This window comes from Oculina patagonica, chromosome 5 (genome assembly GCF_052425735.1).
Source record: "Oculina patagonica isolate OP01 chromosome 5, crgOcupat, whole genome shotgun sequence".
Lineage (NCBI taxonomy): Eukaryota > Metazoa > Cnidaria > Anthozoa > Scleractinia > Oculinidae > Oculina > Oculina patagonica.
Genome location: NC_135762.1, coordinates 28473961 through 28618139, shown reverse-complemented (window position 1 = coordinate 28618139; position 144179 = coordinate 28473961). Strand labels below are relative to the sequence as shown.

At 37.9% G+C, this 144179-nt stretch overlaps 7 protein-coding genes and 1 long non-coding RNA gene across 13 annotated transcripts in view; 2 read left to right on the top strand and 6 right to left on the bottom strand.

Annotated features, from left to right (window-relative positions):
* LOC144654476 (uncharacterized) overlaps positions 1–18488 on the bottom strand; it is an 18655-nt gene extending 167 nt beyond the window's left edge. Inside the window, exons 1-4 of one of the 2 annotated variants that reach the window (XM_078514633.1) lie at positions 18263–18488; positions 17580–17639; positions 17421–17488; positions 15969–16240 (exon numbers count right to left, since the gene is read on the bottom strand). In XM_078514633.1, coding sequence (XP_078370759.1) covers positions 16178–16240; positions 17421–17488; positions 17580–17639; positions 18263–18383 — 312 coding nt within the window. In that variant the 5' untranslated portion in view covers positions 18384–18488 and the 3' untranslated portion in view covers positions 15969–16177. Of the gene's footprint in view, positions 1–679; positions 748–15968; positions 16241–17420; positions 17489–17579; positions 17640–18262 lie in introns of those variants that run through there. The other variant, XM_078514634.1, reaches the window with a different exon arrangement.
* A 7726-nt stretch (positions 18489–26214) lies between these two features.
* LOC144654346 (glycine receptor subunit alpha-2-like) lies at positions 26215–41875 on the bottom strand. 5 transcript variants are annotated; one of them, XM_078514474.1, is made up of 10 exons: positions 41635–41875; positions 33628–33785; positions 33023–33138; positions 32136–32203; positions 30752–30978; positions 29818–29900; positions 29080–29223; positions 28468–28605; positions 27594–27829; positions 26215–26905 (listed from the first exon to the last, which is right to left on the bottom strand). In XM_078514474.1, the coding sequence occupies exons 2-10, from the start codon at positions 33759–33761 to the stop codon at positions 26645–26647; spliced, it is 1407 nt and encodes a 468-aa protein (XP_078370600.1). In that variant the 5' UTR covers positions 33762–33785; positions 41635–41875; the 3' UTR covers positions 26215–26644. The 5 variants fall into 5 exon arrangements, with proteins under 5 accessions (XP_078370600.1, XP_078370599.1, XP_078370597.1 ...); XM_078514473.1 differs by lacking the exon at positions 41635–41875 and adding an exon at positions 36719–37062; XM_078514471.1 differs by lacking the exon at positions 41635–41875 and adding an exon at positions 34026–36691.
* Positions 41876–44873: 2998 nt separating this feature from the next.
* LOC144654272 (uncharacterized) lies at positions 44874–65579 on the top strand. The gene is given in 18 exon segments (XM_078514357.1): positions 44874–45218; positions 45747–45863; positions 47393–47462; positions 49075–49123; positions 50239–50295; positions 51451–51553; positions 52113–52179; positions 52410–52538; positions 52722–52814; positions 53161–53283; positions 53446–53501; positions 53957–54026; positions 55036–55437; positions 55752–55829; positions 56186–56284; positions 59619–59781; positions 60762–62906; positions 62909–65579. Coding segments are annotated over 18 exon segments (6525 nt in total). The 5' UTR covers positions 44874–45102; the 3' UTR covers positions 65497–65579.
* A 2552-nt stretch (positions 65580–68131) lies between these two features.
* On the bottom strand, positions 68132–75821 carry LOC144654382 (carbonic anhydrase 1-like). The gene is made up of 8 exons (XM_078514523.1): positions 75589–75821; positions 74440–74631; positions 72292–72410; positions 71958–72053; positions 71022–71087; positions 70528–70582; positions 70223–70329; positions 68132–69558 (listed from the first exon to the last, which is right to left on the bottom strand). Exons 1-8 carry the CDS (start codon positions 75629–75631, stop codon positions 69253–69255), a joined length of 984 nt encoding a protein of 327 aa, XP_078370649.1. The 5' UTR covers positions 75632–75821; the 3' UTR covers positions 68132–69252.
* A 1872-nt stretch (positions 75822–77693) lies between these two features.
* On the bottom strand, positions 77694–90857 carry LOC144654307 (uncharacterized). The gene is made up of 15 exons (XM_078514406.1): positions 90744–90857; positions 89567–89619; positions 89303–89344; positions 88619–88912; positions 87832–88023; positions 87202–87393; positions 86786–86902; positions 85786–85827; positions 84714–85199; positions 83654–83854; positions 82790–82939; positions 82079–82462; positions 80985–81170; positions 78644–78778; positions 77694–78070 (listed from the first exon to the last, which is right to left on the bottom strand). The coding sequence occupies exons 2-15, from the start codon at positions 89616–89618 to the stop codon at positions 77712–77714; spliced, it is 2832 nt and encodes a 943-aa protein (XP_078370532.1). The 5' UTR covers position 89619; positions 90744–90857; the 3' UTR covers positions 77694–77711.
* A 1752-nt stretch (positions 90858–92609) lies between these two features.
* LOC144655102 (uncharacterized) lies at positions 92610–126275 on the bottom strand. The gene is made up of 12 exons (XM_078515319.1): positions 126101–126275; positions 104875–105075; positions 99295–99347; positions 98885–98926; positions 97959–98444; positions 97506–97706; positions 96352–96492; positions 95617–96003; positions 94983–95172; positions 94240–94244; positions 93795–93929; positions 92610–93147 (listed from the first exon to the last, which is right to left on the bottom strand). The coding sequence occupies exons 3-12, from the start codon at positions 99344–99346 to the stop codon at positions 92786–92788; spliced, it is 2001 nt and encodes a 666-aa protein (XP_078371445.1). The 5' UTR covers position 99347; positions 104875–105075; positions 126101–126275; the 3' UTR covers positions 92610–92785.
* LOC144655101 (FERM and PDZ domain-containing protein 4-like) lies at positions 105433–114078 on the bottom strand. Its single transcript, XM_078515318.1, is given in 12 exon segments — positions 105433–105992; positions 107718–107880; positions 108127–108225; positions 108590–108667; positions 108980–109380; positions 110626–110735; positions 110851–110903; positions 111056–111178; positions 111444–111536; positions 112321–112449; positions 113372–113438; positions 114033–114078. Coding segments are annotated over 10 exon segments (1788 nt in total). The 5' UTR covers positions 112429–112449; positions 113372–113438; positions 114033–114078.
* Positions 126276–138731: 12456 nt separating the features above from the next.
* Positions 138732–142160, top strand: LOC144654491 (uncharacterized). The gene is made up of 2 exons (XR_013570913.1): positions 138732–138920; positions 142053–142160. It is a non-coding gene; the product is annotated as an uncharacterized LOC144654491 (long non-coding RNA).
* Positions 142161–144179: the final 2019 nt, after the last annotated feature.

The window sequence follows — 144179 nt, the reverse complement described above, 5'->3', positions numbered from 1 at the left end:
TTGCATCTTGCAATGGAACAAAATGTTGCGCGTTCGTTACTTGCAGGAGATTTTAATACGATAATTTCTAACGGGTGGGTTGCAAATCTGACTCCTGTTTGCGAACAAAAAATTGCAAACGTGTGACATTCCCTCTGTACCTTGCAGTCGACATCGTTGCGTTACAAGTTGCAAGGAAAGTTGTCTCGTGTAACATGCCCTTGATGTTTGGCACAGGCAATAATCTACGTACACTTTTAAAAACAAAGGGCCCTCAGGACAGGGTTTGGGACGTTAAAACAATTTCATATCTCTTAGTTAAATCCACGTTTTCTCGTTTGTTTTTTTTTCTGGAATCGCGAAACTGGGACCTTGTTACACGAGGCAACTTGTTGCCATAAACGATGCATTGTCATTTGCCAAAATAAAAAATCACGTGTAAAATTTCATTTTTGCAACTAGGCATTGCAACAAAATGTTGCTTTGCGAATTTTATCATTCTATCCATTGACAGCAAGATGCTGCGTGAAACTTGTCAATCACAACATCCGCTTTTTTTAAATGGGGCAATCAGAGGGAGGACTACAACTAGAGGGAGGTTTCAATTAAGAATTTCCAGCGGGCATCCCAGTAATTATAAGTGTGCGAAGAAAAATTGAGCGTGTGTGGCACCTCCCACCCTTTAAAACTAATATTGTACCTCATAATTGATGCAGAAGTCGTCCTTATAAGTAAATTCTTGTTCAGTAAACTGTACTGGAACCCGTACTGAAACAAAAATAAGCACAAGTAAGTTTCGTGAAAGAGAGTTATTCAATTTCCCAGGCAAATAAACGTAAGTGAAGAATTATTCCTTACCTGAAAATCTAAATCCGCCTGTACATATCAAGTCTGTGCAATAGTCTGGAAACCTAGAACCTGGAGGATAAATTAACACCTATATAGTCAGATATAGCTCAATATATTCACGAACATGCAGCGAAAAAATTCAAGCTAAAAGCTGAAATATACGAACTCTTTGGTCATGTGAGTTGAATTGTGTCAAAATGCAGACGCGAAAGATGTATGCTGATGATATTGAGTAATAACTACATGTATATTACAATGTCCAGTGTTGAGCCATAAGTACGAATTCCCTACATATTTGAAATACAAAACAGAGCGAGACTATTGTGAAGTATCTTTAAACATTTTTTTTTCCTCCACCTCCTTCTAGTCCAGTATATAAATTCTTCTTCCGAGCCCGGTATAGGGGTTGAACCCATCCGCAAGAAGGGAGAGTTTCTTCTCGCGCCTGGTCTCAACTCCTATAAAGGACGCGGAAGAAAGAGCTCAGGGACTGGACAAGTGACTCCTTCGTGCGAGGTGATTTCTGCGCATGTGTGGGTGCACGTCCAGCCCGCTAACAGGCACTACTAGGTCAGCACTGTTAGGTCGATGGATCAATATAAAATTCAAAGATTTTGATACTATAATTGAGTTTTTGTCGCAATTTTGGAATTCACATTACGAAAATTCAACGTTCGCGTGATTGGTTGAATAAACATTTCTTGTTACCTGAAAATCTGAATTCATCGTCATAAGTAATGTCTGTGCACTGCACTGGAAACCTCACAGACTCTGAGGAGAAAATTACCGATAAATAGTTGGTTACTTGTTTTTCCACACACCGATATAATACGCAAGTACATACCGCTTATTGCTCGTGACATAGAATGTTGAAACAAAGGATACCTACAGATCTAAAAAACCAGAAAAAAATATTTAATTTTTTAATGTCTTTGGAAGAAATAGGCACCGATTTGTAACTTAGAAAAAAACCCTGCATCAATTAACATACTTAAAAAAAAAATCGAGTAATTTTGAAGTTGGTGTAACTACAAACTGCCTTACAATCTGCATTTCAAATCCTAAATCGGCTTTTAAGTTTAATAATTTAATTAAGATAAAATAAGGTGCTCCTTGCTGTCAAAATGTGGCAATCAATTATATGCAATAAGTATAACTCACCAAAACTGAATATGATAGTTTGAAATAATAAACATCTCAGGCAGATTTTGCCACCACATAGTGTGTTAGGCCCACCCGAGGGACATACGAGAAGAAAAGGCCATACAATATTCGGCTATGATCATACCTTCATCGCTGTGTTCTACAGGTGTACGATTATTTGTCTTATTCCGTCCAAGAACGACCATAATGTGTTGGTATACAAGAAAAATACACAAATAAAGCCACTCTACCATGATATGTCAAATCTTGAAAAATTTATAGTTAAACTTTTTTCATTTGAAGCCGAAATTTTCTTTTGTAGGTGCAAGATGTGTTTATATTTGTGTGCGTTCTCTTGCCGCGTGGGTGAGCAAATCCGTTTATACTTGTTAAAACCACACAATTTATTTTTAATCAAGATATACGAGACCATACTCAAGAAAGAAAAATTCTCTCATGTCTCTGAGGCAAACATGACAATTTTCTATATTTGGTATGTGCGGCTTTCTTTATATCAAAATACTTAAGGCATTCAGGAGAGTAAACATGAAAACACAACAATTTTGCCCAGTGGATCAATCATTTAATGTTACCTTTAAACTACACGTAATTTGCTAAAAGAAAATGCCAAATTTTGTAGCCATCGAATAAGCCTGAAGGTTTTCTCTGTTCTGTTGGGTGAATGCGATTTTAGCATGGGAAAACTTGTTTGGAAACTGTTTGTTACGCCCACTGGCAACCGAAAGTTTAACGAATGTTTTCGTTAGGAGTTGACAATTTTTCGAATGCCGACGATGCTAAAGTCGTGGGATCGATACTTAATTTATATCGCGGATATAGCTTTTACTTTCCATTTTAATTTATAGATCATCCATGCACGCAAGCAGCAATGTTTGTTTGGTACACGATCACAAAATTGCAAAAAATAACTCTTATTATGCCCTGTAGCCAATTGCCACGCGAAAAATGGTAGCTTTTTGGTAGTTACGGATTGTGATTAAATTCTAATGTCTCTCATTCGTCCTTCTGAAGGATACTATATATAGAGAAACCTTTTCAGTTTGGGGGTTTTCATGATAAGCTTTCGATGGATGGGTGGTGTGCATTCTCGATTGCGGAACATCTTCACTGAAACCAGAAATATACCCCTTTTCACACTTATAGGCTAAAATCGGTACTCTATCTTAGACTAGAAGTAGTATTATGTCGCAAATTTTAATTTCAAGGTACTGTCTCAAAGTTTAAATTGGGTAGGATCATACCCCATTTCTGAGGCAAAGACTGTAAACCATGGACTGTAAAACCATGCCATTTGAATTGAAACATACCAGCCCAACTAAAATAGAACATGACATTACCAAGTAAGTATGACGCAACCTGGACTCACATTAATTTATTCTTGATCGGCAAGACAGCGTGTCTGCTGTTCGTTTGGCCCGGGAAAACTGTTTGTAGTAAAAAACAGGAAAAAGCGCCCAACTGCAACGAAAACAACAGTCGCATACTAAACTGATGACCAGAATTTTTTAAATGCCGACGCCAATATAGCAACCGTTTAATTAGTCTGATATTTCGTTAATATTGCAACCTTAAATTGTGAACACGCGAGGGGAAACCTTGTTACTTAATTAATTTTTTTTTCCAGAACCATTCATTTTTGACGCTTGATATTTTAAAATTTGCTCGTACGACAGATCGTGTTTTGACGAATGCTGTTATAGCTATGAAAGTTGTAATTCTTTTGACAAGTGACAGAACCTGTGACCTGTGACAGACCAATCGAACGCACGTTTCGTATAGGTTGCGTTAATACAGATGCTAATTAAATACCTTGGCTAGTTTTTACATTTTTAACTCAGAAAAGAGTTATAGTGAGCTTAGTGAATTTCACTCCTTCCCTCCTTCCCTAGATGCGTGTTAAACATAGGTACGCAATACGTGCAAGTGTTCTTAGGTCTCTAGAGAATTAGACCTATTCTCTGATGACCTACATTTCTAGTTACATTACCAGCCGAAATATTGTATTAATGTCAGTTTTACTTGAAATAGACCAAAACTTAATTTTTCCAATGATATTATTATTTTGCCTAACCTTCACAAAAAAAAAAGAAAACAAAAAGAAAGAAATCAATTTGCGACGGATGGGAACTCTATCTCTTTACCTTTATGCAAACACGTGTGATATATACACCCCTAATATATTAGAACTCCTGTTTAAAGACTATCAGATAAAAATGTTGTGAATCTGTATTTTTGTTAGACTAACGGTTATCTCTTCATGCGAGTGGATGTTAAATAAGAGTGAACTTAAATTCGATCATGATTAAAAAAAATCGAGAAGAGCTTACGGTTAACATTCCCAATGTTTTTGCCTTCGAAAGATCTGCTGCCAATTCCTAATTTTGTGGTATTTGGCATTCCAGGGATTAGTTCATTCAAGAAAAGCTAAATTGTTCTAGCTCTGCCTCCAGCATCTCTACTGTATATTTCTCTTATTTACTCCTGGATAAATCTTGTCATGAAAAGCTAACAATTTATGATAATACGACCGTCCAAACTATTGAAAGTTTGACAGAATCAGACTAGTGACGTCTCAAGGTAGTAGTTTAACACGCGGAGGTTCGTCTCTAAACTTTTCATCTTTTCAACTTTTCAAGGTTTACAACTAGTAAGTAAAGCTAACCAAATGCGAATAAATATAGTTATCATATATTTTAAAATTCGTTTCATAAATACTTCAAAGAAATGAAGAAAATTTGTTTTGAAAATGTCGTTTTGGTTCCAAAAACCAAAACAACATTTCGAGCGCCTAGAAGAACCCCATTCTGCAAAGAATGTGCAAAGCTGTGGAAGTTGGCGAAGTGTTTTTTCGTTAGTCACGGAATCCAGAAACAGTAAAAGCGCCATAAATGAATACACAACAAATAAACAAGACTATAAACTGGCCTTGTTCGATATATCGAAATTCTCTGGCTGACTCCGGGTATAAATTGGAGTAAACTTCTATATTTGGTCTGGTTTTGTTTGTGCCGAAGGCGGTACACCATGGAACTAGTACTGAATTCATTTTGTTTTAATAACTAGACTCGGACGTGACCAATTCAAATTGTCTACCCATAACAGAAATGATAGGAATGAGGTTGCGTATGTTAGCATAGACAATGCTTATATTGTTTTGGTTAATATTTAGTTTTAGTACCGTGAGATATTGTTCATTAAACTATGCCCCAGTTCGTGCGGGAAATAAACAGGTCATGTGGTGATTGGAGGTGACTTCACTTGGCCTTAAAATCAAAACGATGCGGACTGTATCCTTGTTTTGCAAAAATCTCTCGTAACTAACGTTAGTGTTACGCTATGTAATTCAAAATGCGTAACAATATGTGATGTATGTACACAAACATTTGGAGGAACAAAAACCAACCAAATATTGCTAAATAAAAGCTTAATTTGTTGTATAGCGAGCACCTCGTTAATGCGGCTTTCTCATTATAACGAAGAATTTCTTTTGGCCTGAACAGTAGTTTTGTCTTCCTGTCTTCTTTTTAACAAGCCCAGATTTTGGTGACCTATATGCGCATGCACTGGTGACCGGTTAAACAGGAATCCATTGAAGACGTTTAAAGGACCAGGAAGATCCCAGGTTCTGTACTTAGGACCTTACTATTCTAAGATTCCCACGTCCTAGCAGGAGAGTATTCACAAGTGAGCATAGCATTTGTGTTTTTAGGCTCCCTTATCATTTCGTTATTAACATCATGCATAATAAAATCAGGTTTATACTTTTATTTCTTTTAGACAGAAGTAATTTTAGTTTTGGGGTGATAAATGGTATATTGGACATTTTTCAACGAAAACGAAGAGGACGAGAAAAAAACTGCCTACAAAAAATAAAGAAACAGAAACAAGCGTCATGATACAAGATACCTGGATTGAATACAAGGTTATGGATGAAAGTTAGGAGACCGTGACTGGTTAAAAACATGATGCAATATATAATCCGTATAACGGGTGGGTGGTACGAGCACTGGATATAAAATTCTACAGATTACTAAACCTAAAAAAGACAACAACAACAACACACTAAGATGAACTATTGGTATTCAACTTAAAAATCTTAAAATAAAAAGGGCAACATATTTATTCGAAAGTGAACAAAAAACGAATAAGTATTAACAAAGTTTTTTTAAGGAAATGAAGAAGCGTTGAATACTCGGAAAAAAGATTTTCCGAGTTCCCCCAACGGGAGTCGAACCCATGACCTTCCAGAATACCGGTTGGATGCTCTAACCACTGAGCTGTGGGAGACTCATGTTGAGCGAGGTACTAGGTTCTTATGCGTAACACATGTCCTGCTAACTGCAAGCTCAAATATGCCCAAATGATGAATGTGGATAAATGTAAAGTGAAATGGCAACTTGGATAAAGTGAAAGTAAATGAAGAAGCGTTCTTAAGTTGAATACTCGTGGTGAGCGCTCACCACGAGTCTCCCATAGCTCAGTGGTTAGAGCATCCAACCGGTATTCTGGAAGGTCATGGGTTCGACTCCCGTTGGGGGAACTCGGAAAATCTTTTTTCCGAGTGTTCAACTTGAGAACGCTTCTTCATTTACTTTCACTTTATCCAAGTTGCCATTTCACTTAAAAGTTTTTTTATTATACAGCAAGAAAAATAGCAAGATAATATTTAGCGCCAATATTAATCGATCAATTTTAAAACTAATTTCTGGTGCGCTGCTCCATAGAAACGAAATATCAATTCTACTCAAAAATTCCAGCATAATCCTCAGGCGTATATGTTTTTTTGGGACAATTTTAATTTTATACTTCCTAACTTAATAAAAAACATACGAGTTTGCAGCACGAATAGGGCGTAATAAATGCTCAAAATAGAAATCCGGCTCAGACATACAAATATAAAGTAATTATAATGGTTGTCATCATACATGTTTGCTTAATTCAAAAGGTCGATTAGAACTTAGATAAGCTGTCGTTCTTGAGGGTGAGGGTGAACGAGCTACCATTGTACCTTTCCCATCACAAGATTACCTTTAAAAGGCAGAAAGCCGAAAAGGTCTCAATGATCGAAGCGCACACTGGCACCTTGCTGTACCTTAAGAAATGTGCAACAACAAGTGACTTAATTCATCACCTTTTGAGCTCGAAACTGACTCAGCAAGTGATGTGGTAGATCGAGTAGTTAGTTCCAGGTCAAGTAGCTTTAGTGTCTAATCGTCAGCGGGGACTGATTTACCAGAACCCTTGTCCGGGAGACATAATCGCAGTCAAATATGGACGAAAGCGGGCAAAGATTGTGAGAGGCGATTATTTTAGCTGGGAGAATATAGTTTTTTTTTAATACAATTTTTGAATCCTGTAAATATTCTGGAAGTTATCTTGTCTGGTAGCTTTGCTAGCACCTACAAGTTTTAGTTTTCCAAAGAGTTCGAATGTTTGTTAACACTGGCAAATAAAAGAGTCGACGTTAAAAGAACCGACACAGGAATTTTTCTTCGCCAAATAAAGTGTTACCCTCCCCGCCTGTGAACAAAACAGGTTTGGACCTCGCAATTCGTAAAGAATTTACTGACGACCCTCCCCTCTGAAGCCCCGGCCTTACCTCCCCCCCCCCTCACCAATAAAAAAACGTTGCTTTCCTAAAATATCATTTTAAGACTTGCAGGAATGAAACATTGCCTAGCTTTCAATCCTAAGTTAGCGTTCAGCAAATAAACTGAGCCCAGATAAAAGTTTGCTTCCTGAAACGTACACCAAAAGCTCGCTTAAACAATCTTATTAAACAAACTCCGATGTAACAAACACCGATGTAACAAACAAGTGTTATTGAACCAGCAGTTTACTTTTATTTTTATTTTTTATTTTTTAGAAATGACTGTACACGTATCTATTTAAGTCCGGGGGAGCACTTCTTTTATTTTAGATGGGTGTGAGCCTCAAATGTTATTAATCGTATTTAAGGATAGAAATCTGATATGATTTTTTGAAACAAAAAGTACCTAACATTTTCAAAATATTCGCTTCCTCCTAATACTTCAACGGGTACTTTCTTAGTTCCACATTTAATAGACCGTACCTTTCTTGTTTTGCTAACGGTTGTGCACTACCTTTTTAACTAATAGAATTTAAAGGAATCCTATCTAATTAAGATCTGCACTGGGACCAAAAAGCAAAGGATACCCTATAATTTTAGGACTGAGAACCTGGAATTAATCTTTACCCTATCGCACGGCACATACCTATAACTTAATATATAGCTCACACATATGGATTGTTGTACCTTTCCCCCAATATGCAGACGAATTAACTACTACATGTAGTTAACACATTGTCCTAGTAAAACTAGACTAGCTTAGTATAATCGTTTCTTTTCTATGACAGAAAATGCACGACGATCTGAACACTGTTTCCATAGTCTTTCAATAATTCAGCAGATCAATGCGTGTGATAGTGAAACGGAATCTTCTAGGCTTTGAAATCCGTGAAGTTCATCAAGACTTTAGTCATGCTCTGTACATTGGACAGGAAATCTCCGCTCTGGAAGAAAATTTTTCACAAATCAGATATTAATGTAAAATGTGTAATGTAGTCTAATATGTTTAGTAGATAATGCACTGTGAGGATATGATAAGGGCTTACTTTAAAATTCTCATTTAGCTATAGACGGCATTTATGAGCAGCCTGCAATGCTACATGGAAGACGCAAAACTAATAATCTCTGAATAGAGCTGTTGTCAATTGAGTGTCGTAAAACCAAAACCAATATCTTTACTCTGTCCAACCACAGACTGAAGACACATACAACTGGCAGTGAACCAATCAAAAGTCGAAGCAAAGACATGAAGCCAGCGCGAAGCGCGGGGAAAAAACTGCGTTAGGAATTCACGGTTGGCTTTGATTTTCTTTTGATTGGTTGAGAAAGTGGCGCTAGTTTTTTAAACCAAACACTAATAGAAAACCTTTTGAAATAAATTCTAAAATGAATTTTGAAGGAGCTTGTTTATTATATTGGTCCCCCATGGAAGCTTGAACTATGCCTTTGTTTTGTTGAAAGATGATGCAATTATTTTCATGACAAGTATGTGGGTTAGCGCGCGGGCAATATACATCTAGTAATTAATTATAAAATCAGATCACTTGAAATAAATTCCTTGCCTAGCCCCTGAACAGAATTTACTTTCAATCAAGAAAAGCGAGATTCTTGGCTCCTTCCTTAAAAGCTGATCTGGTAAAGATATGCTAATTTGCGTGACAAAATGTAACAAAACGCGGACAGTCTTTTGTGGTTGTGGTTTTCCTCGATTTGATGGGCTGTCAAAGAAACTGCGCTAATTTCCATTGGACGAATCATCGCACAAAATTCTTTGTCTTCTGGAAGGAAGAACACGTTCGAGAATACGATGGACAGATTTGGGATCTTTCTGTCCACCAACCATGAGTTCGATTTCGTCGTTTGGTTTTATTGGCGGAGGAAAGGCGGCACAAGTACTTGCTAAAGGATTTTTGTCCGGCGGATAATCAAAACAGCCCTCTTTAATAAAGAGACTTGAGTGAGTTCAACAAACTGTGGTGCAATACAACGAATGATAATTAAGCCATCATGAAGGAAAGTGACTTTGTTTTCTTCGCTATAAAAGCCGAATTTTTTCTTAAAGTTTAAAGGAATGTTTTCCTGTGAATACAAGAAATAATATTAATAAATCCCGGCTTGTAACTGAGTATACAAAAAATGCTACTGGGTTGGACGGCCGGAGCGCTTCCTTACGAGCGGTGACATCTTGTACAATTTACCTTCTGGATCCTCGTGTTGTACGAGGATCCAGGATCGTCTTGGCGAATTATGAAGATAGTTGGTCTGGACCGAATCTTTTTGAAAAAAAAAAAAAAAAAAAAAAAAAAAAAAAAAAAAAAAAAAAAAAAAAAAAAAAAAAAAAAAAAAAAAAAAAAAAAAAAAAAAAAAAAAAAAAAAAAAAAAAAAAAAAAAAAAAAAAAAAAAAAAAAAAAAAAAAAAAAAAAAAAAAAAAAAAAAATTATAAAAAAAAAAAAAACCCAAATATATTTATAATCTCTACCAAGACAATTATGTGTTGGTCTGGACGGATGATCCGTCTGTTTGCCCGTATTTATACACAGACGAATTATCAGACGAACTGAAAAATGCTCGCCTAATTAAAATGCAAGTTCGTCCAGACGGATCATCCGTCTCTAGTATAAATCGGGCCATAACGCAATTGAAGGCCTAAAGTACCGCAAGTGCGCCAATAAGGTAGACTTGTAGTGATTCTCGCGCTAAAGAAAAGGCACCGGCAAAGTCATTAGCGGAAACTGTCGAAAAAGTCCTGCAATTACATTCCACTTCGAATCACGCTTCGTTTCCTACAATGCAATTAAGCTAATTAAGCTACAACTCTTTAGTAGTATTCCTAGGTAACAAACACAACATTTTCTGGCATACCACTGCATCTGTAGTCAAAATACCGTAACACGTAAAACTCAATGTCTCGTAGTAAAGTAATAATAACAAAAATTCGTTGAACAACTCTTTTTTTTAAAAAAAAAAAAATCAATTGTTTCGTGAGGATCATTAAATACTTTTCGGTGTTTTTTTTTTAACTCGTAAGGAAAGGAAATATAGCATGCATAGATGAATATTAAACTAAATGTCCTTTGGAGTGCTAAGTTAACTTAAGACAGATGTCTTTATTAGTACATGCATGCAGTGTCGATAAATATTTACCTGCTAACAATCCGTGCATGTATACATTATTACCAGGCTCTGTACACTGCACTGGGTAGCTTTCTGAAATAAAAAAAAATGCACAAATTTATAAATCCCGGCTTGTTATTGAGTAATAAGGTGGGTATCAAGTGAAAAGATATTTGTGCTAACAGAACATAACACACTGTCGCTTTTGTTTCTTTACTAAAAATGCCTATTTGAATTTTATGTTTGCTAAAAGCCTTCTTAGTCGAAGAAGAAGTTATAAAAATATGCAAAAAAAGCTACTGAGTTGGACGGCCGGAGCGCTTCCTTACGAGTGGTGACATCTTGTACAATTTACCTTCTTGATCCTCGCGTTGTACTGGCTCGTGTCCCTCAGCTCTCAAAATTTCGAGGTTTGAAATATACAAAATAGACTGAACAAGCCATTTAACGGTAAACGCCAAAACTTGAAAAATCAGTTTGAAGCAGAAGCGAAAAAATGGCATTTTCTTGAGCAGGCTCCGTGAGTTAAAAGCGCAAATGTATGTTTCTCAAGATTGTTGAGTTCACAGTTCCTCGCCGGGCGAGTAGTAAATTAAACTGAACGATACTTTAAGTCTAGTAAGACCCGCGGTAATTAAACACAGCATCCTTCAAGAGCCACTTGAAGGTCATGATGAATCATGAACAACTTGAAAGTCATCAGCCGAAACTGCATGACGAAAATATTCAACAAAATAAAACAAAATATTCAATGACGCGGAAACAACGAACGGCGCTTTGTTTGCTACAGTGTAATAACCTAAAGCTACAAAACAGTCAGAAAACGTTTTCCAGTCGATCCACGTCTGTTTCTCAGTCGACGTCATTGGTTAAGTTCTTAACAAACACAACATAATTATTCTAGCACACCATGACATCTGTAGACAAAACACCGTAATACGTAAAACTTAATGTCTCGAAGTGTTATCATGTTGACGGGACAATGAGCTAAAAATATATTGCTTTTAATATTAAAACTCTCGCGCAGAATTAACAATCAGCAGTTAACCGCAATAGCAAAGGTCAACACGAAGAGCAAAACACTCGTGTCCGAAAACTTTCGCAAGCTATGCCGCAATTTAAGGTGGCCCGCGGGTATTTATGAGGCTGAAAGTTCCCATTTTTAAGCGCGTTTTAAAACAGGAAAACGTGAAGCGATTGCTTAGATTTTTGAGAATCTGAAAGAAAAATCCTTAAATAATATAAAATGATAAAATTTATAGCGATCAAACGCGATTTGTTTAAGTTATGAGCGATTTTCGGAAGCCTTCGTTTTTAATAAAATGCGATTATTTTTAAAATGTCACGGTGAATTTTTTTGTAATTACCCCAAAACGCTGCTAAACAGTTGATGTTTACTCACAACAACTTACAGGAAAATCCACTCCGTAGATTTCCTGAACGAGCGACATCTTTATTTTGCCTTTAAAAACTGTTGTGTTATACGTCTGACTTGACCGTCGCTAAATGTGATACTTATACTAACCCAGTACCAGCCAGTTTTGAGGCTGCTGTCACCTTAATCTTGTGTGTAAAAGTTAAAAAGATCGCGTGTACACATCAAATGTTAGCAGTCAATAAAGATGGATGGTTTTCAGCCGAATTTTTGAAAATATCAAACAAATGACGTTATTTCAAATTGCGAAAAATTTGTCGATTTGTTTCGCATTTTTTTAAAGCTGCAGCTAGAACAGGATATTGCAAAGGTTTTTTGCCGAGTTTCAGCGTGTTCCTTTCATACGGTTTGAAGAATTTCGGTCGGAAAGTCAGGTACATTTGCTTTCCAAGTTCTAGTCGCTTTGTAAACCCCGCATTTCGAATAAAATTATACTGTTGTTTTCGAAGAGAGGTGTTACTTTAAAATTCCGCATGATCTTCTGCCACTTGGAAATAACACAACCTGAAATAGTTACTGCTAATATGACAATTGCCGTTCCTGCACATGTATTCCCTGATGGTAGAAGATCGTGCGGAATTTGGAACGCTACTTTGCTTTTCTTAAGTGATCATCAAAGGTCATGATATGGTAATCAAGTTCCTTCTTTGCTTTGTGTCATTGTGCGAAGGAAATAAAGTATGTTGACACTGAAAGATAAACAAATTACACGAAATGAAAATAAGTTATGTATATTTCCCATTAACTCACACTTATAACTGCAACGAAACGGTAGTAGAGACCTTAAGTAACGAGAAAGGAGAAGAAAAACACTATTTTTTTGTCCGTGGCTTTACTGCACACACGACATATTTTTTTAAAAAACAGCAGTTTGAATGGCATACCTAAAAAAAAACTTAAGTTCAGTATGGGTTCTCACGCGCATAATTGATGAAGCGGTTGAAACGGAAGTGTCCTGAAATTGTGCGCTCCTTAAAAACTGTAGCTTGTGGCATGCCTGAGAACTAACTTGGTGTAGCTACGCGCATTGACCACTATAAACAACATTAACATTTCTCCAGAAACGAGACATAAATTTTGGTGTATTTTTAATGAGCTCACACGTAAGATATAAATTGAACCATCATGACAGTCACAATATTTTCTTATTTTTCTGATGTACAAAATTACTTTCAAATTGAAAGACAGGGCCGTAACTTAACTAACAAGAGGCAAGACGAGTTTCAGAGCTTCTACATTTTAAAATGTTCTAGAGAGCATGTCCCATAAACCCCGTGCAAGCTCTTGCCTCGTCTATGGCAAAGGTCTGGTTACGGCGCAGAAAGAAGCCTAAAAATGTCAAAGAAGTAATGATGAACCTAAAATACACAAGGATAGTTAAGACTAAGCAAGATTTCCGACGGATTACGAACAATCAACTTGAAAACAAATCGATTTTGAAGTCAGGTTCGAAGATTAATACAATTTACCTCCTTGGTCCTCGTGTTCTACTGGCTCTTGACAGTCAGCCTTCCGTGAGAGACACTCGTGTTTGTAAATGTACCGAAAACACCCACCAAGCCACGCAGCCATCGACACCAAAACTTCAAAAAGCAGTTTGAAGCAAAAGCGAATGACAGTGAACGGCATTTTCATGAGCATGTTATGGACGGGATGAAATGTGCAGTTTTACGTCTTCAGACTTAGGTAGACGTTTACAGTCCTTTGAATGGAATGAAAAAAATTGCCGTAACAAGGTACTATTGCAATTATATAGCCTCCTACGCAGATACGCTTACATTAGGAGCGGTTATAATTTTACCAGACACGTCAATGCACTTATGATGTTGGAACGTAATGATTAAACGGCTAGAGTCGCCAATGTAGCATGAACGTAACACCTGGGACCAGGCTATTTTTTAATTTTTTCCGCGTTCTTTTTCACTATTTACCATTCGCTATCCGTGCAGTAACTACAGCAGAACAACAAGAACAATCCTGCTAATTGCTTTGAGTAAAAAAGAAATATAGGGTCAATATAATCGCGTCAGCAAAACCAAAACTGAAAAACGAAAAGAAAAAGAAAACAAAGTGTTCTAAAGACCTTGCAAAAATGAGCCCAGAGTGGTCGAGTCAGGTAAGACTCGGTTATTTCAAGTCAGCCGTCAAGCGTTGGCATTGCACGAACACGAAGTAAAGTTAACAGGGCCGATGTCACTCAGTTTTAGTCGCGTGCGAGCAAGGAAGGTCGGATATTAAGCTAATAAAAACAAATAGGTCCAAGAGGGGCGAAAACAAGCAACTCAGGCAATAGAACAATGAAAATAGAGAATATTTCCCCTGGTGCAAATCAAATACGTGTTGTGGGCATTGTTTGGCCAGGCGGCAAGATCGAGACGTAATACGATATAATAGGTACTTGAGTGCATGAGAACCGTTTGTCATTCGACTGTTTTTAAGAAAACAATTAAAAGGTACGTAAATTTCTGTTACTTTTAATTACAGGTTTTCTAAATATACCCAAAGAGCAGAGGCAGAGCGGTGATTACAGTGCGGTCGATGATTAGTAATGAGGGTTAAAAGCGTACAAGTAGTGTTTCACAACCCTGATTAATTTTGCTTTGATTGATTTGATCATACTTTGAAGAGGGGAATTGCTATAAAAACCAGGCAAACTTCAAAGAGCAAACAAAGATGCTAAGATACATGTTTGAAGGTCCACGACCTTGCACAACCTGCTGTGTCATGTTTACGCTGAAACACGTAATAGTAATCTAGGCCAGAAAACGAACAAAACCGTATACCCGGGCATATAACAGAGCATTTTGCCGGGCTTCATGATTTTATACACATCTGTGCAAAAAATTGTAATTGCGCGCTGGTTAAAATTAGTGAAAAATACCGTAAAATGCCGGTTGTAAGTTTATTCAACTTTGTAAGCAGCTTATAAGCGGGGTTTTGCTTGTGAATTTGTTCCTTTCTCCATTAACGTTGTCATTTATGAAAGGGGTCTGGAAAGGGGTGTAAATACCACCAAATGTCACAACCAGATATTCCGTTTATCTGTGGTTTATTTTCATGCTGTAGTACTGTACATAGTTTGTCACTCAAAACGGTGAACCTTTTTTTCAGCTAAAACAGATGCAGTTGTCAAATTAATTTCTTTACCAGTGGGCCACTGGTTTGTCGCCAGGTAACCATCGTTAGTTGAGAGCAATTTGTCAATTATGAGCAATCTGTCGGTTCTCCACTAAACTACTGGCCGTTTGGCAGTTTTCAGTCGGATGGAGTGAAATGAAAATGAGTTCTCAATTAAAATTTGGATGTATTTGCTAGCTGGCTTCGATGCTGAAACCTTTAGTCATTTGTCTGATGTCTCTTTCGAGAAAATGCCTGCCCTTTATCAGTCGATGGCTACCGGTTGAAACGTTTTTAAGACCCTTGTCTGTTGTAGAGATTTCAACTGAAATTGCGATGTTAAGGGACAATCTATTTGTTAGAAGCTAACAATGAGGTAGAGACGCAATTTTTTGGTAAATAAAATAAATTTTGAGGCCTTCCGATAAATAGAAGTTGTTGTTTTTTTCCAGTTGGCAGTCTCGTTGTAGTAAAGCAGACACAGCTTGTATTCTAGCTTAAATTTTAGTCTAGTTGTCCTTTTGCTGTTAAAGGACAAACCGTCAAAGTTAAAATGCCACTGACATTTAAAGTTGAATGGTGAGGTAAGAAGCTATTTCGTTAGCTCAACCAGTATTCATTTCAAATGCAGGTCTTTTGTCGGTAATCACTTAAAGGACCCTAGTCAGCCACGCCTTTGCTTTGGTTTACATACATAGTTTCCGTATTACTTGTACGCGAAATAGATCACTGTGAAACTGCTAAAGGTAATTAAACAGATTTCAAGTAACACAACTTACAGCAATACAATAAAATTTCGCTTCATCGTACAATTATAATTTCTATGGCATGGAAAATGAGGAGGCTGACTAGGGTCCTTTAACCTCGTCCAGGCCCTCTTACAGCTGCGATTCCTTCAGTTTGATCGATGAATTTACTTATAAAAGACGTTATCTGGTCTTGGGACAATTGATGTGATAATTCAAGCCTTGAGTGTGCTGTACTGGCAACTTCTGTGGAGAGAAAATTGAAAAAATCAGCAATAAATTCTAACCTTTTTAAACCTTTCATGTGGAACGTCCCGTTTTTGCAACTTGCAATGGAACAAAATGTTGCGCGTCCGTTACTCGCAGGAGATTTTAATACGATAATTTCTAACGGGTGGGTTGCAAATCTGGCTCCTGTTTACGAACAAAAAATTGCAAACGTATGATATGACATCGTTGCGTTACAAGTTGCAAGGAAAATTGTCTGGCGTAACATGCCCTAACCTGAGTATCAGGCCTTCCTTAGAAAAGCCTGATACTCAGGCTAAACATGCCCTTAATGTTTGGCACAGGCAATAATTTACGTACACTTTATTAAAGAAAAAAAAAACAAAGGTCCCTCAGATCAGGGTTTGGTACGTTAAAACAATTTCAAAATATCTAAGTTAAATCCACTTTTCCTCGATTAATTTCTAGAATCTCGAAAATTAGGGCCTTGTTACAAGAACCAAATTGTCATTTGCCAAAAAATTCAAGTGTAACAAAATGTTGCTTTTCAAATTGTAAGAAAAGTACATTATTCTATCCATTCTTGACTATGGGTAGGTTTCAATTGAGAATTTCCAGCGGACAAGTTAGCAACTGTGCAAAGAAAAAGTGTGGGCTTGTTTCACCCCCCCCCCCCCCCCCTGTAAATTCTTGCAGTGTTTTTCAGTCGATTATCGTTGCGTTGCCACTTGCAAGAAAAATTGCGTTGTGCAACTTAGCCTTTTAAACTCTCAAAATACAGCTCCCAATTTTTGCGAAGTCAAGTACGCGCGTAAATTGGTAAGAATACAGCTAGAAGCAATACAGAAGAAGTACTAAAGAGGCAGCATTACTAACCAGACAGTGAGGAAAAGTTATGAAAAGGAATGGCATACATTTATTTCTACAAAATACTGTAGTGGGGCAGCTCTCGTAAGCCGCTTGCAATTCTATTGGTCCTCTACTGGAGCATTTGCTATTGTTTTTTTGGGCTCACAGCATTGTTTCTAATGTTTGGTCAATTGTACATTTTAGGAACGAGTAGCGAACTAATTAACTATGGCGCTACCCAATTGCAAAACCACAACAAAAAGACGTTTTTGTTATGTGATGATCTGACCTGCGGCACGTGGTATTGGTTAAATAAAAGCATTTCTGAGTTTTAAAACTAATGTTTTACCTCATAATTGATGCAGAAGTCGTCCCCATTAGCAAAATCTTGTTCAGTAAACTGTATTGGGAGCCGTACTGAAATAAAAATTAGAACGAGTAAATTTCGTGGAAGACAGGTTTTTTAATTTCTCAGGCAAATAAACGCAAGAAAAGAATTATTCCTTACCTGAAAATCTAAATACGTCCGTACATATCAAGTCTGTGCAATGGACTGAAAACATAGGACCTGAAGGAAAAATTAGCACATATATGGTCAGATATAGGTCGATATATTTCTCGAAATGCAGCAAAAAAAAATCAAGCTGAAAGCTGAAATATACGTTTGATAGGAACTCTTTGGTCGTGTGAGTTGAATTGTGTCAAACTGCGGTCGCGAAAGATGCATGTTGATGATATTGAGTAATAACTATATCACAATGTCTAGTGTCGAGCCATAAGTACGAATTCCCTACATATTTGAAATACAAACCAGAGCGAGACTATTGTAAAGTATCTTTGAACGTTTTTTTTATTCTCTCCTCCGCCTCCTTCTAGTCCAGTCCCTGAACTCTACCTTCCGCTTCCAGTATAGAAGCTGAACCCATCTGCGAGAAGAGAGAGTTTCTTCTCTCTCCTGGGCTCAACCACTATAACGGACGTGAAAGAGAGAATTCAGGGACTGGACTAGCCTCGTTTGTGATCATGAGAGGAGATTTTTGGGCATGCTTGGGTGCACGTCCACCTCACTAACAAACAGGCACTACTAGGTCGGCACTGCTAGGTCGATGGAACAATATAAAAATTAATTCGAAGATTTTGATACTAAAATTGGGTTTTTGTTGCAATCTTGGAATCTACATTTCTTGTTACCTGAAAATCTGAATCCATCGTTATAAGTGATGTCTGTGCACTGCACTGGAATCCTCACAGACTCTGGAGAGAAAATTGCCGATAAAAAGTTATTTTTTTTTTCACACACCGATAAATACATGCCGCTAATTTTGCTTGCGCCAAAGAACGGTGAAGCAAAGGATATCAACAAATGTCTTTGGAAGAAATAGACACCGATTTTCTTAACTGAGAAAAACACTCTATCCCCTTAATTCATCTACTTAATAAGTGCAATAGAGTAATTGTGAAACTTCAGGTATTACTTCAAATATGCAGCTACAATCTGTCTTCTAAAGTGACTAAATAGGCTTTTAAGTTCAATCAATTTAGCTAAAATAAAATGAGACGCTCCTCGCTGCCAGAATGTGGCAATTAATTATATGCAATAAGTATAATTATAACTCACCAAAACTGAATATGAAAGTTTGAAATAATAGTAAACACCTTAGGCAGATTGTTGTCAACACACACTGTGTTAACATACGACCAAAAAACAAGGCCATACAATATTACTATGATCATACCTTCATCACTGTGTTCTACAGGTGTACGATTATTTCGTCCAAAAACCTCCATTATGTGTTGGTAGACACGAAAAATACACAAATAAAGCCACTCTACCATGATATGTCCAATCTTGATAATTTAAAATATTCTTATTTGAAGCCGAAATTTTCTTTTGTAGGCTCAGAAAAGTGCAAGTTGTGTTTATATGTGTGTGCGTTCTCTTGCCGCGTGGGTGCGCAAATTTGTTTATACTTGTTAAAACCACATAATTTATTTTTAATCTAGATATACGAGACCATACTCAAGAAAGAAAAATTCTCTCATGTCTCTGAGGCAAACATGACAATTTTCTATATTTGGTATGTGCGGTTTTCTTTGTATAAAATACTTTAATATTTCAAGTTATTCAGGAGAGACAAAAAAGACAACAATTTTACCCTGTGGATCAAATGTCATCTTCAACTGGACGTAATTTGCTAAAAGACAATGCCCAATTTTGTAGCCATCGAATAGGCATGAAGTTTTTCTCTGTTCTGTTGGGTGACTGCGTTTAAGTTTGGGGAAAATTGTTTGGAAACTGTTTGTTACGCCCACTAGCAACCGAAAGTTTAACGAATATTTTCGTGAAGAGTCGACAATTTTCCGAATGCCGACGATGCCGAAGTCGTGGGATCGATACTTAATTTATATCGCGGATATAGCGTTTACTTTTGATCTTAATTTATCGATCATCCGTGCACGCAAACAACAATGTTTTTTAGTACACGATCAGAAAATTGCAAAAATTGACTCTCAATACACCCTGTAGCCAACCACCACGGTACCCCAATTGACTTTTTGGTAGTCTACGAAATTTGATTGAATTTTTCTGTCCCTCATTCGTCTTTATCAGGGATGCTATACAGTAAGTCAACTTTTCAACCTGGGGGTTATCATGTTGGGCTTTCGATGGGTGAGCGTTGTGTAATTCTCGAACCTCTCCACTGAGACTAAAATTATGCCGGTTTTCAAATATCGGTATTCTATCTTAGATAAGCAGTAGTATTAAATCACAATTTTTTGAATTTTTAGGAACTGTCTTATAGTTAAAATAGGGTAGGATCATACTCCATTTCTGAGGCAAAGACTGCAAACCATAGAAGGTAAAACCATGCAATTTAAAATGAAACATACCAGCCCAACTAAAATAAAACATGACATTACCGATTAACTATGGTGCAACCTGGACTCATTAATTTACTCTTGATCGGCGAGACAGAGTGTCTGCTGTTCGTTTGGCAGGGAAAACTGTTTGTAGTAAATAACAGGAAAAAGCGCCCAACTGCAACGAAAACAACAGTCGCATACTAAACTGATGAGCGGAATTTTTAAAATGCCGACACCAATATAGCGACCGGTTTTTAGTCTGATATTTCGTTTATATTTAAGGCTTTAATTGTGAACACGCGAGGGGAAACCTTTTTCTTACTTAATTTATTATTTTTTTCAGAAGTGACCATTCATTTTTGACGCTTGATATTTTATAAAATTTGCTCGCACGACAGATCGTGTTTTGACAAATGAATAAAGTTGTAATTCTTTTTGACAATTGACAAAACCTGTGATTTTTGACAGACCAATCACTACACACACGTTCCGTAGGTTGCATTAAGACATATTCCAATTAATTTGTTGACTTTCGGCTGATGTAAATAGTTTTGATTGTGGGCGGCAAGCGTTGAAAGAAAAAGCAACTCGATACGGAAGCTAGCACGAATAGTGCCGGTATATTGTGCTGGTTACAAAGTTAGCCATGACATGTTTAACGTGAAACGAGTCTTCGTAGAGTCACTACAATTCTGTTAAGTGACCATAGTATCTGGTTTGCCTTACATTAATAAATACTGAATAAACACTAGTAAAGACGGAAATGTATGAAACAGAGAGCTCCAAATTAAACTTCGTAATCATTGGCATTACATCAAATTTTTATGCCATTAAATTCTAGCTTCACCACTAAAGTTCCCGAGTTTTCAAAGCAATTTTAACGGACACAAAAAGAGTAAGCTGTTATGTATTACCATTGAGACTTATGTTTTACTGTTACTGCGCGTAATAAAGGTTGCCTTTCAATCTATTGAAGACAAAATGTTTAACAGGTACCTAAAATCTTCCGAGGTTCAGAGTTAGTGTAGTCAATTTTCTAAGGTGACAGAAATCAACTTTGTGACGTCACTGGTGATATTGCCTAATGTTGAAAATTGATTCTCAAAATGGGCGAAGAAGCCTACGGATACAGTTTATAAACATCACTTGCAAGGAAATTTAGAGGAATTCAGTAGTAGGTGGAGGCCGAAAACCATACCGAGACTCACTCAACAGAAGGAAGCCTGGCGGCTAATTTTGCTCCAATATACACAAGCAGTCGAGTGTAATAACACCAGCAGGGAAATTGCCAACAGATCCAGATACGGAGTAAAATGATGTCAAAATTGGCCGATGAATGGGCAGATAATATCTAAAAAAAGAAAAGAGGACTGGTAGATTACTACCAAAATCGTTATCATTTAGAAAGCATTTTATTCCCGAAAGCAAATCGTGCGTTCTCCGACATCTGCACGTTAGGTCGAGTTGAGTTGTTCTTGCAAAGGTTACACGAGGGAGCTTGACCTTCCGCTTCCTTCACTGATTTTAAGTAACCAATTAATAAATTCCAATTTTAAAATCAGTTTTAGATGCTTAGATAAATTGATAGACAAGCAGAAACTTGACCATGGGTGATCGCATTTTCACGTTTTGAAATTAACATTCAACAAATTAGCTCATATACGATGCGTGTTTTGGATATTACGAGTGTATCCGCTAGCAATAAAACCTCCACCAGCTCACACTCAAGATAGATTTACTTCGGACAAACTTCTTATGCAAAAAGGTTCATTATGTTATTTTGTCCATTGTTGTGTATGTTATCCAGTATTGTTATGCCTTGTTATTTCCAAAATATAACTGAAGGCTTTGAGGTCGTAATAAGACTAACTTGTATGCATACACGTGTGATATACGCCCCTAATATATTAGAACTCCTGTTTGAAGATCAACAGATAAAAATGTTGCGAATCTGTAGTTTTGTTAGACTAACGGTAATCTCTTGATCAGGACGTTAAATAACAATGAACTTTAATTCGATCGTGTCTACAAAAGAAAAGTTGGAGAAAAGCTCACGGTTACGATTCCCAAGGTCTTTTTTGCTCCGAAAAATCTGGCGCCTAGCCGCAGTCATTCACATGTCCAACGTGGAATTTTTTTTCACAATAAGAAAAAATTAATCCTGTTACAAATGCAGTTAGCCTTCGGTGTTAATTGCTAAATTCGTGCTATTTAGCATTCCAGGGTTAAGCTCGTCCTTATGAATAAATACTCCTTTAGCTCTGCCTCCAACACCTCTACTGTATACGTCTGGATAAATCGAATGGCATAAAAGCTAACAATCTATGATAAAACGACCGTCCAAATAAAATTATTGAAAGTATGACAGAATCTGTACGAATGCATCTAGTGACGTCATAAGATAGTCGTTAAACACGCGGAGTTTCGTCTCTAAATTTTCCAAATTAAACGTTTACAACTAGTTTGAAAGTATAGCTTACCAAATGCGAATAAATAATTATCATAGATTGTTTAATTCGTTTCATAAACACTTCAAACAAATGCTAAAAATTTTTTGTTTTGAAAAAAAACCCCCACAAAAAATTCAAATTGTGGGAGTTGGCGAAGTGTTTTTTTCGTTAGTCACAGAATCCAGAAACAGTAAAAGCGTCATAAATGAATACACAACAAATAAACAAGATTATAAATAGGCCTTGTTCAATATATCGAAATTCTTACCTGACTTCGGGTATAAATTGGCCAACTTCTATATTTGGTTTGGTTTTGTTGTGCCCAAGGCGGTACGCCATGGAACTGAGTTAATTCTGTTTTAATAACCAGACTCGGACGTGACCAATTTAAATTGTCTACCCATAACAGAAATGACAGGAATGTTATTGCGGATGTAACATAGACGATGCTTATATCGTTTTGGTTAGTATTTAGTTAACGTACCATATGATATTGCTCATTAAGCTTTGCCCCAATTTGCGCGGGAAACAAACAAGTCATATGATGATTAGAGAGGACTTCACCTGGACTTCAAATCAAAAGGATGCGGGTTGTATCCTTATTTCGTAAAAATGTCGAGTGGCTAACATTATTGTTAAGCTCTGTAATTCAAGATGTGTAACATAACGTAATATTTGAGGAACAAATTGTTTTTAGGTTCAAAAATGATCCAAAAAAGTAGAGGCTCAATCTATCGTTTTGTTGAAATACAATGGAACTTCGCCTTGCGAGCACCTTGAAAATACGGCTCCCTCATAACCGCCAAGTTCTTTCGGCTCCAACAGTAGTTTAGTCTTTTTATCTTCTCATTATCGAGCCCGGGTTTTGATGACCCACTTGCGCATGTATTACTGACCGGTTAAACATGGTTCCTCTATCGAAGGAATTTAAATAATTCCACCAGAAAGATCCGAGGTTCTGCAATTCGGACCCTTTTATTTACTCGAGCTCCTAGATATATTCCCGGTTCCCCCTAGAAGAGATATCACAAATAACCATTCCATTAATTTTACGATTTTAGACTTCCTTGTCTATCATTTCTGCTACAAAATCATGCATTAATTAAAAATCAGGTTTATTTTTTATTTCTTTTAGAAGTAGTTTTTGTTTTTAGGTAATAAATGGTACTGGATACTGGACTTACTTTTCAGCTAATGACAAAGAAAACGACGAGGACGAGAAAAAATTGCTTACAAAAAATAAAGAAACAGAAACAAGCGGTATAATAGAAGATACAGTAAAAACCCGCGTATAAGAACACCTATTTTGGCGGTTCAGGCTGATTAGGTTCTTATATAAAGGGTTATAATCTGCAAAATCAGCCTGTAAGTGTTCTTAAGTGTTCTTAAAAAAAGTTTCTTAAAATAAGGAACATACTAGGCTACCAATAGATGAAATCAATATATATGCACACAATTGTATTTTAATGTTAATAAAATTGATAAATCAAAGCAATACTGTACTGTAATTGTGGTGGAACTATTATGTGTGCAATGAAAAGTAGTGTTGATCTTTGATATTTTTCCATATAAGAACAACTTTCATTTTTCAGGCTGAATGTGTTCTTATATAAATGGTACTTTATTTCCTAAAATCAGGCCTGGGTGTTCTTAATCCACTTGTTCTTATACGCGGGTTTTTACTATATTTCAATTGAGTATAAGATTATGGTTCAAAGTCAGGAACCCATGACTAGTTAAGATTATAATTTTGAATGCAATATAATCCTTAGCAAGGGTGGGTGGCGGGTAGGAGCACAGCATAAAATTCTAGAGATTTCTAAACCTTAAATAAAAAGGACAGCAACACTTAGACAAACACAGATAAAGTGTGGGTAGTCAATTCGAAATTCTGAAAATAAAAACGGGCAATATTTGATCGAAAGTGAAAGAAACGAACGGTGTGAACAAATTTTCTCATAACGAAATGACATTTACCGCAAAGATTAAACGATCAATGACTAAGTTCTGAAGCGCTGCTATAGAAAAACGAAATCTCAATACAACTCACTAAGCAATTCCAACAACACAATTCTCAGGTGTAGTGAAAATTTTTTTTTTTTTTTTAATAAAAAACCCCCTAAAAAAAAAAAAAAAAAAAACACCCCCTTCCCCCCCCCCAATTTCATTTTTGTTACTAAACTTATTGCAAAATTATTTGTTTTGGTTTTACAACTCAATTGAAAACTGCTCTATATGGTTTTCCGGAAAAATAAAGATAATTATGTTCAGGGAGCAGTTGCTCAAAGGGTGGATAGCGCTATCCAGTGGATAATCATAGCATAGCATAGTTTGTTTTGCTAACACTTATCCGCTGGATACTGATTTATTCGGTGGATAGCGCTATTTACCCTTTGAACAACCGGGGCCAGAACTGCACTCTAAAATGATATCGGAAAGCTTAAGTTCCTAAACTCGTAATAAATGCCAAAAATAGAAAATCCGGCTCGGACAGGCAAATATAAAGTAGTTATATTGATTATAAATGATGATAATAATTAAACAAAAATCACATCATACATGTTTGCGTAATTTAGAAGGTCGGTTAAAGTTTAAAGAGACAGATTCTATCTCGATTTATGGTGAAAAAATAGAGAAGTCACTAAAAGGTAAAAAAACGTATTTAAAAATATTTAGAAGACGCGCCATCATGCCATTTTCTATCCGATTGCTATGCCCTTTGTCTCCTAACGGCTATTGAAGCCACTGTAGCTTGTCGGGGCGGGACGAGGGTGGGGGTTTGGGGTTAAGGTGGGGACAGAATGTTGACATGCGGTCGCGGTTGTTCATTAATAACAAAACTTTTCCATGCCATGGTAGTTCCCTATATTTTACTTTATCGTTTTATTGCTTATTATTTGAAATGTCTCTATGCTGTCTGACAACAGTGGACGAGAAACAAGGATCTAGGCAGAGGCTTAGTAATCTTACAGGTTCCCCGAAAGTTGCAATAAATGATTTTCAAGTTAGCCAGGTCAAGTCTGCAAAATCACTTGGAGTGATCATCGACGACAGACTTGATTGGAGTAGTCATATCGAGAAATTAACAAAGAAAATTGCTTCTGGGATTGGGGCCTTAAAACGAGTAAGGCACCTGATCCCTCAAGCAACTTTACACCTAATGTACAGATCTTTAATACAACCGCATTTCGACTACTGCAGTACTGTTTGGGGAAACTGTGGGATTACTTTGCAAAACAAGCTACAAAAGCTACAGAATAGAGCAGCCCGTGTTTTGACCTTCTCAAACTATGACGCGCACGCTGGTGATTTATTTGAAATTCTAGGATGGAAAAATCTAGCTCGCCAGCAGCAAATTCAAAGAGCCACGATGGTTTACAGGTCTCTGCACGGGTTGGCTCTAGAATACCTATCGTCTAAATTTGAAAAACGAGAAACCGCGTACAACCTAAGGGACTCTGAAAACAAACTCAATGTTCCATTACCGCGCACTAACTATTACAAAAACAGCTTTACGTACAGTGGCGCCATCTTGTGGAACAGTCTTCCTATTAACGTAAGACAATCAGAGTCCCTTGGGCAATTTAAAAAACTAATTGAACAAATACTCTAGGGCACGGCATTCGTGGAAAGCAGCTTTTTATATTTGTACATATATTTTTATATTTCCCCTCTTTCCTGTATATATATTATAATTAGATTGTTGTAAGCTGATGAATTTGACCGTGTTTAAATAAAGATTATCCATCCATCCATCCATCCATCCTCCATCCAGACACTCCCCAGCAATACGTTCTGCAACATTAGTAATTCAGTATCGAACCGATTCCTTTTGCAGTTGTTTTATTAGGTTAAGCGTTCTTAAGTATTACACTTTGTTAAGCTACATTCGATCGATACATCGTAAAGATTCCACGTCTTACATGCAATAATTTGTACTGATATATACTTTTCAATATGATATAATTTAACAATGCGCAGACGCGCTATTTCCGCGTTATTTATACTTGTTTTTCAATGCGCAGCTCACTTAGCATTTTAAATTGCGTCAATTAGCGTTCATCAACAGTCTCCTTAGAGTTATTATTCAAGGACATTAACCTAAGCTGTAAATCACCTCGAAATCAAATAGTTCGTATTTACTATTGGTACATTCATCGATTGGTGTTTGCGTTCATCGAAAGTCGCTAGCTCGATGTTATTGCAGCCAGCACCCTCAAGGGTACAGTACTCGACAATTGATCATCTGCACATATGATTAAGAGAACTGTACGGTCAGCACCCAGTATATGATGTTAAACACCACAAACGACAGTGGAAACCCTATGCGAGACCACCTATCAACTTGAGAGTCCATTGCTTCGATCTCTTTTTCTGTGTAGGAACGGTACTGCACAAGCTTCCTTTCGGCTGGTCTTCTGCTATAAAAGCTAAACTTGTTTCGTCTTCTCGTCTTTGCGTGCCCGTTAGCCTCCACGTTTCCATCCATGACTTGCATCAGGTCTTTCTTTTCCGGATCCTATAGAGAGCAAGATCAATAAGGAGAGCGTTTTAACGAGCTACGGCTCCTAAGCTCTTCGTGGTGAAATAAATTATGTTTAAAGACTTTTAACGCTTCGTCTGTTAAAATAGAATTTATGGCCCTCCGCAATGATAACCATCTTTTCTCTCGACATCATTTTAAAGAAACTAGGTGACAGTTTGTGAAATGGAAAGTTTTATATCCAATATATTACCATATAATTAATTTTAATTTTGTCTATCGCTTGTTTATAAGAACTGTTTTTAAAAAAGTCGATCTTTTCTGTAGATTGTTAATTGGCAAATATACCTTTCTTAGATGAAACCCATTGGACAAAATCTTGAATATGCGTACAAAGTAACGTTATGACAGCGAAATATGAATTTTTTTAGCTTGCGATTGTTCAAAAGCGCTTAAGGAATTGGTAAAAGTTTCTTTATTTTATTTGGTAAGCAGTGATAAAAGCCGATACTAACGAAAGTGCTTTTAAGAGAAGGCCACCCGTATGCAATAGGGAGAAGGGCCTGGTGGCAGACTTATGGCTTTGTGCTCACTGCACAACTGATTTATTTTCGAACATCCTTTTTAAAATGCACCTTTAATAAGACGAAACGAACTTCGTGACAGTTTGAAGAAAACAACTTTCGTACTTAATTAATTAGATAAACAATGAGAAATGCAACACCTTTCCATCGTCTGACTCTGTTTGCTCTACAGGAATCTCAATGCCTCTTTTGACTTTCCTGTTGATCTCAAATGACACACAAGCGTATTCCACCAGAGACGCAAACACGTACAGGAAAGACAGAATCAAAAACCACTCAATGGACTTCACGTACGACACCTTGGGTAGTGACGCCCGGGCGCTGTTTGTCAGCGTTGTCATGGTGAGAACCGTTGTGATCCCCAGAGCTATGCGCGCTGAAAGAAGATACCAAACAAAATATAGATGGAATTGAATCTTCATCTCTTACTAACCTGAATTCAGCAACAAAAACTAATCCGCGGATGGTTTCCTCAAGATAATGATACTATACATGTAGGATTAAGGAGTCACGTACGGCGCCTATTCTATCGTAGGATTGTCCACAACCATTTGCTGTTGGATTGTCCAAAACCAAAGTGCAAGTCCACAAATTGCAGTCACTCGATAGAAAATTCTAGCATTGGCCTTTGTGATCAAAGGAGCATAACGGGAAATAATTATATTCCTGAGTGTAGCAGTCACAAACCGTTGTTTTGTCATTCTTAGGTTTCTTCATAATGGTTTAACAGACATCTGGGTTGCTGTCAAAAACCTGCTCCAAATACCATGCTCCCGCATATAATGGGCCCTTTGCAGCTTACGGTCAAATGGTACAAAATCTACCACGCTGAAGGGCAATCTCCGTTGTGGGACATTCAAAACAAAGGAAGGTCAGGCGTGACTGGTTGAAGTCGCTTTGTGTCGAATGTCCCAGCGCGTAGCTTGCGCACCAGCAAGGTGATATTTTGTACCATGTACTCGTTAGCTGCAAAGTGGCCACTAGCTTCCTCCCAAAATTCATGGTGCTACTGACCTGGTGTGGAGTGATGACTGATCCAGAATGCGATCCAGCTGAGCATGACAATCAGGTAGGCTGGAATGTAGGTCTGGATCAAGAAGAAACCGATACTCCGCTCAAACTGGAACCAGACTACCAACCGAGAGTAGGCACCTAAAGCAAAAAGGAAGAAAAAGAGATAAACTGAACTTCTAAAAGAAGTAATAACAATAAGTGCTCTATTTCTGAAAGGATAGTGGAAAAGATTTGGAGATCTTTCGGGTTCTGTTCAATATTTGATTTGGAAAAAGTAGTATTTAATGTCAATTCCCAAGAAATGAAGCACTAAAGCTGTCAAGAGATTTGTTTACCTTCTGCAGGAGGCATGGAATTATGTTGTTAAGCAAAACTAGGGAAAAAATGGGGGGCCCGTCTCAAAAAAAAAGCGAGGCAAATTTATCAGCACAGGCTCCTTTCATTTGATGTGGCGCACTATGAGAGAAGGACACTGTAAGAGTTACTTAGTGTCTTGATTAAGATCGACGACACACTCAAAACCCTTTGGATACGCTGAACTCTCTGGCCTCTTAATAACAAGGATAAGTAACCGATGCACGTTTTTTGAAACAGATCACAACCCTATCGTACCTGACGTAAAATTGGAGAAATTTGCTTCCGTCCAGTAGTCTGTGAGCATAAACTGAGGAATCTCCAGATCATCTGAAACAAGCACTTCCTTGTTTCCTTTTTCCTTTTTCCATTCAAAAAGCAGCTCGGTGCTTTCGTAACTGACTACAAATAATATAGAATAGATCTTTATGGCAAGATACCTATGACGATTTTTTGACATACTAAATGAATATTACATGGTTCGTTGTAAACTGATGTCAGCAACTGAAGATAAAAATTCTGTATTTACACTTTAAATAAACTCCCACATTGATCGCTGTGGGAACTTTTAAACGAATTAGTAGTAGAAGTAGTAGTAGAAGAAGAAGTAGAAGAAGAAGAAGAAGAAGAAGAAGAAGAAGAAGAAGAAGAAGAAGAAGAAGAAGAAGAAGAAGAAGAAGAAGAAGAAGAAGAAGAAGAAGAAGAAGAAGAAGAAGCCACAAACAGCTTCTAGTTATATCTGCAAGTCAATTTTTTCTCGTCTGTTCTTGAAAATATGCAACATATATACTGAATTTAGCGTTATTTAAGATCAAATAATACTTGATTTACAAAACAGCTAAGTTTCGCAATGTTTTATTAATGCACAATCTAACTGAACAATAATTAGATGAGATGCTTCATGGTTGTTTCAACCGGTCTCATTTTTTTGGATTCAATGTCAACCATCTATTCAGTTTTCGCAAAAAGACCTTCATAAATTATATCGCAACTTACAGCTTTCAAACGCCAGTCTACAAGCTTGTTTATCCAGTGGATAGTTATGCAGGCGCATAGGACAGGCTGCTGTCATGGACAATCTGAAATGGAAATAAGAAACGAGGGCCGGCTCTCGTAACTGGAATGACATTGATTTTAAGAATAATTTGTAAGATATGGTCAAGAAAAGGATAGCTATAGAAGTGGTCGTACACGGCAAAAGAATACTGTCCCCAGTTTCACTTCAAAAACTCAAGAGCCTTAAGAAAATTGGACACGAATAGTGGTGCAATTTTGTTACAAATCGTTATGCAAGTGTACTGAATCCATAAACAAACGATTTTATTGCGATGCCATGAGAAATTTTAGATCTCAACTTAAAAACGTCAGGCCGATTTTTTCAAGTTTTATCATTATGGACCGAAAGAAACTCTAAAACTTATTATGGCTCCTTTCTTCCTTCAACAACAATTTACTTTATATATCTTCATCTCGATGTTCTAAGTGCATTTCATATACGAGAAAACCAATTCGCCAATGTTAGTTCCTTTTTACCGAAAAGCAGTAAAATTCCCGTAACAGCGTCCCATTAAACAAACTTTTAACTCTAAAAGGTACGAGGATCATCCCCGTCACGTTAGTAAGAATTATATCAGCCTTACTCACCGGACTGATGAGTTAGGGCCTTAGGGGGTATCAAATGGTCTTTGCGAGCATTTGCAAACATGCGAACACAGCGTTTTTCTTTGCGAGCACGAGCATTGACAAAAATTAGCCTTGCGAGCAACGAGCACTTTTCAAAAACCTACCTCTACTAAAAACCGAGCATGCGAGCACTTGTAAAAATGTGCGAGCACGAGCAAACGAGTACCCACTAAAATGTTGCGAGCATTGCGAGCACTGCGACATTTTGAGGGACCATTCTTGACTCCTGGCCTCACATGTAACGTACCTCATGCTGTGGAACACTCTTCCGTCTGGCCACAGTCGCACCACCTCATTTTCTTTGGTGAGATCATGTTTTATCCCAGATTTCTCATTCACAAAATAGATGTCGGGTATCCACATATGTTGAACCATCTTAGCATTTAGAGCTAGTCTCTTTTTATATCCTGTGTTCATGTAAGCCAGACGTTCATCTTGCCAGTACATACGTAGAAAGAAGCTGGCGCGAAATTCCTTTTACAGTATATAAGAAAAAGGAGAATAAAGAGGATAAACACACTACATGGAGCTTATAAGGGGTAGGAAGAAGGAAATAGTGTGACAAATGAAATAGTCACTTACGAAACATGTCAAACATTGCTCGTATAAACGACTCGTCACATAAAATGTCGAAAATATATATATTTATTTCTCAATCAGTTAAATTGCTTTCGAAAGCATTGCGTATTGCGTTTGTGTTACTGCTTATCTCCGCTGTCCAAAGTTATACCTGACACACGAAACTTTGACAAATAGGTGTTGTCCCATCTGCACGATCAAATATATTTGTCGCATAATACTTGCTCGTGTAAACCCAGCTTTAGCAGTTTTTATACAGGTTGTCGCCATCTTGACACAGATGGTTGCTTAGCAACACTCGGGTCGAAAATCTCTGTATATTTTCTTACGATTGTTAGAAGTAGTAGTAGTAGTAGTACTTCATTTAAACACATGTCACCAATGAGCCTGTGGCTCGTTTAAAAGTGAACGTGCATTCTAAAAATTACAATGTAAAAAATTTAAATATGATTATCTATTCAATAAAAATACAAAAATTAGACTTTAAAATTTAAAATTTAAAAACTAGACTATAAAAATTTAAAAACTACGTAGACAATAAAATTTAAAAATGTAAACTAATCGATACAAAGATTACAGCAGCAGTTGGCCTCGGTGGTCAGGTTAACATTGTTCAGTAAATTTTTAAAAATTCTAAGAGAGGACGCTCCTCTTATATTGTCAGGTAGGTTGTTTCATAAACGGGAAGTTATGTAGCGATAAGATTTATGTAAAAACTTTGATTTAAAAGCAGGCTGATTTAGCTTACAATAGCCTCTTAAATCATAATTGCTAGAACGCAATGAGAACAATTCCTTGATGTAGCTTGGCCCCATAATAAATAAAGATTTATAAAGGAGGATTAGGGCTTGCATGTATCTGCGATGCTCCAGGGACTTAATGTTTATCATCTTAAGTAGATCGCCATAAGTAGAAAGCACAGAAGGTTAACATTTGTTCTGTCACAGTAATTACAACACTAGTCTCTATAGAATCCTTTCGGACATTTTACTCCGGATTCTCAATTCAAACTCAGATAAAGAAAATATATATTCAGCTTCTATTTAGCTTACCATATTAGCTTCGCTGATGTAGCCAATGTCTAAAATGAACATGTCCGTCTTAACAGTTATAGGTTCTCCTACAATATGTAATAAAGTCGATCAAATATGTAATAAAGTCGATCAAACCCCACCCAAGATAATGACTCTCTTCTGGTACAGAAAGTGCCGCGTTGGAATCAAACGTAACTACACTACGCGTTTCCATGGCGACAACGTTGTAGGGGGTTGTGAAAAATTTGGTGATTTTCTTTCTACCCCCGGACGTTCATATAATTTCAAAATCATACCCGTACGATCGTATTAAGGGAGGGGGATTTGATGTAACTCCTTTGTATTTTCGTTGCTATATGTCATCTCGAAACCACAAAGCCCTAAGTTAATAGTTTTGGGCTCCCTTTACAAATGAAGATGGTCATTTGTTTGATATGACGTCATTCGGCATCACTAAATCCGCCATCTTGGATCTACCACTATGAGATACTTTACTATTCTCTTACGACACCAAAAATAGAACAAGTTGATAGAAAAATCATTCCAAAACAACAATGGCTGCTAAAATCCAATATAACAGCAATGTTGCCGAAGAGAACATGAGTAAAACATTTAGGTCAAAACACGGCCGTCTTGGTAACGTTAATGCCGTAGAAAAACGGTTGTCTCATGAAAACGTTCGAGTTGGATGGATGAACGGCCAGTTTCTTAGCATGGCAGAGTGAAACTTCTTCCCTCCTTTCGCCCTTCCTGAAGGTCTGAGGGTCACTTTCAGAATCTTTACAGTTTAGCTTTGTAAAGTGTCAAATCACTTTATATATATCCTGCCACTTCATGCAACGTGTTTGCTAAGAAGTGGCTCGCGTGTTTTTCAGTGTAATGTTTTGTATTAATGATATACTTACGTCCTATTTTGGGTCTCAGTCTGCTATCTGACTTGTTCTGGATCTGGTTTAATATCTTCGCCAGTAGAATTCCTCCGTCATTATTGTCTACTGTATTGTTCACAGGACCTGATGGACTGTAAAGGAAAGAATATTAATTAATGTTGCTTTCTCCATTGGTGAAAACATTTATCACGAAAACATTCCTTCCTAATTTCTTTCTTCTCGTCGCTTGTGTGTTTAATCATACATCAATAACTCGCAACGATATATTAAAGCTACACCACTCTTCGAAATTGGTGCAAAAGCCCTTTGTGCACGTTTACGTCGAACTAGCTAATTTTACCCCCAAGCCTAACTTTTGAAGTGTAAATGTGAAATATTTAATATTTGAATTCCCAAGATAGCAAGATAAAAATAAATCCACGTGAAAACGTTCACATAAAGGTGCTAGAGGTTTAAAAGAACTTTTGGCAACTAAAGTAATCAGCATAAATAAGGGCTATATTACAACCATTACAATTTTACATTCCCCCTTCTACGTTACTATTAATCGAAATCCCTCTCCCAGTTCCAGTATTCAAATACGAGCAAAAAAAGTATGAGCTGTAAAACTGTATAGTTACGTTGGGGCGTGTCTATCAGGTGCGGTGTAGTTCGCAAACGTCGTATTTCGACCTTCATTCTCAGTCGCCCCGGAGTTGCCAGTGTATGAACAAACAGTGAAGATGAACACCAGTAGCTGAAGATTCCCGCACATTTGCTTTTAAAAACTCAGGCAATCCTAGAAGGATAAAACATTCCATAAATTAGTGTCATTAATTCTGGTTCTTTCAATACCATAAACGACCAACCTGGCCGTCAAGTTTTCTCCCGGTTTACACGTAAGATATAACGATGCAAGTATAAGCATAAGCACAAATATATGAGAAGGTATTCACGCGTTAACCGAGGCAACGAACGAACAAGGGTGAGCATAAACGCAAACATACGAAAAGGACATCGCTCCTTTTATTGTGCCTACCCTGTGACAACCTTAGCTGGACTGAATGTGTTTGCTATTTTTGTGTTCGAGTTCTTGCTGATGTTGCTGCCGTTCCCACCAGCTTGTGTTTGTGACTGTACTTGATGCAACCGAAGTCAAGGGCCAGATTCTTGATTTTTGTTTAGACACCGTTCCGTCTGAACACTGCATTAGAGTAGAGAAGTTAAGAATTCAAACATATTCAAGGTGCAGAGCATTGAGGGCTTTTAGCAGCGGTGAGATCAGTCGTACGTGGAGTTCGAACATAGTAAAAGCTAGAAACCGATAATTCTAGACGTATAAAATTTTAAAGGGGCTACACTTTTTCGAACATTGTTTAATAATGTTCAAAGCTCATATATTTAGCTTTCCTTTGATGTTTAACAGTTAATTAAAAATTTATAGTTTCTACTTCAAAACATGCTTTCTTTTCCTGAGTAGTTTTTGATAGGGCTTGGACAACTGATAAATAAAAACCTAGTCCCTTAAAAATTTTCTGCTTGTCTCAAGGGTTTTACCTCGCCAAATCGTGTTAAATAAAATTAAAAGAAACTTAAACGCCAAAATCTGATGTATCACGTATTTGCCTACGCTTCACCGATAATATTCCCGATGATATGAGACTTTCAGGTCAACTTGTCAGCTACAAGTATAGTGGAAATAAAAAAAAATATATGAACTACCAAGCGAGCTGAACATAACTTTCATTCATGATTTTTTTACAAGTTTATGTGGTACTTCATGCATATATCGCAAGCTGCGACGGTTTGTAAAATAGATAAGATATGTTTGCCTAACCCACTTAATTCCAAACCTATAACTCATTCTAACCACAGGCAAAAGGAATTGCCAAAACAGGTTTACGAAACCTGATTGCAACACTAGCCGCCATATGCAAAGAACTGTGAAAATCTATGCTTTTTTTTTCTCGGTTGTCTACATGAACTTGAAAAACGCGCGGGTATTGCAGTATTAAAGCGATATATTTCAGGTTAGCGTGAAATCGCATCTAGCAATTACGAAACAATACCCCTTATTCAAATTATTCATAAAATCCATATAATGGATTGTACAAAGACAAAAAATTATGAGTTCTGTTGGAAGTATTTATTTCTTCTCCGAAAGAAAACGTTTTCTTGTACGACTGTTAAAATGGGCTACAGATTAATAAACCCGAAGATTGTAAAGCTTTCAAACGTGAAAGTGCTTGTTTATAAATAACGTCAAGAATAGAATTTTTAGTGATGGACATTGAAAGAAAGGGTCCTTGTTGATACTTACCGTGCCGACCGTGAACAATGCCCCTCAGAAGACTACAACAAGACTGCCACAGCAAGTTTTCTCATGTGCATCTCATGGCCGGCAAGCGCCCTTCGTAAATAACTCCATGAAATGAGTCTTGAAAAAATACCGCGGTACCAGGGCGGAATGAGATTGCTGGACTGATTACAAACCGAAAAATTGATTTATTTTGTCTCGTTTCGCCACTTAGCCATGTTTGACCCAGATAGACCCTATGCTGAGAGATCCCTCTGCGCCAGCTAAGTTCTCTTTGTATCAGCCCGCTTGCGACAAGTATGCGGCTGAGATGAATGAACCTTTACAAGATATCCGCTGTGTATTTTCTATGTTTGTATTAAGACGGCTTTGAACCTACGAAGATGGCGGTTTGGATAAACACATCTATGGCCTTTAAGGATTAAAATTGTTTATATGTGTACAGGTGAATTGTGCTAAACAATTTATCACTTTACAGGAGGAAGCATGAATACTTTTAAGACATGCATATTAAAGTACGTTTTTGTGCACAACATTTTAGATCTTATTCTATGGCGAACATTTAAAATGATTAATTTTTTATTTTGCTTTTCAAAGCTAGAAACATAGTGACACGCTCCGCCCGACCTCGTAAATTTGTCTCCGGCACTTAAAAACATCAAGACAATTTAAGATCATTACTTATTTATGAAAAACAAGGACGTGAAAGCTTAGCTTCGGGGATTTTGAAAGATAAGATCGAATGCGCTTGTAAATACGAATCCCACATACTCATACAATAAATAAAATATTTTGTGAGCTCATAAACACCCGAACTGTGCCATGCAGAGTTCTTGAATATATCAGACAAATTTGTAAGTTGCCGTTTTTTAGACCATTTAATTAGGACGCAATTTCAATTATCTTTTGGCAAAGTGTTTCATCCATTTTAAAGATAGTGAGAAGCTTGGTTTTACCAAAACGTCCCAGACCGTCTGCCATTTAAACCTCAACGAAAAAAAATTCTGCCAAATTCAAATCAAGTATTTTAACATTGAATTACAATTATTGAGAAACGTTTGCGTCAATTTCACTTATTGATAGCAAATTAACAACAACCACTGGCCATCCGTTCGAAATAAATATAGATTTAGAAAGGAACTGCATCTTTACCCCCAACAAAATTCACTGAAATCAATTTTCTTTTATGAACGCCCTGTAACTTTAATCGTTTTCCTGGGAACGTCTGACGTATTTCGCAAAGAATAAATTATGCAGATAGCTGGCTGAGCGTTTCTGTATACTCGGTTTTCGTTGAGACAAAATACTGTACAAAATATTATGGCGGCGTAGAAAGCTGTGGTGATGAAACACTGCAATTAGGAAAACAATCCTATGTGAACAAAATAAAGTAAAAAAATGAACATAATGCTTACCTTTGAAATTATGTTCGAACGATTTGGAATTATTTTGATTTAGTGAGCGTTTGTGCTACACTTGGCTATTGAAAGCCAACGCGGGGAATGCCAATGTAAACTTCAAACACACGTCATGTTCAAAATCGAAGTTTCTTGTATCTACAGTTCAATGTAATGATACTCTCTCTCCTCTTTAGTTTTAGCGATCTAGCTAACAACTCAGCGATTCAGAGTTACTTTCGGTACCTCTTATGTGATTGATAACTGACGTGAAAATCTAATTTTTATACCCTATGCCGAAGGCAGCGAATCATTTCACAGAGTTTAGTTGGGCTCCCACAAAGCCTATTAACTGATTTTAAAATACACGGGTGACCAACCAGTGATACACAGAAAATTAAGTCTTGCCGGTTCTGTTTCAAGCACAGAAAGTTGATCTTCCACATCAACGCTATAAATTTCTTTTGACGTTTGATCTGAGAATTTTGTTATACGGCAAGAAAATATTATTCTGGATGATAAAGATTTTTATTCTCATAACTCATCTGCTTGACATTGCTTTGAAATCGTATGGAGAAAATGGATTTTGAACACTCTCTAAAATGGAAAATTCATGGTATTTCCTTTTAAGTGATTTTTGATATTCCACTCTGTCTTAATGATTTATGACAAGGAAAACGATAAACGATGACTTTCTTTTAAGATGAAAGACGCCGAAAAAAGGGCAGATGACGGGCACATTTTTTAAACTACCGACCAAAAAATATTTATGTATATATTTAAAATATTTTTTTTTATTTTTATGATCTTCTCTAAATCTTTAAAGAAGCATATTGCTTAAATCTGTTGTGTTTTCGAAATTTCCAGAAAAAATAAAAACAAACGGGGAATAGGTCTTGTGCGTGGAACAAATAATCATATGATCTGATATATCAAGTACTTTTTTAATAAATTATTTTCTCCACATGGCGTAAACAGATCACAGATATTTATACTTTAAAGGTGTCTCTTGAAGCAAGCAGTAGACTTTTTTGATGAAGTGTCAAGACTTTATAATTTCGAAGAAGAAAAAAGGAAATAATTTATTAATTCAAAGTATTGGTCATCGCCATTCTTGATTGTTAAATTTCTTTACTCGAAGACAAGACCAAACTAAAAGTCTGACTAATTACGTAGCACTTTCCACAATGAACATAATATGAGTGTCGGGGGTATTTTTAATAAACAAGTATATCGATAAACGGTTATTCTATTTTTAAACATCTGATATATCAACACGGTTTTCAGCATCTTTTATAACAGTACGGGCAACGATACTAGAGCAAAGCGCTTACTATAAAAAAAATAGTTTTAGACTGCAAAAAGACGTGTGATGACTGGGGTGCCTCATCGAAAACAAAACAAAAAACAAAAACAAAAAAACACAAAAAAAAAAATGAAAAACAATGAAAGGGAACAAATTGATGGTTTGGCAAAGTGGGTACCTCTTTAAAAAATAATCAATAAAGTAAGAATTGAAAACAAGGCTGGGCATGCATGGAGTATGCCAAATGTTCAGGGGGTAATCTACGCACTTAATAGATAAATTGAGAAAACGTACGTACGCAAACGTATGTCATTTGGAACAAAATTAGAAAGCATCAATACCACTATTATATCAACACAGAGCAAATTACTAGCCTCCAAACGATGGACCGATGATTGATGTTTGCCTTTTTACCACGATAAAAAATAAATAAGTCAAGTAAGAATTACAAACGTATGGCTGGCAACTGTCACCTGTGGACAGCGTTTTTGGACCTATTTGAGTCTTCTCGGCATGGTATGCCAAATGTTCAGTGGGGTAATCTACATGCACTTAATTGATAAACGGAGAAAAATACACAGGCGCATGTCTTAACACAGTGTTAAATAGTCGCCTTCAAACGATGGACTCGTGTGGTCAGTTGATGTCAGCCTTTTTTACGACGATGAAAATGAATAAATAAAGTAATGATAAAAAATAAAACTGGCACCTGTGGACAGCTGTTTGGACTATTTGGGTCTCCTCGGCATGGTGTGCCAAATGTTCAGGGGGTAACCAACACGCACTTAATAGATAAACTGAGAAAAATACACAGGCGCATGTCTTATGGAACGAGATTAGAAAGCACCAATGTCAAAAATATGTACAACACAGTGTAAAATAGTAGTCTCCAAATGATGGACTGCACGTGCGGTGATTGGTGTTAGCCTTTTTAACGACGATAAAAAATGAATAAATAAAGTAAGAATTTAAAAAAATAATAATGGCTTGAAACTGGCATCTGTGAACAGCATTTTGGAACTATTTGGTCTTCTCGGCATGATATACCAAATGTTCAGGGGGTAATCTACATTCACTTAATATATAAACTGAGAAAAAGTAATACACAAGCGCATGTCTTATGGGACGAGATTAAAAAACATCAATGCCAGTACAATATGCAACACAGTGTTTAACGGTAGCCTTCAAACGATGGACTCGTGTGGTCAGTTGATGTTAGCCTTTTTTTACAACGGTAAAGATGAATAAATAAAGTAATGGCTAAAAAATCTAAATCTGGCACCTGTGGGCAGCTTTTTGGACCTATTTGGGTCTCGTCAGCATGACGTTCACTGCAAATGTGTTGAGGAAGGAATTCCACAAAAATAGATAAACAGGAATTAAATACGCAAGCATATAGCATGTGGAATGAGATTGAAAACATCATGCAAAGTAGTATGCGCAACAAAACGGTGCCTCTAAACGATGGTTAGAACTATGTTGCGTAATTAGATGAACAAATAATAACGATAATAAATGGTCTTGGTGCCTAGAAGCTGTGGACAGCTTTAATTCTTACATTTCTGGGTTTCCTCAGCATGGTGCCTAATGTTCAGAGGCGAATTCCACAAAAATAGATAAACTGAGAGAAAATCCTAGCGTGAGCCATGTGGTACGAGATTGCAAGACATGAATTGAAGGAGTGCACTAAACTGTGGACGGCTTTTCGCTCTCACTTGGCCTCTGTATATATCTCAGTAGCGCTCAGGGGAGACTCACATAAAATAGATTAGCTGACGAAGGCCTAACTCTGGGACCCAAAATCGCCTAAAGTCGTCCAAAGTCGCTCTAAGTCGCTTTAAATAGTATAGATATTTTCTGTAACAATGCTTTATGGTGTACCATGATGATTCCCATGTACATGTATATCACAACTGTACTTAGGTCGGTCACCTAAAATTGCCTAAAAGGTCACCTAAAATTGCCTAAAGTCGCTCAAAATCGGCCAAAGTCGCCTAAAGTCGCCTAAAATCGCCTTAAATCGCCCAAAATCGCTCGTAATTATGGCCAAAATAAGCGAAAATCGCCTAAAGTCGCCTTAAGTCGCCCAAAGTTACGGCGACTTTGGGTCACAGAGTAGGCCTTGACGATATAGCCCAGTATGAGCCATGGAGTCGGTGAAGAACATCCCCTATCGAACTTACTCTATTTTCTTGGTTTATCTTGTTTTGTGGGTAACCTCCTTGACTAGTCAGTATGGGATCCAAGAAGCCGGAGCCGTGTGCAGTTCGGAACTGCTCGTTGTTAAATCTGACCAAACGCGAATGTTGAAGGCCTGCACATTTTGACTCGAGGAAATTCGAAATCATGTTTGCGTAAAGGAATGAAATTTGGTCACCTTAGATCCTTTTACCCTAACTAGCATTTTGGTTCGAATGGGTCTTCACCAATCTCGTCTGCTATGTCGCCAAGGGTACAAAAATGCAGTGCTGTCACCACCTCAAATTGCCACTTCTAAAACGATGGGAAACTGAAAAAAAAATGTCTGAAAAATCAAAATGATTTCGAACGAGGCAGCTCACTTTATCCTGAACAGTTCATTTGGCAGAGGTCATACCGGGCTTTCGAAGGTTTGGTCAAAACAAGCCGGCATAACAAATCCGCACTTTTTTGATATTGACGAGATTTACAAACTTTAATATTGGAATGGCGTTATGTGGTCATGAAGTCAAAGCATACTCGATATCGACTAGGTATGATGTCAAACCACTTGCTGAGATATATTTGCCATATTGAGATGGCGAGGGGCCGGTGACGAGGGCTACGAACTTTTACAATTGTAATGGTGTTATGTGGTCATGAAGTCATACTCGATTTGATTAAGTATGATGTCAAACCACTTGCTGAGATATATTTGCCATATTAAGATCGCGAGGGGGGTGGTATATTTAGCTATTTTTAATTAGAAAGGATTTGTAGAACTCTGAGAAAATTTACACCAGACAATGCTCTTTAAAGCAAAAATAATTGTGTAAATTTTCAGTACATGCAAAAGCATATTACTTTTCGCGAATGTTGCTACTCTAAACACTCCTCGTAATTTTCAGATATTTTGACCTCACATTGGGATTGATATGAAGTGTTATTGACCGTTATTGGTCAACCGAAATAATGTGTCACGAATATAATTTGTTTATGCTGATCATGATTTTAATGTTAAATATTACTTTTTACTTGCGCTTTCGGTCTTACGTTTTGAGATTTAGATGCATGTAGTTACTGGAAAAAGAATTGCTCCAGGAATGGGTTCCTGTTTTTCAAACCAGGACAGATAATATAGATATCATAAGAATACATTTTTTCAGAAAAAGGCAGGTTATATTTTCTATAAACGTTGTAAAAACTTATATTTAAAGTAATTTGAATTGCAGCTGACGTTCTTTAGCTAGTTTTTCTCATTTCCTACATATCTTTTTCTATTCGCTTAAGAAAGTTTTCAGGTTTACTGGCTCGGGAGCGAAATACTATTCTGGACTCTCCACTTTAGGTGCAATGAAGTGACTCGCGTGTTATTTTAATATCGAGATGCCGCAGAAAAAGCAAGATCAAAACAAATTCGCGAGGGCTTAAAAGAGTACACAAAACTTACCTTCAATGAAGATGATATTACAAAACGTTGTTTTTCTCTATACTTCCAGAAGACACATCGTTTTCCACTTGGCTTCGTCGTTTTCGTTCGATAATCTTGAGGCGAAGTGCGAACCGATGTGATTTAGCAATCCAAGCTACGGCAGGTGCGAAACGAACAAGCGGCCACGCAGCAAGAGGTTGCAAAAATCAATGGAAATACAACTCATTTCACCAATGGTTACACATTATGTTTTCGCAAATTGCGTAAATTATTCGTTGTAGCATATAGTGCAGTAAAAATAGTCAATTATCCCCACACAAGTGATCCAGTTTGCGAAATAAATGCGGTTGGCATATAATCATGCTTGTCATTCATGCTCCTCATGAAAACTGACAGCTGTTATTTCCTCTACGGCTTAATCTACGTAGCTTTTTGGCTACTGACGCAAAAACATGTTGTCGTGTTTGATTTTTTTTATTATGAAATTCGTGTTTTTGTAAGGTTCTGGGTGTTTATTGGAGGAAATGTACATAACGATATTCTTATTAACACTGTTGAGATATCAGTTCGAGTTGAAGTGATCTGACGATCAGAATTATGATTCGCTGGGCGTTCATGATCAATTTGTTATAACATTCGGCTGAGTACAGTAATCGTAACAATGCGAACTCCATTTAGCTCCTAAACCCAAATAATCATAAATATTTAATTTTATTATCCTTATGATGTGAATAAGAATACAATGAAGCGTACAGATAACGAGGCAAAAAAAAAAACGTAAGTGATCACGCAATATGATGAAGTGCTTTGTAATTCAAACGAATTTTATCATCTAGTACTGTAAGACACGCAAGGAAACCACTTTTTTGTATGTTGATGTAGCGAGCGGAAGTGTTTTTAGCGTTTTTCAAGCAAGGGAAGAAGTGATACACGCAGTATTTTTGGTCACTCACGAAGGCACATGTTTCAGGGACATAATGCATACAGCGACATGTCCCATCACAGAACAATGGGAGGTTGCCCCTGCTAAATTTTCTGAGGGGTATGAATAATGGGGGTACGAAAATCCGCCGATCCGTGATCATCAGTGCTATTTTTTTGGACTTTTTTTTCACTGCAACAGACAGTAGATGTTTTTATGCCATTTTTTAAGAAGTTTCGTTTCATTGCTTGGTTTGCGACAATTCTGCTAACATACCGACGAATAATATTAAGAATAATAAGGGTATGAAAATCTGCCGATCCGTAGTCATCAGTGCGAATTTTTGGCCTATTTTTTTTTCACTGCAACGCACAGTAGATGTGTTTTATTCCATTTCTTAAGAAGTTTCGTTTTACTGCCTGGTTTGTGACAATTCTGCCAACATATAACCGACGAAACCCGACCAAAGTGATCCGAACTTCGTTTAGTATCCACGATCCGAACTTCCTGACATGAAGAGAACGGAATCCAGGCCAAAATTCTTAGCTAATACGCAATCCGCTGTATTTTTGAAATCCGCCGCGAATCTGCTCAATGTATCGCAAAAATCCACAATCCGTGCAGTGTTTAAGGCCAAATCCGTCGATCCGCAAACCTACTCACTCCCCTCTTTTCTTGTGTATACATGACGCTATTTTTCCCGGCTACATGTTGCTGCGATCCCTTCGTGGATCTTTGAATTACATGCAGAGAAAAGTCCGCGTACGAACCTAGTGTGGCCCATGCGGCAGATAATAATAATCTTTAATAATCTTTTATTAGGAAGCCTTCATTCACTATACTGTGGTTTTTAGAAAGGTCCTAACTAAGATTAAAAATACTTAATAAGTTTATATACAATAAAACAAAAAATACCTAAGAATTAAAAACTATTATTAAAAACTAACTTGAAAGAATTAACTAAAAAACCTACTTAGAACGCTACGCTTAAAATTTACAAAATCAAGTGTAGTTCTGGTGTCTCTGTCTAGGTTATTCCAGTCTTTCAGAGAGTGATAACACACTCTCTGCTTTCCCCAGAGAGCCTGCGGCTGGCGCTTAAAGTAGATATCTCTAGCATAAGACAACTAGAAGTATTTATACTTCCCCTCTCCCCTGATGGGATGCTAGTCCATCACAGAGTTTATAACACCCAGGGTTTAATACTCCGGTACCGATTTTGGGTGGAGAGGGTCACTATGTGAGTTTGGTGTCTTGCTCAAGAACACAATACAGTACTATATTGATCCCGCCCAGGGCTCGAACCGAAACTGCTTGATCCGGAGTCAAGCGCACTAACGGTTAGGCTATCACGCCACAGAACTTATCGCAAAAGAAGTAATTATAGTTCATTTTCATCTCCAATCGTTGTTTGCCACCACTTGACGTCTTTTATATTAAGGTTGTTGCGTCTATGCGCGGCCCACTCAAGCATGTCATTATTTTCATTGTTAGTCAAAATTTTCTTTCCTTCTTCTGCTCTTGTTTTAGCTCAATGGAAGTTTTCTGTTTGTTTCTTTTAATTCCATCTTATTACCATTTTAATTTTGCGGTTTTCCTTTCCGCTCGGCGAATCGCGCTAGTCAACAGAAATAGTCATTATTTTATAATTGTTACTTTTTACCAAGGTCAAGGTGTGTTAAGTAAAGTCCAGCGTGGGCGAATGATACCAGGCAACAATCGTATAATGAATTTAACACTTTTAGCCTTTTGTTCAGAAAGGACCTCGTACTAACTCTTGCGCTCGAAATAGTTTTATTCAGTACGTTCTCTCTCTATATATATATATAAAAAAAAATACATGGTATAACTGTATTTAGATTATGTTTGCGAGCGCGAGGTGAAAGGCGCTTTTAGTGTTAAATCTGAAAATACTGTGCTAATTTTCACAGCGCGTCTTACTGCCCCTCAGTGTGGGTAATTGATTAGAAAATTCAAGTTAAAAAAAAACTTTCCTTTTCTTGGGTTATATTGGTCGATCAGAGATTTTTCGCAGGCCAGGACATTATTGGCGAGTTCGGATTCTGGCGGATTATAAAATTGAAGTTAAAAAACCAGATTAACAAAATCTAGAAAATCTTGATAAAACTCATTCGGTACATGTTTTCCTTGCTCTGTGGGTTCTATGAAATTCATGATGGTTCCGTTTCACGCCCCGAGCTTCCCGCGTATAGCGAGCTACGGCGTTGAGGAAATTAAATTTATTTTCGCCAAAAGGATTTTTCCCAGTACAGGTGCTAACACATGGAATGAGCCAATCAGAAGCCGAGTTTACGTGGTCAGCGGCACCTAACTGCTGAACCGTACGAGTTGTAAACAGTTGTGCTTTTTCGCCCGTGAAAATGGTGGATGTTTCGAGAAAACTGCTGCCGTAACTCGGCGAAATGACGCTTCAGAATCCAATCAAGGATTTAAGCTTTCTTTTAGCTTTGATGCCTGTCTAACTTGTGAGTTTTTGGCGGTCATGATAGCAGCTCGTTGCATCTGTGGGGGTCTGTTTGCTGTTTGGTTGTACAGCTCCTCCAATGGCCAACAATTATGATGAATCCAAGATTGTGCCATCGCTGTTTTCATGCGGCAAGCAATTGTCTGCCGAATGGAAAGCGATTGCGACAAAGGATCAAAGGATCTATTTTGTCAAGTAAGTTATCGCATTACAAACGAATTTAATTCAATATTTTGGTTTCATTTTGAAGCGGAGAATTCTACATGGACTTGTAGTGACGAGTCGAAGACCTATTTATAAGCGTGCATCATCATTAATCCCGGTAATTCTCATTTCGGTTTCTAATGAAATATTCTATCATCAAAACTTCACTCGTAAAATCAATCGTTATACGTCGGAGGCCAAGTTGAAAATTTACATTGGCGGCTAAAAAAAATCCCAATCGATCAGGGTTTATTAATACACTTTCAGAGGTTTCCCCGGGAAATAGATCTTATTTAGTTTAGCGATCGATTGTTGTGCCCGAGGTTCGATTCTTATTTTCGCTCGTCAAAAATAGATCAGCGTAGTTGACAGTTTTTATTTAAGCACCTGGGTTCAATAATACAAACTCTTCATTGCACCAATCCTGAAATCTCCTAGGTTGATTGTCGGTCAATGTAAACCATTTGAAAATTTACATTATGAAGTGGTTCTATTTTAATTTCTGTTCGATTTTGACAGTCGGCGAACTCGATCGAGTCACTGGTTTCCTCCTCCTGAATTCTGGGCGAGCAAACATGGTCTTCCGTACGGATGGGAAGCGGCTTTAGACGAGCAAAGCAAGAAATATTACATAAAGTACGTATGTATAGATCTAAAAGGTGTTGTAATATGTCAGCTGTAATTTGAACCACCGCTCCAAGTTTATGATTAAAGGACAGGTGCATGCGATGTTTGTGTAAACATTGTCGCGATCTGCGGAGGAAAACGTCGTTTTGAACCGTGAATTATATTGCTTTTGCCGCACGATCGAATATAGATGCTTTTTAATTAAGCTTATATTTAGCGTAGAATCAGTGTTAGGCTTCAGCGTGGCGCCTACGGTAAGCTGAAGTTCACAAGCTTGTGTGCTATTTTGAGCGGTTGAAAACTTTTAAACTTGAAGAAAAATTCACTCTAGCGAACTGTATTTGTTTTGTTTTCGAACCAGTTTCCAAAACATCGAATCATTGCAACTTCAAAACCATGCGTGCGATTTAATTATATGTATGTAAAATTGTTAAATTGGCGAATCAATTCCATTATATAATTGACATATTTAACTGAGTGGAGCAAAGCTCAGCGATGCATGACTCTGTTAATCATGCGCAACTGATTATGAAAGAAAATTTTATGCTATTAAGCACAACTACTTGGTCTTCAGTTTTGTAGCAATTTAGAGGGCAAACAAAACTCACTGTCATCCGTGGATTTTTTAATAGTTTTTTTTTAATTAAATTAGTTTTATGTGCTTAATGTGTACAACAAGATATGGCAAATTTGTCCTTAATTCCTGGTTCAACACAGGCCTAACAGGTGTAATGGGATGTGCCCCTTAAAGACAGGGTACCCTGTTTTACCCTGGTAAGAAGGCTGTTAATAGCTGTATTAAAAAAGATTTCAGATGTAAGAACCTGAGCCTCCTTTCTCGTTACACTGCGGCTTTCATGCAAAACTCATGATCAGGTCTATCAGTGTTTTTTTTTTTTTTTTTTTTGCTGCTGTTCCAATCATTAACAGATCTCTCAGGAAACAGAATTTCACTTTAACAGCTAGATTCCAAAGGTTAATTTTCTTTTTCTAAGGTTAAATGTTAATTGTCGTCATAATTATAATTAGTGGTAATCAACATAATCATAAGTTAGGTTTTGAACTTTTGAGTTTGCGTGTTCTTGAAAGGCTGAGTACCTGCAAGCCAGTACACAGCGATGCAAACTAACTCAGATCTGGTGTAATGTATCAGTTTGGAACTGTGCAACTCATTCACGATATGATTCAAATTCCACAACCATGTGATCAACTGGGATATTTTTGTTGGCGACGCCTGTGACCTTTTCGGGACATGGCTGTCAGCCAGAAAAAAACTATTATTATTGTATTGTCTAAATTATTAAGAAAAAAATTTACCTCCACCCAGATGTATAAATGGGTACTGGCGAATTTACTGCTGGGAGGTAACCCTGCGATGGACTAGCATCCCATCCAGTGGGGAGTAGCAATACTCCTAGTCGCTTAATGCTACGGAAACCGGGATAAGCTCCACCTGTATGGGCCATTTAGGCTCCGACACAGACTTAAAATAAATAAATAAAAATAAACCATTCAAATGACATTTTTTTGTTCAAAAGTCATGTGACAAGGACAACAACAAGAGAGGACCCAAGATCAGAAGCCGATCAAGCAACTCATCAACACATGGTAAGTGCTGACTCAGGTCATGTGTTTTTGTTAATTTTTCTCACAAAATGTACGTCCCATTAAGAACGCCAATGTGTTGTTTCAGAAAATATCCATACCCCTCCAAGGGAAGGAGTTTTGGTTTGAATTCCCCCCCCCCCAAAAAAAAAAAATCAGGCTTGTTTGAAAACAAAAGAATATGACAACCATTGCTATGGTAACCTCTGTTGCTTAGAAACTGGTGAAAAATTAAACTATGGCCATATGTAATCATAATGGTGTAGTTTGGCAAAAATCGATGATTGGCTTCCAAGCAAATAATAGTTTTCAAAAGTACCACCTTTAGAAAGGCTATAAATTATATACTGAATCAAGCCTCCTTACTTGAACACAAACACTTTGAAGGACTATTTGTCAAATTCTTTGACATCTGTACATAAAGTATGCTGCAGAACTCTGGTCACGGTGCTTTAAAGTGTCTTTAATTATGCCGACATTTAGCAAAGGCTGTCAGGGTTCAAAATAGCAACTGGCTGCCGGGGGTAGCCAGCACTTTGACAACACTTGTCGGCTACTTTTCACTGAAAAACTAGAAAATATCACGCCTTGATCGACAACTGAAATAAAAGTTGTAATGTTAAAGTAAACATTTCATATCGGACAATAAAGCAGCTATACAGGGCTAGAAAGTGTGACTCACTGGTCGCTAACGACACTGACCAAAATTTCATTTTTGGCGACTAAAACTTCTGGTTTTATGTTTAGTCGCCAATGTGGCACCAAATAAGAACTGGGGCACCCCACCTTCTCAGGTATTGTGTCCCTCCAGAAAATATTTTTAAATTTATTCATTTGTAAGATCTTCAATTTGCTTCTAAAACTTTCAAAGTAATAAAAGAAGTCACATTGCTCCAGTCCAATCTTTTGCTTTGCCGTTAAATATTCCATCATTTCGGAAAACTTACAAATGGCTGAATGTGTTTGAAATCACCCATTGCAAACTTTTGATTATTGGGCACGTCATGTATGCATGTAAATTGTGTCCCTTGAAATGCATGGCTCTTTATAACAGCCAGGAAAAATGAGCCTTGACAAAAAAGCCGACAAATTCAGGCTAAAAACTGGAATTTTATTTTGAACCCTGGCTGTGCTCTAAGAAATATTACAGGGAGCCCATTTAAGGCTCCTAACCAAGAATTCTGGGTTGCCCAGCACATGTAAAAATTATGTAGGTTTTTATTGTAGTCAACTGAAGGCAAAAATTAGTCATCCTTGGCACCAGGCCCTGCTAGAGCATAGCCCTGTTAGCAATAAATCACTTGTTGATCAATGTCAAAACTTACTGTTAATTCCAGGAATACTCTCACTGGTCCTTTCCTTTGTGGATTTTGGCATTATTTGAATACTTTTTCCACTAACACTTTTATAAGTCAGCAAACCAAGTGGTATCTTTATGATTTACATGTTGTCATTAGGGGTTTGGGGGGGGGGGGGGGGGAGTTGGGGTCCTACATGTATATATTTTTTAAAGACAAGTTGTGTTTTAAACTGCCTTGTGACAATTAATTAAGTTGTTAGCCTAGCTTAATTATTATTAAAAGTAATTTTAAATTTTTTGTTTCTTTTAAACCAGACCCCACCACAGGCCAGGAGGATTGAACTTGTTAGAGATGCCAAAATAGGTATGTAAACTATATGCAGCCCCCAAGGGTATTGAAGTCAGTATTTGGAAGAAAAAGCCAAAATGAATATGAAACAATTGTTAAGAAAAAATTGGATGCATCAAATCTTTAATAATGGGTGGAAACTCTCTGACACTCTTTACCCCTGTGCATACTGGTACCCACCCTGATTTTGATGGATGTATTGTACATGCAGCTCCCCACTTGGAAGTAGGCCAGGAAAAACGAGCCAGTGAACAGTAATTAAGGGTTTCCTCCAGGCTTTCACTGTTGTTGTTGTTGTTTTGTTGGCTTACCCCACGTAACATTGTTTAGCCCTTTATTACGCATTGCCCACCTATAATGTTGGGTTCTCTAATTATTCCTAAAAACGCGTTTTTTTTTTAACCGTTAATCGATTTTCTTGGCTCGACGGTCCAAAAGTGATGAAATTTCCATGTAAAAATGTACAATATTTTACTTTGGCGCATGCGCATAAGCCAAAATTTGTACTTTGGACTTTTTTTTTGGCTGAATCGTTCGGATTTCTTTTCCTTGCTCCTTTCCTTTTCGTTTTTCTCTGCTTTCTTTTTCTCTCTATCTTTTACTCTGTGCACCCCTTCTACTGGCTTGAAAAGTTTTGATCTGAATCAATGGAAAACCCTGGAAAGGAGATCATGATCAAGTACGGGTATTTTTTCCTGTTTTAGCACCAATTTTAGACCAAAAACTGATCGCATTTTTTTCGATTAGCTCTGTCGGAATGCAGTCAATATTAAAGATGGACAGTCCTGTGGAAAGATCTATCCAAGCTCTATAAGATGCAAATCACAAAAATCTGCTGACGTGTAAATTGGTGACGTCATCAGTGGCAGAATGGCCATTCCTCCAAATCCCGGAATAATCAGCGCTTAGCATGTTAGGGGTTAACTAGTTCTTTGCACGAATTGCAGACCAATAATGCATAATAATGTAGCTACATAATTACGGTTACATAATTACATAATTACCAAAATAAAGGTTATGCTTATAACCATCCTGGTTCCATGTGTAGAGAAAAATTAAATATTTTAAGACACACGCTTTTGGCCTGAGGGGAGGGGAATTTATTGATGGTAACTTATTTTGTTTTTTAGGGTTTGGATTTGTTGCTGGCAGTGAAAAACCAGTTGTGATACGTTCTGTCATACTAAGTAAGCAAATTATTAAAGTTGTATGATACTATAACTGAGTGCCAACTTTAATATTGTTCATCCAGTTATAAAACGATTAACTGAAGGTGGCAGAACTTCCGTGACTGCTTGTAAAGAATGGAACAGCCTACCCCTATCTATGCGAAAATTATCAACGATTAAAGCTTTTAGGAACTCTCTTTGGAAGAGAATTTTTAAAGAACAGCAGCTTTTAAATCATTTTATTCTGTAATTTAGTTACACTTTTACTCTTTTTACCTTTTTAATATTTTATCTCGTATTTCTTGTATTTTTATTCGTAATATTTCATAGTTTATCCATAGTTTTAATATTCGTATTGTTCTGTGTATATTTATATTTTATTGTAAATAATTATTGAGGGCCACTGGTTTGTTAGTGTTTTTATGCTATTTTAGTGCTATCCTCGTTAAATAAAGACTTTACTTACTTACTTACTTACTTACTAAGCTTTAGTCAAAAACCGAGAGAATTTTACCTTCAAATGGTCAATTCTTACCTCGCCAGAGACTCGACGTGTGATACCGTAAAATTCCGGTTATAAGCCCCCCGCTTATAAGCCCCCCCGGTTATAGGCCCATCAACCTGGAAACAAAAAAATACATCCAGTTATAAGCCCCCCCGGATATAAGCCCCCCTCTACCGGATGACAGTACTGAACAGCGCTAAATGTTGCTTTTTTGTGCGTTTTAACTTAAAAACGTATTTCGATCAACACTCCTGAGGCTTTTTTCGAAACGTTTTTTCCTTCCGCTTATAAGCCCTCCCGAATATAAGCCCCTCCGCTTATAAGCCCACCCAAAAACCCTTACGAAGTTGTATAAGCCCAGGGCTTATAACCGGAATTCTACGGTATTCAACCCAAGAATTCCATACTTGATAGTGTGTTTAGGTAGTTTCTGCTATTAGATTAGCCCATAATACTACATGTACCAGTATGAGTACACTGATCTCTGTAGAGCGACACTCATGTACGTCACTAGCATGGAATTTTTGTGCAGATTATGTCGAACGTATTTCGAGTGGGAGAAGATTCTTGCTCGCAAAAGAAAAAAAACGAATCTTCTTCGCAGGCAAAATCTACGGTAATTGGACGACCATCTTGCCAATGCTAAATTCTTTTGTTGACTCTTGTAGATGGACCATCTTATGACAAACTCTTTGCCAATGACCAGATTCTGAAAGTCAATGGAAAAGACGTCACAGATGCAGCCCAAGCTGACGTCATCAGTCTCATAAAGTATGTTTAACTTAATTTATTTACCTTGAATAGCACGTGTCGTTGTTAGTGTTGCTGAGGTTTCATCTCGTGCACTGACGAAATAATAGTAGCAAATCTGCAAAACTAGCGCGAACGCTTTCCTGTTTTTCTTCACACGCTTTTGCGGCTTCATTCAGGCATGTAAATTGTCCATTACAGTGTATCTTATCCTAAACCCTTGTTACGGTTTAACAGAAACAGTTTCAAAGCGCAAGATTGATAACACACAAGATTTTTATTTCATTGTTTTGTGGTAATAATACATGAACCACGTATGCGCTTGGTGGGCCTCTGATCACTCGACTAAAAGTGACTGCGTAGCCAAACACGCTGTGAGGATGCTAAAAGACGGCAGCCACTGGGTTATGCTAAAGAGATAAAAACTAAAACGTGTCATACAGCCAGGCTGTTTTCCAATTGATTATTCAACGCCTCCTCTGGTTGGGTACATCATTTCGGTTTCCGCGCTATTGGAGGAATAAGTAAGTTAGCAGTGCAACAAAACCACCTCTTACGCTGTTTGTATATGTTTATTTAGGAGTGCTGTTGGCCGTATTGAGCTGGAAGTAGTGGCAAGCGAAGATGTACAAGATACGAACAATCAGGTAAGTATATCTTGATTTTTTAAAGCCGTGCATTTTAACAGTAGGGAATTTACGTTTCTCCGTCTTAGAACTTTCGCTTCCCAATCTTCTTTTTTTTACGCCGCGCGTTAGTCCCGTACCCCTCTCAATCCAGTTTCACCTTATTATATGCACACAGTGACGTGTAATAATTAAAGTTATGAACTACATTTTTTGTGTAAGTTATTTATCTCTTTCTTTTTCTATCCCAGCACAATCGCAAATCATCACTCATGAGTCGAGCAACTCGTGAACGTCGTCGATCAACCCCAGTCTCCGTGCGGTTCGCGGATGAGCCCGCGTTGGTGCAAGTCCTTAGTCCAATGGAACCTGTTAGAAGGGTGCGTTGATTCAAATTAATTTTACTACTTTAAGTTTTGTGTCAATTAACTGTTATGCACATTTGGTCATCTTATGGCCATGGACACCTGTATAGGGCGCAGGTAAATTTCAGTTACTATTGTGAAATTGTAATAATAATTGTGCTTATTTGTGGTTGACTTTCTCTTGTTTTTTTTTAATAGTCTTCAGTGCCGCTTATCCCGAATGTTTTGAAAGTGTTTTTGGAAAATGGTCAGACGCGTTCCTTCCGCTATGATTCCAACACGACTGCAGAGGTAATATTTCACTTACACGTAAAATAGCGCTTATAATAGTCACTAAACTCTGGTTTCTAGTCTGGCCAGGAAAACAGTAACGGACGCAATGCGGTCCGACAGCTGGCGGATTTGCGTCGGCTGCCGACTTCTATTGACAACCCTGAAAAATTATTTTCTTTAAAAAAATCTTCGACTTTTACTTAGCTGTTCTCAAAGGTTGGAATCCCCACCTTCAAATCAAGTCTTTAAAATTAATAAAAGAAGATACTGTTTATAGGATACTCTGTTGAATTGTAGTAAAGCCTTTATTGTAAAGGGAGCTCCTTGAGTGTTACAGTTAGAAATTTGTGTTTCTTTTCCACAGGAAATATTTAGTTCATTCAGTTCAAAGCTCGATGTGAAGTTGATGGAGCACTTCAGTCTGGTTCTCAGTGGTCCCAAGAAAGGGCAGATTTCATACATACAAAACAACGAGAAAATCTCTGAGGTAACTGGCCTGTCTTTTAACTGTTATAATTGCTGTTTTTCAATCGAGTACTACAATGTTCTTCTTTGAGACACCTTGCCGCGTGATTAGGGTAGTTGGTTGAATAATTATACTGTGTAAGTTGGAGCCGGTACTAAGATGTTTCTGGTTTTATCCCAACAGATTTACGCCAATCGCAACTGCAGCAGTGTCAACTGTTTGTGCAAGCTGAACATCGCGTAAGTACAGGAATGAGGATTTATAGGATGAATTATTTATGGTTTGCATTTCACTCTTTGTGGGCGTTAGAAGGTCAGGTTCAATTCAAGGAAGTTATTTGAAGAACGAAAACCGTGAACTTTTGGAGTTTTAATATTAAACTAAAGAGGTTTTAACCAAGATCAAAGGCTCAAAAGATAGTTCTTTTATGGTCATCCTCTGGCACTTATAATTAACGACGACCCCTCGCAACTTGGCAAAGTTACGAATACAATTTCTAGCGGTGAGGAAAAAAGCGTTAGTTAGGCGACGTCATCTTAATGAACTCAGCAGCGGACGTTAAGAACCAATGGTTATTCATGTTCCAGAATTACGGTAGTGGACTAAATAGGATCAGCGACAGGTGCCGCATAATTCAAAGGAGGGATACTTATGGCGTAGTGGCTTCTTATTTTCCATTGCTTATTGTCAACAGTTTTGTGCCCAAGGACCACTTTGAGCTACTTTCACAGGATCGGAACACATTTGAGTATCTCTATGCGCAGGTGGGTCCTTTTGTTTGGTTGCTATTTGTTGGAATTTCTACTTCAAAGATTTTTCTTTTGATCTACGCTAGAGACCGATACTCTCAGAAACTAGAAAAAAAAATCACCATTTTAATACAATCATAACTGTCAATTTGCCCGTTAAGACAGCTGGTTGCTGATGCCTCTCTTATAAGGAAAACTAATATTATCATCTTAAGCGGACTGAAAGGACCTCTTCGTTCTTCTTAAGCTGTGTTCACATTTAACCTCAAGGAAACATGTTTCACCTAAACATGCTTGTTATTGCATTGTTCACATCAGGTGTCAGTTTCAAACACTTTTCATGCCTGGTGTGTAATATATGCGGTTTTGCGGTTCTTGCATAAGTCTTGTACACTTTAACCGAAAAATATAGCTCGAAATTACAATAAAGTTTCCATTAAATTTTTGGCTTTCTGTCTATTTTCAAATTCTTCGATGGAGTACGGCTTTCAAGCTTTTAGCAGGGTGACAGTATTGTCAGTATTTGCGGTATCTTCGGTACAAAAAGAATTTTTAGTGAAGTTTGTTTTTGCATTGCAATGCTGTGTCGTAAACTTTCGTGGCAATTTTCTGCCAAATATTCTGCTCTCTACCCATCTCCGATAATTCCTATTGTATCGCTTCATTATCCCATATTTATAATAAACATTTGGTCTCGTAGAAGCGCATAGAAGGCCCAATTTTGAAGCTTTTGGGCGCTCGCCTCCACCGCATGTCCGCCATTTTTAACGTTTTTATTCTGATTATGATTGAAACTACCTCACGAGGTAGTTACAATCATGATCAGAATAATCATGTTTCAATCATGATAATCGAAATGCACTGCCTGATGTGAACACTTTTCACATCGAAACATATTTCAGTCGTGATCAGACTAATCATGTTTCGGCCTAGTGTGAACACAGCTTTAGTCTGCGCTTCAGATAACAAGTACCAGAATTAGCATCATTGATCTCATTTTACTATGTCCATGTTTTGTCTTCAGGTTACCAACAGGGTGGTAGAAGGTTTCTATGGAATGGATCTGAAGTACGACCTAGCCATCAAGCTGGCGGCTCTTCAAATCCAACAGAAGGCTATGGAGACAGCCGCCGGACGACCAGTAAAAATTTCTGTACGACAAGTGGAGAAAGAATTTGGGGGACTTGGAAAGTTCGTTGCCTCAGATCTCTTGCACAACATGAAGGAAAAAGAATTGAGAAAAATTCTTGATCAACAGATAAAGCAGAACGAGAATCTTGCTTCTCCGGGAGAGAGATACATGAGCTCCTTACAGTGTAAATTACATTATTTGAATCTTGCAGCAGAGATGTTTTCCTATGGTGGACGGTACTTTGACGCTCAGCTTCTTGATAATGGTAGCGGCGAAGGACCAAGTCTCAAAAAGGTTTGTATTTCCCTTTTAGAGCGGTTTCACTTGAGTATTGAAAGTAATTCACGTTTGCTTTGGTTTTGCATTACAACGCTTAGCGATTGGTTAAAAAAAAAAAACTTTCTCCACTTTCTCATCCAATAAGCAGTTAAACCAAAAACAATCATAACTCACTCACACAAATAATGACAGCTACAACGGCAAATGACAACAATAGGGACAGCAACAACAGCAGCAACAACAGAGCAAAATTCTTTTTCCGCTTGTTCATTAGAGTTCATAATGTGAAGCTGTGTAATTCATGGAAATCCTTCTCTTTCTTCATTTAGACGAGGAAACAACATGTCACCATGCTTGTCAACTTAAAGTATGGAGTTAGCCAAGTTGTTCGGGGAAAGGTCAATGTTGTAAGTGGACATTTTCCTTACATTTTTATCTTGTGTTTACCTTTCGATCAGTGTGTAAAACAGAAAAGAGCAAGGAAATAATAATAAAAAGTATATACAAGGCTTGGTTCACTCTCATGAAGTGAGCCGTATAGGCACAGTGAAAATAAGGTAATTAAAGCGTAATGCTTAAAATGACCCTGGATACTAAGTATTCAGAAATGTTAATTACACCAACCTAAATGGCACATTACCTGTGACCTGTAAAAAGTTGTCACTAAGACATATCGTGCGCGGTTTTTTGAATCCTCCATGGAAGAGCTTTTAAAATTTACAAAACATACAACTAAGATGTTTATCTGATTTTAAATTTGCAGTTGTGTCAATTGGCCGAGTTTCACGAAATCACGGGATTTGCGATTCGCCTCCAAGAGAACAACAGACGGCTTCTGCGTATAAAGTTACAGGAGGGAAAGGTAAATCTTTTAGCGCCTGAATATTTCTTAGCATGTCAAAGAACACCCCTCTGTAACAGACCTGGTGAAACCCGACCTGGTGGTTTCTTTTGCCCTCCCTGGTGGAATTTAGACCTCCCTGGCCCCTGCTGATTTTTCAAAAACTACCTGGTCAATTTTATTTCTCCCTGGTGTAGACTTAAGTTTCCCTGGTGAAAATTGTTCCAATGCAAGAAGTATAGAATTCAGTTCTCGTTTCATTAGTTATCGGGTGTGCTGTTGTACAAAAATGTCGTCAGCTTCTGAAGCACTCCTAGGAAACAAAAGCAGTTTCAGTGCCTCCTTCTATTGGTTCCCATTGGTCAAAATTATGTGGAATTTGACCATTAATCGTGAAAGTCAATGGCGGATGGGTCGCCGGATGAAAAATGTCGATAGCTGCACAAGTGCGGCTAATGATCGTGGCAGTGAAACTTCTAGATTTCTCGCTCTTTCATCCAAAGCCAAAGATCCGTGGGATTATTCCGACACATGTAATACCATTGAAATGGAAGAGCATAGGGAGAATCGGGTAAAAAAAGAAAAAAAAAAAACCCGATGAATTGAAGCACAGGAAGTCACGAAAAAAAACCCACTAAACTTACGCGTGTCCCAAAGGGAATAGCTCAAGAACAAGACTTCATTTTCATTGCCCTTGTAAGCATGGGAATGACAGTCGAATTCCTTTTTTTTTCGAGTCCCTGACTTCAAGTTGCCTCGTACAGAGGCGGTCGAAGATTCATTACGCTGTCCTTTTTACTTCGTTTAAGTATATACCGTCGAACCCCCCCCCCCCCCCCCTCAAAAAAATCTCAGGGATGCTGGCACTCGCAAAGAAGCGTTGGTGATTCATCTTTTTCACTTTTCACAGTTGAGTTTAACCGCGACATCGATCTTTCCTTCCTCCATTGCCGCGCTGATGCTTTTGTAACCACAGGTCAAAAATATATTTTAAGATCTGAAGTCCGTTAACTTCCAGAATTCCGGCGTATCAAATGAGTAGCTTAAACAAGCGCACCCGGTTTAAGAAGCGTTTAAAAAACCCAATGTGCTGGCCACACTAACAGGAATTTAATACTTCTCACTGGTTGCAAAGTACTATTTGAGTAGATCCTAAATTACGTTCTTAATTCTAGCATGCTGAGGGATCAATTTCGACATCCCGATGGTTTATTCTAAGGCCGTCTCCCTTTTTTTCTATGTTTACCGTCGAATGCGTTTTCTAATTTTGGGTCAGTCGGTTGGATTAAAAACAAATTTTTTATAAAAATCAGGGGCAATCTACTAGAACTAGGAGACCCGATACCCAAGCATCTTTGCCGTGGTGGCTGGAAACAACGAGACGTGATGTGTTTACTGAGTTGTAAAATTAATTTTGAACTGGAAGAATATAGAAATAAATAGTAAAGTCAAACATCTCTTACCAATTTTTCAAGTGCAGATGGAGCTAAGAAGTTAGACTATGCCGTTAGCGAATGTAAGTCAATGTTAAATCTCCAAAGCATGGACAAACATAAAGTGATCTTTCCGTACAAAATAAACTCGTTTATCGACAAAAGCTGGTCACTAATTGATAGCACGTATTGGTGGCTGTCTAGGTATTTTGCTGATCATTGGAAAGCATTTATCATATAAAATACAAAAGAAGATCAAGTGCTATTTCTTTCAAATGAAGTGGATATAACTAATAGCCCAATTTCGATATTTTAAAATTCAGCCTAAAACAATAGACATCACTACGAGGCTCCGGGGAATAAACCCCACAAACTCTATAGTTTAGTCCCCGGAGCCTCGTAGTGATGTCTATTGTTTTAAGCTGAATTTTAATATATCGAAATTGGGCTATTGCCTTTTGAAATGGCTTGAAAGAGATTAATTAACGAGGTCCAATTTGCTGAAAAAAGCTTTTAACACGTTTGGTAATCTTAAAAAGATGTATATGCAATGGAAAATCAGTTTTAATTAATATCGCCTACAGCAACCCAAACAAACAATCAGGGGGTGATTGATTGATAGCTTGTCCTCAATCGACAAGACTAAAATATTGAAGAACAAAAGGTTCTTTTCTTTTACTTTCAATCACAGTTATCTTAGGGAATGGCCTGAAAGGGATGTTATTAGTCTGTCCTAGCTGAAAACGTCTTTTTTCACTCTTGATAATCTTAAGAAAAAAAAGATAGATATGCAAATAAATAATCAGTTTAGTGTCGCCTGCAGTAATAAATCAAAATCTCAGCGATATTTGTTTAGTTTCTTGTGATCAATAGACAACAATTCAATAATTGTGAGTTTTTCAGATTTTAATGCAGTGAGTAAACTGTGTGCGTCCTACGATTGACACGATTGAAATGAAAGCTCAAGAAGAATCAGATTATAAATTAAAAATAAATAAAAACAAAAAATGCGACACTAAACTCGTCCTTCCTTTAGCGGAGAGCCCGAGAAGAAGAACTATTTTTCATTGCCCTTATAAGCATGGACAAGAAGGGCAATCGAATTCCTGCTCTTTTCTCCTTGACCTTAAGCTGTGCTACCTCGTATGCTGCCTTTAAAGACAACGTTTAAGAAGGCTGAAGTCTTTCACGTCGTAAGAATTCTCAAGATACTTAGCTTCACAAGGTCACATCCTAGGTTAAAGTTCTTTGTAATTAAGAATTAGTGAACACTTGACCACCACTCGTGGTCAAATTGATAGGATGGTAAGGACAGACGGTAAATTGTTTTTATACTTGGTGGACAAAGACTTACCTCTGAGAATATTGCTTTAGTGGCTTTGACTTGATGATAATATCATTTGCCTAAGTTGACTTGCTTTCAAAATTTAATGGAATACGGTACTTGACATATATAACAAACCAGAAGTACATGGATCATGTACTTCTGAACAAACACAATATGTTCAACACTCAGTCACACAGTTTTGCATGTACACACATATATGGCTAGATAAATTATTAGCCTCCCTGGTGAAGAATTTGATCAACCTAGTGGGTTTTTGTGTGGCCTGGTAGATTTTTTTAAAAAACCTGGTGAACAACCAGGTTTCGCCAGGTCTGTTACAGAGGGGTGTCAAAGAGGCTGAGAAAGATGTTATGTTTATCATGTCACGAGCGGGGGGACAAAGACAAAGAAAAATATCTGAGTCCCCGACGGAAAACGAACCCATGACGGAACATTGAAAGCTAGGGGTCTTCGCTGGCCTTTCCCGATTTTGTAAATCGCGAAAATCGCGAAAATCAAGTCCCGTGAAAATAAGTAACAATAAGATAGTTTCACAACTTAGTGAAAAGTTCTCAATTTTGCTGTCTTCTTCCAGAAGATACAACTGATCTGTACCACCCTGGACTGCCTGGATATTATCGCACTGATAACTGGTTACTACAAGGTGTATGTTGATAACACAACCAACACACCTCTGCCAGTGGAGAATGAAGAGAAATGGCCATTTGCGTTTCTACGCGACTCTCCTGATAGCGACGGTACGTACCAAAACTTCTAATATGCTAATTGCCTGGTATTACATCATGTATTTTCTTTATACACTCGTGTACTGAATTGTCATTATTTGTTCTGATTGATGTTCAAAAATATATTAATTTGGTCTTAGAATAACTGAGGAGAATATGCTTTCTTTGTAATGACATTTGCAAATGGTTAGATATTATGGTCTTCTCAGACAAGGACAGTAAACTGTAGGCCCCGTCTCAAGCCTTGAACGTGCTTTGCAGAACCCACACACTCTTCGTAAAGAGTAGGGGACGTAGTCCCCGGTGTAGTGGTCTATCTCAATTTCACACTAACATAAGGGGCATTACTCATTATTCATTTCTTCATTACTTGTATACTGCACCTTATTATATGGCTACAATAGTACGCGCGCTCTGATTGGCTGCTGAGCGGGCATTATTTTCTTGTAATGACCGGGCATTATGAAATTTTTTCTCGGCTCGACGGTTTTTTGAGTTGACTGAAAAGCTACTAGCGAGGGGGCGAAAACAACAAAAAATGCCGACAAAATATAACTATCTTTTCAATAACTGAAAGAAAAATATAAGCATACCGATACTTCTTTAGTATGAGCGACGCAGAGAGCCACAGAAAGCGAGAGCGAGTTTTACCTCCAGTGTTTTTTCCCTTGATTATACTCTTTTTTTGGATAGTGCTTAAAGGCCATATAATAAATAACTTATTAACCTCGTCCGTTCGGTCATTACAGGGCAATTTCAGACCTCGACCTTGATGTATTAACCTCGCTGTCGCTCGGTCAATACATCAAGGCCTCGGTCTGAGATTCCCCTGTAATGACCTCACTCTCGGTTAATAAGTAGTATATAAGCAGTCTGGCAAAGTCCCCCAACCAGTGTTGTAAATTATCCCTGAAAAGCCCTGAGGGGAGGAGATAATAAGATATATACGATTAATTTTTTGAACTAATTCTTGGCACTGTGATTTTTTTCAGCAGTACCAGACTTTTATTCAAAGCATCGCGTGGTCCCAGACGTATGGTCGTACCCTTCTCACTTTCAAGCTTCAAGTGCAAATAGGAAATCACAAGGAGAGATTTGCAAGCCTCTACACAAAGATGTTTTTATTGATTTGTCAAGAGCCCCGCCGAGATTCAATGAAACTGCCATTTCGGAGGAACCTGAAGAAGACAACATGGTCGTGGAAAAATCAAATCGTAATCAGACAGACGAAACTACATCAAGACGAGATTCGCTGCGTCACGAAGATTTACCACAGCAGCAAGATTCACAATATGGCATTGAAGCGGGCGTTTCCCACAAAGAGCAGGACGATAATTCAGCGTTTGTACTGTCGGATGAGGAACAGGAGCTCCTTGAAACGGCTTCTTCCTTTTTGAAGAACAATTCAGGAGACAGCAACAGTCTTGACGACGAAATGCAGTCAGATACTTTGAATGACAGCGAAACTGATGCTGACAGCGAAGAGTTGTTTGCGTCGCGTAAGCGACGTCGTGTGTCCTCGGGAAGCTCTGGGAAGGAAAGCTTGACAATAAAATCAGCAAAAACTGTACTAAACGAGAATGTGGAAGAAGATCACGAGGACTTGATTTCAGAGCTGATCCTTGCAGAAGCAATCTGGCAAGAGGAAGAAGCTGGTGTGATACTTGTGGATGAACGCAAGGAACATGTTGAAGAAAAGAGTACTTTAAGCTCATCTCCAACCCTTGAAACCGACAGCTGGGAAGCAGTGGGTTTAGACTCTGAAGAGCCCAACACTTGTGATGAGGTGGACGGCACTGTGAATGAGCAAAAGCAGCTTGATGTTGTCATGGTGAAGCCTGGACACAGTCAATCTGAAGGAATGGTGAACGACATTGTCACCTCAGAAGCTGCAAGCAATGATCTGTTTGCTGCCTTGTACTCTGGTACAACAGACGAGAACCAAAACATTCTCATTAATAGCTGTATCGCAAAAACCGCTCCCCTAGCAGAAGACAGTGAATATACAACGCCAGCAGCATCAGGCACAGGAGTCAATCTCCATTTGGACCTATCTGTACAACACGATCCATTTATCAGCTCGGATCCCTTCCAAGACCGAAGTCCAACTCCTTCTCCTTGGGATCTGGGGTTCAATGAAAGTAAGTTCGACAATAAGGGAATTGAATTGGCAGATTTCGTAGAAAATGGAGCTTTGTCACAGGGATCTGTCGAGGAAGAAAGTGGACTAGAAGGCGAAGGTTCTGACGGGGAAAGAAGTGATTCGCCAGCAGCCGTTAGTAATTCCGACGACTTTACATTAACAAGTGACTCAAGGTCAGTCAAGGATGACATCTGTGGAGATACTAAAACCGATGGTTTGGACAATTGCGACGATGGTGTAGCAAGCCATATGGTTAGTCTGGAGTTTGACGAAGATAGCGACACAGAAACGGAGTCAGCCATGTCAGACGAGGGTGAATCTTTATGGTCAACATTTCCAGAGTACTTTCAGCCTAGTAGGCGTTTACGGTATTCGAGTAACAAGGAAGCTGAGCTCTCACTAGCCGAGGAAGACCAAGATATAGATGGTTTAGATTCTACAGAAACCGAACGTGACGTGGCGCTTGTAAGCATTAAAGGATTGAGCACAAAATACGAAAGTAATTTAATGGACACTGTAGATGCCAATGAGAGACAAGATGGTGTTTCCCAAGCTGATGATTGGGAGGAACTGTCTACAGCATCTTCAGAGAGCTTCGAATGCACGTATGAAGTTAATGCTGAACTACCATCTGAAAGCGAAGAAATGAGCGAGGATAGCGGTTATGTTAATTTCAAAGAGAAAAATGAAAGAGGAATGGAAGAAATTTGCGACCAAAGGGAAAACAATAATTCTTTTCAACCACACATCTCGATGGTATCACCGAATACGTCTGAAAGTGATAAATGGAACACTTCTGTTGATACTCTTTCCATCACGAATGACACAAAATCTGATAGAACCACTGAATTATGTGCAACCAAAACAATGTCACCAATGGACCAATATGGTGAAGTGGACTTTTCTGAAAAGAATAAATTTGCAGAAATGTCGAATGAGCCACCGAGAACTTTGTCAAAATCAAAGCATGGAGGATCTAGCGTTTCGTTTCATGACTCGTTAAAACATGCTGCTGTAGGAAGGAAGGCATTCTCTTTAAAGAGTTGCGATCTTTTAAAGATAGTGAAGATAAAGGAAGGATCCAGGATAGATGCTACTCTCCCTCAGACTGGATCATACCACCCCCACCGAGCCCTACACCGGAGCTTCAGGAAGCAGATATTCGTATCGTTTCTCCGCCTCCACTGTCTCCAACGCCCGTTGAAAATGAGTTGGATGATGAATTGAAACACCTGATTGTCCCTCCCCCTCCTTCTTCTGTCGATACCATGCCGATCGCTTCAGGTATCAGGATTGTGTCTCCACCACCCTTGGATGACACCGACAATGGACTAGATCATTTGTTGTACGATTACGATGATATAAGATTTCTCTCTCTTACTGATGATCATAAACTAGCCAAGAGTAATGTTCTGGTTTCAGCACGATCCTTTGATTGGAATTTCACTGAAGACAAGAAAATCCAAGCGCAAAAAGCCAAGACTGCATCGTTTATGTCCAAAGAGGACGAAAATGCGAACAAATCAATCGTTTTATCAAGCACAGAAAACACAATTTTTAACTCGACTACCAACTCTTGTAAAACAAGTCAAACTCCGGTTAAGCACAGTTCAACACCGTATGCTCTTGAACCTCGCTCACCTGACTCGAAGTCTTCTTTACCTAATCCTTCGACGAGTTGTTCGTTTAACTTGGGTGATTCATGTACCCCGTCGAAACGTTTTCATAGAGAGAAGCGTGTATCAGAAGACTCTCCAAACAAAATGGTAGTTAATTTCCCACGTTTGGACAATTTTGCGGACATCAGAGGAAAAAGCGAAAATTTAACGAAGGCAGCCTCGTTGGATTCACTATCCAACACTACCCAGTCAAACACATCTGTTGAAAGCCGTACCAAAATTCCTTTGAAACCAAAACCTCCTGTTCCTCCAAAACCTCGTATTTTCCGAGCAGCGACAGATGAAGGGAAGGTGTTGTCGCCTGGCAAATCTCTGGCGAAACAGATGGACAGAAGTGTAAACTCTAGTATTGTCAAGGTTCCGCGTTCAGTGGACTTAGTGTCATCAAATAACACTAAAGAGACTTCGTGTGAAAGACGTGAGGCTTTACACCAAGCGCCCCTAAGTGCAAATAAGCAAGAAGTTCTTCATGCATCTTGTCCTGACACCCTTGTCGTGGACTCTTCAACCACTACAGAAGACATCCCGTACAGGAATAAGGCCAACTTACCGAGCGAAATACATGGAACGAAGAGACGTTTATCGTTTACTTCCAGGTCACCTTACGTTCCTGCACCGTACTTATCTTCTCCGACCCACACATCTACACCTCATACTAACAGCTTATCGTCAGCGGGATCTCCTACTATTAACTCCGCTGTATCTCCACCAGCTTCGAGGAGTGAGCCATATTCCGCTGGTAACGAACCGTCATTTAATCGGCAGCAACCTCCATTAATGACATACCCTTCCTCACATTTATCGCTTCGGGAGGCAAACAGTGAGCTGGGCTCAAATACATCTGCAGATGGCACAAACTGTGCATTTCCAAAGCCACCAAGAGAGAGCTTAATTGTACAGCTTTCCACCGTTGAGCTGCAAAAGGACACCCCGTCGCCTATCTCAGACAGTCCGCCGCCACCTTTGCCAGACTCTTCTCCTCCTAAAATTTTCCCCGGGCTCGATTTTGATGGTTTTGACTTCGGTGAACCACTCAGCGAAGGATTTCAAGATAATATTCAAGGTGACAGTCATGAACCAGCCACTTTCGACCTTCCATCTCGCGCAAAAGACTTAAAATCCAAGCGCTTTTCAGCATCGTTTGATAATAAACTAGAAGCTTCCAGCAGCAACTTTACTGCAAAACGAGAGAAAATATATGGTGGTAACACTTTATCTAGATCGCAAACTCTAACCTCGTTTCCTCGAGACGAAAACCAGTCATCTTCAAGTGTAGATTGGGCTTCTCGCAGAGACGCTCCGTTTTCTGATAGTCGGACAAAACGTTTACGTTTTCCATTCGACGAGAGTTTAAACTTAGACGTAACAGCTACAAGCTCGTTAAATTCTTTGGAAGAATGTCAACCTAACTCTTTCAAAGCAGGATGTTCCAACGTTTGCGAGGAAGGTCTTTCGAAAGTGAGTGTTTTGAAAAAGAGGCTCGACGTTTACTTAAACGGGGATGTATCAAAACCACAACACTTCAAAGAAGCAAAGAATTGGCCTTTGATTTTTCAAAACAATGCAAGGTTCTTGGCATGTGATATCAAAGTTATTTCATCGAGCGTCAAACGTGGCAGCCCTCAGGTTATATCAGCTGTTCGGACCTCTTTAGATTCTCTGGAAAAGCTGGTCGAGTCTTGCGAGAAAACCTATTTAATGCTAAATGAAAAGTCCAATCACAATGGCCGTAGTCTGGTTGTCATGGTAAATGAAGTACTAGACAAGTACTGTGACATCATCTCCACTGTGAAAACCGCAGGTAATCAGCAGCCCGATTCCCCAGATGCAGAAGTATTGGTCAAGAAGACTAATGCTATGGCTACATTGATTGCTTCATTAATACGAGCGTTAAGAAAATACTAGTTCCGGGACTGGAGTTAGATTTTTACAAAACATTGAAGGTCGAACATCGTTAGTTCATTTTATTTTGTTGTTTTTCTTAAAGGAATTAAACGCAAAAAGCAAAAGAACCTGGTTTATTCACGTTTTAATGTTTTTCTGCTAAAAAAAAACAACTTGGAAGAAAGAAGCATTACTGAAGCCAAGGCAGTAAATTTTAAGGCGTTACAGCAATGCTGTCAAAATTGCATTCATTTTAAATTACGATATTCGGTATTTTTATTTATTGAAATATTTGTTCGGAAATTTTGGATGTTCAAAATGAAACACAATTGTAAATACACAATCGTTCAAGCAATCGAATGTCAAAAAGTGTTCAAATTCGTCACTGATGTATTTATTTCAGAATCAATTCATTCGCTTTAGAACTGGTAATGCAAGAATACAATGTTAAATAAATCTCGCAAAAATAACTTTGCCTTCAGTTTCTGAACTAGCACTTGTCTGAGGGAGACACCAGACAAGCTTCACGTCATAAGTAAGACTTGAAAAGAGTCGTTATGGTTAATCGACTATTTACATTTCCCAGGTTGAGCTGGAAGTACTTGAGGCTATCACTCGCTTGGTTGCCATTTGTCATTTGAATCTCTCACGATTGCCTGCAAACCAGCAATCGTTTTCCTTTTTGACAAATATAAAAGATGCGATACAAGGATTCATTACAAGGCGTTCTCTGGTAAAAATGTGTTTAAAATTATAAGCTTTCAGCAGCCGGTCAGCTGTCTTCGACGGATAAAAAAAACTATGTGATAAAGTGAAACGCATAAATTAAAAAGCTAAAAATATGTTTGTTTAAAAGACTTTTATATTGTCCCGGCAGTGGGCACGAATTGTTATCGGCCTAGACCGTTTTCGCTGTGTGCCACGATTCTAGCGTCTTTCTGATGCGGCTGTTACCCTTGTCAACCATCTTAGCAGTCAATGACGTGATCAAAAGTCCAGGCATGTTTCGCTACATTGGAACCTTAATAGTACATTGTTTAGTATTTCTAATATGTTCTTTACGTCTTGTACTAAACCATTTGTTTGTCTCGCTAATGTAGTTTTACAGCAAGGCGCCCACATTCTTTCGTGCAACCACCATCCAATCAGAAACCAAGGACAGGTTCCAGTTGACTTCTGATTGGATTAAATCTCACGGAAGAATGTGAATAAATTAAAAGTGGTCACACTTTTGGGCGCCTTGCTGTAAGGACATGGCGCATAGGGAATTCTTTTAAACGAACATTAATTTTAACACTTTAAGCATTCTGAAACATTCTTTTTACACATAATTTTTAACTTACGCGTTTCACTTGTTATATTCAAATTTAGGTCCATTTTATCACACATGGTTTTTTATCCGTCAAAGACAACAGGCCGGCTGCCAAAAGCTTATATTTTTAAACATTTTTACCAGAGAACGCCTTATCACGTTTTTCTTTTCTTTAACGCTGCTCTAAAGCTAAAGGGCGTGTCCGCTAATTTTAAGATAAGTAAAATTTAAGACGAAGTCTGTTGTCGAACCTAGTGGCCCACCGGGACTGGGGCCATATCTCGGTTTATGTAGGATGCTAGATCATCGCAGGGTTACCCCCAACAGTAAATTCACTGGCACCCATTAAAATACCTGGGTGGAGAGGCACTATGAGAGCAAAGGGTCTTGCCCAAGAACACTACTGTGCGCTCCGGCCAAGCCTCAAAGCCACCGCTCGATCTGGAGTCCGGCGCGCTAACCAAAAGACCACCGTGCCTCTATTTTTTTTAAGATGGCGGAAAACTATTTTTCGAAAACAGTGAAATCTAAACACATGCCATAAACTTTATGGCTTACGTTTTGCCTTTACTCGAAAACGGGAGTTTTCCTTGGGGCGTTTGCATGGTCTCGCGGTTGATGAATATCAAAATCGTACGTGTTCTTAATAAATTCAGGCTTCCTCTTTTTCGATAGCTGAGTGCTTTATCTGTAAAAATGTACCTTCTATTAGTGTTTTTTTTTCTTTTATCATAAGATTTCGTGGGCCATTGTTAGTTTTGTGTGGTGAGTGTCCGTAGCCCTTGCTAATTTTCGAAAAACTAATAAGGCATTCGCGCACAGAAGGGTTTTTTTAGGGGTTGGGAAGGCGATCCTCTATATTTAAGTTTGTTAAAGAAGGAGAATACACAAGTGGCAGTCAAATCAATCTGGGAAGACCGGCCTTTCCCCTTTGTTCTTTTAGTTCTATAAGACTCTCAAACGAGTGCCAACTTTTTTAAATGGAAATACGATTGACTTGCGAGACAATGAACGTCACTTCTCATTCTTTTAATCGTCGTGTTCAAAGAGCTTTTTTTTTAGCGACGGACAGTGATTTTTGACAATAAAAGGAAACAAAATTTACAATTTTGTCTCGGGTAAAACAGCCGAAATATTCAGTTCTTTTTAGCCATTATCAAACCATAGAATGACCTTCCAATGCACCTCGCAGGGGCTTGAGAACCGAACATGCGACTTCGTTTTTACTGAAACGTCATGCGAACATTAACAAAACTACAAAAGGTTTTAAGTGCCATCCGACTGATCCGACATGCATCCGACTTGATAAAACAAGACTGTTATTTTCGATTACCATACATATAACACTTTTATCCTTTTTATTTTGAGGACTTCATAATACAATGATAACCTTTGGATTTCCTTTTTAAAGAGTCTGGTTTGTATCTACTGCTTTTTAATAGGAGATTTTGATAAATTTTTTATTTACAAAATTTGAAACAGCCTAATAACATAGCTTTTTCTCAAATTTAATATTTAATAACATCTTGAGCATTTCTTCCTTGTCAGCCAACTACTACCTTTTCTCTCTCGCATTGACCCACGACATCCAGCCTGGACAAAACGTCTTAATCATAACTCTTATGGTTGAATAAGCTCCTTCGGAAATGGGCTATATGGTTGCCACATTCATCCTTGTACTATATCTTTAGTTATGCCTATTATGTTATGCTATTCTTAGTCATTAGCTCAAACACTTTAAAGAATCTATGTTGTGGTTCAATTTTACCCTTGTTACAATTTGGTATTTTCCTGTGTTCTAGTGTATGGTAATATGTCATAATTAATAATAAAACAAAGGAAAATAACGATTTGTACCAAGGGTAAATTTGAACCACAACAACTACAGTTTATATCGATAGAAAAATCCCATGGCTTTTGCTATGCAAGGCTGTGATGTGATTACCCTTGGTAAATGTAAGTTTCTTTACTACGTATTTTTGTTGCACTGACATAAAGTGTCCAACGTTTATCAAAAAAAATTCTCAGAATCTAATTTCTTATAACTAAAGAATGCCCAGAAAACAGGTGCTGATGAGAAAAAAAAAAAAACGGATGTTGCCTTTTCTTTACTGCCAAACTTCTTGATCTTGGGAGTAGTACTGACCTAAACAGACCTAAGGATATATTAGAGCCGTCCATTTTTAAATGAATTTTGCTTTTAATAATCGAAGACATTTAAGTACCAAAGAAAGAGATACTGTTATGTTCACATGGACTAGGCCACGAAAACCGAAAAAGACGTAATGAAGGGAAGGGGCTGGAAAGTCTTTGAGAGGAAGAATTTCTTATCAGTCTTTGATTTATCACCGTCTTATTATTTTTTATGTTGGAATCATTTGTTTACAACCATCTCAGTTTAAACTATAAACCGAACCTTGAAAAGAGTAAAACTAAGGTCCACGTCTGTAGGCCACACACAGGCATTATTCAGTGCTGTTGGTCACCCCTTCCAATTTATAAATCTCCTCAAAGTAACTCTTCTCGGTGATATCTAGTTCAGCGTCGTTTCCATGGTAATTCGCATTCTCATCTGGCAGCTCGTTTTCTTTATCGTCGTCACCGTCACCGTCTTCAATAATATTTTCGTTGCTGTCTTGATCGTTTTCGATATCGCTGATACTTTCAATGATACAGGACCGTATTGACCTCTCGTTCAATGGACAGAGTGGTCTGCAATGGCCTGCCATTGGCTCCCCACTACTGTTACGCACACTGCGGAATGCATTTATCTGTCAAATAAAAGAAAATATAATATAATAATCAGTATCATCTGTCAAATGCATGGCATCAAGAGAGGCCTGAATGGGTAAAATAGGAACGGGAATATAGGCAATTTTTTTGCGTGGAAAACGAGATTTGTGTCAATGGGAATGAGAATCACAAACAAATAAACAATAGAACAGGGACTGGGATTTGAAACATCAGGAAAACAATTGGCTGGGAAAGGATTTGGGCCAAATTTGGGCTGAGAAATGGGGTTTTATATCCCCTCCCTCTCACTTTAGGTCCCTTCTACAAAGCTGCTCTGTTTAACATTGCAGAAACAGTCGCGAGTACTAGTCCTAAAGGACTAACTGAAGCCTGTTTTCAGAAACTTAACAAAGTTTTATACCTGATCAGTTTAAAATAAATTGCAACAGTAGAAACAAATTCACGTTGAATTTTTTGTGGGAAAAATTTCGAGGAGCCCTAAACAGCTCTCCCCTCTAAGAAGAACAAGAGCAGAACAACGATGCACTTTTCTCTTTATTCAATTTCCTCGCCATCTTGTTGCGTAAAAGGCCATCAACAGATTGTTGAGGCTAGTTCTACAAAATGTTAAATCATTGGTTACCTGCTTTAAAAAAATGGTACTTATAGTAAATAAATTCTCGCCTCCATCATTTCACTGACCTGTTTCTCGGATATATCCATTAAATTTTGTGATATTATCCAAGTCACATTTTCACTTAAGGGGGGAGTAGTGAGAGATCCTTGGTATGTCCAATATGCTGTCATGTCTGCAAGACAAGCATCGAATATTACTTGTGTTGATCACAAAATTGCAAAAATAGAAACATTTCTAGCGCCCCATAGAACATGTCATAGAGAGTCATAAAACTTTGCTTCCATTTTCAAAAAACGTCCTCTGACAATTTGCATGTTTGCACTTTAGGGTTTACATAATAATTTAAGGAAAATTGTTACAACAAACTAACCTTTAATGAAGTGGCTTGGGTCAATGGTAGATTTTACCTCCAAGGAAAAGCAACCCTGTAATCAAGCACAAAAATCGTAAAAAGAAAGCAGCTAGTTTTTCAGTGGTACAAATTGTGACAATAATTACATTTTGCGGTCAAGTGGGGAGTACCATGCAAAGGCCTTGCGGGAACTGGCTGGATATGCTTATATCTCTCAGAGACATTTCTCATTCTCCAGAAAATCATCAATCAGAGATTGATTTTTGAATTTCCTCGAATTTCTACGAGGTCGCCTGCTATCTTTGAGAACCAGCTAGTTGTCACTTGGTACACAAAACAAAACACTTGTAAGCCAAAACCTGTACTGGACTCGAAACAGGAACAAAAAATTCACTGAACTACTCTGTTGAATCGAAACTTGCTTTGTACTCACAAGTCCTTTGAAAGAATTCCAAGATTAAAGAAAGATTTGCACGTCCAACAACTATAGACTTAATTTTGTAGAATCTCACCTTGTTTTCATCACGTGAGAGTAATTTAATAATCGGTGTTAAACTTTCATTGTCGTCATCCGATACCTGCCAAGAATGATGATATGTGCAAGTAACTTGATGGACTTCTTCCTACATGTACGTATGCCAACAAGTGCTTATTTACTGAGATCCTACGTACGATCTAGCCTATGTACCGTAAAATAAAATTCAATCTTATGTTATCAACTTTTCGTTGCAATATTTTCAAATAGTGAAAAAATATATTTTTTTTATCTAATCAGTCCAACTCGGAGAAACGGATCCCACCTTTACTTTTTAAAAGTAATAACTTGCTTTATGTCAAAAGTGCGTAACGCAAACAAACAAACAGACGAACAAACAAACATACATACAGACAGACAGACAGACAGACAGACAAATGAACAGACAGACAGACAGACAGACAGACAGACAGACAAATGAACAGACAGACAGACAGACAGACAGACAAAAAAAAGCCGAACAAATAAATCCCTAGATAAAAAAAAAAGAAAACAAGTAAATAGACGATATTAAGGCCAGTATTAGTGGATTGTTTACGTAGAGGTCATAATCCTGGAAGGCGTTGAACCGACTTTACTGCACAAATCCCAAAAAAAGTGCCTGTTATATCAACCGAACGAGATTTAGCTAGATTAGAACACATGGCTAACCGTAAAGAATCATTGCAATGTTAAAGCAAGTATTTCTGTACAACTGATGATATATCTGAAAGTGATAAATGATCGTCGCAGTGATTTCCAATTTAGGCAATTGGAATAAAGAAGCCTGAAAAAAATTCAGGGCTTCAACGGGATTCGAACCCGTGACCTCCACGATACCGGTGCGATGCTCTACCAACTGACTATTGAAGCACACATTGGGAGCGAGGTGATATATCTATTGACCTGATACTTATACAAACGTTGGTTTTACCTGAAAGAGAAGCCCAATAATACATAGTCCGTTTTCTCCAGCCATTGCCTCTCCGATGTTTTTGTATAGACATTTGTTCCAGTGAATAAGTTGAACCTGTTGGCAGTTGAAAATAGTTAAAGTTCTACAATCAGACACAATTAGCCTTCGAGATACTCTTCCAAGAGTGAAGGAGATTTGGTGGAAGTTAGAATTTAGGCTTATAGAGTTGTGAAACAAAAAAGTAATGGCAGCACGCAAGCATTTACTATTTATGTGACTTTTTTCTTCTCTAATGGCCATTTCCCCCCCCCAAAAAAAATAAAAGACCAAAACAGAACAGTCCGTATAGTACCTCCAATGGATAATTTTGCTCATCAATTGAATGTTCAGAGCCTGAACTGTTGTCATGTCCCCAGTGAAAACGGATAACAGCCAACTGGTATTGGTCTGTAAGCGGACCACCCGTCACAACTGGAAGAGAATGAAAACTTGCATATGAGTATAAAGGACTGAAAACCACCAAAAACGAACAGTCCAAAAATGGAGCAAAAACTTTTCGCAGACGAGACCGTAGTTAACTTACTTCGCAACACTACTTTGAAAAAAAACCAAATTTTCCACCACTATAATACATACTATGTATGTGTGTATGTACTATTTAAATATAAAATAACTTGTGCTTCGACCTAGAGAGGTACGTCCGGCATCACACTTATTAATGAAAAATTAAAAAAAAAAAAAACGTAAAAATATGTCGGAAAACTCGGTCGGTCAAGAGAAATAGAAACTCGCCTTCTTCCTTTTAGTTTCTAGAAGTAATGACCGAACATTACTTCGGAAACAACCTTTTTTATTCAGACCATGATCTCAGTATTTTTTGTCAAGGGCACAGTTGACGAATAATAGAAAAATATACACCGATGCAAAACTGATGCACCTCAAAACGTTCTGTTGGAAGAAAACGCTTTGGCAATTGGAAAGGATTTTTTTTTCTCCAAAGCCGAGTTTTTTTTGAAAATTGGAACATAAACACCATGCTGTGAATTTTAACTTTGAACTTGTAAACACCCGACGTTTAATCTCAGTCAGCAGCCAAACGACAGAGTTTTAAAAACGTTAACACCTTTTCGTAGTATATCAATGTGAGGTTAATGAGAATCAACTGCAAATTATAGTTCCACTTGATTAGATTGTACGGCAAACCGGCATTTCACAAATCATTTGCTATATTTCATTGAATGGTTGACAACTTTTTGGCAAAAATGTGATGCTTACTTAATCGATTTTGGTGTTAGTTATTACTTATGTATAGTCTCCAACAGAGTTTACAAGATTGAATTTAAATAAATTGAATGGAAAACTCAAGCACAATTGCAGGAGACATAAGCTTTATTGATGTGATGAACTTGAACATAAAAAGATATATCTCTTAAACTCATGCAGCAGCCAACTTGTCTAGCACGATATGGTACGTGTTCAAGAAGCTACCGTGTACGTCATCAACGAAGTATCTTCAAAAAATTTTTGTCATTTATTTTTAAGTTTGTCGTTGTTAATCTGTCTTAATTTCCTTCAGCCCTGACTAACTTTATATATGTTCGGTTTATTGTTACTTTGGTGTTTTTCGACCTTTATAGAAAACGGTTATTCTAAAGTTTCCTTCAAACTGAAAGTAATTTTGTTCATCGCAACACTGATAGCTCCTTTTAACAATGATAACGATAATTTCTTTCAGCAAAGCTAATTTGAAGGAAGAATACGGAGCTCAATATACGAAGTTTAAATAATAAAACTCCAGGAAATTAAAAAAAAAAAATCGACAAAGCAAAAAATAAATATAAACATTACGTATTTTTTTAGGTCTTACTATCTTATTGTCGTTCTTTTGTTGCAACAAAATTCAATAATTAGTGTGAACCTCTTTTGCATTATAACACTTGAAACCTCTGTCAATATAGAAATATTGATAGCTCGATATTTCTATTGTTTGGCATTTATAAGAACCAATGTAAACGTTTTAGTTGAAGTGTTTGAAAAGAATGTCATGAGACTATATTTACCCAAACAATGAGGAGAGGCTTTAGCTAGTTATTATCGACAAGGACTTCATTTTTATGCTAATGTTTACAATATTGTTAAAAAACCACAGACTGTCCTAGTGCAAACTCACAGATAAAGCAAAACAAAAAACAAACACGGAGAAGATTAAATTCTTTTAATAATATTTTGACCGCCGCACCGCAAAAACATTCAAAAAAATACATCCTATAGTCTGTGTACAGGTTAGATACGCCAATTTAATTTGTGCTCAAACACATTGTAGACATTTCAATATCTTTAATATCCTTCGCAACTATTTCAATATATAACTGTTGCAGTCTTATATTGTCCACATTTTGATTGCTTTTTTTCATATTTAAGTTTAGCTCGAAATTGTGTAACAACAAACGAAATTCATACATAGATGAAAAAATTCTTTCCAAAAATTTCGCTTGTTTACCTGACTCGTTTCTTGTTAACGTGACTTGCAGATGCCGTCCATCGTTTGTTATTGTGCTGTTGTTGATGTTCGTGTAATGAAATTTGATTGGTCCCAAAGACTTATCGTCTTCCGCCAGAGCTGTCTCGATATTAATTGGAGATTGCAAATTGCCTTCGGCGACCTTGTAGCGATCCTGCCAACTTCGAGGACCTGAAATTATAGTGTAATACATTTCTTGATAGGGTTGATGGAATTAATATTTAATACATATTTAAGACACTGATTGAAGTTGCGAAAGCATTTTAAATTTTATATCCATATGCAAATTGAACGAAAGATGGACTTGAAAGATGTTTTGCAAAGTGTTTTCGTGCTGCGAGCAAATTGGGGAGTAGAATCGAGAAAGTTTTAACAAGAAAATTAATCTTTTGAATTAAAGACGGCTTTGTCTTTGCTTGATTCTGGTTTGGTAAAATATTAAAAGGTATGAAATTCAGGAAACTTTAAAATTCACATTCAAGATTCGAGATTCAGATACTAAGCTTACACTTTTCGCCATGGCTTTTAATCCAGTGGTTTTTCGGGCTACCATTTTGATACAAGTTATTTTCACCCGGTGATATATTGACAGAATGCAGAATATAATTCTTGCTGAGAATTTTAACTGGAACTGTGATCCAACCACATATTTAACACCGAATGAATCGACAGCAAAACCGGAAGAAAACTGACATTGGAACATTATGCCGTCGGGAGAAATAACCCAGTTTTAAAATGCATTTTAAACATTACTTTTACACACAGTTCGCAATATATTTCTTAAGGTACCGCAGTAAGTGATACATTAATAAAGGATAGAATTTTCACTTGAATTTCTTCGATGAAGCAGACAAATTGGAAAAGTTTGATATCCAAAATAATAAATTGAAACAAAATGAAAAGAGATAGATGAAAGATAAGCAAGGGGCAGCCCTTAGACTTTTCCGAACGTTATATTTAACTTTCATATTGAAGAAATGCAAAATGTATTTTTCGGTGAATACAGCTAAATTCACAACCAAGGAAACGTCGATAGGTTCGATCAACAAAATCTAATATACTAGGTTAAAAGTTTAACTACGAAACCGACGGTAGCAAACAAGAAAGGAATCATTGTGAATTACTTACCGAAACCATTATCAGCATAACTCCACGAAGAAGTATTCGCCATTGTACACCGAAAAGTTTAAAGAATATTAAGCCGCAGATTCATTAAAAGGAACGAAAGCGTATTCTTCCGTGAATCAGCCTGCTGCTTTCCGTTTCACAACGAAAAGCTCTCTATGTGCGTTTTGAATTAATTAGAATCTATGTTTAGCAAAAGTTGAGAATATTCTCGTGAGACGTGACTAATTTGGCCAATAGCCGGCGCACTACGCAGGAGAAGTCGTGTAAACAATACTTGAGAGTGCATTATGAATTTATCATTATTTTTGTCTGTTGGTTTCCCAAATGGTCAGATGCGTGCCAAAGTTATTATCCTTATATATGCAAATGAGCTTCAGCGACAAGTAAGACAGATTAAGAGAAGAACACCGCACCAAATCACACAGCCACTGTTAAATGTAATCAAAATAAAAGCTTTTAGCAGACAAAATGCGCGATGTTTTGTGGAATATTTATGAGATAAGTCTGCGTGAATGCATTTCAATAAGCGACCACTTTTAGTTTACAAGATATTCCTAATGTCAGACAGAGTTAATCTTAACTGAGCATTGTCGAGCTTCAGAACTTTTACTAAATAAGTAAACACACTCTTGCACAAAACCCCAAGAAAAGTATTTTTGTAAATAAAATGAAAATCTTACACCTTTTATCTGTAATATCGATCACTTCGCGAGTATTCTTAGAATAATTATCTTGATTTATAATAATTATGCAAACAATTTTCCAAAGAGCCTTGCTAAACTGCACTCTGAACTAGGTCATGCGATGTTAGGAGGAATTTAATACAACTTTGAGCGCGGAAACTATGCAATATCACCAATATCGGGCCCATGAGGGTCAAAAAAAAATATTTATTTTTTGAAAGTTAATGGTCGAAAAAACAAAAATAAATAGAAGTGGAAAGGAGAAAAAAATTCAGAATGAGAAAAACAAATTAACAAAAAACAAACATGTATTTACACAAAAAGTGCGTGAAAGGAAATTTCAGTCATAGTGCCCCTTTCCACCGACATTCAATATTATTACCTCAATAGCTAGTACATCAACATCAACTTGCGGTTTACTGATTATAATCAGCAAATAAACAAACTAAAGACCCCGATGGGACGAGGTGATATGCACGTAGTGGTGATTCCGTAGTGCTGACGAAGGAGAGGGTGGGAACCGTTTGGCCTGTAATTCGGCTTAATGTATCTGACAGTTTGGACCATTACGTTACTTAGAGCAGTTTTCAATTGAGTGTCGTAAAACCAAAACCAAAGTAATTACTCTGGCCAATCACAGACACAGACAATCCAGTGAGCCAATCAAAACTCGAAGCAAGTACATGTAGCTGACACGAAGCGCGGGAAAACGTGCGTGAGCGCGTCATGATTGGTTTTGGTTTTACTTCTGATTGGCTGAGAGATTTTTGAGCGAGATTTTTGAGCCAATCACTTTGCGTAGCAATGCAAAACCAAAGCAAACGCAATTTACTTTCGACACTAAAGTGAAAACCGCTCTATAACGTGAAAAAGTCTGTAGGTTTTGCTTGCTACTTTAACTAGTTTACACTCATATTTTTCTATCAACAAGGCGTATAGAGAACCACCTGTTTAATGAAAAATTCGTCCAGAAAAATACGCATAAACTATGAAGCCTAGCTATGAAGGTATGAAATCTAAGCATACTATTTATGTAGTCCATATAATGTTTCTGACGATTAAATTTTAGAAGCCAAAAATAGGTACTGACACAGTAAACGGTAAAACGATTCGATTTAAAGCAGGGCATAACTGATTTATTCCATATTATAGAGTTCTTTTACATTTCTGTTACTGAGCTAAATGTACTATATCATGGATTCTATCCTAGTAAACATTGCAGCTATCTCGCAAATAAATGCGAGAATGGAAACGTTTCCATCCCTCTTACTTTTTTTACCTTTTGTTTACTTTTCGAAACTTTCCTGGGCCTTGATGAGTTCCCCGTAAAATCTACAAAAGCGCCCGTGTTTCACAAAGCAAGAAACCCTATGTTCACTTTCCCTCACCAAACAAAACAACAAAATACACAATCCCTTAAGACTCACTAAGATCCTTTTTCTACTGCTGAGGTCTGGGCACATTCTTTTTAAAATTTTCTGCAGGAAGCATATTTCCTTTTGGTGTATATCGTGCAACAGTAAACCACTTGTCGGCACTGAGAGCAGTTACCATTCCCATCTCCGTGGTCGCCTTCCAAACCACTTGAGTGAAATGTGTGATGACGCCTCCTTTGCTTTCACCCGTGTTGTAATCAAAGTTTGACTCTTCAGCGTACCAGTCTGCTACCATTTCACGACACTGAACACAATTGGGTGTCTTTGGCCCTTGACACTGTATTGGCATCTTTGTAGGGTCACCCGGTTGGAAATAAGCGATATTTTCACCATAACCGACCCCGGTATCATGCTCCATCCGATCTGCAAATTTAAGGGAAAAGAAATAAATAACTAACATTAATAAATCACTTTTTAAGTGTCAATTAACCAAAAAATTAGTAGAAGCAGTAGAAGTACAGTAAGACCTCTGTTTACGGACTCTTCCTATAGGCGGGCACATCCTGTAAACACGCACTTATTCGTGTTTTAGGAACGTACTTATGTGAATACTTTTTCTGGTCCCATGCAGGGTTTCCTGTAAAAAATATGCCTTGCTGTGCACACGAATAAAATAAACGCGCCGTAACATTAGAATAAGCAATTCAGCAAAGTTTGTTACATTATGTTTGGACAAGAAGAAGTTGCAATTCTATCAGGGACAAGCTTTCAAACTAACAAAATAGTATTTTGGGCGAAGCGGTTAAACCCATTGCAATTTTCTTCGAAGAGCAATGCTTTGCTTCCTATCCTTGTGGCTTTTGGAAGTTCTTTTTCGTCTTCTTTTTACCAAACTCAATCAATTCTGATGTTTTTTTAGACGCTTGGATATTCTCATCATATATAATCTGAACGTGTATCAACATTTGCCCAATAGTTGCAGGGAATAGTGCTTACTTATCGTAGTAAGATAGTTCGCCCACTTCTGTGCATCCTCTTGTAGTTTTGCATTCCATTTCAGAGGTGGAACGCCATGTTTTGCTCGGTATTCGTTATGAGCCTTCAAGCAATCCTTTTCAAATCCTGTCATACCTGAAGAACAAAAAACAAAAATACACAATGGCAATCCGAAATAAACGTTTTGACTTACATTTTCGTTGTCGGATAGACATAACTTACATTTATACATACCAGTTATGCAGCACTTTGGAGTGGTATACTTAACAATTATCCTGCGAAATCGCGCGGAATATCGCCTGTTATTATTCAACATATACGCGCGCTGCCCATGTATGATCAAAATGTTAACGATATCTGTCATTCGTACATAACAGATATCCTGCAATATTCGTAGGTTGATAAGATTCAACTGGAATCTTGTAAAGCGCTGCATAATTACAGTTTTTCTATGTGCAAAATGTGTTTCGTTGACAATTTGTTGAACAATAAATCAATAATCGTGCTCAATCTTGCGGAATATCGTCTGATTTTAGCCAACTCGGCCTACGGTCTCGTCGGCTAAGTAGTATAAGGCATTATTAAATTTTCAGCCACGGATATTGCATTTCTAGCATTCTGATTGGTTCACTCAATCCCGGTTGTCAGCTCGTATACCTTAGTTTGACCTTATTTGGAAAATGATTGCGTTACTTTTGCCAAGCTAAAATGTTTCTACAGGAAGCGACAGTTCCATTGGAAAAATGGTTGAAAAACAGCAAATTTGGCGAACTTTATGAACAAGAAATAATCAGCGGTGCCTACCACAACCACAGAAATGCCATAGTAAAATTAACTACGCAAAACAAAAGGATTGATGCGAAAAGTTTAATTAATAATACCGTGTAAACACACAACAAGAGCGAGTCAATAAAGTAGAAAAGCAGCGAATAATTTACGAAAGAACGGCAAACTGACACAGTTTCATTCAGTGTACGTCATAAAACTAGGCTCAGCACTTCCGTAAAGTTTGTTACCTTTCAATCTTGGTTTTGTCCTTTTATACTTCAACAAACCTGTTCCACTTTAAGCTGAATTTCGCTTCAAATAATATAGCAGTCTTGATGACAGCCGTGGAGCCGTAAAGAAGTACAATGTAAACACTTGCTTCGATCGACTTGCACAAGACTTGTAGTTTCCCGAAAAGCTTTTGCTTAGGATCTTCTCTTCTTAACTGTTGTCACAATTTCCAGGATATTTAGACGACTTTAGAGGGGATTGTTCGAGGAAAATCTTGGAAAGAAAACTATCTGGCTCGCTTTCCTCGTATGTTTCATTCAACTCAAGAAGTGAACACCGCGCCAGAAATTTTCGCGCCTCCTCATACTATCACTTCGTTTACATCAAAATGAAATGTCCAGTCGATTTAAACTTGAGAAGAATTTAATAAAACAATTATTCCATTCGCCCTTGTTGGATACGAGTCGTTATAGCCAACTCGGCGCTTCGCACCTCGTTGGCTTACCACCTCGTATCCAACGCGGGCTCATGGAATAATTGTTAAATATTCCGCGCGATTTCGCAGGATAATTGTTAAGTACTTATCCGACGAGGCCGTAGGCCGAGTTGGCTAAATCAGACGATATTCCGCAAGATTGAGAAGGATAATTGTTTTATTTTTGAAACAAATTGTCTACGTATATCGCAGGATATCTGTTATGTACGGATGACAGATAACGTTAACATTTTGACCATATATAGGCAGCGCGCGCATGTGCACGTGTTGAATAATAATGTGGAATATCCCACGAGTCACTTATATTTTCTCGGTATACACACAAACCTTTAGGCGAGTGTGTAAACCAAGAAAATTAAGTGACAAGTGGAATATCCCGTAGTATACCACGAGAAAGTGTATTTATAACTAGTTTATACCATGCCATAGAAAATACCCTTACTAAATTTCGTCGAGAATAAGATCACAACGCACGATGGAAAGGTTAAGTTGAATACCGTCGAATATACCATCTTTGAATACACAACGGCTTTTCTGAGTTCTGATCGGCTGTTTTTGATATGTCATGGTTTAAATTGTGGTATCCTATTTTATCGGAGCCACTATGGGTCTCCTTAGCCAGAAGTGAAGCAGAAGTGCAACTCTCTGTATAAAAGTAGTTGTAATAAAACTTTTATGTTGCATAGGCAGCAAAAGTACTTTTTCAAGTGCCTATTACTAGTTTATGTACAAATGGTCGATTAACCCTAGTTTGTTTTCTCAGCAAGAAAATCGCACATGCTTCTTTAAAATGTCTACGCCTTACTTGCTAGAAACAATATCATCACCGACGAAATAATGTCTGACCTTGGTTTCCTCCACCGGATGGTTGGCCGGCACCAGGTGGTTTTCCCACTGCAGGGGTGGTGGCGCCTACCGGTGGTGCAGATGTGGGCCCCGGTGGTACATTTGTCGATCCCTGTGGTGCACTTGTTGCCCCCGGCAGTACTGGAGGTTTCGTGGGCTGTTGAGGTCCAGGCTGACTAGTTCCACCTGAATGACAAAGCATATCTTTCTGCTTCACAAGAAGCAGCTTTCTACACACTAACTTCTTCAGCCATTACCAAATATTTCTAACATGTACAAGGATAAAACAATTTGAAAATATCCCCAATAATGCTGTTTACGTACTCATCCGATTCACAAAACAATAAAAACGTAAAAATATATTCCAAAACATACTGAATAAAAAAACCAACACCAACAAAGTCTGCAATTCATCATGCAAAATGATATTATACCAGCTGCACTACTTGTGCAAAATTTAAACTCTTCTCCTTTTATCAAAAGGACAGTAGTTTTCATTACCTTCATAATAAAACGTTCTTGAATCTCCCTGACCTTTTTTATTAAATTTTCGATCATTGAAGCTAATTTAGTGATTATTATAATAATAATAATAATAATAATAATAATAATAATAATAATAATAATAATAATAATAATAATAATAATAATAATAATAATAATATATAATAATAATAATAATAATAATAATAATAATAATAATAATAATAATATTTTAAGAGGAGGCCTCCAATCACCTAGGGGGTGGTTTTCAGGAGGGTCCTCTGAGAAAATAAATGTTAAACATTAAAATACATTAAAATCTAAAATACAATAAAAAGACAAAACCTATGTTGTATGCTAACTCAGATTAAAAACTAGGACAAGTGCAAGGACAAGGGACAAGGACAATGAATGGAAGTGCATCCATGTCATTCTGTCCTCAGTCACACTTTACGAAACAACTCACATAAGTACCAGTTTTCCATATTTGAACATGATCACACAGGGAAATTACGAAAAAGGGTGAAGATCGTACTATTAACGAATACAGTACTAATTGTGTAGCACGTTGTGCTTCGCTTTAGTTGCACTGTTTTGGCTTATCATCTTACCTTTGGGAATTTCACAAATAAAAGGTTTGGGATATCGACCAGAAAGATCATTGAATAGGCCTTGAGATCCCGGCGGGTAATCCTTTGACATAACAACGGCATTCCCGTCTCCAGAGGGCTCGTATCTTTGCCATTTCTTTATGGTCAGCGGGCTTCCACTAACCCACTTCCAGTCCCCTTGTTTTTTCAAACCTATGTGCCATTCATTAACTCCGGGAAGAGTGATTTTTTGAATCTCACTATTGACATACTTCCACTCAGCATCCGTTTCCATAGAAACTAGATCACCTCCTTCACCTTGGCATGTTTTTTGGTTCTCGGCCCATGTTTTGCCCGATTCATAAAACTTGTAACAGGAATTAGCAAAACACTTGTCGCCATTTCCTACAACAACGGAAAAAAGTATAAGTACTTGGGGTTTACTAATAATAATAATATTTAACCCTCTTGACTTGCATGGCCACCGAGATCTGCACCATCATTCAAGAAACTGCAACATGATTACTGTAATACTAAAATCAATTGTGACATGGTTGCGGCAATTATCGAAATATGGCCTAACCTAACAGTTTATGTCAAGTTCAGAAGTGCACCGCTTCAAAAAACAAATGAGATAGTATCAAACGAATCATTTTGACGGTATCTTCACTCATTATTAGTGAACTGTCCATCTTTCTGCGAAGGCGTGATAACTTGAACTAAGTTATTTACCTGAAGAAGGCTGAGATGTAGGTTGCTGAGTCGGGCTACCGCCTGGTGCTGATGATGGGCCTGTGGTTGGGGGCCCTGCGGATGGTGGTAAAGTCGACTGCGAGGATGGTTTTTGGGTTGGTTGCGTTGCAGGTCCTTGACCCCCTCCTCCTAGCAATAAATAACTATTAGAAAATACTGCAATATCACAGTGACAAACCAATGAGTGGTGCCGGATCTATTGAAGACCTGGATCAGTAAGTAAGTTAAAACGAAAAATATAGACGGCAAACTGATCCTGACGGCTAAAGCGGTCGAAAATAAATTTTATAAAGTGGATAAAAAGAAAAAAAAAACTAGAAAATATTGAAAAAACTTTGGGCAAAGTTGTTTTCAATTTTTTCAATTTTTTTTCTTTTTATCCACTTTGTTTATTTTTGACCGCTTTAGCCGTCAGGATTAGTTTGCCGTCTATATTTTCAGCAATAAATGAGGTAATGATAGTTGTAATTATAGTTTTTATGATCCGTTCATTAAATAGGCAGTGCAATCTTATAAATCAATTTGTTTCCAGAATCCCTCTTCTTTAGCTCCAGAAGGCACGGTCGTGAGGATATGGCTTTGTATGTACTTGCAAAGGCTACTGAGGTGCCTTAAAACGTAAATGGAATGCACGTTTTATGATTTTTTTTGGCCAATAATAAAAATTCAAGTTTATAGTTTCATGTTCGAATTTGATTTTTACGAGGCTTTGTGAAGGTTCTTACAGCATTACATGTTTTATCACGACAGTTGTGTTGAATTTATGGATAATGATTGTAAACCTGAAGACTTTTAACCCATCTCAAACCCATATATCATTCTAGAAAGAGCTAAAGAGCCTACCTCCTCCCTCCTTCTTAAAGCACCACGTTCTCCCAGGAGGTTTGTAAAACCAAGTGTTCGGCTCGCTCATTACCATGTCGTCATAGCAACAACCCTTCTGAAGGCAGACCTCAGGAGTCACATAAGGTACTTTTTGTAACTCGGTTGCTGAATCGCCAAAGCAGTCAACACGTTTGTCTGAACGTATATTACATCCCGGTGCTAAGTAAGAGAAATCAAAATTTAAAAGAAGTAGTCAAAAAAGACAGCAAAGACGGAAAACAGTGGAAAGTTGGGATTTCTTTTTTAGAGGTAGTTTGTGATAGAGCAGACCATTTCATCATTTTCACAATGAAGTTTGAACCATCCTGCTAAACCGATGCATCTGTTAAAAAGTCAACAAGGAATAAATTTGGGGAGCAGGGATGGCGCAGTGGTGAGAGCGCTCGCCTCCCACCAATGTGGCCCGGGTTCGATTCCCGGACCCGGCGTCATATGTGGGTTGAGTTTGTTGTTGGTTCTCGTCCTTGCTCCGAGGGTTTTTCTCCGGGTTCTCCGGTTTTCCTCCCTCCACAAAAACCAACACCTCTAAATTCCAATTCGATCGGGAATCCGAGGGCCACAGGTTTGTCAGTCGAAAGACTGTTATGTGCAACCCTCGTTAAACAAAGTTGATTTATTTATTTATTTTTCCAATAATATTGCCTCGACAAATGCTTAAAGCCATCCACAAACCTAAACAAACAGTAATCTTATCCTAATGAAAACGCTACGTCAAGAACTGTGGGTCAAAATGTTTACATTAATACATGTATTAATGATCAAATTCTATTTCATTGACGATTTTGATCCGCGCACTATCTATTGTATTTGGTAATTCTACAACCATCTTCACGTTTTCTTTCCAGGAACACGTTGTTGCTTTACACTTTTTTTAATTTCTTTCAACTAGTATTTTTACTATTTTGTCAGATCAACGGTGACAGAATTGGCGTCATACTGATAATGACGAAATAAATAAAATTCATAAAAGCAAAAACATTTACAGGTCATTTGAAAACGTAGTTAACGGTCAACAAACCTTCTGGTTTTCTTGGTGTGACATTCTTCGGTACAACTTTGTCCCTCTCCGCGTTTGCATGGGACGCTGGAGCGTAGTGCGCAGTGACAAAGGTTCCAGCACTTGGTTTCATGTTGAGCCCACAGCCTAGTTTAGTCTGTGCTTTCCAAACTACCGCTTGGAAATGACCAATCGCTTTACCGTTCCCTTTACCAGTTTGATAATTGTAGTCGTTCTTGATCTCAGAATACCAGCCTCTCACCGCCCCTGGTATGGCTCCCTCCATCTTGTCCATTCCTTCCCATCCCCATGCTCTCCAAGAAATACTCTCGGTGAATTTGTCTGTCCATTCTGAGTGGTACATTTTGCCGTCTGCTGCCTGTTGGTCGGTCCACTCTTGAGCAGATTTCGCCAGCTCCGGGTCGCATTTCATGGGAGGCGCATTATGAAGTGATCGATAGTAATTATGCATCTTGAGGCACAGCAGCTGGCAAGTCGGGTCACAAGCTGAGTGTATAGAAGAAAGTCATTATATATACATCGTAAGTGCATATTTACATGTTCATCACAATTCATGCTTAAAGCATGCTTAAAGTAAAGCTTATTGCAAAACAAAAAACTACAATCCCCTTAGTCTGCGTTGCAACCGGACATATCAGAAAATCCTCAATACAGGCTACAAAATGGGAAGCTAAATTTACGTTTCTTCTAAAATTGTCCCGGATGTAACGTTTCTATTTTATTTGTAATATTTGTTAACTTGTTTACAGTGTCCACGATTGGCACAAGTGTACTAAGTATTCTGATCATGACACTTACATTAAGTGATAGATTAATAAAGTTAGTAATGCTTGAAGGAAAGTGCATTGCAGCTCGTGTTGACACAACCCTAAAGTAGCTGCCTGTTACATGACAAATGTGTTATATTCGGTTGAGCGGGAAGCGAATTAGAATATAAATTCAGTTTTACTACTGCTGTTTATCAGCCTTTTCACAAGTGCCAAGTTCCGTGCTGTTGAATGAAAGCGCGCAGACTCTTTTAGTACAAACTGCTGTTTTCCTAAGTTAAGAGGAACTAACTTAACTAACTTACTCAATCCTGCTCCACAGCTCCCAACATTCGTCCAATCTTGAACTAAAAGACAAAAAAAAAAACAGCGTTCCTTGATAAGAAACTAACGTTTTTGGAATAGAAAATCGCGAGTCCCTGACAAAAAACTGTTCGTTCAATATTACATTAGTATAGCAACTATGAGTCAATCTTGCAAATGTACGCTATGATTACACATACCCTATACATATCACCTCGTACTGAATGAAATTTACTTTTGCTAGCACCTGTGGCTTCCTACCAAATATGATAAACCCGGCGTGGTACAAGAAATGGGTGTTGGCCTTTCATGCAACTAAAATGCCGATTAATTGAGTTCCCCCTTTTAAATTGGCCTGCATATCTGAATTGCCCGAAAATTTCTTTGATGTTTAAAGGGACTATGTCACGGGAATTTCATAAATTTTTTTTTTATCTAAACTGTTCTGAAATTAGTGGTAGGCAACTAAGCCCTAAATAAACATTATCTTTGAACATCTAAAGGAATATATAACCTTAATTTGTGGATAGAAATCAAGCTGCGGCTATAAATATCGATATTTCGAAAACACCGCCGGAACAATTTGAAAACGTTTGCCTAACTTTTTCAAAATGCAATCCGTTTCCGTTCGAGCCATCCGCAGCCAAAGATGCTCGTTTACAGTTTCAGTGCTCTAAAAAAGCAATTTTTAATAAAAAATGGAGTATTATTTTTAGGTTTCCTTCGACACAAATATAAATTTTGGCGGTTAAAAAATCAGTTAAAATCCGTGACATAGTCCCTTTAACAATTCAAACTAACGTGCTTCAAAAGTTAGCAATTTAATCATTTTATATCAATATTTAGAGTTACACCTACACGATTAACCTGCCTTGATCTGATGTAACAAGTTTGTTTGATATAAATTAGTGCCATTCGAACAAACTACATCCTCCCATTTGGACCATGTGCTTATAGCCTTTCACTTACACTTAATTTAAATTTAATTTTTAAACTTCTTACCTGGCGAAAGCTGCGTTTGAAGCTGTTGAACTTGATTTCCCTTTAGCAGGGGAGCTGGCGGTTGGGACCACATTAGTCCATTGCCAGACTTCGGAGCATCATTTGGAGCTCTGAAAGCTTAGCAAACAAAAAAATATAATTCAAATTATATTCAGTTTACATCCCATCCAGAAGGTACTAGAAATACTCCTAGTCGCTTCATGCTACTGAACCCGTAATAAGCCCCGGATAGTTGGGCCACTAGGCTCGAAAACAGACTTTACCTACCAAATGTCTGAGGAAAACAAGAACACAATCCCAGGACTCGAGCTAATTAGATTGTAACACAAATCTTGTACAAGGGTGAACATAACAATTTCCGTAATATTGAAATTCCCTGCTTTCTACTTCATACAAGAAACGGGTGTGTCACCTACCGGTGGAATGGTCGTTCTTCTTTTTGAAGCACCATATCGTGGCGTTCTGATTGTGCCACTGCAATTCGGGCTCATCCATAAAAATGTCGTCATAGCAACAGCCCGCGTTGATGCACTTGTCTGGGGTTATTAATGGGCTTTTCAGTTCTCCGCACTGCTCTCTTTCAAATGATTTGAGGTGGCACTGGGGATCTAGTAATTAATATAATAAGTCCAATTTTTTTCACAAAACTCAGATCATTCTCAATGAAGTTTCGAAAGTAAGTATTCGCTGATTGTGCTATTACCTGAACCAAAGGATCCTGAAAAATTTGGGTAGTTTTACAGCCTCAAGGCACGGGAGGGAGGGGGAGGGAAAGGTTCGGTGCAAGGTGAAACGCCATGGTACATTATATTTGAAATGGGGGTGGGCCGGAAAACTTTTTAAAAAACCCATCATTCCTTCTATTAACTATGTTGAAATTAACTGGAATATTACAGTTACATATTAAAAAGCGTAGTCTAATCCTTCCTTTCTTAGGAGATTCCTAATGTCTTCTAAGATTTTAATGCTTATTCTAAATGTTGGTAGTTGCAAAAGTGTAAGAGGTATATCGAAAAGGTAATATATAAACATAGCTTGCGCATTACCAGGCTGCTTTCTAACTCCGACGTCTTTGGATGGACTAAAGTCATTTAGCTTGAATTGTATCCCAGGACCCAATGAATAATGAGCTACAACGTATGTTCCATCTCCTGGTTTGATGATGATACCGCAGCCAAGGCGAGCTTCACGAGCGTGAACCACTGACTTAAAATGAGACACTTCTCCTTTACCTTTACCTGTGTGACAGGAAATAAAATGCATCAAAACCATTTCGCAGTTGTGAATTATTATTAGGATTTATCCCAAAGCAGCCATGGAAAAAAGGTGATGTACCCCTAATTAAACGCGGTACGGATCGGGGAATCAAAGCTATTTAGTGGTACAATAATTGGAATTTGGACAAGGGTCGGTTTAAAGTGTGGCCATACAAAGGAAGACAGACGGATAGTACTGTTTACACTACACTTTAATAAGAGGACTATACGCGTTTCTAATAAGAGCCTTCGATGAATGACGCAGCTAGTTGCTTTCTCTTAGCTTGGCAAACCCTAAGACGAGGGCGAAGTTTGCCTGTCTCGTGCTTTTTTCTGTCCACGGAATGAAACAGCGAACGAACCTTCAAACAGACGAAGCACAGAAAGATGTGACATAAGGTTAGGTTTTGTTCATGTTAATGCTACGGAGGATTGCTCGTGTTATGAAAGAGATGAGCCTCATTTACTAAAAGAAGATAAGAAAATGTCCGTCAGTAGCCTTTAGTAACCTTTAAAGTTGACGGTGGTCTTTGACGTTGCGAATAAACCAAAGTTAAAAAAATTCTATGCGGCAAACCTGTATCGTAATCGTAGCCGTGTTTTATCTCACTGTACCAGCTTCTAACAGCACTAGGAATCGCTCCTGGTTTAGTTTCCATCCCTTTCCAACCCCATCTCTTCCAGGATATGCTTTCAACGAAATCCTTTATAGGCATGGACCGTTGAACCATTTCTTGTTGAGCATTAAAATCTGCCCAGGACTGCGCGGATTTAGCCAATTGTGGATCGCACTTGAGTGGCGGAGAGTTGTGAAGCGAACGATAGTAATTGTGTTGAATAAGGCACAGCCGCTGACACTGTGGACCGCATTCTACGTGCAGTTAAAATTAAATTGATTTATTACTTTGAGCAGGTAGAATAACGACACTTTTCAACTGGGATATTGTAGCTAAAAATTATGGAACAACGATCAGTGACATCTAAGTCTAATCGTGGCAGTTGAAGTATAATTTAAAATGATTACTTTCTTTTGTTTTTCTGTTGCAAATATTAAATCTAGGTAGTGTTATATTTTTAAAAGAAAGAAAATGTATCTGAAACTAAATCTGACGAATGAACCAAAATCGATTTCTTATACTTTTTGCTTCTTCACTGTACCATTGTTAAGGTCTCGTGCTGTGGTGGTAGAACTTGGAGGACTTTTTTTCTCAGTTTGGGAATGAGGCATGATCAGTTAATAATAACATTAAAATGATCTTACCTAATCCAGCTCCACAGTCTCCAACATTTTTCCAGTCTTGAGCTGAAGGAGAAATTAAAGTTAAAGTTTCATAGGCAACATTTCTTTGACACCTTAAGAGGTCAAAATTTTGTCTTCTTTGCAAAATCTTTGAGCATCATGGATGTCAAAATGTTATTGTTAATTGAAAGCACAAGTCAGTCAAACAATACATCGTACATCAGATTAAAAATATCGTATAATGGGCTCCTGTCATATCCTTATGAAAAGGGGTCTAATATTCACCTGATATGATTCCGGAGCATAACAGCAAAGTAAGAAAAATTGTCTCTCTCATCCTGTAATGAAAGCAAGTTAATTTTCATCAAAAGTATGAAAAGTTGTGGTTTAAATCTCAGGGCAAGGCACTCTAGCAATACCGTCCACGAGTACAAATGGGTTTCAGCGAATTGTTTTAGTGCAAATTTGACAAACTTGCAATGAGGTAACATGTCATTCAGTGAGATTAGCCTTCCTAGTTCCTTCAAGCTGCAATCGCGCGGAGTCTGGCCCCGACGATTCAGTCGCACAATTAAAACAAACTTTAGGGTATTTACATTAGGTTTCCTTAAAGAAGCACCATAACAAGGTTAACCTGTTTTCGCCCAAGGAGGTATATTTTTTGGTGCTTGACGCCGAATTCTCTGGTAAGAAGTGACAAGAAAGATTTTGACTTCCCTAAATGAGATGCTAGTCCATTGCCTGTTGCTTCCCAGGTCGCCCTACAATTCGATGGTAAGGTGTCGTGCGCAAGAGCATAACGAAATGACGACGGCCAAGGGCGCTAGATTAGATCCGGACTCCAGTGCATTAACCCGCATTAGGCTACTGTGCCTCACAAAGAACGTTAACGTGATGTAATTATAATAAAATATGCTGCATCGTAATTTATATTACCGTAAATCTTTTTCTTCTCAGTGAAGAGCGAGTGGCTACGAAAAGTTCACAATACTGCTTCCCTTTCACCAGATTTCATCTTATATGTAATATTTATTCTGATACTGAAATCGTTTATCACTTTTTTTATTTTGAATAGATTAAATTTAGTCCCTGCAGACAAATTGATTAGAAAATTTTGTTTCACGGAATTTGCTGGCCATCGAAACAGGAAACCATTATGCGAACACCAATGGTTTTAATCTTTCATTACTGCCCGTAGCGTTCGAGCGAAATTTTGCGAGCATTTTTTCGTTTCTTGAAAGTAAATAGGACTCTATTTATCCATAACAGTTAAAGTGATTTGTTTTGAAAACTGAGTGCAAATAAACAATTACGATGATGCGCATATTCACAGCAAATCCCCGGTTAAAAACACATATAGTTCAAGTCAAGAACCGACGGCTGAAAGGAAAAAAGCTCGCACGTAAGAAACTGGCGTAAAAATATATACGTATACGAAGTACGTTTAAGTGGGTCATCTTACCTGTCCTGCTTCAAGAATATGTAAACGATATTTGTTTAGTCTTTCGGCCAGTGAAATCAGACACCGTTATTTTTGTTTGCAACTTAAGACGAGAATTTCTACACTTCTGAAGATATTGTGGCCACTGAACAAACGGGTATGTACCTGCTAATCTATTTAGTTATTGTTTAATGATCGTTTAATTACTCAGAGTAAATAACCAAAAAAGTCCCTTTTTCTTGAAGAATTATTTTGAATAAAACTATATTTCATAATCGACATGGCACTCGGTGTCCAGTTTCAATCTTTGTGTTTTTTGAACGACGTTTTCTCTCTTTTGTGTCATTTGGTTTACCCGCGCTTTTCTCTTGTTCTTGCAGGTGACGTTGTTTGGTTTTGTAACTCAGTGGTAGTGTTATGAAGAGTCTCGACGAGTCTTCAACTTGTCAATGCTTACCTTTAATAAGTGGTAAAAATTAAATCTGAGTTTTTATTAGCCATGTAAAGGGGATATACGGAAAATCATCTACGATCAGCTTTGTTTGTCACTTGTTTGTTATAATTTTATTCTAAAAAGGGCTAGCCTTGACAATATTTAACTAATTATGTTTATGTTCGTTGATTTTGAGCCCTAAACATCAATTTGGCGGAGCTATAATCTTTTATTCTAAAGTCACATAATAGAAAAGACGATTTTCGAGCCTATTATAAATAGCATTTTCATAGAAAAAAAAACTTAGATTAACTTGTTAAAGTCGGGGCGACGTGACCGACTTCACCCAAATGCAATCTGTTTCAGTCTTCTTTAAATTTGTCTATCCTTACCCCTTTTGTGTCTGGTTTACGTTCTTCTACAGCTTTAAGCCCTTTAATTGTGAAATTTCAGTTAATTCGATGACTAGTTGGCCAGTGCTAAAATTGTCCAAAATTGTGTGACCATAGGCGTACGGGCCGGGGGCGGGGGGCTGCGCTCTCGTTTGTTGGGCGCACGTTTGGGCAACTTTTTTTTTCGGGGTAATCTCTATTTTACCTGGTCGGCGTGTGCCAGTTATTCGGGGTGCGCGGGTCCTGCTACTGCGTTCGCGACGATCTCAGTGGTTGTGCTTGACTCTCCTCCGCGCCTGTGGGCGACACGTTCGTGTCTCCCCCCGCTTCATTTTGGGCCCCTCTCGTTTTTTATTTGTTTTTGGAAAGAGAAGAAAAAACATTTTTTTACTTGGCCTATAATTGTCATCACAACTAGTCAACGATAACATGGATCGTATTGTTTATATCTTCGGCTGTCGATGGTAGAGACAGCTATTTCTTTTAACGTGTTTTATGAGCTCAATGATAGATTCTTATGTAAGAATTTTTCACTTCTTTGTGCCTATGTTGATCGTTGCCCTCGTTTCTTCTGACTTTTCGTAAAATTTGGTCAACTGCGAGAATTTTTTGGGCAAATGTCTCACCGCCCCCTGGCAAAGAATTCCCGTACGCCTATGTGTGTGACCTAGCAACTTTAATAACATTAAACATCACTTAAGATTACAGGAAATTGTTTGGTTTCGTCAGGCAGCGTGACCAAGTGGTCTGTAAACTATGTTATGTTCATTTTAATTATTCGTTGTCTCTTTTTTAGTAGTATGTCCGAAAACTATAGCTCTCTCAAAAAGATGTGAAGCTTAGTGCATAACCACTATACAGTGGCGGATCTAGGGGAAAAGCCCGGGGAGGGGGGCCCCCCCCCAGGGGGGGCCCCCCTTATTCCAGGGTCTGAATGCCCCCCCCCCCCCCCCCATAAGGGACGCCACAAAAAAATAATAAATATAATAATACCAAAAACAAACAAAGAATACTAGATAGGTGTTAGGTAATATGTCCACGGAAGAAGCCTGGCACTTTAATTGATTTACTCTACATAAGTTGCTTTTAAGATGTTTAGTAATTTTTTTTGGTAACTTTGCGAAACGCTTAGTGACCTCGATTAGATTCCTACTGTGTCCAATAGCTGCCCAAATATTAAACTGTCTAGTAGCGTAAGCGGATTGTTTAATATGTACGCCCCTTTTACACGTTCCCTATTAAGGCCTAGGCACATTCTTTTTATAATCGTCTGGAAAACCCATATTTCCTCGTGGTTTATATCGTGCAACAGTAAACCATGTGTCGGCGCTAGTGGCGGTTGCCATTCCTACTTCTGTACTCTCCTTCCAAACGACTTGTGTGAAATGTGTGATGACGCCTCCTTTGCTGTCACCCGTATTGTAATTAAAGTTTGACTCTTCAGAGTACCAGTCTGCTACCATTTCACGGCACTGTACACATTTGGATGTTTTTGGTCCTTGGCACTGTGTTGGCATATCCTTTGGATTACCAGGCTTGAAATAAGCGATATTTTCACCAAAGCCGTTGTTAATGCTTTCCATATCATGCTCCATGCGATCTATACATTTAAGAGGAAATAACGTTATGGTCAGCAAGTGCAGCAGAACGGCTGTAAAGATAAACTTCAATCGAAACGGTGTGAGAGCTGTGTTCTAAACAAAGATTATGCAAAACAGCAAAGAAAATAACATTAATTGTGCGAATTCCAATTAATCAACTAGTTTTAACTAATTAAAATTAATGGAATCGGGAAGATTTGGTGTGAAAAATTTCATGGAAGATGCTTGTAGGCAGCTAGTGTGGAACGAAAGCGAATTAAAACAACACATAATTTAGGGGAAAGATTAGAAAACCGACTCAAAGCTTGTCACCACAAGTTTGGACAGGGCTTGTCAATAATGGCAGGCTCAGGCTTTCAGGCCAAAACGTTACCCTAAAGCCTGGTTTTCACTAGCAACGCAAGCACAAGCACAAGCACAAGCGCAAAGATAAAAGCTCTTATTTCTCCGTGAAAGCGGCTTCGACTCAAGCAAAAACACAAGCGCAGTGCATTTTGATGCTTCTGCTTGTGCGTGTGGCAAGCACAAGCACAAGGACCAAAATTTGTCTTTTTTGCGTGATCGCGCTTGTGCTTGCTCTTGTACTTGCGTCGCTAGTGAAAACCAGTCATAAACTGCCCTAAACGTGACAAGAAGCAACACTTACTTATAGTAGTGAGATAGTTCGCCCACTTTTTTGCATCTGCTTGCAGCTTTTTGCTCCATTTCAGAGGCGGAACGCCATGTTTTGCTCGGTATTCGTTATGAGCCTTCAAGCAATCCTTTTCAAATTCTGTCATACCTGAAGCACAAGAAGAAAACGAAATACACAGACGGATTTTTCAGTAATATAAGCGTTTTTAGCTTTACGTAACCTGTCTGGTTGATTTCATGTTTTAGATTTTCAGATTTTATTATTTCACCCTATTTAAGATATTTTTCACTATCACACACTATTTAAGAAATACATTAATAAAAAGGAAAAAAAAAAAGCAAAACGTTGTGACAAGAAGAATAAATGCTCGTGGGTACTGGACGTCAAAGAAACAGACAACACATCAATTATGAAAAATGAATGGGAAGTAAGGAAAAAGTATGGGATGAATAATCACAATAGCTATATGCAGAATACAAAAAAATGCTGAAGAGTAATATTGGGTATTTAAAGGTATAGGTATTTGCTTGTAAAACGAAATGTAAGGCATTTTTTAAAATCTGTTGAAATAGTTTCCCAAGAGAAAGTGAGGTCCCACGTAGAAAAGTTTGACCAAACGTTAAACTTTGCTAAAGAGAGGATCGATGTAAAATTGATTAATTTGCAAGTGGCCATGTTTTTTTTTTCAAAATTGAACCCGCATAGATATAGCGAACCAATTAGAATCTCTCTCTTCACCAGTAATCAACTTAGAATATAATAAAAACTGTATATAAACCGGCATCGTTTTCATTCAAAAATGTATGTAGTCATTGCCATCAGATCACCAACTTAACTTCAAATTAACATAGTGGACGTTTCTGGATTTTTCACATCTACAGTTCACTGATACTGTTTTGAAGAAATAAAAAAAATAAAGAAGAGAAGTGATTTCTGTGGTGTAGGCCCCATATTAAAATCTTAACAAACTTGACAACGCCGGAAATGCCCTTTGATTGATTATTGTGTATTCGCTAGGAAGCATTCCACATCATGTTGCCATTTGCACTTAAGAGAAATGGGTACAAACGGCTTTTTTGACCCCCTTATTTTTACTCTCTCAGCAGTAAATTTTTCGAACCTTCTCCAAATGCTGCCATGTTAGAGTACACCTTACGTAAAATGAAACATACTGACCACAGTGTAATCATGAAGTCTCACCTTGGGTTCCTCCTCCAGACGACTGGCCGGCACCTGATGGTTGTCCTACTGGATTGGTGGTGGAGCTCCCCGGAGGTACAGATGTGGCTCCCTGGAGGTACAGTTGCTGGCCCTGGTGGTGCAGCTGTAGAACCCGGTGGAGCAATTGTTGCTCCCGGTGGTACAGGTGTTGTCGCCGGTGGTACCGGTGCTGTAGGGTTTGGGCCTGAATAACAAAGCTTATACATAATATACTCAACAAGTTGTACCCCTTCATATTCATTCCCGTACCCCATGCCTCACATCTCCATAAAGGACAAAACGATCTGTTTTGGCCGTTTTTTTGCTTTATCGTTAAGAACCCGTGATGTGCAAAAGCGAAACAGATCCAAAATCGGGTCCATAAGCACGAGCTATACGAATAGTCTACTGTCTCTGTCGTATTTTATACTGTGTATATTTTGCACATTTTATCAGTTCTAGCTGTAATAATAATTTTCCTTCCAATGCTAACCTATGAATTTACCATTCTATCCCCGAGCAGAAACACACACAGTTATAAACACTTTTGTTAGAAAATGGAAGCCTTTTTAAACAGCTGTTGTAGGTTAAATTCCGTACTAAAGTTCCTACTTAACTTCATTTATCTTCTTACCTGCTTTGGGCATTTCACAAATGAATGGTCTGAAATATTGACCTGAAAAATCATTAAACAGCCCTCGAGACCCTGCCGGATAATTCTTCGACATTACAGCGACATTTCCATCACCAGAGGGCTCATTCTTTTGCCATTTCGCAATGGTCATCGGCGTTCCACTAACCCACTTCCAGTCTCCTTGTTTCTGTAAACCTATGTGCCATTCATTGACTCCGGGAAGAGTTATTTGTTGGATCTCACTATTGACTAACTGCCATTCAGCCTCTGTTTCCATAGAAACTAGATCACCTCCTATGGATTTGCAGGTGTTTTGGTTCTCGGGCCATGTTCTTCCCTTTTCATAAAATTTATAGCAAGAATAATCGGAACATTCGTAGCCATTTCCTAGAAAAAAAAAAAATAATGCTTAATTTCTAGCCATTTACTAGTAAAATATGCGTGACGTGAATACCAGTAGCTCCATCTTCGTTCATTATACTTAAAAATATACTCCTTAATCTCAACAGGGATTGTTTAAAGCAGAAATTAATATCTTAAACAATCAATTTCATACACATACGTAGCAAAATGATAGCTAATTGTGATATATTTGGTGTAATATTGTGAAGCCGTCAGTTTGCGTCAAGTCGATATGTGCACCGCTTTGAAAGATAGTATCACGCGAATTGTTTGGACAGTATCTTGATCTGTCTTCCTTTATTCTTAGTGCCAAATTGAATTAAAATTATTTACCTCCAGAAGGCTGAGATGTAGGTTGCTGAGTAGGGCCTCCGCCTGGCGCTGAGGTTTGGACTGTAGTTGGCCCAGTGTATGGTGGTGGCGTTGACGGCCGGGGTGGTTGTTGGGTTGGTTGTGGGTTGGGTCCACCCGGCCCTGGAGAAAGAAATTATAATTGAAGAAAAATTTTGTTTAGAAATGCCCCTTTTTGGGCCCTAACAAACACCTATGACTTCACTTGGATGGATCAATACTATCTTTTTTTTATCAGTCGATGCTACTATAATGATGTCACAGCAGACCTTATTATAGCTGCAGCGTCATAAGTTACCATAAAAACACTGAGGAATTTCTGTTTGGTATTCCAACCACATCCACTACACTTCGTAAAAAAATAAACTATACTATCATGTTTCTGCGTTATTACATTTACAAAAGAAAACTCCAGAATGATTCATTGTTACTTTCGGACTTTATTAATAAAGATTATCTATAAATACAAAAGAAAGAAATTATTGTAATGAATTATTTCGCTTATTACCCTATTCTCTTCCCCTTCCCTGCCCACACCATTGTAATTGTAACATTTCTTCATTTTGGCTTCATTTAAGTAAAGTAATTTATAAATAAGTTAATTTAAGTAATGCATTGTAACTCGTAGAATTATATTAGTAAATTTCAATTTTCTGTAGAGGGAGCGCACTGACATTTATTTTTTTTTCTTATTTGTTATTTGTTAATCGTATTTATGTAGTGCCTTTGTTGTAAATAAAGTATACATAAAATGCAAAAAAAAAAATGAAATAAAAATAAAATAAAAACAGAATAACCTGTTATAACTCCATAAATTTCAGTGTTAAGTGCATGTAACTCAGAAACAAACTCGGTGCGGTGATCCCCATTTTTATATCAAAATTTGGATTAGTATGTCAGTCAAGATTCGACTTTGCCAATTTTTTACGGATATGGTTTAAAGAGACCTTTTAAAAGCTTTTAAAGAGTAAGTTGGTGAACTGAACTGAGGGAAGAAGGAACTTAAAAACAAAATCAATAACTTAAAACTTTGTGACTTTTTCAGATGTCAGAAAACGGAGAATTTCCACCCCTTTGAGTCCCACGAGCAACAAATAAGGCCCCGGCACTCCCCCAGAAGGTGTTAAGTAGCCTACCTCCTTCCTCCTTCTTAAAGCACCACTTTCTCCCAGAAGAGCTGTAAAACCAAGTCTTCGGCTCGCTCATGTACATGTCGTCATAGCAACAACCCTTCTGAATGCAGAGCTCAGGAGTCACAAAAGGTACTTTTTGCGAAGGAGTTGCTGAGTCGCCAAAACAGTCAACACGTTTGCTTGAAGGAATATTGCACCCTTGTGCTAAAAAAAATACAAAATTTGAATATTTAATTATCTTTTGTAGGGTATTTTTTACAGTTTCTTGCAGACCCAATGTGGTGGAGCTGTAGAATTGATACTATACGTATTTAGCCTAATATGACATCATTAATGCATGGAATGCGACAGTAGCTACCATTTAGCAGCAAAGGGGAACCAGAACATTAAAAACCATACACGTTTTTCTACCATTGCTTAAAAATCTTTTTATATAATTAAAAGAAGGCCACAAACCTGGTTGTGCTCTCGGTTTCACATTCGCTGGCGCAAGCTTGTCCTTGTCCATGTTTGCATGAGAAGGTGGAGCGTAATGTGCCGTAACGTAAGTTCCATCATTCGCTTTGATGTTGAGCCCACAGCCAAGTTTGGTCTCTCCTTTCCAAACTACAGCTTGGAAATGCCCGATAGCTTTACCGTTCCCTTTACCAGTTTGATAATTGTAGTCGTTCTTGATCTCAGAATACCAGCCTCTCACCGCCCCTGGTATGGCTCCCTCCATCTTTTCCATTCCTTTCCATCCCCAACCTTTCCAAGAAATGCTCTCGGTGAATTTGTCCGTCCATTCTGAGTGGTACATTTTGCCGGCCGCTGCTTGTTGGTCGGTCCACTGTTGTGCAGATCTTGCCAGCTCGGGGTCGCATGTCATAGGAGGCGAATTATGCAGTGCTCGATAATAATTATGCATCTTGAGGCAGAGCAGTTGGCAATCGGGATTACAAGCTGAGTGTAAATGTATGCAGGAAGTAATGTTATGAGCAAGTAAGTGTTAGCCAGTTTATCACAATTCATGCTCAAAGCCCACAAAGCTCATCATGTTAGTCGGTAAAGGCTTAAAAGCCAACCATAAATAAATGATGCAAATACACTTAAAGCCCATTCATGTATACTAAGAAAATCTGATAAAAACGCCCCTGGGACTAATTTCCTTTTAAATAAAATGTCCCAGAATTCACCATTTTAAACTTGCCTCGACGCGAGTTCTGAGGTATTACTCTTTGACACCTTCATATAAATTAGATTAAACTTTTTCGAATCTCCTCTTAAAATATCATTCATCTCATTTTCTTTTATCAGGGCTGCAAAAAAGGAATCATTCCGCAGCACAACAACATGACCTTAAACACTTTTTTTTCTAAAAGAATGTGGTAGGGAATTTTTACCTAATCCAGCTCCACAGTTTCCAACATTTCTCCAATCTTGAGCTGAAGAAAAAGGGAAACAACATTCGTTTATCAGTGTTGGAAAAGCAAATCCCGCGCCCCGTCACATTCGAGAGTAATCAGTAGTAATTGTGAGTCAAAGGTGCAAACAAATGCACGTCAATATGCAAAAGGCTCCTTTACCATTTTGTTTATCATGGATCGATTTGCCAGCTTTTTCTATCAAGCAAAATTAGTAAATCTCGAAATTAACCGTGGTATGAGAAAGGGGTGTGCGTCTTTGATGTAACTAATAATCGTTGAATCGGACATGTTTCCTTGCTTGCTTTGCTTTTAGTCGTCATTATGCATTTAACAGACTAATAAGATTAAACAGTGGTTTTTCTAATGAAAAGTTGGTATATATTTACCAGATATGATTCCGCAGCAAAACAGCAAAGTGGTCAATATAGTCTCTCTCATCCTGTGGTGAAACCAAATAAACTTTCCTCGCAACTTCTACGTAATAGACATTAAAAATAGGAAAGATGATATTATAAGAGGTTATAAGGTAAGCTTGGTAGAGCCCAATGACAGAAATATCCATAACTTGCATGTCATAGAATCATCATCATCATCATTATGATCATCATCATCATCATCATCATCATCATCAGATGCGATGCGTTTCACTGACTAATGAGTTAATCATTGTCATGGTCCCTTTCCCTTTTTTTGCCTTTGGGGTGGGGGATGTCATGAATCATTATCATCATCATCATCATCATCATCATCAGATGCGATACGTGTCACTGACTAATGAGTTAATCATTGTCAAAATGGTAACCCTATTGCGCCTTGTTTTATGCCTTTGAGGTGGGAAGGGGAGAAGAAAGAGCTCCCTTACCATGTATATCTTCAAAAGTATTCCCGCTGCAACAATCAAATTTACAAGTTGTGTTACAACGCAGAAGTAAAACGCTCTCTTTGCGTTGCCAACAATACTGCGATTGGCTAACTATTAGCTGTCTTCTGTTGCAGAACGTTTTCCGTGGACAAATCGCAATTTATGTCTTTTAGGGAAAGTTTGATTCCGGAATCGAATGTTGCCGGCAGTTGAAGCCGGAAGCCATTATGAGAATAATTTATACAAGCTGTTTAATTTTTCATTGCTACGCGTGGTTATAGATGGATTTTTTAACCATGTTTTCGTTTGTGAAAAATAAGCAAAACCTAACATAAGTGAAACAGTTCAAATTAATCGCTGCATCAAAAAAAAAAAAAAAAGACGGTGGATGTTTCACAGTAAATCCCCGATTAACAACCGTATAGTTAAGGTCAAGAACCTACAGATGAGAAATTTAAACACCTCACATTTATAAATAGGTCACACTTAACTTGTGGATAGAGCTTCATCCGTGTCGCGTCAAAACTATGAAAATAAATGTTGTTTAGTCTTTCGGCCAGAGAGTCCAGGCAGGCTTACTTTGTCTAAACATCTTGAAAATACTATATTCAGCATCTGAACAAACAAATATGTAACTGCTCAATTGCTCAGCAATTCGCGGCTATTGTTTAAATATCGCTTTTTGTGTAACGTAAATGCGCTACTTAGCATCTATTACTACAAGAAGAGTTTTTTTCTAATATAAAAACTACGTTTCATTTTCGATATGGCATCATTATTATCAAGTCACAGCTTTACTGACGATCTTATTATGTGTTAGACTCTATCTGTTTTAGCCACCCCTTTTCATCGTTCTAGCAGGTGCCCGAGACAATGTTTGTTTTGTTTTGACACAGGCGGCGTTATGAAGAGTCTATAAATGGTTGATATTTGTTTATGTTCACCTTTAAGTGGAAAACACTTAATTTCAATTGTCAACACTAAGGAGTGAGGGAGTTAAAGAAAAGCTACGATATTCCTCGAAGCCATTTTGATTTGAAATAAACATTAATTAAAAGGTTTTTCGTTTTCCTAGAAGGGCTCTAACCGCATTCCCCGTAATCAAAATGACCTTTATTTAGAAAACTCAGGCGCGCGTGAAATGTGAAAAAAGGCATCAATTGAAGGTTACTGTCTTGATTGTTGTGGAAACGATTTCCACAAACGGCTTTCTCTGAATCGTTTGAACTACTGTCAGAATTGAGATGTTTGGGTTGTTTAAATGTAACTTTCGGCCCGAATTTCCTCGAGTTGTTTCAACGACCCCCAACCAGAGGTACTTCAAAATAAAATGGCCGAGACAACAAAACTAAAATATACCAATAGAAGATAAACTAAGAGCCGGATAGACAAAACGTGTATAGATCAAATAGTGGTTTATAACTAAAATATCGTATTACTGCTCTGTTAACAATAGACTACTACCCCCAAAGAACGTTCGGCAATACAACTTTGTTTTTTTGTATCGTCATGAAATCTTTAGTCATTCGTTGCTTTTAAGCGGTGCCTTTTTCAACTTAACATCAAACGTTGGACTTTTAAAACATAAAGATTGCTTACGATAATTGACTGTTTCAGGTAAAGGTGATAAAAAGTTGGGCTTTAGAACGCCGGATTTTTCCTCATGCTAGAGCTGCTATAGGTAAACACGACTTTTGTTATAGAGCAAGTTAAATTATTCCGTAATGCGAACCATCGTGCAAAACTGACGGCGTTACCTTGGTTTGTAACAATTCTATTATTTGGCATTAAAGTTATGTTACACCTATGAACAATACCTTTAAATCGTTGGATGACGTTCTTCCTGTCTAGGAACACCAATGTGATGATATGTCTCTAACTTTTAAATAGCCAGAAATGACTTTCATTAGCCTAGGCCTGGTGTTTATTCTGGCACACACGACCAGTTCTGCTAAGAAACAGGTTCTGTGTGTACCTATGTAATTGCACACCAACGTGCCTACTGTTGTTCAAATAAAGACATAACTTTAGTTATGTCGGTGTACTTGCTGTTATTTGTAGAAAAAAAAACGACAACATTACCTTAATGACCGTAATATATATCTATTTTTCCACCTCTTGATCGATTATAGTTCTCCCTGTTAAAGTTTCTCCTTTTTTGGTATGTTGTTCATTGTTTTGTTTTGCAGGTGCTTCAAATGTTCGATTTTTTGTTCATTACTGGTGCCTTTGTAACTGTTGTTTCCGGTCTGTGACTTGTTACCCGAATTTTAGGCCATTTCGGCACTGACCAACTGCTCATAGAATTAACTAAAATATCATAATAATGGATTAAAACTCTAGAAGAATTCAAAAGAAACACAGAAAGGCCAAAAAGGGGAATGGATGGGCAACGTTCGAGAAGAATAAAGTGGATTGCGTTCGGGTTAATTTGAAAAACCTCGGCCCGACTTTTTTCAAGTTTATCTCAATTTGTATGAAAGTGTCATTTACAATGCTCGAAAATAATCCTTGTGTGTTATGGGGCTGTGATTTTGCCAATAAAAGACTTTTGCTCTGCCAATTTATACTTTAGAGCTCTTAATTAACGAAATAAATAGAACTACCTAAAATACCGTGACATAGCCCCTTTACCCTCTGATGCCTCCTTTATTTATAAACCAAACAAGCGGCAAGACTAAGTGAGAAAGGAGAAAGCACTTACATTATCTATGAGGAATTAACGCTTGTGTTAGTAAGTACTTAAATTATCACTACTTTAATTACACCGAATTAAAGGAAAAATTACTTCCCAATAAAGAAAATTAACGAGAAAGAGGGGGTAACATTTCAAAATGAAGGAAATTAACGCGACGTACACAACAGTGTGAACAAGTTTATTTCAACACTTGTAGGCGATATAATCCTAATCGAAAACAATGTTCGATAGTACTTGCAGTTCCCACTTTGATCGGATTAAATCTGCACGAAACAATGATAGTGACAGATAAAATTAAAGTGCTTTTTCTTTGGATTCAAGAACGTCTGTACTGTAACGAAAATATTCGACCGGGCCAAAAGAATGGAAATTAACGTCATGATAATTAACGCTACACCTTAATTTTTAACATGTGAGCACGTTAATTACACGAAACGTTGGTGCTTTGGTAGAAATTTATTACGAAACAAATCTTTACAAAACCTTTAAGTTGCCATGGTAATCATATTTGCAGGAGCAAAACTTTCGAAATGTTACTTTTTGCACTAACTTTACAATTTTCTATCTCAACAATCGTCTAAGAGTTTGGAATGCTTTTCAGTCAGTTTATGGTGGTTTAAAGTGTCTTTGAACAATCAAGAGATCAAAAATGGCGGAATTTCTTTAGCCATGGATACGGAAGTATCTAATCTATGAGGAAAGTGCGCAGTAACTGAAACGGCGCCGAACAAATCTTGACGTTGGCGTCCAGTGTGGATGATAATCGAATCTGGGAACACCAGTCCAACACCAACCACGAGAGAGGGGGAAGGCTCAAATTCCTTTACAAGGACACCGTGGATATCAAAAGGAAAATAAGGAGGGCTTTCTCTTTGGTCGCCAGCGTCCAACTTAGATAAAGATGGGGGCTACGAATTACCCGTCTTATTCAACTACTTGTTGTCAGGTGACTTAATGTACATTAAACGACGTGACAACGCGGAGCTCAGTTTGCTAAAAAAAGACTGTAAGATACGTGCGACATGCATTTCAATTCTTCATCCGGGAAAGATTCTTAGATTAAACACCTGGATGACGCGTGTGGTACTCTAAGGAGCCCCAAGACTTAAACACGTACATGTATCAAACGTATTGACATCCATCACACAAAGCAGACATCAATGCCTTTTATTTCAGCTTTAATAATAAACTGCTTACATGTTATCTGTTCGCCTAATGTGAAACGCATACAAGAATTTAAACATCAAAAGATAATATTCCGTACAATTGCAACGGTTGGGATATACTTACGATTAAATTCTGGAAAGCAATTCACTCATAATTCAGACTGTTGAACTTGTGCTGTTACCCGATGAAGAACTTGCTGGTGAATCTGAAACTATATAAACAAAGTAATAAAAAAAAAACAGGCTAAGAAAAAAGCAAAGAAACAAACTAACTAACTAAAAGTAAGAAAGAGAGGGAAAGAAAGTGAAAGAACGATAGAACGGATAAATAAACCATAATATTTTTTTATCATTTACTGCGTTTGTACGTGCATTATTCAACTTGTTCTCGCAATCATCTTGTGATAAAGTGCATCGATACCAAGTTTTCTGTCAAAATTGATTATCGTTACAATTGCTTATCTCCTTCACATTTGTTTTACAGAACATTGCTCGCGATAACTTGCGTCAGGTTCAAACCACATAGCGCGAAATCGCTGCCGCAATAGGCATGAATAGATTGTGCTAGTAAATTCAGGAAAAATTGCTTCACAATATACTCAAAAGTTGATCTAAAGTTGCTCAAATATCAAAAGGTTGCCACCAAAATTTAGAAAAGTTGCTCTCTAGAGTTATTTCCATTTTCCTCCTCTGAAATTTCATCTGATTGCGATGCTATAAGTGGCGTGAGGCTCTATGTTGCAGCGAGGAACCGCTAGATTTTAGCGCCCGTTAGATAGATAGCCGCTGTCCAGATTTCGTGGGCGTAAAGCAAGTGTTATTTTAATTGTCATTTTATTGTATAGCTTTAGTTTTAATAAGATCAGTTTTGATAAATCCAGTTTTAATAAAATCCTTCGAAATGTAACGACCCTTTTATGGCTTGGATCAGTTTTATATCAATTTGTTACTCAAAAGTTGCCAAGGAAGGCAAAAGTTGTCCTAGGTTGCTGGTACTACAAAAAGTTGCTCAAAAGGTTAAAAGTTGCTCAAAAGTTTCCGATCACAATCTATTTATGCCTAGTGCCCAACCATCATAAAAGAAAATGGTACGCGAGATCACTATCAGTGCAGTTATCGCAACGTTGCAAAAGATGTATTGTGTCACCTCGAACCTTTTTAATGAATTCCGGACACATTTATGGGAATTGTGGGACGTTTATGAGCGCTGATACATAACTTTCTTATTTTAGTAGCCTACCTGCTCCCTTTTTCTTAAAACACCACGTTCTTCCAGGAGACCAGTAATACCAAACGTCCGGCTCGCTTATGTACATGTCGTCATAGCAACATCCCTTCTTAATGCAGACATCGGGCGTCACGTACGGTACTTTTTGTTCCTCAGTTGCTGAGTCGCCGAAGCAATCAACACGTTCGCTTAACCGAATATCACAGGTAGGCTCTAGACGATAGCAACAAACGGGATGAAATTATAAGTATAGCTTATCACACGAGGCCCAGTAAAATAATAAGTTAATGTCAAGCGAGTATTTTTTTTAAATTCACCCCTTGACCCCTTGTAAACCACAACTGCGAGGTCTTCAAAGGGGACCAGGTGAAAATAGGAGAACGTCGAGACAGTTTTGCCTTTGTCGAACGGAATTTAAATATCTGATAGCTTTCACTATGTGCAATATTTCAGTTTAAAAAATGTAGCGAAATGAAATAGCATTTTTAACTACTTATAATTACCTGAGTACTGATTGTGGTATCGTAACGAGAAGAGAGGAACTTTTCAAAACTTAATTTTTTTGCTTAACTAAAACATTAAGTTTAGCTTTATAGTCAGTTGTGACACTTCGTACTCTATGGGCTTTAATTTACAAATTTTACAATTCCCTGGTTGTTTTCTCGGTTTCACATTCTCCGCCGCAAGTTTGTCCCTGTTCATGTTTGCATGAGAAGCTGGAGCGTAATGTGCAGTATCATAAGTTCCATCATTCGCTTTGATGTTGAGCCCACAGCCCAGTTTAGTCTCTCCTTTCCAGACTACAGCTTAGAAATGCCCAATAGCTTTACCGTTCCCTTTACCAGTTTGATAATTGTAGTCGTTCTTGATCTCAGAATACCAGCTTCTCACCGCTCCCGGTATGGCTCCCTCCATCTTTTCCATCCCTTCCCATCCCCAACCTTTCCAAGAAATGTTCTCGGTGAATTTGTCAGTCCACTCTGAGTGGTACATTCTGCCTTCTGCTGCCTGTTGATCTGTCCACTTTTGCGCAGATTTGGCAAGTTCTTGATCGCATTTCATTGGTGGAGAGCCGTGCAGGTTTCGGTAATAGTTATGCATTTTGAGGCAAAGTAGTTGGCATTCTGGTCAGCATGCTGTTCGAGGAAATGATCAATTATTTTACCCTTAGGGTTGCAGCATTTTTTTTAAAAATACAATTAACACTGCTGATAGCTAGTCGAGGAATTATTACCCTCTCTTCCTGGGTCTGGTTGTGCAAAGCACGATATAGCTAATCCAGTATAGCGTGAATTTGATTTCAGTTTTTTAACGTATCAGTGAGGTTTACTCTATATTTTCTGTCCTCCTGTCCTCCTTTTATACAAGAGAAGTTGAACCCTCTCCGAATAAACTCTCCCCGCGTGAAGATGCGACCCCACGGCTCTAGGAATTGGTCGTTTTTATTTTTTTATTCATTTATTCATTTATTTATTTATTTATTTTGTTATCTTTTGCCGTATTATTGTTCTAAGTGTTTTTTTTTTTGGACAACATCACTTTTCAAGCATTGGTGAATCATGAAAAGAATTTTAAATCTTGTTTTTTTTTTATCATATAATTTGTAGATATATCAGTCGTGTTGGCGTAGAATGCTTTGTTTCATTGGATATTTGTTGAGTCAGGAGCTACTGCTTGAGTACATGTATATTATATTTACAGTATTTTTTGTAGCCCTAGCTCGTTAAAAGTGTTGCCACGTGCACGATATCCAAATTCATTCTTTTTCTCCTCACTCTCCATTTCAATGTTGAACTCCCCAACATACTGCGCAAAGAATCCGTCATTTATCCTCTCCCCGCGTGAAGATTCTAGCCTAATGCTCTGGGAATTGCTCTGTTTTTTTTTTGTTTGTTTGTTTTTCGTTTTTCGGATTTATGAATTTTTTTATTGATTTTTTCCTGTATTGCTTTTCTCAACTTTTTTTTTTCGGACACCATCTCTTTTCAAACGCTAGTGAATCATGGAAAGGGTTATTACTAAGATATTCTAGTATTTTTGGCGTAAAATGCTTTGTTTATCGATCGGCTTACGATGGCTTGAGTCGGGGGGTTTAGTATATTGTATTTGTAGTGCCTTCTACAGCCCTTGTCAAACGTGTTGCCACGGTATCCAAATTCATTCCTTTTTTTCCTTTTTTTTTCCTTTTTTCATTTGACAACATTGAAATGGGCGAAGGGGGCTGTAAAATGACTTCTCCTGAAAAATCTTAAAAGTGACTGATGCTTTTTGCCCTAGATGCTTTTGCAGGTAGAATAGGTGTGTTTTTAGACGCAAGCTGATGCTATAATGATTTGAACGTTTTTTCAGGTGAACAATCTGCCTCTAAAACTTCAGATTAAAATTAAAATGAGATTTTCATGCACGTAACTTTTAGTAATAAGAACAATTTGTATCGCTTTCTCCGATACCGTTTTTGGTTTAAAAAGTCCCAGACTGCTTATGGTGCAGTATACAAGTAATGAAGAAATGAATAATGAGTAATGCTCCTTATGTTAGTGTGAAATTGAGATAGACCACTACACCGGGGACTACGTCCCCTACTCTTTACGAAGAGTGTGTGGGTTCTGCAAAGCACGTTCAAGGCTTGAGACGGGGCTTACAGTTAACTGTCCTTGTCTGAGAAGACCATAATATCTAACCATTTGCAAATGTCATTACAAAGAAAGCATATTCTCCTCAGTTATTCTAAGACCAAATTAATACATTTTTGATCATCAATCAGAACAAATAATGACAATTCAGTACACGAGTGTATAAAGAAAATACATGATGTAATACAAGGCAATTAGCATATTAGAAGTTTTGGTACATACCGTCGCTATCAGGAGAGTCGCGTAGAAACGCAAATGGCCATTTCTCTTCATTCTCCACTGGCAGAGGTGTGTTGGTTGTGTTATCAACATACACCTTGTAGTAACCAGTTATCAGTGCGATCATATCCAGGCAGTCCAGGGTGGTACACATCAGTTGTATCTTCTGGAAGAAGACAGCAAAATTGAGAATTTTCCACTAAGTTGTGAAACTATCTTATTGTTACTTATTTTCACGGGACTTGATTTTCGCGATTTACAAAATCGGGAAAGGCCGGCAAAGACCCCCAGCTTTCAATGTTCCGTCATGGGTTCGTTTTCCGTCGGGGACTCATATATTTTTTCTTTGTCTTTATCCCCCCGCTCAGCCTCTTTGACATGCTAAGAAATATTCAGGCGCTAAAAGATTTACCTTTCCCTCCTGTAACTTTATACGCAGAAGCCGTCTGTTGTTCTCTTGAAGGCGAATCGCAAATCCCGTGATTTCGTGAAACTCGGCCAATTGACACAACTGCAAATTTAAAATCAGATAAACATCTTAGTTGTATGTTTAGTAAAGTTTAAAAGCTCTTCCATGGAGGTTTCAAAAAACCGCGCACGATATGTCTTAGTGACAACTTTCAACAGGTCACAGGTAATGTGCCATTTGGGTTGGTATAATTAACATTTCTGAATGCTTAGTATTCAGGGTCATTTTTAAGCATGACGCTTTAATTACCTTATTTTCACTGTACCTACATGTATACGGCTCACTTCATAAGAGTGAACCAAGCCTTGTCTATACTTTTTTATTATTATTTCCTTGCTCTTTGCTTTTTTACGCACTGATCGAAAGGTAAACACAAGATAAGAATGTAAGGAAAATGTCCACTTACAACGTTGACCTTTCCCCGAACAACTTGGCTAACTCCATACTTTAAGTTGACAAGCACGGTGACATGTTGTTTCCTCGTCTAAATGAAGAAAGAGAAGGATTTCCATGAATTACACATCTTCACATTATGAACTCTAATGAACAAGCGGAAAAAGAATTTTGCTCTGTTGTTGCTGCTGTTGTCGCTGTCCCTATTGTTGTCATTTGCCGTTGTAGCTGTCATTATTTGTGTGAGTGAGTTATGATTGTTTTTGGTTTAACTGCTAATTGGATGAGAAAGTGGAGGAAGTTTTTTTTTTAACTAATCGCTAAGCGTTGTAATGCAAAACCAAAGCAAACGTGAATTACTTTCAATACTCAAGTGAAACCGCTCTAAAAGGGAAATGCAAACCTTTTTGAGACTTGGTCCTTCGCCGCTACCATTATCAATAAGCTCAGCGTCAAAGTACCGTCCACCATAGGAAAACATCTCTGCTGCAAGATTCAAATAATGTAATTTACACTGTAAAGAGCTCATGTATCTCTCTCCCGGAGAAGCGAGATTCTCGTTCTGCTTTATCTGTTGATCAAGAATTTTCCTCAATTCTTTTTCCTTCATGTTGTGCAAGAGATCTGAGGCAACGAACTTTCCAAGTCCCCCAAATTCCTTCTCCACTTGTCGTACAGAATTTTTACTGGTCGTCCGGCGGCTGTCTCCATAGCCTTCTGTTGGATTTGAAGGGCCGCCAGCTTGATGGCTAGGTCGTACTTCAGATCCATTCCATAGAAACCTTCTACCACCCTGTTGGTAACCTGAAGACAAAACATGGACATAGTAAAAATGAGATCAATGATGCTAATTCTGGTACTTGTTACCTGAAGCGCAGACTAAAGCTGTGTTCACGCTAGGCCGAGACATGATTAGTCTGATCACGACTGAAACATGTTTCGATGTGAAAAGTGTTCACATCAGGCAGTGCATTGCGATTATCATGATTGAAACATGATTATTCTGATCATGATTGAAACCACCTCGTGAGGTAGTTTCAATCATGATCAGAATAAAAACGTTAAAAATGGCGGACATGCGGTGAGGAGGCGAGCGCCCAAAAGCTTCAAAATTGGGCCTTCTATGCGCTTCTACGAGACCAAATGTTTATTATAAATATGGGATAATGAAGCGATACAACAGAAATTATCGGATATGGGTAGAGAGCAGAATATTTGGCAGAACATTGCAACGAAAGTTTACGACACAGCATTGCAATGCAAAAACAAACTTCACTAAAAATTCGTTTTGTACCACAATACCACAAATACTGGCAATACTGTCACCCTGCTAAAAGCTTGAAAGCCGTACTCCATCGAAGAATTTGAAAATAGACAGAAAGCCAAAAATTTAATGGAAACTTTATTGTAATTTCGAGCTATATTTTTCGGTTAAAGTGTACAAGACTTATGCAAGAACCGCAAAACCAATAAATTACACACAGGCATGAAACGTGTTTGAAACTGACACCTAATGTGAACAATGCAATAACAAGCATGTTTAGGTGAAACATGTTTCCCTGAGGTTAAATGTGAACACAGCTTAAGAAGAACGAAGAGGTCCTTTCAGTCCGCTTAAGATGATAAATTAGTTTCTGAGAGTTCAGCAACAACTGTCTTAACGGGCAAATTGACAGTTATGATTGTATTAAAATGGTGATTTTTTTTCTAGTTTCTGAGAGTATCGGTCTCTAGCGTAGATCAAAAAAAAATCTTTAAAGTAGAGATTCCAAAATAGAACCAAAAAAAGACCACCTGCGCATAGAGATACTAATTGTTCCGATCCTTGAAAGTAGCTCAAGTGGTCCTTGGGCACAAACTTTGACAATAAGCAATGGAAAATAAGAAGCCACTACGCCATAAGTATTCCTCCTTTGAATTATGCGGCACCTGTCGCTGATCCTATTTAGTCCACTACCGTAATTCTGGAACATGAATAACCAATGGTTCTTAACGTCCGCTGCTGAGTTCATTAAGATGACGTCGCCTAACTAACGCTTTTTTCCTCACCGCCAGATATTGTATTCGTAACTTTGCCAAGTTGCGAGGGGTCGTCGTTTATTATAAGTGCCAGAGGATGACCATAAATGAGGATGAGCCTTTGATCTTGGTTAAAACCTCTTTAGTTTAATATTAAAACTCAAAATAACGGTTTTTTTCAATTTCTTATTGAACCTGAACTTCTAACGCCCACGGAGTAGCAATAAAAATCATTAATTATAAATTCTGACTTACGCGTGTTCAGCTTGCAAAAAGTTGACACTGCTGCAGTTGCGATTGGAGTAAATCTGTTGGGATAAAACAGAAAATCTTAGACCGGCTCCAACTTACACAGTATAATTATCACCCAACTACCCATCACGCGGCAAGGTGTCTCAAAAAAATTGTAGTACTCGATTGAAAAACAGCAATTATAACAGTTAAAAGACAGGCCAGTTACCTCAGAGATTTTCTCGTTGTTTTGTATGTATGAAACCTGCCCTTTCTTGGGACCACTGAGAACCAGACTGAAGTGCTCCATCAACTTCACATCGAGCTTTGAACTGAATGAACTAAATATTTCCTGAGGAAAAAAAAAACAATAAAGTAAAAATAATTTATAAGACTTGTTTTGAAGGTGGGGATTCCAACCTTTCTGAACAGCAAAGAAATAGTCGAAGATTTTTTTTTAGTTAACAATTTACAGGGTTGTCAATAGAAGCCGGCAGCCGGTGGAAATTTGCCGGCTGCTGGACCGTATTGTGCTCGTTACTGTTATCCGGGCCACACTAGAAACCAGAGTTTAGTGTCTATTATAAGCGCTATTTTACGTGTTAGTGAAATATTACCTCTGCAGTCGTGCTGGAATCATAGCGAAAGGAACGCGTCTGTCCATTTTCCAAAAACACTTTCAAGACATTCGGGATCAGCGGCACTGAAGACTATGGATAGTCAACAAGAGAAAATCAACCACAAATTAAGATAATTATTATAACAATACCTTATTAGTGGATAGCAATTGTACAATACACTGTAACTGAGATTTACTTCCGCCCTGCAAGGTTTTGAGTTCAAAGCGTTGGTTCGCGTCTTTGCAAGTATGAATTAAAAGTAAGGCAAGGCTTCGTGTTCAGAGCGTCGGTTCGTGTCTTCACAAGTATAAACAAGTAAAGGGAGAGTTCATGTCAAAGCGTCAGTTCGTGTAGTCATAAGTATGAATAAGGCCCGGGCCAAACGTCGAACTTCGTATGAGTCCAACCTAATGCAAATGACCAAAAACAATAGGTTTTGCTCATTTACAATAATTCGACTCGTGAAGTTCGACGTTTGGCTTGGGCCTAAAAAAATTAATAAGGTCTCATGCTCGAGCGTTGGTTCGCGTCTTCATAAGTATGAATAATAAGTTATGCAACGGTTAAATGTCACGTTCATAGCGTTGGTTAGTTTCAGGCAAGGAAAGTTGACCTGACGAGGACAAATTTGACACTACCTACTCCCCCAGTGCAGCTAAATTTTCATACCGACAATGTTCTGATTAGTCAAGAGCTTTACCGGTTAGCTTCGGCCAAAATCCCTTAGCGCAACCAAGAACAAAAGGACTATTGTCAAGTGCTTAATGGGAAAAATGAAACACAACAATGCACCATTTTTTGATACGATAACATGACCACATCTGCGTAACAAGTATTTGATACAAATTTAGTAAAATAAATTAAATCAACGCACTCTTCTGACAGGTTCCATTGGACCGATGAGTTGCACCAACGCGGGCTCATCCGCGAACCGTACGGAGACTGGGGTCGATCGACGACGTTCACGAGTTGCTCGACTCATGAGTGATGATTTGCGATTGTGCTGAGATGGAAAAAAAAGAGATAAAATAACTAACACGAAAAAATGTAGTTCGTTACGTCAATTATACACGTCACTGTGTGCATATAATAAGGAGAAACTGGATTCAGAAGGGTACTTGACTAAAGCCCTAACAAAACGGCAACGCAAGTAGACGCAAATTGAAAACTTGCGACCACTTGCATCTCCGTTTAGCCAGGACTTGCGTCCACTTGCGTTGACTTGCTTATACATGCGTTGACTTGCGTTCACTTAACGCATTTTTTTTTTACTGTTGGGCTACCCATCGCAAGTCAAATACTGAATTGTACCTCATAGCATTTAATATGTGGCTGAATGTAATTTAGGCTAAGTTAAAATCGAGCCAATGCCGGTCAGCGGCAATCAAGAGACCATGCGCGATGAGGGCACATACGGGGTTTCCCGTTTTGCACGTATCGTGTGTTCCAGCTGCGTGTGGTTGTGCAGTTCTCTCCCCTCCCTCCCTCATTGGTGAGTAGGTTAGTATAGGGTTGTTGAGTATTTCCACTGACTTGGTCAGTGTGACGGTGTCTGGTGGGTGGTTGCCGCTCTCAAAGTTGCCATGGATACCTGCGTGCCCTGCTTGGCCCGTTTGTATCTCTGCAGAACCACCACCCACTGCCATAGGCACCTTCCCCAAGCTCATCGATTGGCGATGAGTTTAAATGACTTTTTGCAAACTTGCGTGCACTTGCGACTAAACTTGCGTGTCCGTTTGGCCAGCCAACACAAGTCTGTACGCAAGTTAACTTGCAACCACTTGCGTCCACTTGCTTTGCCGTTTTGTCAGATCTTAACACGAGGCGTCAAAAAAGAAAACAGTGGGTAGCGGAAGTTCTAAGACGGAGAAACGAAAATCCCTCCTACTGTTAAAATGGCCGACTTTAAAAAATCAACTACTTACCTGATTGTTCGTATCTTGTACATCTTCGCTTGCCACCACTTCCAGCTCAATACGGCCAACAGCACTCCTAAATTAACATATACAGTCAGCGTAAGAGATGGTTTTGTTGCACTGCTAACTTACTTATTCCTCCAATAGCGCGGAAACCGAAATAAAGTATCCAACCAGAGGAGGCGTTGTATAATCAATTGGAAAACAGCCTGGCTGTATGACACGTTTTAGTTTTTAACTCTTTAGTATAACCCAGTGGCTGCCGTCTTTTAGCATCCTCACAGCGTGTTTGGCGACGCAGTCACTTTCGGTCGACTGATCAGAGGCCCACCAAGCGCTTACGTGGTTCATGTATTATTACCACAAAACAATGAACTAAAAATCTTGTGTGTTATCAATCTTGCGCATTGAATGACATGCTTAAAAATTGGAACACTAGCATTTAGTTTGAAATTGTTTCTGTTAAACCGTAACATGGGTTTAGGATAAGATACACTGTAATGGACAATGTACATGCCTGAATGAAGCCGCAAAAGCGTGTGAAGAAAAACAGGAAAGCTTTCGCGCTAGTTTTGCAGATTTGCTACTATTATTTCGTCAGTGCACGAGATGAAACCTCAACAACACTAACAACGACACGTGCTATTCAAGGTAATTAAGTAGTAAATACTTTATGAGACTGATGACGTCAGCTTGGGCTGCATCTGTGACGTCTTTTCCATCACTTCAACTGGTCATGGCGAGTGTCAGTGGTCACTTGCAGGGTAACGGCCTGCGAAGAGCTTTTTTTCTTTTGGGGCGATCTTCTCCCACTCAAACGTCACATAATCTGCACAAAATTCCATGCTAGTGACGTACATGAGTGTCGCTCTAAGAGATCAGTGACTCATACTGGTACATGTAGTATTATGGGCCACATAGAGAAATATCAATCTCTGATAAAAAATACATTATTTGGTGATATCACGTCAGTCTCTGGCGGGTGATTGACTTTTGAAGATAAAATTCTCAGTGACTAAGCTTAGTAAGTAAGTAAGTAAAGTCTTTATTTAACGAGGGTAGCACTAAAATAGCATAAAAAACTACAACAGTGGCCCTCAATATTATTTACAAAAAATAAAAATACAAAAAATACAATATTAAAACTATGGATAAACTATGAAATATTGCGAATAAAAATAAAAAATACGAGAAAAATATTAAAAAGGTAAAAAGAGAAAAGTGTAACTAAATTAAGAAAAAATGATTTAAAAGCTGCTGTTCTTTAAAAATTCTCCCAAAGAGTTCTAAAGCTTTAAGTGGCGTCCGTGAAGACCGAACTGTTTCGGCCCAGAAACCTTCAATTCTTGCGAAATTGATCCATATGATAAAAAAAATAGAATATTTTGGCTTGTAGTGTTATTTGTCAATATTTTTGGCGATGATTGCTGAGAACGGTCAAAAACCGAAAAAATCATCCTGTTTCGAGTCAAATTTAGGCGTCGCGCTCAACGCGCTGAAAAATTACTCTTTAACTCAAATAAAATGAAACTTGTTTATCATTTTATTTTATGTCTTGTCTATTAGTTCATGTTAAAATATTTGAAATCGGACTTAACAAAAATTAATTATGATTTTTTTTAAACACCCCATAAAGAGCCATCGCAAAAATCACGCAAACATACTGTTGGTTAGAGAGGTTTTTCTCAAAAGTTTAACGCGATCTAGAGCCCTAGACACTATCCACGATTAGTACTAGGGTTGGTGTACTAGAAACAAGAAAAAAAATTTTGGGCACTAAGCTTTTCGAATTTTAGGAGTTCTATCAACAAAGCCTATTTTTAACGGTCGTAACGCGCGTCACGCAATTTCTTACTATTGTGTTTCCTATCTTTCCCACATAAAACAGTTGTCCGAGGGAGCAAATATTTTTGAAACTAGCTTTCTGCTCGGAAAAAGGCATGGACAATCCTAAATTTATCAAATATCGCCCCAAAAATAAGAATTAAGAAGGTTAAATCATGAGCGGCTCCGGTATGAGTTGTCTTCAGTTCCGTCTTTAACTGTGCAAAAAGCTTCGAAAAGCGGTTTCCGTGATTCGGTAATCATAAATAGGGAAAGAAATACGAAAGAAACCCTTAATAGTTTAACATATTAAACACATTTAACAGCTAGAAATTATTATCATTGTATTATTAAAGTGTACGACCAGAGAAAATGCAACACAAATGAAAATAGGCCAAAGCGAATTTCTCAGAAAATGTCTGTTTCAGTCGGCTTTGATGCACGCAGGAATGTCAATGGAAGTTATTTTTAGTAGGTTAATTTCAACCCGTGTGACAAATGCTTGCTGCTTAAACTATTTCTTGTTTTACTTTATATCATTTGTTTTTCAATTTTGTGAATAGGCTACAAACTTTGCCTTTAATATTTATTTTCTTCACTTTTTTTTTTTTGCACTGCCCTTGTGCTAAATTTAACTTATGCAAATTTGTGACAATTGATGTCGTGCGTGCTCACATTACGGCAGGAATAGTTTTGCTCTTTGCGTTTCGTGTTGTTTCGTTCTGTGAAATGGCAGGATTTTGTTCCTTCTCGGCAATTTTAGGTGGTAAGTGCGAAAGTAGTCGTGGACATACAGATTGTATAGCCCTTAATGATTGTGACGGCGATATCAGTTTGCATCTAGAAATCACCACCTTCAAGAGAAAATTCATGTGAAAGGGATCTAATACTGGCAAGAGCAGGTCTTTTAGAACTCACTGAAGAACAGATTAAGAATATGATGGTTTGTCCAGCCCATCGTTTTACCTTAGGAAAGTACTGGCAAGCTCCGAAGACCTGCCAGTATCCAAGACATCATGGAAAGAAATCGGCGGTAACAGGGACTCATGTTATAAATTTCAAGCTGGCCAGGGAAATTAAAAACCTCTTTGGAGAAGCTGCACCCGTTGGTTCCCGTAAGTTTTATCGTTAAAGATTGTTCTTAATCGCTAAAAATTGTTTACATTGTTAAGCCCTAGGCTGAAACAGATTTCACTTCCGTAAATATGAAATGCTAGGTCATTACTATTGTTGCATGGTGACAACTGTTCTCTGGACGCGTTCTGTTAGCTTACCTGAGACCGGCTCAAACACAGGATAAAATGTTATTATAAAGTAATTTGAATGCGACTTAAATAATTTATTCTTAGTGACATAGCTTGCAACACCTGATGTTTTTAACCGTGACTAAACAAATTACTCTTTCAAGTTTGCTGCGAACACAGGGGTCAGGGTTGGTTGAAGGCGATTGTGGGGGAGGGGGGATTACTATACGTGGAGGTTCTGCCCATTTGTATGGTTTAGGTATATTAATGGGCAGAATTTTGCAAGTTTAAGTATATAAAAATGTAAAGCATGTATACGAGCCTAGGGGCCCATCACGTTTCCGTAGCATAAAGCGACTAGGAGTATTCCCATCGCAGGGTTACCCCCAGTCTTGCCCAAAGAACACGACATATTGAACCCGGCCAGGACTCGAACCCGACCACTGCAGGAATTTTGCACTTAGTGATCCGGTAGAACCCGAATTTCAAAAGTCCTGTTCACATCAGCACTTATCCACTTGCGATGACTGCCAAGGGCTAAAGAAAGTACTTCAGGAACTACGACTTGAGATCGAAGGTCCATCCTGGACGCCAGTTAATTCAGAACAACGAGAAGATTTACTGTACGACTTTGACCGCGCAAAGTCAGATATCTTTCTATGGAAAGCGCACATTGTCCGCTCAATAAACCAGGAAGAGGCGAAGCAAGATTTACTGAAAACAGCCGTCGCGACGTCCGCCATTGTTATAATGGACTGGGCCATGAAATTTCTTCAACTGAAATATCTTGAGAAGCAGTCCGAATGGTTCGGAAAACGAGGGCTCAGCTGGCATATATCCACCGTCATAACCAAGAATGTCAGCACTGGTAATCATATGCTCACATCCTTGATTCCTGTCAGCAGAATTGGTATGCAGTCTGTTCGATCATCGAGAACACACTGGAGGCCTTAAAGAAGGAACATCCTCACATAACTCAGGTGAACTTTAGAAGTGACGAAGCAGGCTGTTACTACAACAACTTTCTCGTGGCGGCCGTAAGAGATGCTGGGAACCGAGTTGGTATCACCGTCACACGGTACGACTTTTCCGAGCCACAATACGGGAAAGATGTCTGTGATAGGATCCTTTGCCCAATGAAGTCAGCTATCCGACGCTATTGCAACGAGGGACACGATGTTCTTTCTGCAAAGGACATGCGTACAGCGCTTTCCGAACGTCCTGTCCGAGGCACAACTGCCAGTGTTTGCTCTGTGATGAGTCTCAAAAGACACTTGAAGTAAAAATGAAGATAATTTCAGCAGGTATCATAACTTTCAATTTGAATCAAATGGCATTAGGATCTGGAGAGCTTATAATGTAGGGCAAGGGAGGCTCATTCCCTACCAAGACATCATCGTCAAGCCTCAGGGTCCTACAGATCTTGTTATAGATGTCGACTTTTTTCCAGTCAAGGAAGCACGAATCCATAACGCCACATCAACTGATGGTGAGGAAACCAGCGGTCTTTTCTCTTGCCCTGAGCCTGGGTGTCAAATGGTCTTCAAAAAGTTAGTGAGCTTGAGAATCATCTTGATGTTGGCGAGCACCGCCAAATGCGCGGAGGGTCCGAAACGGTGTATGACAAACTCAGAAGAGACTGGGCCGAGAAATTCCTTAATGTTGACAACAACGAGGGAAGTAGCAGTGCACCGGTAGCACATTGCGATGAGCGAGGAGACGAATTTGAATATCAAGCTCCTAGTTTTTGCAGTGACTTACAGCTTGGCTGGGCTCTACACAAGGCGCGAAATCAAGGTGTGCGATTTCCTGATGATGTTAAACAATACCTAACGAGGAAATTCGACCTTGGAGAGAGAACCGGCAACAAGGCAGATCCCGGAAAAGTGGCTGCAGACATGAGAACAGCAAGAAGACCAGATGGTTTGCAGATATTTGACAGGTAAGACTGGCTCACGAAAAGTCAAGTACAGGGTTTTTTTACGAGACTAGCGGCCACACGAAGAAAGCAGGGGAACCAAGAGTTACAGATGGAGGATGTGTACGCAGAGGAGGAAGAGGAAGAAAGGCGTGAAGTGCTAGAGAGCGTCGCCGCTGAACTCAGTCCCAGGCATCCAATTGCATTCTTACTGCCTGTGTGACCTGGCACGAGACGAGAGTCTTGACAGTTTCAGTGTAGTTATGCTTAAGGAGATATTAAGATATTTTGAGATTCCCTTTGGTTCACGAGATCGGAAAAAATCTAGTAGTGAACTTGTTCTCATTCTGTGAAGAATGTGACTGTCGCCAATACGAAAAAACGTTCAACTGCTATCTATTTAATTCGCGGATGCGTTTGGCTGTTGTTCAAACGTTTAATAATAGTTTTCTGTGAACCGAGAAAATAAAAATAGTTTAAAGCCCTGTATTACTGTTAATGTAGGAAAGGATTAAAGTCGTTCTTTTTTGTTGCTGTTAAATTAGTTATACTATCCACTTAGAGACCGGTCATTATTTATCAGGGGTGGAGGGCCCACGAAATTGTGGAAAAAGTGGGCTAACAAATATGACCTCCCCCACACTGGAACAAAAATTGTGCCCTCCCCAAATTGAGTCTATTAAGGGTGCCCGCGGGTATTTCCAGGAGCGGAGGTGCTATTAATCATTGGGCATGGAAAGTTAAACGATTTTTCTTATTTTTCGGTAGTCGTATGACAAATAAACTATAACATAAACGAAAAAATGAACAGGAAAATCGATATTTAAATTACTCTATTTTTATTATTACGGCCACCTTGTTAGAAACCCCGTTTTTACTCCCATACAAACATAGGCGTACGGGCCGGGGGGGCTGGGGGGCTGCAGCCCCCCCAAATTTGGGCAGCTCAGAATTTTTGGGCAGCAAGAGAAAATTGGGCCAGGCGAGTTTTTAAGAAGTTTCCATGTTATTTTTCTCGAAGAGATAGATATTTTCTATTTTAACCTGAAGTCGGCGTGGTAAAACCAGCTTTGTTTACAAGAGTCAGTGGTTGCCTAGAACCAGTGAATGAAGAAGTTGATGAATGCACCAAAGAAGTGTTGCTTGTATGTGGAAGCCAGCAGTGATTATGAACTTCCTTTTATTAACGTTTTATAACAAATAAATTCATCCTTCCTTAATAATGACGGTCACTCAATTTTCGCGTCATCCTATGTTCACGACACTTTAATTTTTTTGCGACATTTTATTTTAAAATCGCGCAAATCACGAAATTGAAGTGTCGCGAGAAGGGGATCATATGTTGATATACATATTTTAGTGGAAATGACCAGGAAATACTCTTTGCTTTGGGAAATATCTGTCACATTGAATATAAAGAAACTTCTCCTGCGTTGCTAAATTTTACAAAATCAACGGCGAGATTTTGAAAGCCGGGTAGAAAATATACGTATGTTTTCGTCTTGTGCGCCGATTAGGCTACCTGACTGTTTCAAATGCTGGAGAGTCGAGTGATCTATTTGATGTTTCCATTTCCTAATGTGGTACATTCCTTACATTAATACATCTACAACTTGTTCTGCAGAAAGTCATCTGCTTTGCGCAGATTGAATCTTACCTCCGCAGCACCATGGGCAACAACGTGTAGTCAAATACTGATCGTACTGGCATTGTTCCGGCCGTCGAATGGCAGACAGCTATTTCTTTTAACGTGTTTATGAGCTCATATGTAGTATAGAATTTTTCTTTCATTGTAGGCCTATGTAAGTGCATCGTATGACCCTCGTTTCTCTCGACTTCCTTTGGCAACTGCGAGAATTTTTTGGGCAAATGGCTCACCGCCCCCCCCCTGGCAAAAAATTGCCCGTACGCCTATCATACAAACTCTGTATTTTTACATTCTCGTAAGCGGACATTCCCTAAGCGGCCGCGGACACTTTCCGAATTACGACTTAGACTTTTTCTTTTTTTTAAGCTCCCGTAAGCGGACCCCAAAAGAATCTAACCTCTGTATCTTGTATTAATAATCAACTTCACATCGCCGTTCGTCACATTTTACTTAATTACAGAACCATATTTCAGTGTTTGTTTTGTCTCATTCACGTCCGGTAACATTTTGACACAAGCTCCCGTAAGCAACCATCTTCCCCTACCCCTGTGGCCGCTTACAGAACCCTTCTCGTAGCGGCCAGCACCAGTTGAGACACTTTTTTCGCGTCCCGAGGGTGTCCGCTATGGGCTTCCTGACTTTTTCTACGTTTTTTTAACTGTCAGTAAAAACAATTATTTAGAAGTTCAACGAACGGCTGGTAGAATCGCTGACAGTTGACTGTTATAGATCGCTTCCAAAAACGCGCCCTTCCTCCGCCCTGGAGCAATTTTTTCTTTTTTGGGGGGTCATACATATACTTTTTTTGATACGCCGCGACTGAACTTAATTCTTTCAGCGAAGACTAGAATTATTTGATGACGGATATGGGCTATTTTCAAAGTCGAAACCAATTATAGAGTCGTTTTGCTGCAACGTAACAATTAGAAATGAAGTATAAAGGGAGGGCAAAATATTAATGTACGTGACATCCTAAAAATAACATTTACATTCCGCGTGTTAGCCGATTGAAATCTACATCCCTGCAAGATTTTCGCCGTAGTATAAGTCGATGTAAATTCGCCGTAATAATTTTTAAAGGCACTTTATACTATGAATAAAACTTCTTGTTTTAAAAATCTCGTTGTCAAAATGCGCGAGGGTTTTTCATAGTTCATTCCTTATGATATCCAAATCACGGAAACGTCTTTTTCGAAGCTTTCCGGTGAAACTAAAGACTCACACCGGAGCCGCTATGATTTTTAAAACCTTCTTATTCTTATTTTTGGGGCGATATTTGATAAATGTAGGATTGTCCATGCCTTATTCCGAGCAGAAGCTAGTTTCGAAAATATTTGCTCCCTCGGACAACTGTTTTATGTGGGAAAGATAGGAAACACAATAGTAAGAAATTGCGTGACGCGCGTTACACCGTTAAAAATAGGCTTTGGTGCCCCTAAAATCGAAAAGCTTAGTGCCCAAAATTTTTTTTCTTGTTTCTAGTACACCAACCCTAGTACTAATCGTGGATAGTGTCTAGGGCTCTGATCGCGTTAAACTTTTGAGAAAAACCTCTCTAACCAACAGTATGTTTGCGTGATTTTTGCGATGGCTCTTTATGGGGTGTTTAAAAAAAACATAATTAATTTTTGTTAAGTCCGATTTCAAATTTTAACATGAACTAAAGAAAGAATAAAAAAAATGAAAAAAGTCATTTTATTTGAGTAAAGAGAATTTTTCAGCGCGTTGAGCGCGACGCCTAATGACTCGAAACAGGATGATTTTTTCGGTTTTTGACCGTTCTCAGCAATCATCGCCAAAAAATTGACAAATAACACTACAAGCCAAAAATTGCTATTTTTGTTTATCATATGGATAATGTCTTGCAGAAAATGAGGAATTCTGTTCTGGGCCGAAAATCGAGTGGTCGGTTCTTACACGGACGCCCACTTAGTTAAATAGATCGATGCATAAACAGAAAAGCGGGAAAAGGCCCAATCTTAGAATGATTTTTGAGAAATTTATCGCCGCGCAGATAAAAGAGCGGCAGTCTTTCAACTCAGCAGAAACACTGATATGAGTAAGCGAGCTATAGCCAAGGCATGCAGGATTTCATCGTCATCAATAGTTGACTTAATGTTAAAAAAAGAGAAAATAAGAAAAAAAAAGGGATTTTATGGAATCGAACCCGGGCCGATCACATCACGAGCAAAATATCTAACCACTGGGCCACCAAATAGCTTAAGTAGAGGGTGATCAATTTTAAGTTCAAAAATGTGTTTCCCATAAAAATGCAGTTAATAACAGTAAACAGGCTTACTAGAGTGCATTGTAGGTTAACCGAAATGAAGGCCCGCGAAACGTATTTTTTAACGTTTTTGACATATTTTAATGTTAATAACGTACTCACAGGCTTTTGTACAAATTGCGAAAATAAAACACCGCTAAACACTGTCACGTCAAAATCGCGGATTTTTATTCTTGTTTCATAATTAATTTTCCGAGTTCAGGGGCTCACAGCCTCTTTGGTTTTTTAGGGCGCGACCGAGGATTGTAGTTGCAGTTCAACGGGTTACCATTGTAACTCGCTGAGATTAAGAAGATGATTACTCCGATAAAGTTGTTATAACTTTACGGGTTACAATGGTAACCCGTTGCTATTTGCATAATAGTGTACTATACACGAAATTATTATCTTAACCTCTACAAGTTGTGATGTTTTCTCAGCTTTTGACTGTCGTGAAAACGATGTAAACATTGCAGTTCACGAAATCGTTGCTCGTTATAACTAGATTAGCTGAGCGAAACATCTGCCGCAGGGATTTAAACTCACTTGTTCCGTTCCAGGGATCGGCGCATACAAGCTGAACACACGCCTTCTAATTACAGTCATCATGTGCGTTTCAATGTCGTCCACTACACTACCTTTATAACAAATGAAATCACTTTTAATTTCGTCGTGCAAAACATTAGCGTGTCCCTCTCCAACACTATATCCGATAGAAAGCGCAGTATGTTTTGTCAACACTTATTCACTGGATAGCGATTTCTCTGGTGGATAGCATTATCTTCTCTTTGAACAATTGCGCTCTGCTTAAAATTATTGTTAAACTGTTTGAAAGAACGTTGAGAAAAATACCACTTGAGGGCTTTGAGCACAGTATACAAGCGCTCTTAGCGTTTTTCATCGGCTTTTGCATTGGAAAACTCTTTCTCCTCGGAGATTGTGTGCATTATCTAAGTCACCAATTATTGTTATGAAATTACAATCAAAACAAAATGTTTAACCGACAACGTGCTCTTTGACGTTGGCTTAATGTTGTTCTCAAGTCAAAATCGCATACGAAATGAGAGTATACAAGTGCTAAAAGTCAACAATAGATCAAAGTGTGAAATACAATTAAACAATACATTTAACAAATGGCTTGGCACTTATTCATTAGTTTGTGTATTTATATTATCATAAATCTTCTTGGTACAAAAGGCTTCTCGAAGACGAAACGTAAACACTCATTTTTCCTTGGTACTTTCGTTCTTAATACGTGAAATTCAACTGTAATAAACTATCAACAAATAAAACAGCTTGTTGGAAGCGATGTTAAGTTACCTATTGCTAAATCGAAGTCGACAGATAGGCGTATTTCGCCATCAAAACGCGCGGAATAATGACCAACAACCGATCTCTTGATCCAAAAATGTTTTTCTCATCACAAGCGCTTGAGCCTTGAGTGATCTTGAGTTTACCAGATTTTCCGCGGAATAATCTTAGCCCGTTTGAACTGAGTGCGCAGGCAGGAGAAAAGTCATATTTCGCTATCGAAACGCGCAGGATAATGACGGACGACTGACCGCCTGGTCCAAAAACCTTTCGCCGGGTTTGAAATAAGTTTCACTGCCGCGAAACAATCTTAGCCTCGATTTCAGCCAGTTTCCGGCGGAAGTTAATTAATTAATTCCAAGTATACACATTCAAATTTTTTAGTATCATCCCAACGGATTCCCGAGGTGGCGAAGTGGCATCGCTGCCGGCGGCTGATGTAGCTTCATCACCTCAAAGTCGCGGGTTCGAATCTTCCAGTATAGGGTTTATTCTAAATGGCTTGGGGGCCGAATAAACTCTCCCCGCGTGAAGATGCGACCCGACGGCTCTAGGAATTGGTCTTTTTTATTTTTTATTAATTAATTAATTAATTTATTTATTTTTTTGTTAATTTATTTATCTTTTGCTGTATTAGTGTACTAAAGATGTTTTTTTTTTTTGGACAACATCACTTTTCAAGCATTGGTAAATCATGAAAAGAATTTGAAATCTTTTTTTATCTTATAATTTATAGATATATTAGTCTTGTTGGCGTAGAATGCTTTCTTTCATTGGATATTGGTTGAGTCAGCAGCTACTGCTTGAGTACATGTATATTATATTTACAGTATTTTTTGTAGCCCTAGCTCGTTAAAAGTGTTGCCACGATATCCAAATTCATTGTTTTTCTCCTCACTCTCAATTTCAATGTTGAGCTCCCCAACATACTGCGCAAATAATCCTTCATTTCACAACATTGAGCTTCCCAACATACTGCAACATATTACAATGTTGAGCTCCCCAACATACTGCGCAAATAATCCGTCATTTGACAACATTGAGCTTCCCAACATACTGCAACATATTACAATGTTGAGCCCCCCAACATACTGCGCAAAGAATCCGTCATTTGACAATATTGAGCTTCCCAACATACTGCAACATATTACAATGTTGAGCCCCCCAACATACTGCGCAAAGAATCCGTCATTTGACAACATTGAAATGGGGGACGGGGCGGGAAAAAATGATTTTTCTGATTAATCTAAAAAGTGACTGTTGCAGGCATGTATCATTTTAAGCCTGCCTTAGATGCTTTTGCAGGAAGAATAGGTGCCTTTGTAGACGCAAGCTGAGGCTATATTGAATTGAACGTTTTTTAAGTGAAGAATCTGCCTCTAAAACTTCAAAATAAATGAGATAAAATGAAATTGTCATGTACGTTAGTTGTTATAGTTAGAACAATTTGTATTGCGTTCTCCGATATCGTTTTTGATTAACAAAAGAATAGAGTATACAATGAGTATATTAAATTACACCCGATATTCGTAATAAAACTGAGAAGCGTTCAGTGCAGAGAACAAAAGAAATTTAACAAATTCAGCATTTGAAAGGAATGGAACGAAAGTTCTCTCGCGCGATTACGTCTCAAGCGTTATAAAATGAGATAACGCGAATTCAGTTTGTAAAAAAAAACCCACAATGTTCTTTTGTGGATAAAATATAGAATAACGTCACACGATTGCGTCCCAAGCGTGTCAAATCAAATGACTCGTGACGGACTGGTGGTTAATATTAAACTATTGCAAACGACGGTTTTCCTATACTAAATCGCAGTTTTTTGTTCCAAATGGAATCCGTGCTGCCAAGTTATCTGCTAGAACGTTAAATAACTGCAAATATGGTGATTTTGAACGGTTTACAAGAGGATTTGTGCTTATTTTAACGGTTTACAAACGGTTTACACGGTTTACAGCTATTTAAAAAGAACTCTGATGATCATCTTTTATTGTCTATGTAAACCGTTGTAAACCGTTGTAAACCGTTCTTTTACGCTTTGGTTGTGTTCAACATACAAAGTAAACCGATTGTAAACCGACTGTTACTAAGACTCATTCATCTCTTTTCGATTTAAAAAGGAGTCGAGAATATTCTGAAATCTCGGGTTTTTCATTGTTCACTTCCCGCGGGTAACGCGGGATATCGATACATGCCCGTGCAGTCTGCCTCTTTTAAGCCATCTTAGGTGATCAATTATTGTACACTTACCTTTTAACAATAGATTAAAAGAGTAGATTCTTCGATAAAATCACTTTAAAATCAATATAGCATCAGCATCTTTCAACAAGCACGCGTATTCTACCTACAAGAGCATATTTAGCCGCCTTATAACACGATATCCATTTAACAGCTTAGAACATTTTGCCTTGTATCTCAGCATCTCTCTTCACTATTCTTCTCCACTTTAGCTTTCAGCTGGAACCTCTTTACATCTGCATGTGCTTGCTTGCGCATTTTTTCAATTTCACCTAAGTCTTCAAAATACCTGTCAACTCTTTCCTCCAGTTCTCGGAGCGCTCTTTGTAGTCTGTCAATAGAGCTTTCATCATCGTATTCTATTCTAACAAATCCTTTCAATAGCAGTCCAATCAAATTTTCTCTAGTTTCACTGCCGAATCTAGGTTTTCTGTTGCAAGCAAGAGCTACGTTGCTCTCGGAAAGCTTTCTAGTCTTTGTCCGTTGTCGCAAGTGACGCAACAATCGAGTCGTTTCCTTCGAAAAGAGAGCGCGCGCTTCCTTTAAAATATCCGCGCGCTACACAAACTAAAATATTAAATAATGATTTATTTTTTTATATTGCTCAATTATCCATGTCAAAATTGTCAATTGTACTTTACAACCTTAAAAAGAGCTAAAAATTAAATTCCAAATCAACTACAATCTTGGACGAAACCTGTTGAGACAAACGCATTTCACAGATTTTTTGCAAACTTCTCAAATTGCAATGTTATCAACACAACAAAAATTAGTGAAAATTTCTCGTCGAAGAGTGTGTGTATTATCTAAGGCACTAATTATTGTGATAAAGTTACAATTAATACAAAATGTTTAACCAACAACGTACTTTTCGACGTTGGCTTAACGTCGTTCTCAAGTCATAGCGGGATATCAAATGGAAGTGTACAAGTGCTGAATATAATTTTAAAGTATAGCAATCGCATCACGCGATTACGTCCCAAGCGTGGCAAATGAAATTACGCGTGACGGGCTGGTGGTTGATATTAAACTATTGCAAACGACGGTTTTCATATACTAAATCGCCTTTTTCTGTCCCAAATGGTATCCGTATTGCTAAGCTTCCTGACACAAGATTGTCTACGTTATATATCGTGAGTTCAAGTCACTAAATCTAGTCGTTCGAACAATCACAAAACAGCTGTAATTTTCGCGGGAAAAGGGAGTGTTACTGTTGTGGGCAGCATGACACCTTTTTTGTTGCAAAATGGCTATAAAAGAAATCCCGCTGAACACCTAGCCTAATGCACACGTTAAATAGATCGATGCATAAACAGAAAAGCGGGAAAAGGCCCAATCTTAGAATGATTTTTGAGAAATTTATCGCCGCGCAGATAAAAGAGCGGCAGTCTTTCAACTCAGCAGAAACACTGATATGAGTAAGCGAGCTATAGCCAAGGCATGCAGGATTTCATCGTCATCAATAGTTGCACTTAATGTTAAAAAAAGAGAAAATAAGAAAAAAAAAAGGGATTTTATGGAATCGAACCTGGGCCGATCACATCACTTGCAAAATATCTAACCACTGGGCCACCAAATAGCTTGAGTAGGGGTTGATCAATTTTAAGTTCAAAAATGTGTTTCCCATAAAAATGCAGTTAATAACAGTAAACAGGCTTACTAGAGTGCATTGTAGGTTAACCGAAATGAAGGCGCGCGAAACGTATTTTTTAACGTTTTTGACATATTTTTAATGTTAATAACGTACTCACAGGCTTTTGTACAAATTGCGAAAATAAAACACCGCTAAACACTGTCACGTCAAAATCGCGGATTTTTATTCTTGTTTCATAATTAATTTTCCGAGTTCAGGGGCTCACAGCCTCTTTGGTTTTTTAGGGCGCGACCGAGGATTGTAGTTGCAGTTCAACGGGTTACCATTGTAACTCGCTGAGATTAAGAAGATGATTACTCCGATAAAGTTGTTATAACTTTACGGGTTACAATGGTAACCCGTTGCTATTTGCATAATAGTGTACTATACACGAAATTATTATCTTAACCTCTACAAGTTGTGATGTTTTCTCAGCTTTTGACTGTCGTGGAAACGATGTAAACATTGCAGTTCACGAAATCGTTGCTCGTTATAACTAGATTAGCTGAGCGAAACATCTGCCGCAGGGATTTAAACTCACTTGTTCCGTTCCAGGGATCGGCGCATACAAGCTGAACACACGCCTTCTAATTACAGTCATCATGTGCGTTTCAATGTCGTCCACTACACTACCTTTATAACAAACGAAATCACTTTTAATTTCGTCGTGCAAAACATTAGCGTGTCCCTCTCCAACACTATATCCGATAGAAAGCGCAGTATGTTTTGTCAACACTTATTCACTGGATAGCGATTTCTCTGGTGGATAGCATTATCTTCTCTTTGAACAATTGCGCTCTGCTTAAAATTATTGTTAAACTGTTTGAAAGAACGTTGAGAAAAATACCACTTGAGGGCTTTGAGCACAGTATACAAGCGCTCTTAGCGTTTTTCATCGGCTTTTGCATTGGAAAACTCTTTCTCCTCGGAGATTGTGTGCATTATCTAAGTCACCAATTATTGTTATGAAATTACAATCAAAACAAAATGTTTAACCGACAACGTGCTCTTTGACGTTGGCTTAATGTTGTTCTCAAGTCAAAATCGCATACGAAATGAGAGTATACAAGTGCTAAAAGTCAACAATAGATCAAAGTGTGAAATACAATTAAACAATACATTTAACAAATGGCTTGGCACTTATTCATTAGTTTGTGTATTTATATTATCATAAATCTTCTTGGTACAAAAGGCTTCTCGAAGACGAAACGTAAACACTCATTTTTCCTTGGTACTTTCGTTCTTAATACGTGAAATTCAACTGTAATAAACTATCAACAAATAAAACAGCTTGTTGGAAGCGATGTTAAGTTACCTATTGCTAAATCGAAGTCGACAGATAGGCGTATTTCGCCATCAAAACGCGCGGAATAATGACCAACAACCGATCTCTTGATCCAAAAATGTTTTTCTCATCACAAGCGCTTGAGCCTTGAGTGATCTTGAGTTTACCAGATTTTCCGCGGAATAATCTTAGCCCATTTGAACTGAGTGCGCAGGCAGGAGAAAAGTCATATTTCGCTATCGAAACGCGCAGGATAATGACGGACGACTGACCGCCTGGTCCAAAAACCTTTCGCCGGGTTTGAAATAAGTTTCACTGCCGCGAAACAATCTTAGCCTCGATTTCAGCCAGTTTCCGGCGGAAGTTAATTAATTAATTCCAAGTATACACATTCAAATTTTTTAGTATCATCCCAACGGATTCCCGAGGTGGCGAAGTGGCATCGCTGCCGGCGGCTGATGTAGCTTCATCACCTCAAAGTCGCGGGTTCGAATCTTCCAGTATAGGGTTTATTCTAAATGGCTTGGGGGCCGAATAAACTCTCCCCGCGTGAAGATGCGACCCGACGGCTCTAGGAATTGGTCTTTTTTTATTTTTTATTAATTAATTAATTAATTTATTTATTTTTTGTTAATTTATTTATCTTTTGCTGTATTAGTGTACTAAAGATGTTTTTTTTTTTGGACAACATCACTTTTCAAGCATTGGTAAATCATGAAAAGAATTTGAAATCTTTTTTTATCTTATAATTTATAGATATATTAGTCTTGTTGGCGTAGAATGCTTTCTTTCATTGGATATTGGTTGAGTCAGCAGCTACTGCTTGAGTACATGTATATTATATTTACAGTATTTTTTGTAGCCCTAGCTCGTTAAAAGTGTTGCCACGATATCCAAATTCATTGTTTTTCTCCTCACTCTCAATTTCAATGTTGAGCTCCCCAACATACTGCGCAAATAATCCTTCATTTCACAACATTGAGCTTCCCAACATACTGCAACATATTACAATGTTGAGCCCCCCAACATACTGCGCAAAGAATCCGTCATTTGACAACATTGAGCTTCCCAACATACTGCAACATATTACAATGTTGAGCCCCCCAACATACTGCGCAAAGAATCCGTCATTTGACAACATTGAAATGGGGGACGGGGCGGGAAAAAATGATTTTTCTGATTAATCTAAAAAGTGACTGTTGCAGGCATGTATCATTTTAAGCCTGCCTTAGATGCTTTTGCAGGAAGAATAGGTGCCTTTGTAGACGCAAGCTGAGGCTATATTGAATTGAACGTTTTTTAAGTGAAGAATCTGCCTCTAAAACTTCAAAATAAATGAGATAAAATGAAATTGTCATGTACGTTAGTTGTTATAGTTAGAACAATTTGTATTGCGTTCTCCGATATCGTTTTTGATTAACAAAAGAATAGAGTATACAATGAGTATATTAAATTACACCCGATATTCGTAATAAAACTGAGAAGCGTTCAGTGCAGAGAACAAAAGAAATTTAACAAATTCAGCATTTGAAAGGAATGGAACGAAAGTTCTCTCGCGCGATTACGTCTCAAGCGTTATAAAATGAGATAACGCGAATTCAGTTTGTAAAAAAAAACCCACAATGTTCTTTTGTGGATAAAATATAGAATAACGTCACACGATTGCGTCCCAAGCGTGTCAAATCAAATGACTCGTGACGGACTGGTGGTTAATATTAAACTATTGCAAACGACGGTTTTCCTATACTAAATCGCAGTTTTTTGTTCCAAATGGAATCCGTGCTGCCAAGTTATCTGCTAGAACGTTAAATAACTGTAAATATGGTGATTTTGAACGGTTTACAAGAGGATTTGTGCTTATTTTAACGGTTTACAAACGGTTTACACGGTTTACAGCTATTTAAAAAGAACTCTGATGATCATCTTTTATTGTCTATGTAAACCGTTGTAAACCGTTGTAAACCGTTCTTTTACGCTTTGGTTGTGTTCAACATACAAAGTAAACCGATTGTAAACCGACTGTTACTAAGACTCATTCATCTCTTTTCGATTTAAAAAGGAGTCGAGAATATTCTGAAATCTCGGGTTTTTCATTGTTCACTTCCCGCGGGTAACGCGGGATATCGATACATGCCCGTGCAGTCTGCCTCTTTTAAGCCATCTTAGGTGATCAATTATTGTACACTTACCTTTTAACAATAGATTAAAAGAGTAGATTCTTCGATAAAATCACTTTAAAATCAATATAGCATCAGCATCTTTCAACAAGCACGCGTATTCTACCTACAAGAGCATATTTAGCCGCCTTATAACACGATATCCATTTAACAGCTTAGAACATTTTGCCTTGTATCTCAGCATCTCTCTTCACTATTCTTCTCCACTTTAGCTTTCAGCTGGAACCTCTTTACATCTGCATGTGCTTGCTTGCGCATTTTTTCAATTTCACCTAAGTCTTCAAAATACCTGTCAACTCTTTCCTCCAGTTCTCGGAGCGCTCTTTGTAGTCTGTCAATAGAGCTTTCATCATCGTATTCTATTCTAACAAATCCTTTCAATAGCAGTCCAATCAAATTTTCTCTAGTTTCACTGCCGAATCTAGGTTTTCTGTTGCAAGCAAGAGCTACGTTGCTCTCGGAAAGCTTTCTAGTCTTTGTCCGTTGTCGCAAGTGACGCAACAATCGAGTCGTTTCCTTCGAAAAGAGAGCGCGCGCTTCCTTTAAAATATCCGCGCGCTACACAAACTAAAATATTAAATAATGATTTATTTTTTTATATTGCTCAATTATCCATGTCAAAATTGTCAATTGTACTTTACAACCTTAAAAAGAGCTAAAAATTAAATTCCAAATCAACTACAATCTTGGACGAAACCTGTTGAGACAAACGCATTTCACAGATTTTTTGCAAACTTCTCAAATTGCAATGTTATCAACACAACAAAAATTAGTGAAAATTTCTCGTCGAAGAGTGTGTGTATTATCTAAGGCACTAATTATTGTGATAAAGTTACAATTAATACAAAATGTTTAACCAACAACGTACTTTTCGACGTTGGCTTAACGTCGTTCTCAAGTCATAGCGGGATATCAAATGGAAGTGTACAAGTGCTGAATATAATTTTAAAGTATAGCAATCGCATCACGCGATTACGTCCCAAGCGTGGCAAATGAAATTACGCGTGACGGGCTGGTGGTTGATATTAAACTATTGCAAACGACGGTTTTCATATACTAAATCGCCTTTTTTCTGTCCCAAATGGTATCCGTATTGCTAAGCTTCCTGACACAAGATTGTCTACGTTATATATCGTGAGTTCAAGTCACTAAATCTAGTCGTTCGAACAATCACAAAACAGCTGTAATTTTCGCGGGAAAAGGGAGTGTTACTGTTGTGGGCAGCATGACACCTTTTTTGTTGCAAAATGGCTATAAAAGAAATCCCGCTGAACACCTAGCCTAATGCACACGTTAAATAGATCGATGCATAAACAGAAAAGCGGGAAAAGGCCCAATCTTAGAATGATTTTTGAGAAATTTATCGCCGCGCAGATAAAAGAGCGGCAGTCTTTCAACTCAGCAGAAACACTGATATGAGTAAGCGAGCTATAGCCAAGGCATGCAGGATTTCATCGTCATCAATAGTTGCACTTAATGTTAAAAAAAGAGAAAATAAGAAAAAAAAAAGGGATTTTATGGAATCGAACCCGGGCCGATCACATCACGACCAAAATATCTAACCACTGGGCCACCAAATAGCTTGAGTAGGGGTTGATCAATTTTAAGTTCAAAAATGTGTTTCCCATAAAAATGCAGTTAATAACAGTAAACAGGCTTACTAGAGTGCATTGTAGGTTAACCGAAATGAAGGCCCGCGAAACGTATTTTTTAACGTTTTTGACATATTTTTAATGTTAATAACGTACTCACAGGCTTTTGTACAAATTGCGAAAATAAAACACCGCTAAACACTGTCACGTCAAAATCGCGGATTTTTATTCTTGTTTCATAATTAATTTTCCGAGTTCAGGGGCTCACAGCCTCTTTGGTTTTTTAGGGCGCGACCGAGGATTGTAGTTGCAGTTCAACGGGTTACCATTGTAACTCGCTGAGATTAAGAAGATGATTACTCCGATAAAGTTGTTATAACTTTACGGGTTACAATGGTAACCCGTTGCTATTTGCATAATAGTGTACTATACACGAAATTATTATCTTAACCTCTACAAGTTGTGATGTTTTCTCAGCTTTTGACTGTCGTGGAAACGATGTAAACATTGCAGTTCACGAAATCGTTGCTCGTTATAACTAGATTAGCTGAGCGAAACATCTGCCGCAGGGATTTAAACTCACTTGGGCAAGATTTCCGTACAGGACCCTACATTAATTATGCATACAATTTTCTGACTGATTCGTTCTTTTCATGATTGCTGTTTATGTATAGTGATAGTATGAAATAGTTGCATACATAATTAATGTAGGGTCCTGTGCGGAAATCTTTCCCTCACTTGTTCCGTTCCAGGGATCGGCGCATACAAGCTGAACACACGCCTTCTAATTACAGTCATTATGTGCGTTTCAATGTCGTCCACTACACTACCTTTATAACAAACGAAATCACTTTTAATTTCGTCGTGCAAAACATTAGCGTGTCCCTCTCCAACACTATATCCGATAGAAAGCGCAGTATGTTTTGTCAACACTTATTCACTGGATAGCGATTTCTCTGGTGGATAGCATTATCTTCTCTTTGAACAATTGCGCTCTGCTTAAAATTATTGTTAAACTGTTTGAAAGAACGTTGAGAAAAATACCACTTGAGGGCTTTGAGCACAGTATACAAGCGCTCTTAGCGTTTTTCATCGGCTTTTGCATTGGAAAACTCTTTCTCCTCGGAGATTGTGTGCATTATCTAAGTCACCAATTATTGTTATGAAATTACAATCAAAACAAAATGTTTAACCGACAACGTGCTCTTTGACGTTGGCTTAATGTTGTTCTCAAGTCAAAATCGCATACGAAATGAGAGTATACAAGTGCTAAAAGTCAACAATAGATCAAAGTGTGAAATACAATTAAACAATACATTTAACAAATGGCTTGGCACTTATTCATTAGTTTGTGTATTTATATTATCATAAATCTTCTTGGTACAAAAGGCTTCTCGAAGACGAAACGTAAACGCTCATTTTTCCTTGGTACTTTCGTTCTTAATACGTGAAATTCAACTGTAATAAACTATCAACAAATAAAACAGCTTGTTGGAAGCGATGTTAAGTTACCTATTGCTAAATCGAAGTCGACAGATAGGCGTATTTCGCCATCAAAACGCGCGGAATAATGACCAACAACCGATCTCTTGATCCAAAAATGTTTTTCTCATCACAAGCGCTTGAGCCTTGAGTGATCTTGAGTTTACCAGATTTTCCGCGGAATAATCTTAGCCCGTTTGAACTGAGTGCGCAGGCAGGAGAAAAGTCATATTTCGCTATCGAAACGCGCAGGATAATGACGGACGACTGACCGCCTGGTCCAAAAACCTTTCGCCGGGTTTGAAATAAGTTTCACTGCCGCGAAACAATCTTAGCCTCGATTTCAGCCAGTTTCCGGCGGAAGTTAATTAATTAATTCCAAGTATACACATTCAAATTTTTTAGTATCATCCCAACGGATTCCCGAGGTGGCGAAGTGGCATCGCTGCCGGCGGCTGATGTAGCTTCATCACCTCAAAGTCGCGGGTTCGAATCTTCCAGTATAGGGTTTATTCTAAATGGCTTGGGGGCCGAATAAACTCTCCCCGCGTGAAGATGCGACCCTACGGCTCTAGGAATTGGTCTTTTTTTATTTTTTATTAATTAATTAATTAATTTATTTTTTTTTTTGATAATTTATTTATCTTTTGCTGTATTAGTGTACTAAAGATGTTTTTTTTTTTGGACAACATCACTTTTCAAGCATTGGTAAATCATGAAAAGAATTTGAAATCTTTTTTTATCTTATAATTTATAGATATATTAGTCTTGTTGGCGTAGAATGCTTTCTTTCATTGGATATTGGTTGAGTCAGCAGCTACTGCTTGAGTACATGTATATTATATTTACAGTATTTTTTGTAGCCCTAGCTCGTTAAAAGTGTTGCCACGATATCCAAATTCATTGTTTTTCTCCTCACTCTCAATTTCAATGTTGAGCTCCCCAACATACTGCGCAAATAATCCTTCATTTCACAACATTGAGCTTCCCAACATACTGCAACATATTACAATGTTGAGCTCCCCAACATACTGCGCAAATAATACGTCATTTGACAACATTGAGCTTCCCAACATACTGCAACATATTACAATGTTGAGCCCCCCAACATACTGCGCAAAGAATCCGTCATTTGACAACATTGAGCTTCCCAACATACTGCAACATATTACAATGTTGAGCCCCCCAACATACTGCGCAAAGAATCCGTCATTTGACAACATTGAGCTTCCCAACATACTGCAACATATTACAATGTTGAGCCCCCCAACATACTGCGCAAAGAATCCGTCATTTGACAACATTGAGCTTCCCAACATACTGCAACATATTACAATGTTGAGCCCCCCAACATACTGCGCAAAGAATCCGTCATTTGACAACATTGAGCTTCCCAACATACTGCAACATATTACAATGTTGAGCCCCCCAACATACTGCGCAAAGAATCCGTCATTTGACAACATTGAGCTTCCCAACATACTGCAACATATTACAATGTTGAGCCCCCCAACATACTGCGCAAAGAATCCGTCATTTGACAACATTGAGCTTCCCAACATACTGCAACATATTACAATGTTGAGCCCCCCAACATACTGCGCAAAGAATCCGTCATTTGACAACATTGAGCTTCCCAACATACTGCAACATATTACAATGTTGAGCCCCCCAACATACTGCGCAAAGAATCCGTCATTTGACAACATTGAGCTTCCCAACATACTGCAACATATTACAATGTTGAGCCCCCCAACATACTGCGCAAAGAATCCGTCATTTGACAACATTGAAATGGGGGACGGGGCGGGAAAAAATGATTTTTCTGATTAATCTAAAAAGTGACTGTTGCAGGCATGTATCATTTTAAGCCTGCCTTAGATGCTTTTGCAGGAAGAATAGGTGCCTTTGTAGACGCAAGCTGAGGCCATATTGAATTGAACGTTTTTTAAGTGAAGAATCTGCCTCTAAAACTTCAAAATAAATGAGATAAAATGAAATTGTCATGTACGTTAGTTGTTGTAGTTAGAACAATTTGTATCGCGTTCTCCGATATCGTTTTTGATTAACAAAAGAATAGAGTATACAATGAGTATATTAAATTACACCCGATATTCGTAATAAAACTGAGAAGCGTTCAGTGCAGAGAACAAAAGAAATTTAACAAATTCAGCATTTGAAAGGAATGGAACGAAAGTTCTCTCGCGCGATTACGTCTCAAGCGTTATAAAATGAGATAACGCGAATTCAGTTTGTAAAAAAAAACCCACAATGTTCTTTTGTGGATAAAATATAGAATAACGTCACACGATTGCGTCCCAAGCGTGTCAAATCAAATGACTCGTGACGGACTGGTGGTTAATATTAAACTATTGCAAACGACGGTTTTCCTATACTAAATCGCAGTTTTTTGTTCCAAATGGAATCCGTGCTGCCAAGTTATCTGCTAGAACGTTAAATAACTGTAAATATGGTGATTTTGAACGGTTTACAAGAGGATTTGTGCTTATTTTAACGGTTTACAAACGGTTTACACGGTTTACAGCTATTTAAAAAGAACTCTGATGATCATCTTTTATTGTCTATGTAAACCGTTGTAAACCGTTGTAAACCGTTCTTTTACGCTTTGGTTGTGTTCAACATACAAAGTAAACCGATTGTAAACCGACTGTTACTAAGACTCATTCATCTCTTTTCGATTTAAAAAGGAGTCGAGAATATTCTGAAATCTCGGGTTCTTCATTGTTCACTTCCCGCGGGTAACGCGGGATATCGATACATGCCCGTGCAGTCTGCCTCTTTTAAGCCATCTTAGGTGATCAATTATTGTACACTTACCTTTTAACAATAGATTAAAAGAGTAGATTCTTCGATAAAATCACTTTAAAATCAATATAGCATCAGCATCTTTCAACAAGCACGCGTATTCTACCTACAAGAGCATATTTAGCCGCCTTATAACACGATATCCATTTAACAGCTTAGAACATTTTGCCTTGTATCTCAGCATCTCTCTTCACTATTCTTCTCCACTTTAGCTTTCAGCTGGAACCTCTTTACATCTGCATGTGCTTGCTTGCGCATTTTTTCAATTTCACCTAAGTCTTCAAAATACCTGTCAACTCTTTCCTCCAGTTCTCGGAGCGCTCTTTGTAGTCTGTCAATAGAGCTTTCATCATCGTATTCTATTCTAACAAATCCTTTCAATAGCAGTCCAATCAAATTTTCTCTAGTTTCACTGCCGAATCTAGGTTTTCTGTTGCAAGCAAGAGCTACGTTGCTCTCGGAAAGCTTTCTAGTCTTTGTCCGTTGTCGCAAGTGACGCAACAATCGAGTCGTTTCCTTCGAAAAGAGAGCGCGCGCTTCCTTTAAAATATCCGCGCGCTACACAAACTAAAATATTAAATAATGATTTATTTTTTTATATTGCTCAATTATCCATGTCAAAATTGTCAATTGTACTTTACAACCTTAAAAAGAGCTAAAAATTAAATTCCAAATCAACTAAAATCTTGGACGAAACCTGTTGAGACAAACGCATTTCACAGATTTTTTGCAAACTTCTCAAATTGCAATGTTATCAACCCTTACCAAACCAACTGTGTTTTGAAACTGTTTTGAAGCTGATTTGAAAGTATTTTGATGATTTGAACACTATTTTTAAGCATTTAGAGCTATTTTTGTGCTATTTTGTAAAAAAGTTTAAATTTTGCTTCCGATTTGAATTATATTTTAGATATAGTTGAAACGTATTTTATGATACTGAAAAAAATTCTATCTATTTTCAAGGTATTTTTGTTTTAAAACAGAGTTTAACTAGTGCATTTTAAATCTGTTTCAAAACAATTACCACAAACAGTTAGTTTAAATAGTTTAAAAATGCTACTTTGACAATGTTTTGAATGTTGTATCCGCTATGGTTGTTGACTTAAAATGTAGTTTGTAAACTAACAGTACAAAAACAGATTAAAATAGGATATTTTAAATGTAGTTGGCAAGTTAACAGTATAAAATAGGTTTAAAATAGGATATTTAAAGTGTGGTTTACAAGTTAACAGTATAAAACAGGTTTTAAACATAATATTTAAAATCTATTTGAAATATCAACTCATGATCACGTTTTACAAAAATCTGAATTAAACATACGTAAATTTTTGTTCAGCTGACTAGAATATTTACAATGTGGTTTTGAAATACTAAAAGCAGGATCAACATAGAAACATATTTTAAATACACTATTTTTGCACTATTTTGAGAGGTTGCCTTACTCTCTATCCCCAGTCCCGCCTCCGTTTTATCTTACTTCATTTCGCGCACACTGAAGATCTGAGGAAAATAGACCGACTTATACACGTTTAAGAGCCTCGTAGGTATCATAAGCTTCTAGATATTTTATAGGCAAATCGAAAAATAACAATTAGCAAGTTTTGCCGGTCTGGATATCGATTGAAACCCACTGAAAACAAAACACAGGAGTTCCCGGGGGACGAGTTGCAAGCTCCCGGCAGACGGACAGCCGTGATTAACGGGATCTGTGAATTAAATGTTAATTAATCTCATACCTGAGACCTTTATACACAAAAGGAGCCTTCTACTTAGCCATGGAATCCCAGATTTTGTTCACAAAAGGAATCTTGTGCTTGTAATCCAAGAATTTCTCCCACCAGCGTACAGCACTTTTTGCAAATTGGGCGCGCTATTGTCACGTGTGTGTTTAATCATTAATTTTACAGACCACGTGATCCGTTCCGGGCCTTCTCGAACCACACCGCCATTTTAAATTTTGCCTTTAGTCGTTATATACAGTAAACGAGCTCAGAGTTGTACACGTATGTTCCATCATAGTTGGTTGAAATCTCAACTGAAATAGTTTCTTAATCGACGATTCACCTTCGGAAAGATGCATTTTCCAGCCGTATGGATTGATGACACCGTTAAAGGTAAGCTTGAATTGATTTAAGCACTTAAAAGATCTATCACATAAGCACATGTACACGAAGCAAAAGTTGTGTGTATCTTGAACCTCCGGGGGAAACTGCTTTGAGAAATCTGGAGTAAAATTACGGAGAAATACTTCACAAGGGAAAATTCAGTTATTGGAGGAAGTTTCGAGAAACCAAGGGCTGGAGTAATCGGGATTCTATACTGTAGTACATTATTCATGTCACTGCACTGTAATTTCAACTGAACAGAACGTTCAGTAAGCTTTACAAGTTAAGTTCACGTACTTCAGCCTGCGAAATAATTTATAGACTAAATCCGATTTCTTTCGTATGCAAAAACAAAGTGAAGGAATCAGGCTCACTAAAATATTTCGTTGCTTGGATTTTATAAATTAATGCCTTGATTTCACTCAATTTATATGAAGATGCAATCAGTTTAGTTTTTTACATTGTACATATTACACGTATGTGAGTGACCTAACTATTAGGACCTATTTTATTGTAATATGGTTTAATTTCGCCCCACTTTTCCAACCCCTTCCCCTATCAATGTGGTAGTTTGTTTTCATGAGCTCTTTGCTACAATCATACAATATTGGATTGCGAGATGGGAGATGGGGGTATTTAGAGCAGAGTACAGGGCTGCAATAGCAGTCAGTCACCAGACATTGGCTTACCAAATTTGCTCATGTCCAATGAAATGGCAATTGTAGTCGGACATAATGTACGGACCATTTTTTGATCACAAATTCATTTTACGGCAACAAATTGGTAATGTCCAACCACAATTTTTTTTTTTGGCGACCACGATGGTGTCTTAGTAGGAGATATGTCCTTTCAAGTGAAAAAAACTTATTTGCAGCCTTGAGAATGTGGTGAGATTTAATAAAAAAAAGTGTTAAATTTGCCATGTGATAATAACTGCCATTACATGTACATTTTAGTATATACTGTAACACACAGGTGAATAGTGCTTTACACACGTGCTGATTGGTTAACTCGGAGGTGATTAGCAAAGTACTATTCAACTCTAAGTAGTCAAGGAGAAACAAACTGCCTTCAAGCGTCGCTTTGTTTACCAAAAGTGATGTTTTGGTCCGCTTGTTATTCAACTTGTGTGGTACATGTACATACTAAAACAGTTATTCACCTCAGTGTCAGTGAACATGGTGGATTACTATTCACCTCCACTTCGGTGAATACCAGTTATTGTTAATTTTTAATATGTGTCAACAATTTTAAGCTAGGATTGTAGTTTCCGTACCAGACTGGTTTCAGAAAGGTTCCATTTACATGTACATGCAAGCACAAGCCTGGGTCCAGTCCCATGTACATGTATATGTACAGTGACTATACATGTACCCTAAGATAACCATGGATAATATTGTTCTGTCACACAGAACCTTTTTTCAGTCCCATTTCATTTATGGTCTTCATTATTGATCAGCGAGGACTGAAGTCCTAGCATTCTTTTGCCAAGTCTAGCCCAATCAACAGTTTGATTTCAAAATGGCAGCTCTGTACAATGTACATATTATAGATGAATGAAGAAAGTCAGTCACTTGCACATTTAAATCTGCTCGAACTGGTAGCTGCTCTGAATTAATAGCCTGCGTTGCAGACGAACTAAACCCTGGTATAGTCCGTCTGCGAAATTAAAGGCAGCCGAAAAGCTTGTTCCGATATCTCGCAGGTTTGCAAGGATCTGTGTATTCACTTCTGATTGGCTAGTTTCATATTACTTTCGAACGCGCTTTGTCACTGGACGAAATCAAACTTAAAACTGGTCATGCAAGACTTACTAAGCTAAAATGAAATTTATTTCGAAACACGGGATGAAAACAGTTCGACGTAATCGCCTAAATCAAGAGTCTGAGATGGACAGCTTTTTTTATAAACAGTATTAAAAGACAATTTTGTAATTATCAATTGGAGAAAGTGGAAAATTAAAGATTTGCCATGGCTGTTGGCAATTCAAACATGCATTGTGACCTCCAAAAAATTCCTGCAGCGAGCTTGTTTATTTTGAAGGTGATTAATTTCAAACCGCTTCTTTTACAGCTTTGACTGAAGTCTTCCTATGACTTCCTAGCAGTCAAGGTGTACTCCTTCGCTAGCAGTTTCCTTCGCTTGCTGTGTGCGCCTGGAGAGAGATTGTCTGTTACGCAAGGTACTCTGCTATCTTTGGAAATCTTCGCGCCAACATTCTGTTTGCACAGTATAAACAAAGAAAGTCTGTCAGCATGACCACAAAACAAAAGCTTGTTAGAAAGTAATGATAGTAATGTGAAACTAGCCAATCAGAAATGAATACACAGATCCTTGCAAACCTGCAGGATATCAGAACAAGCTTTTCGGCTGTGTTTCGCAGATGGACTATACCGAGGTTTTGTCACACATCCGGCTGCGACGCAGGCTATGAATTAAGTGAAAGCAGCATTTTTATTTTAATTCTTAGACAGAAGGCCCAAGGCCATTTGGACTATACTGAAAGCTTACATTCATTAAGTGGGTGAAAAACTGCATAGTCAAAGGTGCATTCTGTTGCATATTCAGGACCAAAACTCATTGTACACTTTATTATAACCTAGAGTCTAAAACTTGATGCATGACATTACCAAGAGTTCCATAGTTCCACTGTTTGTAAGACAAACCCGTACTATCATCATTACACATTACACATTTCAATTTAATTTATTTTAGTTTTAATTTATTTCATTTTCAATATGATCAAATGTGACTGGTCAACATATGACTGGCAAGACGAAAGGTTGACTGGTCAACTCCCCAATCAGTCCGGACATTGTCGTTCACCAGCCATTATTTCGAACCCTGGGCTTTGGACATGTTAAATCCCAGCTAAGTCCTGGGGGTCAGGAGACCAGGGTTTCAATTGACTGACACATTATCATCAGAGTTTACATGTTCCTCTAATGATGAACTTACATTATAAAGCTTAAGTGTATCCGAATAAGTGATCACATTTACACAAAAGGAATGGGATTTGTATTTTTTTTAAATGTAATCATGAAGATCATTTCTTAGGGTTTCATAATGTTGTTGTGAGTGCATAATTTTATTATGTAAATTAATAAATTTTTGAAGTCTATTTTTTTATTATCTTTGCAGAAAAATACCAACAGAACAAGCTGGCCAAAAGGAAAACCCTGCAGATACATGTACACTTGTTGAGCTAAGAATAAGTTAGAAATAACAATTAAACAAGTATTAAAAGAACCCTTAGCAGCCATGTGAAGCATGTCATGTTCATTTTAACACTGTGACATACAGTAAGTTGCAGTACTATTGCAAAAAAGATTCCATTTCATTGTGCAATTAAATTTTCATTATTTCAATGGTATAGAAAATGATGGAGGCTGAGGTCCTTTACATATACATGTGCAGCTGTATACATATAGTATTACATGTACATGTATTCACAGCGGATTCAAGTTTCAAGAGTGTTTAACGGCCACAGTTGTCGTGTTCGTTGTCACCGTTGAATTGATTCCGTTGCGAGGCAAAATGACAGACGTTGCTAGATGGGAATGACGACGTTCTGTCTGGGAAAAAGCATGTTGTTGTTTTCCCAGACAGAATGTTTGCATTCCCGCCTACCAACGTCTGTCATTTTGCCTCGCACCGCAAACAATTCAACCATGACAACGAACATGACAACTGTGGCCGTTAAACGCTCAACTTGAATCCGCTGTATGCACATGTAAGTTTTTTTTGAGAGTCTTCATAATTAAGTGTTTGAAATCTTTTACAAATTATTTCACACTCAGTGTTTGTAAAGTAAAGTGGACAACTTACAGTTGTTGCTCATTCATAAATTGTGGAATGCACTTTTTAAAGAGTTTGGGAACTTGAGAATATGAAAGCAGAGTGAGTGTCAGCTAGAAATTTATTTTTGGCTGTTGGTCACTGCTATTGAAAGCCTCAGGCTTGACCTCTAGAGATATATGTTTGGTCATACATAGCCTGCGTGGCCGGCGTTCAAAGGGGAGGGAGAAGGGAAGTTTAAGCGCAAAGCGCAAGCGAGGGAGAGCACGAAGCACGAGCATTCAAATGTTCCTGCTTCGCGCTTGAACTTCCCCTCTCCTTCCCTGCACCTCTCCTGTACAGTGTTGTTTCTCAATAATTACAACAGATACCACCTTTATCCCCATTCTTTCCTTTGTTTTGGTTCAAAGTGAAGCCACACTTAATTGTTGTTTTCATGTACTCGACCCAAACACTTATTATTTTAAGCACCAAATTTAAAATGTATTTGTAATCCTGTTTGTAATTTGTTAAATTCCAACCTGCTTCTGTGGAATCTTGAAGAAGTTTTTAAAATATATTTTAATAGTGTTTTAAACAGCTTAAAAACACCATTTCAAAATATGTTTCAATACTGTTTTAAATAGATTACAAATACAGTTTAAACAGTCAAAAACGACATGAAAAATATACTTTAAACACTATTTTTAATCTGTTTTTCAAAAATAGTTAAAAAATTGTTTTTAAAAAGAGTTAAAAAACATTTTAAAAATAGTTTACAAATAGTGTGAGAATTTAAAATATATTTGTAATCCTGTTTGAATGAAATATATTTTAAATTCCAACCTGCCTCTTTGGAATCTAGAAAACGTTTCAAAATATGTTTAAAATACTGTTTCAAACAGCTCAAAAACACCATTTGAAAAATACGTTTCAATACTATTTTAAATAGATTACAAATACAGTTTAAACAGTCAAAAACTACATAAAAAATATACTTTAAACACTATTTTTAATCTGTTTTTCAAAAATAGTTAAAAAATAGTTTTTAAAAACAGTTAAAAAACATATTACAAATAGTGTTGTGTTTGGTAAGGGAACACAACAAAAATTAGTGAAAATTTCTCGTCGAAGAGTGTGAGTATTATCTAAGGCACTAATTATTGTGATAAAGTTACAATTAATTCAAAATGTTTAACCAACAACGTACTTTTCGACGTTGGCTTAACGTCGTTCTCAAGTCATAGCGGGATATCAAATGGAAGTGTACAAGTGCTGAATATAATTTTAAAGTATAGCAATCGCATCACGCGATTACGTCCCAAGCGTGGCAAATGAAATTACGCGTGACGGGCTGGTGGTTGATATTAAACTATTGCAAACGACGGTTTTCATATACTAAATCGCCTTTTTCTGTCCCAAATGGTATCCGTATTGCTAAGCTTCCTGACACAAGATTGTCTACGTTATATATCGTGAGTTCAAGTCACT

Bases quoted from the DNA above. Each gene is read 5' to 3' on its own strand.
- LOC144654346 (XM_078514474.1), bottom strand. From the start codon at position 33,761: ATGTGCGGGAATCTTCAGCTACTGGTGTTCATCTTCACTGTTTGTTCA. The intron at 30,979-32,135 runs GTAAGCTAAATA...ATACTGTAAAAG, and splicing joins ACATCAGCGAAGCTAATATG to GAATTTCGCGCCAGCTTCTT. The intron at 29,901-30,751 runs GTACGTTACATG...TTTCCATTTCAG, and splicing joins AGAGTGTTCCACAGCATGAG to ATTGTCCATGACAGCAGCCT.
- LOC144654382 (XM_078514523.1), bottom strand. From the start codon at position 75,631: ATGGCGAATACTTCTTCGTGGAGTTATGCTGATAATGGTTTCG. The intron at 74,632-75,588 runs GTAAGTAATTCA...CTATAATTTCAG, and splicing joins TTATGCTGATAATGGTTTCG to GTCCTCGAAGTTGGCAGGAT. The intron at 70,330-70,527 runs GTTAGTTTGTTG...CTTGTCTTGCAG, and splicing joins CCCAAGCCACTTCATTAAAG to ACATGACAGCATATTGGACA.
- LOC144654307 (XM_078514406.1), bottom strand. From the start codon at position 89,618: ATGAGAGAGACAATTTTTCTTACTTTGCTGTTATGCTCCGGAATCATA. The intron at 89,345-89,566 runs GTGAATATTAGA...TTTCTCCTTCAG, and splicing joins ATGCTCCGGAATCATATCAG to CTCAAGACTGGAAAAATGTT. The intron at 87,394-87,831 runs GTAATGCGCAAG...ATTAATTACTAG, and splicing joins CGGAGTTAGAAAGCAGCCTG to ATCCCCAGTGCCACCTCAAA.
- LOC144655102 (XM_078515319.1), bottom strand. From the start codon at position 99,346: ATGAGAGAGACTATATTGACCACTTTGCTGTTTTGCTGCGGAATCATA. The intron at 98,927-99,294 runs GTAAATATATAC...CTTTTTCTTCAG, and splicing joins TTGCTGCGGAATCATATCTG to CTCAAGATTGGAGAAATGTT. The intron at 96,004-96,351 runs GTAAATAATTTT...TTTTTTTTCTAG, and splicing joins TACATCTCAGCCTTCTGGAG to GAAATGGCTACGAATGTTCC.